The 101197-nt window shown below is 42.3% G+C and overlaps 1 protein-coding gene across 1 annotated transcript; it reads left to right on the top strand.

Annotated features, from left to right (window-relative positions):
• Window positions 1-12844: 12844 nt before the first annotated feature.
• LOC124775522 (juvenile hormone esterase-like) lies at window positions 12845-95627 on the top strand. The gene is made up of 10 exons (XM_047250354.1): window positions 12845-12991; window positions 32712-32858; window positions 41052-41211; window positions 55354-55539; window positions 63937-64133; window positions 64373-64535; window positions 69731-69903; window positions 73046-73199; window positions 93631-93766; window positions 95409-95627. The coding sequence occupies exons 1-10, from the start codon at window positions 12845-12847 to the stop codon at window positions 95569-95571; spliced, it is 1626 nt and encodes a 541-aa protein (XP_047106310.1). The 3' UTR covers window positions 95572-95627.
• The last annotated feature ends 5570 nt before the right edge of the window (window positions 95628-101197 follow it).

The following is a 101197-nucleotide window of genomic DNA, read 5'->3' as shown; positions in this document are numbered from 1 at the left end:
TAGCCTAAGGCGAGTAAACTTCAATATTCAATGCTTCAGTCAGTAATCAGGATCCAGCCCTTTTCACAATTCCTGTCTTACACTGATAAGCAACCTTAGCCTAGAACCACACAGCCCACTCAACATATTTGAGTATGTAGAAGATCCTTGTAGCTTACAATAAAGAACCCGGAACCTGGCGCTTTATTACCTATAAATAAATCAAGAATTTTAAGCATGGCTACTAACTCTGTCGCAATAGCCAGAACGTAGGACATAGACTGAGGTGATAAAAGTCATTGGAAATACCCCAATATCCTGTTGGACACTCTTTTGCCTGGTGTAGTGCTGCAAGTCAACTTGGCATGGACTCAACAGATCGCTGGAACTCCCCTGCAGAAATATTGAGTCATGTTGCCCCTGTAGCCGTCCATAACTGCGAAAGTGCTTGTGTTGCAGGTTATTGTGAATGAACTGACCCCTCTATTATGCCCCCAAATGTTCGATGGGATTCGTGTCGGACGATCCGGGTGACCAGACCATTCGCTCGCATTGCTATAGATCGAAGCTCTTTGTCCTTATGCTTTAGTTCTTTGATTATAATAAGCAAGAAAACACGCAGAACATTTTAGTTACCTGCTGCGTTTTAGAATCTTTCACAAATACTCGATACATAGCTCATTTGTCCACAAAAGTACATATACTATTAGGACTCACATAAACAATACATATTGATTCTTTTTCAATCAATTTATAAAGAGAAACATTGTAACATTCTTTTACTTACTTGTCTTAATGATGATTTATGAAAGACTGTGAAATTTCTTCTGTAAAATTTAAAACTAGAAGAGTTTATTTCTGAAAATTTATGTTTGACAGTGTACTATTCATTTTAGAGATCAAATTATCCTTTTGTTCAGTTTAGAGTCTTCCTGAACGCATTGTCAACATGGCGACTCTCAAAACACCACCCAAATAAGAATAATGTGTGTCAAAAATAATCCACACGATACTACTAGAGTTACCGCAAAGTCTGGTTCTTCTAATGTTGATAATGGACTCCCAAGAAGACGCAGCTGTGGTCAGAATCACAGTTCTATCATACTCCACTGAAGGTCCACTGGAAATATAGCGTTTGGCAACAGCGGACTTGCTTGTTTGCAAAAGACGACTTCAACGTTAATGTTCAGTGCAGCATTCTTTCATAGCACTTGTGATCTATCCTATGTAAACCATACCACGCTGATAAGGTATTTTGTAAATCCCACAATTCTGCAATAACAAGTCGTTCTTTATCGATCTTAGATGGTGGACGAAAAATAACTTTCACTTAAAATTTACTGAGGTTTCTTGCTATTTTAAACGAAATGTTATCCAAAAAGGAAAGAAAAGCTAAAGATTTTGTCGGCGTGATCTCCTCTTTATTCTTGATTTTCACTGAAGCGTCCTGTTCATCTGCTGGGTATAATATCCATTCCTTCTAAACATTGTCTTTAGTTGGGCGAGCTGTTTAGGTGAACTCTCTAGATCTGAGACAGTGTGAGCCTTGTGTACGAATGTTTTAAGAACGCTCGTAGTTGGTGACGGGTGATGGCAACATGACGCTTGCAAACACAGTTCAGTATGAGTGGGCTTACGATAACGATAACGATAACATCGTTAATTAGTCTAACGAAACCATCCAAGATAGGTAGACAACTATCATTCTCTATTTCAGTCGTAAACCGAATGCTGCTATGAATGGAGTTGAGGTGGTGAAGAAAGTAACAATAATCCTCAGTAAATTTCAAATGAAAGTGATTTTTCGTCCACCATCTAAGATTACAGACCTTTTGGGATCGATGAAGTGAGACTTGTTACGGAAGACTGCCGGAATTTGCAAATTAGCTTGTGACTATGGTCTGATTTACATAGGACAGACTGCACGCACTGTGAAAGAACGCTGCACTGAACATCAAGGTTGTATTTGTCTTCTGCAAACAAGCAAGTCCCCTATTGGAGAACAGTGTATTTCCGCTGTGCATTCAATGGGGTATGAAAGAACTGTGATTTTGACCACACTGCACCTTTTTGGGACTGCATTATTACAGAAACCGTTGAAGTAATCTGACGAACCTTGACACGGCTACCAGACGGGCAGTGCGTCGAACTCAGTCATCTCCACGATTTTTCTGGTCGAAGATGGCACAGTACACCAACATTCACTGTGAGCATTAACACAGATAATACCTGAGTTTCGCTGTTCCACTAGCGAGGACTCTGTCGCCGTGAAGTGTGGTCCGTCTGTCAACTTGAATTTTGACGCTTGGGCGGAATAAGTAGCGCACCAAACAGGGCAGAACTGAACAGTTCTTAGTGAGTAATTGACGGATCACCTGAAGATGATACTGACAGGTACCCAATCGAAATATCGTGCAATGAATGAGTCGACGACCTACTGCAAGCCCGAAATTTTTTTGAAGAATCAGTACGTCGGGAAAACTATAAAATTCCCTGACTGTCGTCGTTATCGCCGGAGTCGAGAGTATGGGTGCCCACCACCAAGTCTGCAGCAACCAACATCTCCTCTGGGGCCATACCCTCTCCGCGTTGCAAGACCGGGGTGTCCGCCTACACTTTTATCTGAGAATTTCCTCTTGTCTGAAACCCGGATACGTCATCCTCTGATCATCGTAAAGTACGATGCTGTAGCCGGCATCTACCGGGTGATCAAAAAGTCAGTATAAATTTGAAAACCGAATAAATCACGGTATAATGTAGGTACAGAGGTACAAATTGACACACATGCTTGGAATGACATGGGGTTTTATTAGAACCAAAAAAAATTACAAAGGTTCAAAAACTGTCCGACAGATGGCGCTGCATCTCATCGAATAGCAATAATGAGCATAACAAAGTAAGACAAAGACAGGAAATGCTCAATATGTCCACCATCATTCCTCAACAATAGCTGTAGTCGAGGCATAATGTTGTGAACAGCACTGTAAAGCATGTCCGGAGTTATGGTGAGGCATTGGCGTCGGATGTTGTCTTTCAGTATCCCTAGAGATGGCGGTCGATCACGATACACTTGCGACTTCAGGTAACCCCAAAGTCAATAATCGCACGGACTGAGGTCTGGGGACCTGGGAGGCCAAGCATGACGAAAGTGGCGGCTGAGCACACGATCATCACCAAACGACGCGCGCAAGAGATCTTTCACGTATCTAGCAATATGGGGTGGAGCGCCATCCTGCATAAACATCGTACGTTCCAGCAGGTGTTTATGAGCCAGGCTGTGGATGATGCGATTCTATAACATATCGGCGTACCTCTCACCGTCACGGTAGCAGTTACAAAACATGAATTACGCATTTCGTCGAAGAAAAAAGGCCCTACAATGGTAGATGTGGTAAATACAACCCAAACCGTGACTTTCTCGTCGTGCAATGGAGTTTCCACGACAGTTCTAGGATTTACGGTAGCCCAAATTCTGTAGTTATGGGCGTTGACACACCCACGGAGCGTGAAATGAGCTTCGTCGGTCCACAACACGTTACTCAACCAATCGTCATCTTTCGCCATCTTTTGAAACGCCCACACCGCAAATGCCCTCCGCTTCACTAAATCGCCAGGTAACAGTTCATGATGCCGATGGATTTTGTACGGATAGCATCGGAGGGTACGCCTAAGTGGTGCCAACCAAACAGTAGTGTATGGAATGTCGGTGCGACGTACGACTGCACGAGCGCTGATTTCCCCGTGCATAGACGAACCCGCTACAGTCTCCATTTCGTCCAGAACTGTCTCAGCAGCATTACGCCTTGTGCTCGGTCGGCCACTATGGGGTCTATCGTCTAAACAACCCGTGGATTCGAACTTCGAGATCACTCTCGCCACAGCTGCATTTGTCAATGGACCTTTACCCGTTCGAGTCACCTTCCTATGGCGGTAGGAACGTAGCGCTCAACTAGCGCATTCCCCATTCTGATAATACAGCTTCGCTAAAAGCTCCTTTTTAGGTAACGTCAACATGCTGCGACCGCTGGCGCATCTGATTCTCTCTCTCATTACAGCTCCTTTTATACACGATTGTCATGCGCAGTCACTGACGTTCCGCTGTCCAGCGCCATCTGTCGGACATTTTGTGAACTCTGTTTTTTTTTTTGGTTCTAATAAATCCAATGTCATTCCAAGCATGTGTGTCAATTTTTCTCTATCTACATTATTCAGTCGTTTATTAAGTTTTCAAATTTATACTCGCTTTTTGATCACCCTGTATGTCAGAATAGGATGGGACACTTTTAGTAAGGTCACTTAGCGCCCACAGTTCAGAAGTGAGTACGTAGTAAAGCGTGCCTATTTATCCGCCGTATGGCAAATCACAATGCTGGCACCTCAAACAGCCGGTCGAATTCATCTACCGTTCTGTGGCCGAGACCCGCTTGTTCCACTTTCTCAGGGCCGATGTGTCGATCCGAATGGTTGAATTGAAGGTCGTTCATCTTATTGAGGATACTTTCTCAAGTCGCGCCGCCCCTCAGTTTCATGTAGACCATGCTACTCACGATGGAGAGGTCGTGACCTCATGAAAATCGACGATTTTGCTCACGCATTCTCTGCCATAAAACTGACTTCAATGTACTATTTTCGTTGCGAAAATTTTATGATGCGTCAAAGAGAATACATTGCTTAGATACAACTGTTAGCCACAAAGTAATTGTTCTAAGACATTCTCCAGATATTAAAAATATTCTCAAGTGTTAATGAGTGTCTTAGAATGTTATAGAATATCTTCGAATCCGTTAGAATGCACATCGCGTTGATCAGCACTCCGGCAAAATCGTCTCCACCAATGAGTTGTGCAACGTAGTAAAGACATAGGACTGTTCACTGAAAAAGCGTATCCACATATAGAGAGAAACTACATAAAAAGTTACTTGTGTGATTGAGCGACTTTAACAACAAAAAATTACGTAGTGCAATAAACAAATCAGAGAATATAGAGTACGACACTAGCAGAAGAAAAAGAAATTCAAATTATCTAATACAACGGTGAACCAAGGCAGATACTTAAGCTTCCTAATAGAATTACTAAATTCGTTCAATGTTTCCACTGTGACTTCCGAACACCACCGTGTTAGCTGGAATATTGGCCTGAAAAGAAAATGTAAGTCAGAATGCCACTTATGTAAGTTAAAAGACTGCAAACAGTTCGAGTACTAGCAAACAGTAGAGCAAACATTCCAACTCTGCGGAGTGAATGTAAAGGAAGTGCATCTCTCGTATGGTCAACTGTCCGTAGCGTGTTTTCGTGCTGGATATACACAAAAGTTATTTGTCTTTTCACCCGAAAGAAAAACCACAAAAGTATTCTGTAAGAATATATTTTCCGTAATTTATATGATATACAAATGATAAAATTAACTGCACATTTATTTCCAATCCAAGAAACAATCGAAAGGAAAGACTGCGCGCCATTATTCGCTATTGTTTTACAAAATGTCTTTTGGTGATGTTTTTTGGATGACTAAAGCATCACTGGTGCGAAGAAAGCCCTTCTGCTTACACTGGAGTTCAGACACACATCAATTTCAGCAATGAAAAATATAGTACGTAGGGACGTGGTCATCTGCGGCGTCCACGTACGAACTTGGTTCTGAAGGAACGGTAAACTGGAAAAATCTGCGGACATGGACATGGACTAGAAGATGAAATACTAATGGGGATAGGATGTTGGGAGTTGTACTTACGAAGCGAAGACATTAGTGTAGTACAGAAAAATGTGGAGGACAAAACCAAACTTTTAAAAATTACATTTTTCCAGTTTTCTGCAATGAATACCAAGAAAATGACCTCATAAATCGTACGGATCTCGTGAATGCTACAGTTACAAACGTCCAAATGAACCGTATACCATCAAGCCACTATTAAAAAAATACACTGGAGTTATTGGCCGAGGGTTGTCACTTTTCGCGACGTACAAGGTGGATATAATTATATTTTCCCTGTTTGACACGTTATAACACGGAACCTAATTACCCTTCGAGTATCAAACTTGAGAGCATTAACATCGAGGACATGGGGTAGAGAAATAATTCAGAATTAATTCAGTTGAAACACTTTTACTGTGTTGCTGCGGTACACCATATCATTACATACTGGTACCATTATTGCTGCAAAAGGGGCTCAATATGGCGCCTATCAGTGTCCAGAAGATATGAATGCGCAGAACTGCATTCTGCACAGCAGAACGAAGCATGTTCGTAGGTATTCTGGCTACCTCTCTTGATATGCTGAGCTTCGAATCAGCACGTGTGTGAATGTTCCCTTGGTAAATCCTGTCCTTCAGGAAGCCCAGAGCCAGAAATGACAGGGAATGAGAACAGGTGATCGTGCCCCCCAAAGCATTTGGAAACGGTCAGCTAACAGTTCTCTCGTTTCCAAATGTGTCTCGGAGAAGCAGTTGAACTTCACGAGCGATATGCATGAAAACTGTTGAGTTCAATGCGTATGTCCCTGTAGGGCAGGTATGACATGATGGCGAAGCGTATAACAGTAACTCTGGCCAATCAAACAGCACGTCTTTGGTCCTTGAGAACCAACTGTAACGAAAAAAAATGGGCCTATGATTAACGTAGCTGCAAAGCCACACCATACGATGTCACGTTCATCATGCAGAGGAAATTCACGCACAGCGACAGGAGGTGAAGAACCTCACACTCGGCAGTTCCGTGTGTTCACCTCACCCGACAGAGAAAAATGAACTTCGCCTGTTCATAGGATGGTCCAGGCCAGCTCTCGTCAACTTCAAGCCATGCGAGAATTTGAGAGCGAAGGCAACACGCCGTTGTGCGTCCTGTGGTGCTGTACGATATTGATCTCGTGCGGATACCAGTTGAGAATGGTTCTATGGACCTTCCGTACCGTGGACCACGGGACGTTCAACTGTTGTGACACAACACGCACGCTGCCTGACGGTCGGGAATTGAGCGCAGCGTTGTCTGCCGTAGCTACACCCCCGATTTCATCAACCAGCTGTGGTATAACTATCGTCGGCCACTTCCCTGAGCGACGCCCAGTTCTCCACTTGATTCGAGCTTCTTCATCACGCTCTGCACAGCAGGTGGAGAAAGAGGCCCCTTCCGTAATCCTTTCAGTCGGTGATATCCTCGAGGTACAGCTGCAGCATTACTGTTGTTTTGGTGAAATAACGTCACCAATAATGCCCTGCCCCTTCTGTCCTAGCGCATGTTGACCCGTCAACACGTGCACTGCGACTGGTCAGGTGTGTGTGACTATGAATCACAATGACTGATCACGGCAGATGGTGGCCGTAGCTGGAACTGGACGGTGGCGCTGTGGCACATGAAAATAATATACCCCATAGTCTGGACGTTGTTGCTACCAAGGTTCATACTCATGCGGTAGCTAGTTTCCGTGTTATAACGTGTTAAGTACGAAAAGTTAATTAAAGCCCCCCCCCCCCCCCGGGTGTATTCCGCAATGATCCTTTTTGAGGGGATCACGCATAAAAGTTGAACAACTCCGCCGCGCTTCATGGACACCTTTATAGGTGCATCTGGGTTTCCTAAATATTCGTCAAGTGTTAGAATTCACACAAGACACAGTTTAAATTTATCACGTACAGTAAGCGCAGGATGTGTTGAGACAAATGTACATCAATGTCTTATAATTACAGTATGTCATACAGCGAGGTGGCTGCATAAAATTGCTGTCAAATTGACTATGGTTTCGACAGCTCTAAAGCGGTTTTCATCACAAAAAAATTACATAGGATTACGTACAAAATATAATGACATAGCTCAAAAATACAATATAATTACTAGGATTACTTCCATATACTGTACAAACAGTGTACTTGCATGTAATCACACCATAGGTGAAAAAAAATCTGAGGAAAAAAATGTTCTTGTCAAATTGAAATAATCACAAGAATAAAAATTAAACTGTATATACATAAAACGTTTGTCAATGGGAATAAAATGTTCCATCGAAGTTCAACGGCAGTCACGAGGTCGCTTAAAGCCAAACAACTCCATCAAACCGCCGCTACCGTCAGACTAGACGGCTAAAAGCCAAGGCAGACGCGAGTTGGACACGAAAACAAATTCGCGCCATCTAGCAAGAAGAATTATTAGTAGATGAGGCTACTCTACAGTTATATTTATTTCGAAGTAAACACTGTATCGTGCAAGAAATTGGACCCAGAAATGGCATAGAAAAAAATTTTTTCTTTTCATTAGGTTCGTTATTAGAAAGGCCTACGCTGTTGACTCTCTTATTGGTTTTCCTACTAAAAGTACTATCTTCTAAACAGCTATGAAAGCCATTATTGGCAACCACACTTTTCATCACATTTATTTCAGAACTGAGATTTTCAGAATAAAGGGGTGTGGAGGTGGTTCTACGAATAGCTGAATGAAAAAAGGCCATCTTTTGAGAATGCGGGTGTACTGACGTGAATGGAATAATTTGATCAGAACTGTTCTTTGCGGAAGATACTGAAGTTAACTTTGTCATCTACTATCGTAAGAGTGAGATCTAGAAAATTAATTTGCCGGAAGTCATTTTCGCGTTCACAGGTGAAAGAAATATTTTCATGAAACTCGTTGAACATATTAAAAAGTTTATCAATGCCATCATTAGGCCCTTTGCGTATGATCAAAATGTCATCGCCGTATCTAGCGTATGAAATAATGCCTGCAGCTGGCACTGAAAAATTACTGAAAAATTTCACTTCTAAAGAATTGATGAACACCTCTGCAAGGATTCCTGCTAAGGGGTTTCCCATTGCTAGGCCATCCAATTGCTGATATAGTTTTCCATTAAATTCAAAATAATTGTATTGTACTACAATACGAGGTAAATTCAGGAAGTCAGTGATTTGTTCATCAGATAAATCTTTTTTGAAAGAATGTAAATCATTTTCTACTATGTCTAAGGCATCAAGTACCGGCAAATTTGTGTAAAGATTTTTAATGTAGAAGGAAATTAATTTCGTATCTATATCACAGTAAACGTCTTTAATTTTATTAGCTAAATCTTGAATAATGGAAACACAATAATTGCTATGGAAAACGAAAGATTTTTTAATACATCTTGCAATAATTCGGCTAAGTCGTGATAGGCACTGTTCATACTATTGGAAATTGGGCTGATCGGATGGTCATTTTTATGGCCTTTCAGCTGAGCTCATAATTTAGGTGGCTGTGAATTCAAGTTGATTAACTGCTTTTTGTGGAAAGGTTTAAGAAGAGCTTTGGAATAGTTAATAGGGGTAATGACTTCTTTCTGCAAAGTTGTTGTTGGGACCTCAAGCATCTCGGAAATATCGTTTTCCTGAAAGAACTGTAGAGTTTTGCCACACATTCTTGTTAGCTAGCAATGACAAGGGTGGTATCCTTATCAGAAGGTAGCGGCAGTTTGATCTTGACTGCCATTGCACTTCGATGGTACATTATATTCCCATTGACAAACATGTTACATTATTAATTTTTATTTCAATTTGACAAGACCATTTTTTCTCAGATGTTTTTCTCCTATGGTGTGATTACATGTAAGTATACTGTTTCTACAGTATGTGGAAGTAATTCTATTAATGATATTGCATTTTTGAGCGATATCATTACATTTTCTAGGTAATCCTATGTAATTTTTATTCTGATGAAGACCACCTTAGAGCTGTCGAAACCATGGTCAGTTTGACAACAATTTTATGCAGCCACCTCGTTGTATGTGCATTCCGTAATTAAGTTAACACACGGTTGCTGGACTTCAGCCTACAACAATGTCTAAAACTGCAATGTCTTTTAATTTCAACCATTGATAATAGGAGGAGTTCGTCACCTCACAAATAACTGACTAACTATGCTTCAAGACTTCTTGTACGACCCTGATCCACTGTGCGAGCAAGATTCGACCGCTGGTTTGAACAATAGATATGGTACGAGATTGGTGAATATGAAGGTGTACTCTCTCTCTTACTGGAGAACATCCTGTTGAGATATTTTTCTAATGAGGAGGGAGATGTTTCTTCTGCTTCTTCACTTGACGCATTAGGCAAATTGCCTGTTGCGATACTCCATCTCTTATATAGTCTTCCAGTGCATTTATAACTGAGAACCGTTATTGTTAAACTTTTTCACCCGCACAGTCTACACGTTTATCATTTTCCCCTATTTTCTTTTATTTTTTAGTTGACGTTATATGTTCATAAATCTTTCCTTATATCTTCATTTCTTTTTCGATCTTGTCGTGTAGTTCCATCCACTCTTAATAGTAATCTCACTTCTTGAACCTCTATCCCCCTTTCTTCGCTCATGATATAACGGAGCTAGGGTAGCTGCCATCTGGAATGTTAGGGGAATTTCTCTTAAGGAAGTCGAATTAGCTAGACATTTGAAAGAAAAGGAAATAGAGGGTGTTTCAAAAATGACCGGTATATTTGAAACGGCAATAAAAACTAAACGAGCAGCGATAGAAACACACCGTTTGTTGCAATATGCTTGGGACAACAGCACATTTTCAGGCAGACAAACTTTCTAAATTACAGTAGTTACAATTTTCAACAACAGATGGCGCTGCAAGTGATGTGAAAGATATAGAAGACAACGCGGTCTGTGGGTGCGCCATTCTGTACGTCGTCTTTCTGCTGTAAGCGTGTGCTGTTCACAACGTGCAAGTGTGCTGTAGACAACATGGTTTATTCCTTAGAACAGAGGATTTTTCTGGTGTTGGAATTCCACCGCCTAGAACACAGTGTTGTTGCAACAAGACGAAGTTTTCAAGGGAGGTTTAATGTAACCAAAGGACCGAAAAGCGATACAATAAAGGATGTGTTTGAAAAATTTCAACGGACTGGGAACGTGACGGATGAACGTGCTGGAAAGGTAGGGCGACCACGTACAGCAACCACAGAGGGCAATGCGCAGCTAGTGCAGCAGGTGATCCAACAGCACAGGATTGATGACGGCGATATGCATGTGGGCAGCATTTGGTTTACTGACGAAGCTTATTTTTACCTGGACGGCTTCGTCAATAAATAGAACTGGCGCATATTGGGAACCGAAAAGCCACATGTTGCAGTCCCATCGTCCCTGCTTCCTCAAAAAGTACTGGTCTGGGCCGCCATTTCTTCCAAAGGAATCATTGGCCCATTTTTCAGATCCGAAGCGATTACTGCATCACGCTATCTGGACATTCTTCGTGAATTTGTGGCGGTACAAACTGCCTTAGACGACACTGCGAACACCTCGTGGTTTATGCAAGATGGTGCCCCGCCACATCGCACGGCCGACGTCTTTAATTTCCTGAATGAATATTTCGATGATCGTGTGATTGCTTTGGGCTATCCGAAACATACAGGAGGCGGCGTGGATTGGCCTCCCTATTCGCCAGACATGAACCCCTGTGACTTCTTTCTGTGGGGACACTTGAAGGACAAGGTGTACCGCCAGAATCCAGAAACAATTGAACAGCTGAAGCAGTACATCTCATCTGCATGTGAAGCCATTCCGCCAGACACGTTGTCAAAGGTTTCGGGTAATTTCATTCAGAGACTACGCCATATTATTGCTACGCATGGTGGATATGTGGAAAATATCGTACTATAGAGTTTCCCAGACCGCAGCGCCATCTGTTGTTGAAAATTGTAACTACTGTAATTTCGAAAGTTTGTCTGCCTGAAAATGTACTGTTGTCCCAAGCATATTGCAACAAACGGTGTATTTCTATCGCTGCTCGTTTAGTTTTTATTGCCGTTTCAAATATACCGGTCATTTTTGAAACATCCTGTATATGAAGATAGTAACTGTTCTCGAAATATCAGATACCATTGATGACCTTGCAGCTTCTCTAGAATAAATGATAATTAATTGAATCACTGGCGACAGGTGTAGTTGACGTACCTTGATGGGGACAGCCGAAAATGCGTGCTCCGACCGGGACTCGAACCCGGGATCTCCTGCTTACAAGGTAGACGCTCCATCCATTTGAGCCACCAAGGACACAGATGAGTAGCGCCACTGCAGGGACTTATCCCGTGCACGCTTCCCGTGAGACCCACACTCCCAACTGTCCAAAATCTACATACATAATTTTCCTAATAGATACTCGTACTTTGCCCATCCACTCGTTACTCGCGCCCACTTAAGTCCCCATCAAGGTATGTCAACAACACCTGTCGGCAGTTGAGGGTTTCAATTAATTATCATTTATTCTAGAGAAGCTGCACGGTCATCAATGGTATCGGTTCTTTCGAGAACAGTTACTATCTACGTATGTAGTTAACTGGCTACCCGGCCATTGACCTTCGTCTGTGCGAGTGCGCACAGGTTGCCCGAACTCTAACGGGAATCGTTAACTTAAGTGGGCGCGAGTAACCAGTAGATGGGCAAAGTATCTTATTAGGAACATTACATATGTAGATTGTAGACAGTTGGGAATGTGGGTCTCACGGGAAGCGTCCAAGGGATAAGTACCTGCAGTCGCGCTATTCATATGTGTCTTCGGTGGCTTAGATGGATAGGGCGTCTGCCATGTAAGCAGGAAATCCCGGGTTCGAGTCCTGTTCGGGGCACACATTTTCAACTGTCCCCATCAAGGTACGTCAACAACACCTGTCGGCAGCTGAGGGTTTCAACTAATTATCATTTATTGAAAACGAAATATATGTTGCAGCAGTTATGGGAAATGTGTCTCTGAGATGTTAACATGTAAATGTGCATCGTGTGAGGTGACCACGCCCAACGTTTGGTATCAGAGTGTTTGTAGTGGCGCCTGAGACTTTGCTCTGCAGTTATCTCGGCCGGTATCAGAGCAGTGAGACCGCTGCCCGCCATTCTGCGTGTCAGTGTTGCTCGCCATGGCACGAGTGGGCGGCGCGGTGACCATCAGCATACCCCAGGGTGCGCTCCGAGGCCGCAGGCTCAAGACGCCCTCTGGCAGAACTTACTGCAGTTTCCAGGGCATCCCTTATGCCAAGCCACCCGTAGGACCGCTCAGGTTCAAGGTGAGTTCAAACACTTACTACTTTCAGAGCTATGACTTACAGGCAAGATAGGTAGATATGAATTCAACGTGTCGTCGATATTGAGATTATTCAAGGGAAATGGAAAAGGATAGCGCACAAAAACAAATAAGGACAAGAGTGACATTTCTAACTGAGTGACCCCAGTGGGTAAGGTAGACTACCTAACGTAACCATTATCCTTGTGTAGTGTAAGAGATACAGGGCCGCTATTTTTACAATGCCGCTACTCTCAGAAATCCTGAGTGGGCTGTATTTCTTGTAAGGCAGCGAAACTTGGTAGATATGCTACTGCGTTAATGCGAAACCGATTTTCCCTGGAAAAAAATTAGTTCCAGTCTTGGCCATCAGGCGAAAACCTGGAGCTGTGAACACGAGAAAGGCGTACAGAAATGTTTCTGTGTGTAGTGGATTAAGAACGAGACGTGAGAAGAAAAGCTCATACAAGCGATAAAGGCATAGTGTTGATTTTATTATTAATTGCCACCTACATAATTTGTTCAGTGTCTGCACGAGATGATACATCCGCAAAACGACGGGACAATCAACTCGTAGCAGTTCCGTGGAATATAACTTAAGTGTTCCTGTATACGGACCCTCAGATCAGGTAGCGCCAAAAGGTTTACATGGTAAAAGCGTTCTTTTAGATCCCACATGGAGTGATATCAGGAGATCTTGCAGGCTATGTATCTGGAAAATATCTGGAGATAACACGTTCGTCCCAGGTTGCATTAAGCAGATACTTCACTCGGCGAGTGACATGGTGTACTGCCCTATCTTTCACGAAAACAATGATTTCCTCATAGTTGTGCTCTTCCAAAGCAGCAACCACGTGCTGTTCAAGGAGGTCTCCGTAACGCACAGACATCGCGGTACACCTGACAGACCCTTTAGATCTATCCTCTTCAAAGAAGAACGCAAGCAGAATAAAGGTGCTTGTGAATACACACCACGCAGTGACACATGGCCGGAGCCATGGCTCTTCGTGCTCAACAGACGAATTGACAGTAGCCTCAGTTCGGCAGTTCTTTGTATCCACTGCTACCTGCAGTGTAAAATGTGCCTCGTCACTCCATAGAATATTGTCCGGCCACATGTATCAACTTCGATCCGTACCAGAAACCGAAGAGGAAGTTCAGACGTTCCTGCGGATCATGAGGTTTAAGTTGCTGCTCCGTCTGGATTAGTAGCTGCACTTTAATCATAACCACGTGATATTGCCTTGTGACAGCCAGAGCGAGAGCACCAGCAGCAGCGAGTACTGTTTGTATAAAGCGTTTATTTTGCATTTTGTTTACGACCTTCCACTAAGGAAGGGATTCTATTTGTGTTTATCTGCTCTGCATAGTAACTAACAGTTCTTGATAAAACTTTACGTAGTTTTCGTGTTAGATTTCTTAGTGTTTTCTTGATCGTTTAGAACAGAAAGCGCCCTAAAACCGTCTTTTGTTTGTTTCGCGGCCGTTAGCCACTAGTCACTTGAATCAGCAGTTGTCTTGTGACAGCCAGAGCGAGAGCACCAGCAGCAGCGAGTACTGTTTGTATAAAGCGTTTATTTTGCATTTTGTTTACGACCTTCCACTAAGGAAGGGATTCTATTTGTGTTTATCTGCTCTGCATAGTAACTAACAGTTCTTGATAAAACTTTACGTAATTTTCGTGTTAGATTTCTTAGTGTTTTCTTGATCGTTTAGAACAGAAAGCGCCCTAAAACCGTCTTTTGTTTGTTTCGCGGCCGTTAGCCACTAGTCACTTGAATCAGCAGTTGTCTTGTGACAGCCAGAGCGAGAGCACCAGCAGCAGCGAGTACTGTTTGTATAAAGCGTTTTTGTACTTATTTGCTGCGCTTAGCTTTTAAATAGTTTTTCTGGGAAAACCTAGCGTAGTTTTCGCGTCTCGTATTTCAGTGAGTGTTTCTTGATTATCAGAGTAGCTCATCAGAAGATTATCTTGGGAATTTGTCACCGTATAGAGTACGGTAAACATAGTCATGTGTAGGGACTGTGGTTGTTGTGAGCGGACGCAAGGAGAATTCGCCACTCTTCGGGGGCAGGTGGAGGCTTTGTCTGTTAGGCTCATCGAGCTCGAGGCGCAGGCGTCGGCTCGTAGTGGCGTTGGGGCAACTGTGGTGAGACCTATGCCTACTTCGGTGGCCTTGGAATCACATGGAACCCCTGATGTCGCTGCGTCTTCCGGCAGTGAGCATCTTACCGGTCAGCCATCACTCCAGGGTGAATGGCGGACAGTGGTGGGCTCGCGCGTGCCTGGCCGAAAGGTGAAGGTGGGATCTGGCCGCGTGGCAGCTGCCTTACCCCTTTCCAACAGGTACGGGGTGCTTCCTAGTGGTGATGACATCGTTTCCGAGCCACCACAGGATGCCTCGCCTGTTGGGCCAATGGCCGATTCTCCGGCAAGGTCCCGACAGTCACAGAGGGCGGGCCTATTAGTTATAGGGAGCTCCAACGTTAGGCGGGTTATGGAGCCCCTCAGGAAAATAGCGGGTAGGTCGGGGAAGAATGCCAGTGTGCACTCGGTGTGCTTGCCGGGGGGTCTCGTCCGTAATGTGGAGGAGGCCCTTCCGGCAGCTATTGAACGCACTGGGTGTGACCGGCTGCAGATAGTAGCACATGTCGGAACGAATGACGCCTGCCGCTTGGGTTCTGAGGCCATCCTTGGTTCCTTCCGGCGGCTGGCTGATTTGGTGAAGACAACCAGCATCGCACGCGGAGTGCAAGCTGAGCTTAATATCTGCAGCATAGTGCCCAGAGTCGATCGCGGTCCTCTGGTTTGGAGCCGTGTGGAGGGTCTAAACCAGAGGCTCAGACGACTCTGCGACTATAATGGTTGCAAATTCATCGACCTCCGTTATTGGGTGGAGAACTGTAGGGCCCCCCTAGACAGGTCAGGCGTGCACTACACACCGGAAGCAGCTACTAGGGTAGCAGAGTACGTGTGGCGTGCACACGGGGGTTTTTTAGGTTAGAGGGACCCCCCCTTGGGCGAAACGATAAAATACCTGACGGCTTACCAGAGAGGACATTATCATCGTTGATAAAGAACGTCCGTCCTCAGAGACCAAAAACAGGAAAAGTTAACGTAATATTGGTAAACTGCAGGAGTATCCAGGGCAAGGTTCCTGAATTAGTATCTCTTATTGAAGGAAATAGTGCGCATATAGTATTAGGAACGGAAAGTTGGTTAAAACCGGAAGTGAACAGTAACGAAATCCTAGACACAGAATGGAATATATACCGCAAGGATAGGATAAACGCCAATGGTGGAGGAGTATTTATAGCAGTAAAGAATTCAATAATATCCAGTGAAGTTATTAGCGAATGCGAATGTGAAATAATCTGGGTTAAGTTAAGTATCAAAGGTGGGTCAGATATGATAGTCGGATGCTTCTATAGACCACCTGCATCAGCAACCGTAGTAGTTGAGCGCCTCAAAGAGAACCTGCAGAACGTCGTGAAGAAGTTTCGTGATCATACTATTGTAATAGGGGGAGACTTCAATCTACCAGGTATAGAATGGGATAGTCACACAATCAGAACTGGAGCCAGGGACAGAGACTCTTGTGACATTATCCTGACTGCCTTGTCCGAGAATTACTTCGAGCAGATAGTTAGAGAACCAACTCGTGAAGCTAACGTTTTAGACCTCATAGCAACAAATAGACCGGAACTTTTCGACTCCGTGAATGTAGAAGAGGGTATCAGTGATCATAAGTCAGTGGTTGCATCAATGACTACAAGTGTAATAAGAAATGCCAAGAAAGGAAGGAAAATATATTTGCTTAACAAGAGTGATAGGGCACAAATCGCAGAATATCTGAGTGACCACCATCAAACGTTCATTTCTGAGGAAGAGGATGTGGAACAAAAATGGAAAAAATTCAGGATCATCGTCCAGTACGCCTTAGATAAGTTCGTACCGACTAAGGTCCAAAGCGAGGGGAAAGATCCACCGTGGTATAACAATCATGTACGAAAGGTACTACGGAAACAAAGAAAGCTTCATCATAGGTTTAAGAGTAGTCGAATCATAGCTGATAAGGAAAAGCTGAACGAAGCGAAAAAGAGCGTAAAGAGAGCAATGAGAGAAGCATTCAACGAATTCGAACATAAAACATTGGCAAACAATCTAAACAAGAACCCTAAAAAGTTTTGGTCATATGTAAAATCGGTAAGCGGATCTAAATCCCCTATTCAGTCACTCGTTGACCATGATGGCACCGAAACAGAGGACGACCGAAGAAAGGCAGAAATACTGAATTCAGTGTTCCGAAACTGTTTCACTGCGGAAAATCGTAACACGGTCCCTGACTTCAGCCGTCGCACGGACGCTAAAATGGAAAATATTGAAATAAACGATATCGGAATTGAAAAACAACTGCTATCACTTAGTAGCGGAAAAGCATCCGGACCAGACGAGATACCCTTAAGATTCTACAGTGATTATGCTAAAGAACTTGCCCCCTTTCTATCAGCAATTTATCGTAGATCGCTGGAAGAACGTAAAGTACCTAGCGACTGGAAGAAAGCGCAGGTCGTTCCCATTTTCAAGAAGGATCATAAATCAGATGCGAATAATTATAGGCCTATTTCGCTTACGTCAATCTGTTGTAGAATAATGGAACATGTTTTGTGTTCTCGTATTATGACGTTCTTAGATAATACAAATCTCCTTCATCATAACCAACATGGATTCCGCAAACAGAGATCATGTGAAACTCAGCTCGCCCTATTTGCCCAAGAAATTCACAGTGCCGTAGACACTGGCGAGCAGATTGATGCCGTATTCCTGGACTTCAGGAAGGCATTTGATACGGTTCCGCACTTACGTTTAGTGAAAAAGATACGAGCTTACGGAATATCGGACCAGGTTTGTGATTGGATTCAGGATTTCCTAGAAGAAAGAACACAACATGTCATTCTTAACGGTTCAAAATCTGCAGATGTAGAGGTAATTTCGGGAGTACCGCAGGGAAGCGTGATAGGACCTTTATTGTTTACAATATACGTAAATGACTTAGTTGACAACATCGGTAGCTCCGTGAGGCTATTTGCAGATGACACGGTTGTCTACAAGAAAGTAGCAACATCAGAAGACTCGTACGTACTCCAGGAGGACCTGCAGAGGATTAATGCATGGTGCGACAGCTGGCAGCTTTCCCTAAACGTAGATAAATGTAATATAATGCGCATACATAGGGGCAGAAATCCATTCCAGTACGATTATGCCATAGGTGGTAAATCATTGGAAGCGGTAACGACCGTAAAATACTTAGGAGTTACTATCCGGAGCGATCTGAAGTGGAACGATCACATAAAACAAATAGTGGGAAAAGCAGGCGCCAGGTTGAGATTCATAGGAAGAATTCTAAGAAAATGTGACTCATCGACGAAAGAAGTAGCTTACAAAACGCTTGTTCGTCCGATTCTTGAGTATTGCTCATCAGTATGGGACCCTTACCAGGTTGGATTAATAGAAGAGATAGACATGATCCAGCGAAAAGCAGCGCGATTCGTCATGGGGACATTTAGTCAGCGCGAGAGCGTTACGGAGATGCTGAACAAGCTCCAGTGGCGGACACTTCAAGAAAGGCGTTACGCAATACGGAGAGGTTTATTATCGAAATTACGAGAGAGCACATTCCGGGAAGAGATGGGCAACATATTACTACCGCCCACATATATCTCGCGTAATGATCACAACGAAAAGATCCGAGAAATTAGAGCAAATACGGAGACTTACAAGCAGTCGTTCTTCCCACGCACAATTCGTGAATGGAACAGGGAAGGGGGGATCAGATAGTGGTACAATAAGTACCCTCCGCCACACACCGTAAGGTGGCTCGCGGAGTATAGATGTAGATGTAGATGTAGATGTAAAGGCGTATGTTAAACGAAGTGTGTTGTGATAGTTGTGTGTTTAGTCAGTGTCTTCTTTGTGTTGTTGGTGATGAGAGAGGAAAGGAAGAGTGTGGAGCCTGGTGCCGACATTGTCCCTTCCTCTCCAACAAAACACGCTTAATCTCTCCACATGACAGAAGGGTCACTACAAAGTGCCACATGTCCATTCTCCCTGCAACATTACCGAGGATTTGTAATTCATTCAAGACATTGCTGCATAGCTTGCTGCTCAGGAACTTCACACGACCCCATCTTACTCCTTTGAGGGCTAAATAATGGCAGTGAAAAGTTCTTCAATTACCATGGTTCGAAATGAATACCTCCGAGTCAAGCGACATCGAATATCAAGTATTGGGAGGGAGGAACTGAAAGTGACCCCACTCAAAGGCCTAACTGTGTCATTCAATATGTTATTTACAACGAAAAAAACTTTCCATTCGGTTTTGGATATAGGTTAACAATTAACTGACGTCTGCGATTTTCAATTAATTGTTTGGTTCTTCAGACTACTTCATTTTGTATTTACTGGGTCAAAAATCAATGGCATCAACGGTGTGAACGCTTACAATTTCTTCATTAGCGTCTAAAATGCTGGGTGATGTTAAATCTAATCTAGAAGTAGTACTTCCTAGAATATATGAAAATGACCTGATGATGTGGGAATATATATGCACACGGTTTAAATGCCTATTGCTATAAATTTATCACGATGTTCACGGAAATATTACCTTCATAATTCAGCACCATAACATAATATGGCACCGAGCGAGGTGGCGCAGTGGTTAGACACTGGACTCGCATTCGGGAGGACGACGGTTCAATCCCGCGTCCGGCCATCCTGATTTAGGTTTTCCGTGATTTCCCTAAATCAGTCCAGGCAAATGCCGGGATGGTTCCTCTGAAAGGGCACGGCCGACTTCCTTCCCCATCCTTCCCTAATCCAATGAGACCGATGACCACGCTGTCTGGTCTCCTTCCCCGAACCAACCAACCAATCATAATATGGCGCAAACTTTGTGTGATATTCTACATTATCTAGGCAACTTCAGGAATACTGATGTCTTTACGGTTTAGCCTCACATAACAAAAGCGAAAAGGATAATGTCACACTGCACTGGAAACACACTTAAGAATGGGAGTTACTTTCCGAAACACGAGATCAATTAAATAAAATCCTTAGTGGCAGAAGCAAAAGTTTTCTTATGTTTAAGACATCCGAAGGGTTTGCATATAAAACGTCATCTCAAAACTATTCAAGAATGATTCGAAACGGATAAATTCTGTTTTATGCGAAAACAGAAATCTTCCTGTTACGGCTACTTCAAGGATGCTAAACTCCAGGCGTTAGATATTTGTAAGCTTGGATATTTAAGTAAATGCATCCATTACCAGCGGAGAACTGTCACATATAACAGCCGTGAGAGAAAACTAACTGACTGCAACTGACTTTCCAGCAATTCATCTGTTTCTTACTTTACCTTTACTATAACTACAACTAGCGATTATAAGTGTTGCCTGAAAGGACTCGACACTATCTCGATTTAGCTTCAATTTAAAATATGAAAAAATTGTGTTATTTATTATCCTTTCCATTCCAGTGACAAAGCCAATAAATAGAACATTTTCGTTTGTTGCAGTAAAAACTATCAAAAACCTCTTCAGGCCAACGGTAACACATCCCACATTAACATTATTTTTTGAGCAGGTCATAACGAACATCTGGTTTTCTGTTCCATGATATTCGAACAGACCATGAACATTACAACGCTTGTTTCTGTTGAATCTTCTAGTGTGTTGGAAACTGGGCGCTTATCACCCATGAGTAAGCTATTATCTTTGTCTTATCTCAGCTTATAGATTCAATAAGTTACAAGTACGAAGAGTTACCTTCGTGAAAGATCAGTCAAGGATGTGACGCACACACTGTCAGAGAAACATGAATCAGTTGAAACAGACGTTTCTCACCCGCATTTTCTTAAATTTTTTTGTCTTTTTTGTAGTAGTACGCACAGTACTATGCGAAAGGGGCGTCCCTCCAGCTGTGTCAACAGTGGAAGCCAACAACATTTTTATTTATTTCTGAAAACCTCCTTCCGCTGGAGAAGGGGCAACTTAGGAGACAGCCGACAAACGGTTATAAGAACAATAAATTCATTATCACGTGTTGAATTTGGAGGAAAATATTTTAGTAGATGGACAACGAATTTTACTAAAAAGTAAGTCTCTGCGAAAAGAGGAGGAATGTCAATCCAAGGTAGCATTCATTTCTGTTACTTATTCCGAATTCATGTCCATATCATACAATCCATCCCTGGTGACCGCATCTAATTTAATTTGTAGACTTGTAAAGCACGCTTCCGACTCAAGTATCTAGTGCAACACAGAATTCTTACAGTGAATCCTAATAACGGTGATGACATCAGAATGTTTTGAAATACACCCCTTAAATTTTTTTAGAGTATTAGGGGGACAAACTTATAGCCCTTCAGGAGAAGATTAGTGTCATAGGCTTAAATGCGTGTTACTGGACGCATTACACGTCCCTACTGCTATAATACATATGCTGGTTGTATACCCCTAGTAAATACATAATAAATGTTGTTCTAACAATACAGAGCCTACATCTGTTCTCAAAATGATAAACCACTACATGTCCGGTGCATACAAAAAATGCTTTGAAAGCCATTCCTAATATTCCGTTACTTCACTGAATTGGGAAATTTGTAACTTTCTTCTTACCGTGCGTATCGCACGAATAAAAATAATTTTATTGTAGAAAATACTGTGTGATTTTCACTAGCAGTAGACTCAGTTGTCGTTCCGAGAGCAGCAGTTTGATTTTAGAATACTTTTTAGTTTCTCGAAGCTAGCCACTGTAGAAACGGCCGACTGAACTGACGATTAAAAGGTGTTGCTAGTGTAAAAAAAATTGAACCAAAATATTTTAAGAGCTTTAAATTTCTACATCTACATCTACATACATACTCCGCAATCCACCATACGGTGAATGGTGGAGAGTACCTCGTACCACAACTACCATCTTCTCTCCCTGTTCCACTCCCAAAAAGAACGAGGGAAAAATGACTGCCTATATGCCTCTGTACGAGACCTAATCTCTCTTATCATATCTTTGTGGTCTTTCCGCGACATGTAAGTTGGCGGCAGTAAAATTGTACTGCAGTCAGCCTCAAGTACTGGTTTCTAAATTTCCTCAGTAGCGATTCACGAAGGAGACTCCCACCTGAGTTTCTGAAGCATTTCCGTAACACTCGCGTGATGATCAAACATACCACTCACAAATCTACCAGCCCGCCTCTGAATTGCTTCTATGTCCTCCCTCAATCCGACCTGATTGGGATCACAAACGCTCGAGCAGTACTCAAGAATAGGTCGTATTAGTGTTTTATAAGCGGTCTCCTTTACAGATGAACCACATCTTCCCAAAATTCTACCAATGATCCGAAGACGACTATCCGCCTTCCCCACAACTGCCATTACATGCTTGTCCCACTCCATATCGCTCTGCAATATTACGCCCAAATATTCAGTCGACGTGACTGTGTCAAGCGCTACACTACTAATGGAGTGTTCAAACATTACGGGATTTTTTTTCCTATTCATCTGCATTAATTTACATTTATCTATATTTAGAGTTAGCTGCCATTCTTTACGCCAATCACAAATCCTGTCCAAGTCATCTTGTATCCTCCTACAGTCACTCAACGGCGACACCTTCCCGTACACCACAGCTTCATCAGCAAACAGCCGCACATTGCTATCCACCCAATCCAAAAGATCGTTTATGTATATAGAAAACACCAGCGGACCTACCACACTTCCCTGGGGCACTCCAGATGGTACCCTCACCTCCGATGAACACTCACCATCGAGGACAACTTACGGTGTTCTATTACTTAAGAAGTCTTCGAGCCACTCACATACTTGGGAACCAATCCCATATGCTCGTACCTTAGTTAGGAGCCTGCAATGGAGCATCGAGTCTAACGCTTTCCGGAAGTCAAGGAATATGGCATCCGTCTGATGCACTTTATCCATGGTTCGCAAGATATCATGTGAAAAAAGGGCGAGTTGCGTTTCGCAGGAGCGATGCTTTCTAAAGCCGTGCTGATGCATGGACAGCAACTTCTCTGTCTCTAGGAAATTCATTATATTCGAACTGAGAATATGTTCGAGAATCCTGCAACAAACCGATGTTAAGGATATTGGTCTGTAATTTTGAGGATCCGTCCTTCTATCCTTCTTATATACAGGCGTCACCTGCGCTTTTATCCAGTCGCTCGGGACCTTACGTTGGGCAAGAGATTCGCGATAAATGCAAGCTAAGTAAGGAGCCAATGCAGTAGAGTACACTCTGTAAAACCGAATTGGAATCCCATCAGGACCTAGCGATTTATTTATTTTCAACCCATTGAGCTACTTCACCACCACAGGGATGTGTATCACTATGTCCTCCATACGGGAATCTGTACGAGACTCAAACGGTGGTATGTTTGTGCGATTCTCCTGCGTGAAAGATTTCTCAAATGCTAAATTTAAAATTTCAGCTTTCGTTTTGCTGTCTTCCGTTGCCAGGCCAGACTGATCAGTGAGTGACTGGATGGAAGCCGTCGACCCGCTTACCGATCTTACGTAAGCTCAGAATTTCCTTGGGTTTTCAGCAAGATCATTTGCTAAGGTAGTGGTTGAATGCTTCGCGCATAGGTCTTTTTACAGCAGCACGAATCTCTACTAACTTTTGTCTGTCCTCATTCTCCCTATCTTCCTTGTACCGTGAGTGCAACTGCCTTTGCTTCCTGAGCATCCTCCGAATTGCGCTGTTAAACCACTGTGGGTCTTTTCCGTCCGTAACCCACTTTTTCGGCACATACTTGTCCAATGCGTGATTTACAGTGTGTTTAAAATTTGCTCATAATTCTTCCACGTCCATCGTACCGGAAGTAAATAAAGTCGATTCATTTACTAAGTGGGATGATAACAACTGCTTATCTGCTCTTTCTAGTAAGAACACTCTCCTAGCCTTCTTGGCCGACTTTTTAACTCGTAACCATAGTCGTAATGACAATATGATGCTCACTAATCCCTGTCTCAACACTGACACCCTCGATGAGGTCTGGTCTGTTCGTGGCTACGAGATCTAAAATATTTCCATTACGCGTTAGCTGTTGATTTAGCTGCTCAAGATAGTTTTCGGATAATGTGTTCAAAAGTAATTCACACGACGGCTTGTCTGTAGCACCTGTAATGAATCCATAGACATCCCAGTCTATACTAGGTAGGGTGAAGTCGCATCCGACTAATATAGCATGATACGGGTACTTCTTCGATACAGAATGTAGACTCCCTTTGAATGATTCTAGAACTGTCACTGTGGAGACTGGTGGCCGGTAATAACACCCCACAATAAACTTTATTTCCCCTAGACCTGGTAAACGTCTCCAGATAACTTCACAATCACACTCTACTTCTACTTAGGCTACTCCTTCAACCTAAGATTAAAGATTTTCGCCTATCTCCCATTTTTTACTTAGATTCATTTGTGAATTAGTGTTGGGGAATACATTTATTACATGTCGCTTATTCGTACTGAAGGATATTGCTGTATACCAGACAATAAGATTTCAAACACGTTAGCGTTATTATGTTTCAGAGAAATAAAATATGTTGCAATTTTGACAGAAAACGTAATCCTACCGGTGATATAAATATTGCCAAGAGTATGCGTTAAGTTCTATGATAGAGTAGATGAAGCAACGTTGCTTTTGATACATTCGGCGGTTCGCATAAACAATGTATAAGGCTTTAAAGACAAAAGAAAAAGGAAAGAAAAGGAGTACATACAGGCATAGAATTTTAGTTCAAAATATTAATCATGAAAATGTCTCGATTGCGGAACGTTTCTCGGGTTACTAACGAAGCGGACGACCCCATTTCCATAATGAAATCGTAAATCAGTACAAAAACCTGAAAACATACAATCGTAGCATTATTCATGTTGCGGTTGAAGCTCGCTTTTTGGCCAAGTTATCTTATAGGAGAGAGAGTAGAAGACAACAAAGCTGATGGAGAAACTTCTGTGTAACGTGTTTCTTTGTTAATCAAAAAGAACTTACGTTTACTCAAGGCCAAGCCAATTCTGTAATTACAATTAATCCACCAATGAGATCTCTGGATTGTTAAGCAGTCTTCACATCCATCAATGCGAAAGACGCTAAACCGAAACGATTTGCACTGTCTGACGTCCTCGTGCTCTGTAAACATCTTGCTAAATGCCGTAGACCAAACGGTGGTTCAAGAAAAGCATTCAAATCAGAAGTGGTTTTGGATGTGCGTGAGGACAAAGATTGTATTGAAAGTATCTAACATGTATTCTGTTTCAAAATCAAGTTAGTAAGACATACATTGTTCAGTCGCATTAATGCGACCAACTGTTAAAGCCCTGAACAACCACCATTCGCAGCCCGGACCGTTGCTAGACGTGCAGGAGGAGAGTGAATGAGATCGTCACAGGTACCGACAGGGATGTGGAGCCGTAGTGACTTCAGTACTGTGCCTATCTGCTCTAGGGTTCTTGTCTAAGGATTCATGGCGCGAACAGCCGGATCATGGTCATCTCGCAGACTCTTGGTTTTGTTTGTATCTGTGGAGTACTTCTAGTAACACCACCTTTTTCCGTCGTCGCCGTTCCTCTCACAAATGACGCATTGGTAGAATGATTGTAGGGAAGCCGTCGTACGAGGTATAATTTCTATTATCCCCGAGACGTGGTTATTTCGTGGGACGTACTATATTGTCCTCCTCTTCTTTGAACCTACGAACTCGAAACTGCAACAGGAAACCTTTCTACACTCATGCTCTTAAATTAAGGATAATGCTGATACTTGATCAAACAGTGCTCTGGTGGGCGGTTCGCGGATCGAAATCACCTCGGGGTATGACCATGCGGTGCATCGGACCTGCGGTCGTCGCACGGTGGTGCTGGCAGCAGGCCACATAAGCAGAGGTGCATGTCAGAGTACGGCGAAGCGTGTAAGTACGCAGACGTTTGCGGATGTGCTAACGGTGACTGTGTGTTGAAAATCGCTCAAAGAACTCATATTGATGACGTTATGGCTGGTAGAATACTAGGGCGACTGGAGGCTGGTCAAACACAGCAGGTCTTAGAACCAGCCCTCCGTGTGCCACAAAGTGTGATATCACGATTGTGGTAACGATTGCAGCAGAGAGAAAACGTGTCGAGGCGCTACAGTATGGGAAGTCCACACTGTACAAGACTGCGAGAAGACCGATCTCTCACCATCAGTGCCCGCAGACGGCCACGGAGTACTGCAGATAGCCTTGTTCGGGACTTTACTGCAGCCACTGGAACAGTTGTCTCCAGACACACAGACGACTGAACAAACATGATTTATTCGCCCGGAGACCTGCAAGGTCCATTGCACTGACCCCTGGTCGCAGGAGAGCCCGTAGCGCCTGGTGTCAAGAGCACAGTACATGGTCGTTGGAACAGTGGTCCCAGATTATGTTCATGGACGAGTCCTGGTATAGTCTGAACAGTGATTCTCGCCGGGTTTTCATCTGGCGTAACCAGAAACCCCTTAATGTCCTTGAAAGGGACCAGTATGGCGGTCGTGCGTTGATGGTGTGGGGTGGGTCTATGATTGGTGCACGGACACCCCTGCATGTCTTTGACAGAGGAACTACAACAGCTCAGGTGTATCGGGACGTAATTTTGCACCAGTATGTCCGCCTTTTCAGAGGTGCAGTGGGTCCCACCTTCCTCCTGATGGATTATAACACATGGCTCCACCGAGCTGCAATCGTGGAGGAGTACCTTGAAACAGAAGATATCAGCCGAATGGAGTGGCCTGCCTGTTCTCCAGACGTAAACTCCATCGAGCAGGTCTGGGATGCTCTCGGTCGACGTATCGCTGCACGTCTTCAAACCCCAAGGACACTTCAGGAGCTCCGACGGGCACTGGTGCTAGAATGGGAGGTTATACCCCAGCAGCTGCTCAACCACCTGATCCAGAGTATGCCAACCCGTTTTGCCGCCTGTGTGCATGTGCATGGTGATTATATCCCACATTGATGTCGGGGTACATGCGCAAGGAAACAGTGGCGTATTGTACCACATGTGTTTCGGGACGGTTTTCTCATCTTATCACCAATAACGTGGACGTACAGGTCTGTGTCGTGTGTCTTCCGTATGTGCCTATGCTATCAGCGCCAGTGGCGCCACATTCTCCAATTATCCTTAATTTATGAGCATGAGTGTAGTACGTACAGCTTCTGTCCCGAGCCGAGTGTTTATCGAAACACCTTCATGGTAGTTCTTACCATTCCAGTCTCCAACAGCGTGTGAGAAAAATGTACATTTGAATCTTCCCGTACAGGCTCTGATTCCTCTTTTTTATTATTATTATAATCTCTTCCTATACAGACTCGGATTTCGAGGATTTCGAGGAGCAAGTTGGTGATTGAAATTTTCTGAAAGATCTCGCGACGAATAATTCCTTTAATTTAATGACTGCCACCCCACCTCCCTTATTATGTCCATGACACTCCCTCAAGCTGCCATTCTTTTGCGTTTTTCAGCATCTTTTGTGAGGAAAGATGTCTCGAAAGAGTTTTGGAAATCCAGGATTGTATAATCAATTTGAGACCCCCTGTAGATAGCACTCATTAGTTTGTGGAAATAAATTTTCTGAATTCGTGCTACCTATGTGTCATCATAACGTTTTCTTACAGATAGTTCGTTGTAAACAATAATGGACGAATAGCGCTCTCTTGGGGTACTAGTGAAATTACCTTTAAAGCACCCAATTTTTTTCGATAAAGAACGACATTCTGAATTCATTTACAATGAAATCATGAATCCAATTAAAAATCAGGCCCGATACTCGACAAGCTATATTTTGTTCATTAAAAGCGTCTTGTTTCCGGACTCTTGATATCATGGGCGAACAGGGCAAGCTGAACTGCGCTAGATCTCCGACCGCGGGATCCACGTTGATTTTTATAGAGGAGAATTTCGTTATCCAAATTACGTCATAATACCATTCTTCAAAGCGGGAATGACCTCTGTTTTTTTTCTAGTCGGTAGGTATCTTTCGCACCTCCGGCGACCTACGATGAACTACAACTGAAATACGACCAACTTGTTCCTCGTAATTTCTGTACAACTTACAGCTATCTCATCTTGCCTTTCCACTTCTGAGCAATTTTAACTGAACCACTATTCCGCGAGCGCTTAGCTCAATATCTACAATTTCGACGTCCGTGCGAAGATTGAAAGGCGAAATAATACTAGGATATTTCGCCGTGTAACAATTTCGGAAGACCTATTTCAGTATTTCAACCTTCTCGGTACGCACACTGTAGCTTCGGTCAGAGTTTGGTTGTCAACTAGGTTTTGACTTTTTTTGCAATCTGATTTGACCAATTTGCTTTCATAACAACTTTCTCACCCAGTTATGTGCCCTTTCCATCCCTCACACCCTTATGCAGCTCTTAATTGGGTGAAGCGTACAGAGTAATGCATTGAGTTTTTTTCCATTTGTGCTCCACATCATCGTCATTAAAGCTTTATGTTTGAGATTAACAGTTTAGATACTCTGCGATGTGTCTCCTCTATAACATACGAAAAACATACGAAAAACAGTTTGCTAAACTTTCAAAACTTCTTTTAATACCTGATGTCTTACGATATTGGATTCGCTCCCCGGCGTCAACTGTTTTGAAAATTTCGAGTCTGTAAGTTACTAGTAGGTCTGAGACGTAACCACCCCATTGGCTGGAAATACTTTTCAGACAGAACTTTCCAAACAATCTCACTCGACTCACTGTCTCTGGCACCAATTTGAATCTATGACTCTTTCATTATACAGGTGGCAAATTGAAGACCCTCCCTTATCAACAGCATGTACCGGAAACTTACAATATTCGGCATGTTGCCTCTGAAGCGCTATGTCGCTGCAGCTCCTGACGCAGGTGAAGCATCCGATTATCAAGTTCGGGCCACCTTTGACGTTAAACTTCTCCCAGATTACTTCATAATCGGGCTCTGTTATGAACTTGGTAGATGTTGTCATATTCTTTACGGCTATAAGCAGGCCATCATCAATGACATTTCACCTATCGAGTGTTATACGGTGTGTTTCACAATTCATGTTACACGCTTCTAGAGGTTGTAAAAGGTTTATGTTTCGCATAGGAACTCATGTCCGGTAATGGTTCGTTTCTGTATTACAAGCAGAACGATATGTATACATTTCACTTATATTTGTTGTGATGTGACAACAGCTGTTCGATGTGATGACCACAGCCTTACAATCCGTTAGCGTGTATGTTGCTATGTGCCATATGATGCCACACTGCCGGCCGGAGTGGCCGGGCGGTTCTAGGCGCTACAGTCCGGAACGGCGTGACCACTACGGTCGCAGGTTCGAAACCTGCCTCTGGCGGGGATGTGTGTGATGTTCTTAATTTAGTTAGGTTTAAGTAGTTCTAAGTTCTACGGTATTGAAGACCTCAGGAGTTAAGTCCCATAGTGCTCAGAGCCATTTGAACCATTTTTGATACCACACTATCCTTACTGCCCAGCAGTCACTTGACGCAGTGCTACACCGTGGCTCCTTACAAATTGTTCAGAGTTCTGCAGAGTTTTGCAGCTTCACTCGTGACTGTAGTCAATACACTCGAGGTATGAATTGAAAAACGCCTTCAGTCACAATTCTTCGTGTTTTATTCAGTACACGATGCATTTAGGACCCTGTGGGTCCATCTTCGGGTGTAATTCGCCTTAATACATGCTTTATTTGTTCTCTTGAATGAGATGAAGTAGATATTCCTGTCACGAAATGGTTTGATGTTAGGTTATGAGTTTCTTAAGTCAGACGCCGAAAATATGTGTGAAATAGCGGAAAAGATGAATAGTGTAAGTTTACCAAATAATCCAAGAAAAGCGTGTTTAACATTTTAGCAACAGCACAAGTCTTTTCCTCCATCTTTCTCAAACATATCACTTCATTCACTTCATTCAAGTGGCACATTAGCAAACACATGTTTGTTAACACTTCACAGGTGGTTGTGTACATGGTGTGGTCAAGGATGAATTTTTCATACTTCCAAAGATATAATTATTAAACAATTGACGTATGCAGAAAACAATTTACATATGCAGGAAATATCTTTAGAACAGATCATTTTACATCGATTCTGGTGTTTTGATTTAGTGGAGGTAAATCTCCAGTTGTTCTAAAAAATTTAGGGTCTTACCATTGGCTTCATTACGTAGTACTAACAAATTGTTTTCTACACTGTTGATGACATGTTTCATTTCAAAAAAACTTATGCTCTTGCTAAAACGTTAAAAACGCTTTTCTTGGATTATTTGTTAAGTTTACGCTATTCATCTTTTCTACTATTTCGCACATATTTTCTGCGCCTGACTTACGAAATTCATAACCTAACATCAATCCGTCTCGTGACAGGAACATCCATTTCATCTCATTCAATATAACAAATAAAGCATGTGTTAAGACGAATTACACCTGAAGAGACCCACAGGGTCAGAAATGCATCGTGTACTAAATAAAACTCGAATAATTATAACTGATGGCGTTTTTTAGTTCATACCTCGACGCTACAATTGCATTGTTTTGAACTTACGAGTTACTGCATTATCATTTTGATGTGTTGGTAAATGTGCCAACACCTTGTAGATAGATGAGGCTGAAATGCACGCTATCTAACGCAGACGGGCGTGAATTCTGGAACAGGGTAAGTAGTGAATGGTAACAAGAAAAGTACGTAGCTGCTATACTTAACTTTTATATCGTCCTTTGGTTTACAACGTTCTTGATGAGACATTTCATACGATAACTATCAAACTATGCAAGGCTAATGGCGCCTTGCTAGGTCGTAGCCATGGACTTAGCTGAAGGCTATTCTAACTGTCTCTCGGCAAATGAGAGAAAGGCTTCGTTAGTGTAGTCGCTAACAAAGTCGTCGTACAACTGGGGCGAGTGCTATTCCGTAACTCGAGACCTGCCTTGTGGTGGCGCTCGGTCTGCGATCACACAGTGGCGACACGCGGGTCCGACATGTACTAAATGGACCGCTGCCGATTTAAGCTACCACCTAGCAAGTGTGGTGTCTGGCGGTGACTCCACACATTTTGATTTTCATTAATACCCGTGAGTAAAAATAAAGTCCTTAGATGGTGTTAGTGTGGCTGCTGTTATCTAAGATCTAAGAAGACAGTCTTCGCTGAATGTGGGACATACCCCAACCTCTGGCCATAGACGTGTGCCAGAGCAGCGCTACCGTGACCAGATGGGTGGGCTGGAAGTAGGCCTACGAAGTGTCCAAACTTTTAAATTGACGGCACACTATGTTCCACAGAACAGATGTGGGAGAGCTGAACACAATATCTTATATGTTTGTTCCAGAGCATTATCTACTCCATATCCTCCATATACGTCCTGCACACTCTATGTGTACCCATTTCTAATATAAAGGAGCTCCATAGTACAACATTTGTTGTTTGATTGTGTTTCAATAAATCCGCTTCTGTCTTGCTTACATCATTACCATTTGCTACAGAAATGTAGCCAAAGACCATAGTCAAAATATTTCTATGATAGTTGCTTCGTATCGTACACTGCCTAATGAAAGCCATCAGTTGAATACTACAGAAATGTGTTTAGGTCGTAGTCCTTGCATATTGTCCGTACTGTAAATGAGTCTCCTTTCTCTGTATGGTAAAGCTACTTTAGCGTCAACAAAAGTAAAAAATATTTCAGTGTCTTTTTTAAGAGTTATTCCTGCGTTGCTCATTGCTTTATAGAGCGTCATGGTATGGACCATGTATATGTTGATTAGTGGTAATCCATACCCTTCAGGCACTCATTTATTAGTTACAATGCCGTTTAGATAATCTCGTCTTATTAACAGCCGTGATCTCCGTCTTCTGGCATAGGCCGTTTACGATCTTTGAATAACCCCTTTGTTGTAATCTCTCCCAATGTTTCGTGCTAAAAACGTAATCGAATGCCTTTATTTTACCTGCAAAATTTAAGTTGATGTCTCTGTTGTATTCCCTCCTTGACTCGATGATTATTTTAGTTGCAAATATGTTGTGCTATCGTGATCGACACAGTCAGAACAAAATAGTTTCCTCGGACGTCGAGCCGTCTGCTATGATCGTTTATTATCTATTAGCTTCCTCTGATTTCTCTTTGAGGGGTCTCATATTTCCGACCTTCGGACACGCTAATGGTTTCATAGCACTTGTAGAAGTATCTATTTCAGCATGTTTCTCTATATTTAAATAGTTCCCTACTGATACAGTTTAATCCTGGCGCTTTTCTATCGTTCGGTTTACTTAGCTCTTTTCCAGTTCTTGAATTGCTACGTTGCCCAAATGCGTTGGTGTTTCTGTTTCTGATCGTTTTCATCCATTGTTGTACTGCATAGTAGAGTGATAGTCTATTCTTGTTCTTTGGAAAAGAAATTCACTTGTGTTTAGATATTTTAATATTAGGTATGCGATGTAATTTGTACCACATCAGCGTTGCTCAATTTGTTTACAAATCTCTCAGAGGTTTTTCAATATTGTTTTATATTTTTATATTTTTTATATTTATCTTGCGTTAATATTGTTGACCTCACTCTCGAATATTGTGGATGAGTTCTTACAAAAATTGCTCTCTCTAGTAACTTAACAAGAAATGTGTAGTCTGAAAATTATTGTTTTGTTTCAGTCGCCGGAACCACCAGAACAATGGAGTGGAATACGAAACGCGACAAAGGAAGGCAATGTAGCTCCTCAAATAGACTTCCTTATGACAGCCAAGACGGAATATGAGGGAGACGAAGATTGTCTGTACCTAAACGTCTACACTGCTAAGGTTCGTATTAACTACAGTAAACAGCACTCGACCACTCTTCAGTGTTAACGTCTCGTCTGGAGATTGGCTCCCTTCCTCCGTCTACACCTGGTCTATATTTGATCGACTTTATCAATGCTCATCTGTCTTCGTTTGTAAATCTCTTAGCTGTCTGTGTGTCTCCAGTTTCTTTCTTTCTATAATGCTCTTTTTTCCATTTGGTTTTATGCAGTCCTTCGCCCACGCGTAACTAATTTAGAAATTCGTGCGTGGAACTAAAAATATGTCCTTTCTCTACTTGCATTAAATCTAAGCATTATTCTCATAAGGTGTAGAAAACATGTTCATCTCTCTCTCTCTCTATCTATCTCTCTCTCTCTCTCTCTCTCTCTCTCTCTGTGTGTGTGTGTGTGTGTGTGTGTGTGTGTGTGTGTGTGTGTGGGCGAACGTGTGTGTGTATGTCTGTGATTCTCTCTCACCTCCCACTTGCAGTTTTATGTATCCATTTCATTGTTTCATGAAGGGGATAATGTTGTCGTTTCTCGAATACAGTTGCATTTTATCCACCCATTCAGTATTACCCAGAAAACATATACTGTTTGCTTCTTTCGTCGATATGAGCTCCTGTGAAGTACCAGAGTGGACAAACTCGTTAATTCACCAACCATCGATATGTCCCTCATTCCAAAAAGGATTTTCAGTTCGTACTCTGACAGATGTTTTCCTGGTGAGATAAATCCAACAGATGTTATATCTACTTTATCTAATCATACAGAAGACAGTACTTAGAATTTCGAATTATTTATGAATAAAGGAGACGAATCACCGAAAGGTAGAAGCAATGCGTCGTCGATAGGTACACAGACAAGAGGTACAGAGCTTTGCTAGCTTTCGGAATGAACTTTCTTCTTCGAGCTCTGAGTGCAGTACATATCGCGCGAATTCTGTGAGACACTCAATAACATGTATTTGCTTGTAGCCGGCCGGTGTGGCCGTGCGGTTCTAGGCGCTTCAGTCTGGAGCCGCGTGACCGCTACGGTCGCAGGTTCGAATCCTGCCTTGGGCATGGATGTGTGTGATGTCTTTAGGTTGGTTAGGTTTAAGTAGTTCTAAGTTCTAGGGTACTGATGACCACAGATGTTAAGTCCCCTGGTGCTCAGAGCCATTTGAACCATTTGCATCTAACGAATCCTCGTGTAAATAACAGCTGTGAATGACATTTTCATCCACTATTTCAGAACTATCGTAGTTTTCCTTTGACGTACAACTCTGAGATGAGAGAGCAGCATATGAAATTTATCTTTAATTATCTTGTTAATATTGTAGTTACCAAGTAATCTTTGTGAAGCATCATAGGCACTGAGGTGACCTGACTTTTGAGCTATAAGATAAATAGTACACAAATCTTTTCTTTCTAAGCATACTCATTGAAAAATACTTCATACCCTATAATCCCTGTATATTAATATTGTTATGCTTGGCCTGTAGATAGCCACTTCGGTTCATGATGAAAACAGACGTAGAAGTATCTTCAACCGTGCCCTACTGAACTCTATTGGGAAACATACTGTATCTTAATGACCTTGCTGACAATATTCATAGGAAGCTCATGCTGTCTGCTGACGATGCAGATATCTGTGATGAAGTATCGTCTATCAAACTCATCTCAAATTTCAGTCAGACCTTCCTAAGATTCAATAGTAATCCAACAATTGGCAACTGGCTGTCAGTGCCAAAAAACTGCATACGTACTTCACAATACAACAAATGAAACATAGACCACTATGACTAAAATATCTATAAATAAGTATTTCACTCAGTCAGATCGTACAAATACTTGGGTACTTGGGTGAACCAATAGTTTTATGAAATGGGATGATCTCATACACGTGGTTGTAGGTCGAGCAGACAGCTTACTTCGCTCCATTCGCAAAGTACTAACAAGGGAAACTTCCCATCGCACCCCCTCAGATTTCGTGGTAATATGACCCATTGGATAGCCAGTCAAAATCTGAAACAGATCAAGCATGAGAACAAGAAGAAAGTGTTCTGAGCAGTGAGGAAAGAAGTGAAACACAGTGAATGTCTTAAGCTCAAGGTATCCAACGTCGAGCAACTTGTAAGAACTGAGCTGTCGTGGTCGTATGAGCCAGGTTGTTGGACTGTAAACCGGGAGATACGTCTTCAGATCCCCCTCGTGTCCTATTAGTGTTATTATTCATTAAATTATAAAGTTTCTATGGGGTCGTTGACAGGTCTGTTCACATTCTTACTCTCAGCAGTTATCATACTATAAGCTAGTTATAGAATATGTGTCATGTGGTATTAATATATTACCGTCGCAAGTAAATGTGGTGAATAGAGAGAGCAGGTGAGATCAATCATTGACCTCTCATGGAAATGAAAACAACAAATAAACGGATGTGAACTATATTGCAGCAAATAAATTCAAAAGCCAAAACTTCCAAAACGAAACACAAGATTCATAACATGCGGTAATCGTGTAGAACAAATAAGAGGTGAAGGTACGTACGTCTGGAGTTCCCATCTGTACACCTCGCTATTCTGAATGGTTGTTACAGCACGACGCAGACATATATTTGAATACAGTGAACAGACAAGTGAATGACCCGACGAGCAGTTTATAATTTTGGGGAAAAACGGGGCGCAAGCGAAATTCGAATATGGATATCCCCCTTCAGGGTCCAACACCGTGATAACAGCGACGCTGCTGTCAATGAAATACACTCCTGGAAATGGAAAAAAGAACACATTGACACCGGTGTGTCCGACCCACCATACTTGCTCCGGACACTGCGAGAGGGCTGTACAAGCAATGATCACACGCACGGCACAGCGGACACACCAGGAACCGCGGTGTTGGCCGTCGAATGGCGCTAGCTGCGCAGCATTTGTGCACCGCCGCCGTCAGTGTCAGCCAGTTTGCCGTGGCATACGGAGCTCCATCGCAGTCTTTAACACTGGTAGCATGCCGCGACAGCGTGGACGTGAACCGTATGTGCAGTTGACGGACTTTGAACGAGGGCGTATAGTGGGCATGCGGGAGGCCGGGTGGACGTACCGCCGAATTGCTCAACACGTGGGGCGTGAGGTCTCCACAGTACATCGATGTTGTCGCCAGTGGTCGGCGGAAGGTGCACGTGCCCGTCGACCTGTGACCGGACCGCAGCGACGCACGGATGCACGCCAAGACCGTAGGATCCTACGCAGTGGCGTAGGGGACTGCACCGCCACTTCCCAGCAAATTAGGGACACTGTTGCTCCTGGGGTATTGGCGAGGACCATTCGCAACCGTCTCCATGAAGCTGGGCTACGGTCCCGCACACCGTTAGGCCGTCTTCCGCTCACGCCCCAACATCGTGCAGCCCGCCTCCAGTGGTGTCGCGACAGGCATGAATGGAGGGACGAATGGAGACGTGTCGTCTTCAGCGATGAGAGTCGCTTCTGCCTTGGTGCTAATGATGGTCGTATGCGTGTTTGGCGCCGTGCAGGTGAGCGCCACAATCAGGACTGCATACGACCGAGGCACACAGGGCCAACACCCGGCATCATGGTGTGGGGAGCGATCTCCTACACTGGCCGTACACCACTGGTGATCGTCGAGGGGACACTGAATAGTGCACGGTACATCCAAACCATCATCGAACCCATCGTTCTACCATTCCTAGACCGGCAAGGGAACTTGCTGTTCCAACAGGACAATGCACGTCCGCATGTATCCCGTGCCACCCAACGTGCTCTAGAAGGTGTAAGTCAACTACCCTGGCCAGCAAGATCTCCGGATCTGTCCCCCATTGAGCATGTTTGGGACTGGATGAAGCGTCGTCTCACGCGGTCTGCACGTCCAGCACTAACGCTGGTCCAACTGAGGTGCCAGGTGGAAATGGCATGGCAAGCCGTTCCACAGGACTACATCCAGCATCTCTACGATCGTCTCCATGGGAGAATAGCAGCCTGCATTGCTGCGAAATGTGGATATACACTGTACTAGTGCCGACATTGTGCATGCTCTGTTGCCTGTGTCTATGTGCCTGTGGTTCTGTCAGTGTGATCATGTGATGTATCTGACCCCAGAAATGTGTCAATAAAGTTTCCCCTTCCTGGGACAATGAATTCACGGTGTTCTTATTTCAATTTCCAGGAGTGTACGTTCGATTTTACACATCTTAATCTTCGACCATTCACGGTTTCTATTTTGCTTCCTCCTGTCCCCATGCTTGATCTGTGTTCAGTTATTGACGGTCTATCCACTAGGCCATCTTACCACCAAATCTGAGAAAGGGCGATGGGGAGTTTCCCTAGTGAGAAAATGCGATCTGTCTACAAATGAGATTGCCTTTATAACACTTCAGCGACACACCTATATTAATGTTGAGCAGTTTGAGAACCGTATCTAGTAGTACTAAGAGGGGATACAAAGAAGGGCATCACTAATCTCAACAGCATTACTGACCCTTTGGAGAGTGTCAAAGAAATGCTGAAGAACGCGAACTAGCAAACAATTGAGAACACAGGAAAGCTTATTTACAATGTTTCAACAACGAGTGTTGAGGAGTCTACAGATGTACTAACGCAAGTGAGTTTGCTAACAGCACGAGAACGCCTACAGTGTCCCTACTAGGTACGTGACCACATCGTTTCGATAGTAGACGACTGGAGAATCGTGGCCCGCTCGGATGATCCCCGATTTCAGTTGGTAAGAGCTCATAGTAGGGTTCGAGTGTGTCCTTGGACACAAGATGTCATTCAGTTGGTAAGAGCTCATAGTAGAGTTCGAGTGTGTCCATGGACACAATATTTCAACAAGGCACTGTGTAAGCTGGTGGTGGCTCCAACTTGGTGAGGGTCGTCTTTACTTGGAATGAACTGGGTCCTCTGGTCCATTTGAGCCGATCACTGTTCGGCTATTTGGAAACCATTTGGAGCCACTCATGGACTTCATGTTCCCACGCAGTGATGGAATTTTTATGGATGACATCGTGGAACGTCACCGACATGAATCCCATCGAACATTTACGGGACATAACCGACAGGTCAGCTTGTACACAAACCGTGCACCGGCAACACTTTCGCAGTTACGGAAGCCTATAGATGCACCACGGCTCAATATTTCTGCAGGGGAATTCCATGTCGAGCCGCTGCACTGTGTCGGGCAAAAGGACGTCCGGAACGATATAAGGAGGTTATCAGCTCTTATGGAAGTTCTTGTCGAGGGAATATGAAAAAAACCTGTAACATACACTACTGGCCATTAAAACTGTAACACCAAGAAGAAATACAGATGATAAACGGGTATTCATTAGACAAATGTATTATAGTAGAACTGACATGTGATTACATTTTCACACAATTTGGGTGCATAGATCCTGAGAAATCAGTACGCAGAAAAACCACCTCTTGCCGTAATAACGGCCTTGATTCACCTGGGCATAGAGTCAAACAGAGATTGGATGGCATGTACAGGTGTAAGTAGGCCGTTTAGGTTTTTATGTTGGTAACGTCACGTAGCGCTCTTTATGAGAATCAGTGACTGTGCTGGGTACAGTCTGTGGCTGGTTGGCATTGTTGGAATATTCGCTATTGTAGTGTTGGGCAGTTGGATGTGAACAGCGCGTAGCGTTGCGCAGTCGTAGGTGAGCCGCCAGCAATGGTGTATGTGGGGAGAGAGATGTCACAATTTTGAGAGCGGACGATGTGGACGTGTGTCCATCAGAAAGAGTAAATTTGTAATACCTTACATCATGGGCTGATATATATGATCACTTTTGAACATTATTAAGGTAAATACATTGTTTGTTCTCTATCAATATCTTTCATTTGCTAACTATGCCTATCAGTAGTTAGTGCCTTCAGTAGCTAGAATCTTTTATTTAGCTTCCAGTATTGGCGCTCGCTGATTGCAGTAGTTCGAGTAACGAAGGTTTTTGTGAAGTAAGTGATTCATGAAAGGTATAGTCAGGGCCATTATTTTGTAGGGATTATTGAAGGTCAGGTTGCGTTGCGCATAAAATATTGTCTGTCAGCTTAGTATTGATCAGAATAAGGAAAGAGCGAAATGTCTGAGTACGTTCAGTTCTGCTCAGCTGTTTGAAAATCAAATAACGTAAGGGGTTTATCAACACAGTCATTCATAAATTTTTCTATGGGGGTGTTTTACAGGTACAGCTGCCTATGCAGCTTCAAAACGATACCACAGTTCATCAAGAGTAGTGACTGGCGTATTGTAACGAGCCATTTTCAATTGGTGAGACATCTGGAGAATACGCTGGCCAGGGCAGCAGTCGAACATTTCCTGTATCCAGAAAAGCCTGTACAGGACCTGTAACATACGGTCGTCCTTTATCCTGCTGAAATGTAGGGTTTCGCAGGGATCGAATGAAGGGTAGAGCCACGGGTTGTAATACATCTGAAATGTAACGTCCACAATTGAAAGTGCTGTCAATGCGAACGTGACTGAGACGTGTAACCAATGTCAACCCATACCATCAAGCCGGGTGATACGCCAGTATGGCGATGACGAATACACGCTTCCATTATGCGTTCACCGCGATGTCGCCAAACACGCATGCCACCATCATGATGCTCTAAACAGAACCTGGATTCGTCCGAAAAAATGACGTTTTGCCATTCGTGTTTTGCCATTCGTGCACCCAGATTCTTCGTTGAGTACACCATCGCAGGCGCTCCTGTCTGTGATGCAGCGTCAAGGGTAACCGCAGCCGTGGTCTCCGAGCTGACAGTCAATGCTGCTGCAAACGTCGTCGAACTGTTAGTGCAGATGGTTGGTGTCTTCCAATCGTCCCCATCTGTTGACTCAGGGCTCGAGACGTGGCTGCACGATCCGTTACAGCCATGCGGATAAGATGCCCGTCATCTCCACTGCTAGTGATAAGAGGCCGTTGGGATCCAGCTCGACGTTCCGTATTACCCTCCTAAACCCACCGATTCGATATTCTGCTAACAGTCATTGGATCTCGACCAAAACGAGCAGCAATGCCACTGTACGATAAACCTCAATCGCGATAGGCTACAATCCGACCATTATCACTGTCGGAAACGTGATGGTACGCATTTCTCCTCCTTACACGAGGCATCACAACAACGTTTCACCAGGCAACGCCGGTCAACTGCAGTTTGTATATGAGAAATCGGTTGGAAACTTTCCTCATATCAGCACGTTGTAGATGTCGCCACCGGCGCCAACCTTGTGTGAATGCTCTGAAAAGCTCATTATTTGCATATCACAGCATCTTCTTCCTGTCGGTTAAATTTCACGTCTGTAGCATGTCGTCTTCGTGGTGTAGCAATTTTAATGGCCAGTAGTGTATGTTTTATTCAAAGTAGCCGGCCGTCTTAACACGATTTTTGTAGTAGCTGTACATAAACAAATTGTCAACGGCTAACAAGCGGGTTGAGCGTACTACATAGGACTGATTCTAACTTTCCCATTACCTACATTCTCCGGTCTGCTGAAAAAACTAGACTGCTCTACTAAAGAGATTCCTTACACTACACTTGTACACCTTCTTTTGGAGTACTGCTGTGGGTGTGGGATTCGCTTGAGACAGGGATGACGGACGATATCTATAAACTTGAAAGGAGGTAATCTCGTTTTGTATTATCGCGAGATAAGGGAGAAAGTGCGACCGATATGATGATCGGATAGAGTGGGGGGGGGGGGGGAGATCATTAAAACAATGACGTTTTTCGCTGCCGTAGGACCTTCCCACGAAATTTCAATCACCAACTTTCTCCTCAGAGTGTGAAAATATTTTGTAAGCGAAATCAGGGTTCTCACAGAAAGATTTACATGTTCGTTATTCCCGTGCGCTGTCCAACAGTGGACCGGTAGAGAAGTGTCTTAAAAATGATTCGATGAATCCTATGCCAGGCAATTAAATTGTGAATTGCAGAGCAGTCGTGTAGATGTAGATGTAGACATAGATTCTACACTTGGTGCTAGAATAGTACTGTCAGAAATTACTGTACATTAAATAAATATTAATTCTTATTGCATGCAGCGCACTACAATTTCCACCGTCACTTAGTATTCGAAATTTTGAAGGAATTAAGTTCCTTCACGCATGAATGCAGATGATCAACATTCATTTGAAAATAAAATAAAATTTTCAGTTCTCTGATTATCAAGCGCTGCTTATTTTTCTGTGATCATCTGCTTCAATTACGTTTCAGCTACCAACAAGAGAAAATGAAGATCTCATCCCCGTTATGGTGTGGATACATGGAGGAGGATTTTTGGTAGGTTCTGGGAGTACGGAAGTTTATGGGCCAGATCATCTCATGGAACATGATGTTTTGTTAGTGACCTTCAACTATCGTCTTGGAGCGCTCGGTAGGTTCATATTTCAGCCAAAACACGTCTACTTCTTAGAATTTATTATGTTAATGTTTCTAGGTTATGTCTGTTTACAACTAGATAAATGCGTCTACAAATCTTATAGTATTAATTTTTTATTGGTGCATATGAGTATCAGCTTTATCTACGGTAATGATAGAAAGTGAAAAAATGAATTAAAAATTGTTCCCCGTCCGGGACTTGTATTCAGTTCTCCTGCTTCCTACTCACATATAAAGGGGGGTACTAATCCTATATCTCAGAACTTTGGCAACAAGAACTCTTTTATGAAGAGCAAAATACGCTGAAAGCATGAAGTTTGTGTTAGTGAGGGCATTGGACTTGAGGACTCCGTGACGCTGCCTCTCTCATACTGCTACGGTGTTGTTAGAGCTAATACATCTGTCAAGTAAGAGAAGTCTGCCGCCAGTGACACAAACTGTGATTCATTTCTTCAGCTTCTAACATAATCGTAGATAAATGCAGTTCACATTTTTCTAGACGTGTTTCCCCTTAATTCATTGAATTCTAGCGACCTTAAATACATACAAATTTTCACTTAAATGCAGAACTACTAATTTACATATTGTGCCATTGCACTTAGAAGCTACAAATACTTCTGATCCTGGCACTATATTGCAAAATACATGCTTTTTATTACGTCTGGTACGTGTGTTCGCTATTTTACTGATGAAGGTAGTTGTCTAGTAATCGAAACGTCCAGCGTAGCGGGTCCAAACCTGCTTCAGTTTTCAATGAGAATCATTAGCAATGGCGGCCGAAGTCTTCCGGCATAAGAAGTCACCCTCATTCTCTCAACGGCCTTGTCGAAGAGGGCAGTCGGGCGGACGAAGGTTCAAGACACTCTCTTGCTCTTGGCAGGGGAAACGGTCTATATGGACTGATGATCTCTTCATCGGCAAAATATTCCAGATAAGTCCTCCATTCAGATCTCGGGGACTGCCAAGAAGATAGAGGACAATCAGAAACAGATGGCATAATCAAAGAAAGGTTAACGCTCTAAGAGTCAGAGTTTGAAATGTCAGATGTTGGAATGTGGCAGGGAAGCCCGGAAATATGAAACGGAAATTGTAAGGGCTCAATCTAGATGTAGTGAGCGTAAGCGAAGTTAAATGCTAACAATTTAAGAATTTCTGGTCCGGTGAGAACTGTGGATGATCAACAGCAGCATCAACGGCACATCGAACTAGAATTAGTTATGAATAGGAATGTAGGGAAAAGAGCGAGCTGCTGTGAACGGTTCAGTGATGGGATACTGCTCAGAACCGTGCATCGCGCCACATTTACCAGCTCCATCCCGCCTGCGGCCGACCACTCCGTTCTGCGGGCAGCCGATTTCAATCATACCGGGAACAAAAGTAAGCGAGCTGCAATGCGCTTTCGAGGCCGGAGACCTGTACGGGTGCCCGGTCCTGCCCAGGTGTCAACAGGGTGCGGTACACTAAGGAAACAGACAGCACTGGGAAGGCGGAAACAAGGGGCAACAGGCGAGCGGAATAGCTTTATGAATCGTCTGCTTTCCTCTGAGAATCGTGAAGCTTTGATATGCTAGGAAGAGACTGTTCTTTAGCCTTTGTAAAGAAAAATAAATTTCTTTCTTTCTGATCTGCTGCTTTGCTTATTTGCCTGTATTGTGTTTATGTAGGTCTTCTTCGCTTTTTAGTTTGGATTTTGGAATTTAGCCCGTCTATTTTCTATATATCGTATACATTGGTAACTGGGAAGTACACTGCCTTGGAGAAATATGACCAGAACAACTGTTATCAAGAAAATATTAGATTCATAAAAATGTTATTCAGCACACTGAAAGGCCAGATACAAGAACGTAAGATAGTACGGTAAACAACTTCATGGAACATGAAAACTAAACTTTTAATTATTACATGATATTTAATTTCATCCATATCTTGCAGCTTCAAACGTGACTGTATTCAGTTCGCTGTAAATATTAATGAAAAGACGCCTTCAGTCACAACTTCTCTTGTTTTATTAAGTACACGATGCATTCCGGATCTTTTGGATGCATCATCAAGTGTCATTTGCCTTGACACATGTTTTATTTTTCCTCTAGAATGAGGTGAAATGCATATTCCAGTCACGAAAAGATTTCATGTTAGGTTCCGATTTTTCACAAGTCAAAATCTGAAAATATGTTGGAAATAGTTGAAAAGATGAACACTGTAAACCTACCACATAATCCAAGAAAAGCATTTTCATTCTTTTAGCACCATCATACATTCTTTTCTCCGTCCTGTTTGTACATATCACTTCATTCAAGAGGCACGTTTGCATACACATGTTTGTAGACACTCCACAGTTATTTTTGTACATGGTGTGATCTAAGATGTATTTACTCGTAGTGCTAAGGATCTAATTATAAAACAATTGACGTATGCAGGGAATAACTTTAGAATAAGACTTTAAAAATACTGAAATAAATGGGACTTGAGGAATCAGTTTGTACATAGATTCCGGTTTTTTCATTTTATGGAATTATATCTCCAGTTGTTCTAACAGATTTGTTGTTCTACAATTGGCTTCATTATGTAGTGCTACCAAATTATTTTCTAGGCTGTTGATGACATGCTTCGTTTCAACATATGTTGTGACATAACTGATTTTTCGAAGTGATTGAGCCTGAGAAGATTTATGTGTTCTTGAGGACGGGTTTTCAAGTTTCTGCGTGAAACCCTGAAAACAGTTTGTCAAGAGACAAAGGTAGTAAACATGATAAATATGAAACTCAGTAATAACTGTTCCATCATTCGGAAAGCTGACAAAAGCAACTCTGTAGTAATTGTAAACAAAAATGAATACATCACTAAAGCACTGAATTTCTTTTCTGAAAACAACATAACAGAGCTCAGATAAGATCCAACTGCAAAACTGCACTACAAAATCAGAAGATATTGTTAGTAAATGCAATTTCTTCTTCGCAGAAAAACAAGCAAAAGTATTCATTTTGATGAATCACACAGCCACAAGACTAAGAGATCAACCCAAGACCCATAAACCTCATGTTCCACTCAAGCCTACTGATAGTTTTACAAATACACCTGCCTCCAAATTGATGAAAGAATTTCTGAAGTAGTACTATACGTTTGGAAAGCCATATTTAGTTGAGAACACAACTGAATTACCAACTAAAATTAAAGAAATAAATATGCATGAAGGTGCCAGATTGGCCTCTTTTGATATAATTATTTACAAATGTACCAACTCAAGAAACTATAGACATAATCTTCGAATACTTAGGTGTTGTTGCTGTTGTTGTTGTTGTCTTCGGTCATGAGACTGGTTTGATGCAGCTCTCCATGTTTATCCTGCGCAAGCTTCTTCATCTCCAAGTAACTACTGCAATCTACATCCTTCTGAATCTGCTTAGTGTATTCATCTCTTGGTCTCCTTCTACGACTTTTACCCTCCACGCTGCTCTCCAGTACTAAATTGGTGATCCCTTGATTTCTCAGAATAAGTCATACCAACCGAACCATTCTTCTAGTCAACTTGTGCCACAAATTCCTCTTCTCCCCAATTCTATTCGGTTACGTGATCTACCCATTTATCATCAGCATTCTTCTTTAGCACCACATTTTGAAAGCTCCTATTCTCTTCTTGTCTAAACTATTTATCGTCCTTGTTTCACTTCCAAATATGGATACACTTCACGCAAATACTTTCAGAAAAACTTCCTGAAACTTAAATCCATACACGATGTTAACGAATTTCTCTTCTACAGAAACGCTACTCTTGCCATTGCCACTCGACATATTATAACCTCTCTTCCTCGACTATCATCACCAATTTTTTTCCCCAAATAGCAAAGCTAATCTACTACTTTAGATGTCTCATTTCCTAATCTAATAACCTCAGCATCACCTGATTTAATTTGACTGCACTTCATTGTCCTCGTTTTGCTTTTGTTGATGTTTATCCTATATCCTACTCTCAAGACACTTTCCATTCCGTTGAACTGCTCTGCCAGGTCCTTTACTGTCTCTCACAGAATTACAATGTCATCGGCAAACCTCAAAGTTTTTACATCTTCACCATGGATTTTAATTCCTACTAGAAATTTTTCTTTGGTCTCCTTAACTGCTTGCTCAATATACAGATCGCATAACATCGGATATACGCTACAACCCTTCCCAACCACTACTTCCCCTTCATGCCCACCAACTCATAACTGCCATCTGGTTTCTGTACAAATTGTAAATAGCGTTCCTCTCCCTGTGTTTGACCCCCTGCACTTTCAGAATTTGAAAGAGAGTATTCTAGTCAACAGTGGCAAAAGCTTTCTCTAAGTCTACAAATGCTAGAAACGTATGTTTGCCTTTCCTTAAACTATCTTCTAAGATAAGTCATAGGGTCAGTAGTGCCACACATGTTCCAACATTTCTACAGATTCCAAGCTGATCTTCCCTGAGGTAGGCTTCAATCAGTTCTTCCATTTGTCTGTAAAGAATTCGTTGTAGTATTTTGCAGTTGTGACTCATTAAACTAATAGTTGGGTAATTTTCACAACTGTCAACACCTGCTTTCTTTGGGGATTGAATTATTATATTCTTTTTCTAGTATGATGGTATTTAGCCGCGCTTATACATGTTTGCTCAACAGATGGTATAGTTTTGTCAGGGCTGGCTCTGCCAAGTCTATCAGTAGTTTTAATGGAATGTTGTCTACTCCCGGGGCCTTGTTTCGACTTAGGTCTTTTAGTGCTCTATCAAATTCTTCATGCAGTATCATATAACCCTTTTCATCTTCATCTACGTTCTCATATATTTCCATAACATTGCCTCCAAATACATCGCACCTGTATAGACCGTCTATATAATCCTGTTACCTTTCTGCTTTCCCTTCTTTGCTTGGAAACATTTTTCCATCTGAGCCCTGGATATTCATACAAGAGGTACTCTCTTCTCCAAACGTCTCTTTAATTTTCCTGTAGGCAGTATCTATCTTAGCCCTCATGATATATGCCTTTAAATCCGTACATTTGTCCTCCAGCTATCCCTGCTTAGCCATTTTGCACTTCCTGGCGATCTCACTTTTGATTTTTTTGTATTTTTTTTGACTACTTCATTTACTGCATTTTTATATTTTCTCCTATCACCAATTAAATTCAATATATCTTCTGTTACCCAAGGATTTCTACCAGTCCTCGTCTTTTTACCTACTTGATCCTTTACTGCCTTCCATATTTCATCTTTCAAAGCTACTCTTTTTTTTTCTACTGTATTTCTTTCCCCTAGTTCTTGACAATTGTTCCCTAATGCTCTCACTGAAACTCCCTACAACCCCTGGATATTTCAGTTTATCCAGGTCCCATCTCCTTAAATTCCCACATTCTTGCAGTTTCCTCACTTTTAATCTACAGGTCACAATCAATAGCGGCCAGAGTCCATGTATGTTCCTGGAAACGCCTTAAAATTTAAAATCTTCTTCCTAAATCTTTATCTTAGCACCTACTAGAATCTATCTAAAATCTTAAGTGTCTCCAGGCGTCTTTCACGTCTACAGCCTTCTTTTATGATTCTTAAACCAAGTGTTAGCTATCCCTTCATTATATGAATAAGTTCTTTTATCTCATAATACATTTCTTTAATCTCTTCATAATCTGCGAAGATTTTTGGCATGTAATCTTGTACTAATGTGGTAGGTGTGGGCTTCGTGTCTATCTTGGCTATATTAATGGGTTCACTATGTTGTTTGTAGTAGCTTACCCGATCTCCTATTTTTTTATTCGTTATTAAACCTACTCCTGCATTACCCCTATTTAATTTTTTATTTATAACCCTGTACTCATCTGACCAGAAGTCTTGTTCGTCCTGCCACCGATCTTCACTAATTAAGACTATACTTAAGTTTAACCTATGCACTTCCGTTTTTAATTTTTCTAAACTACTACCCGATTGAGGGATCTGTGACATTCCACGTTCCAATCCGTAGAAGGCCGGTTTTTTTCTTCTGATGCCAAGTATTTAGTAAAACATAAAAAATTTGTCATTTACAGGAATCAAGAACATGTTGCTGTTAATATTGTGTCACAGTTATTTTACATTTAATGGGAAAGTTTACCAGCAGAATATGAGTCTTGCCATGAATGTAAGTTCTTTAATGAAAACAATAGACTCAAAAGTAGAATTATATATTACTGGAGATGATATCTTGATGATATCTTGCTGCTGTTTGATGGAACAAACGAGGAGTTTGAAGAACTACTAACAGTATTCAATTCTTTGCACAAAAAGATAAAATTCACAGTAGGAGATGAGGTCAACAAAAGCATAGATTTCCTGGACCTTAAAATTCACCAACCATCAACAAAAACATAAGTTCAGCATACACAGCAAACACACATACACTGACATCACAGTGAACAACTCAGCACCCATCCAACCACACAGAAACATCCTGAATTTAGGTCCATGCTCTCTTGATTTAGAAGAAAGCACCCTCAAGAATGAGACAGTAGCAACAGAGAGCGTTGCCATAAGTAATGGCTACACAGCCAAAACAGTTGACAATTTAGATAGACAAATACAGAAAAGTAAGACAATAAATGGCCACACTGTGAAACCAAAGACCCATATCACAAAAAATCGCTAACGTTTCAAACAAAAATGTAACAGTTGCATTCTGAACTAATAATAAGCTACGAAACTTACTCGTCCGTAACATAAAATAAATTATCAAAAAAAAAAAAAAAACCAGTGGAGTGTTCAAAGTATACGAGTAATGCTCCAGTTATCCTGCCTACTATATAGGGAAAACAGACAGGAACTTTAAAATCCGTCATCAAGAACACACAAATAGTTTCAGGCTCAAACGACTTAGAAAAATCAGCTATTGCATAACGTATGTTGGAGACGAATCATGTCATCAACAGTCTAGAAACCAATTTGGTAGTACTACATCATGAAACCAATGGTAAGACCGTAAATCTGTTAGAACAACTGGAGACATAACTCCACAAAATAAAAAGACCGGATTTATGTTAAATGAACAAACAGATTTCGCAAGTCCCAGTTATTTCAGTAATTTTAAAGACTTATTCTAAATATATTCCCTGCATACGTCAATTATTTGATAATTATGACTTTGGCACTACGAATAAATACATCTTTGATTACAGCATGTACAAAAATATCTCTGCAGCGCTGCCCCTTGAGTGAAGTGATATACACGAACAAGGCGGAGAAAATAATTTATGATGGTGCTAAAAAGTAAAAAACGCTTTTCTTGGATTGTGTGGTATGTTTATAGTGTTCATCTTTCAACTATTTTGCCCATACTTTCCGCGTTTGACTTATGAAAATCGTGACCTAAAGTGAATCTTTTCATGACAGGAATATGCATTTCACATCATTCAACAGAAAAAATAAACCATGTGTTAAGACAAATGACACCTGATGATGGACCAAGATGGTCCGAAGTGCATCTTTTACTTCATAAAAGACGAGAAGTTGTGTATTACATGATATACTAAAGGCCCGGGACAGTTCCACATCTCATTGAAGAAAACATATTTTGTTCATTAGTTATGTGGACTTGTTGCAACAGGCAGAAGGTACACACTGTGCCCCTGGGATGATTGAACGTAAGATGTGTCACCCGATGTCTAGGTGGTCTTGAGGATGGGTGTGCTGACTATATAGCGCGGCTCTCTGAGCTACCCAAACGAAGACGATTAATGCAAACGAGGTAGTCCCGCACAAGCAAGTACATACAACTAAGATGGGAAGAGGAGGTAAGAAAAAAAATTTCTTGGTTGAGGTAAAAGGAAAAATTCACGTTAACTGCTTATAGAGGTAGATCAAATTTGAAATACTGTATAAATATTAAATTTTTATTAGCAGAATCTTGCACCAGGCCACTATGATTGGGACTGACACAAATTTAAGCAATGGCCCTAAATACCTTAGGCTTACCATATTGAAACCTAAATAATACAAATGAGCTCGCTCATCAATTAAAATGCAACTAACCTGATGGCTAGCCAGCTCAAGAAATTTACAGGAAACTTAAATACAGAATTTGCAATAACGTCTTAACTGGGTTACAAATTTAGATCACCAAGACCTGCAATGCTGTCCAGCATTGTACACGTAAAATCCCAAAACACAAAACAAGAGAAATTAAGCTTCAGTATCGCAGAGTTTACCGCAGTTCCAACGGTGAGCCCAAAAGTGGATAACAGATCGCGTACATCCAGCAAAACAACCATCCGGTGATGTAACCATCGCTTAAACTTAGTAGTCCACATCGGTAATACAAAAACACATCAAAATGTCCATCAATTGCAATGCTAATAAAATACGTTAATTGGGCTCTGAGCACTATGGGACTGAACATCTTTGGTCATCAGTCCCAGAGAACTTAGAACTACTTAAACCTAACTACCCTAAGGACATCATAACACACCCAGACATCACGAGGCAGAGAAAATCCCTGACCCCGCCGGGAATCGAACCGGGAACCCGGGCGCGGGACATGAATTGGGAACAAATCGCTCACATGATGCCTAACCATATCACAATGCGCATAGCCGGAGACAGAGTAGCTGAAGGCAGTCTGTTAAAATACACTACTGCCCATTAATATTGCTACACCACGAAGACGACATGCTACAGACGCGCAATTTAACAGACAGGAATAAGATGCTGTGATATGCAAATGATTAGCTTTTCAGAGCATTCACACAAGGTTTCCGCCGGTGGCGACACCCACAACGTGCTGACATGAGGAAGTTTCCAACCGATTTCTCACACACAAACAGCAGTTGACCGCCGTTGCCTGGTGAAACGTTATTGTGATTCCTCGTGTAAGGAGGAGAAATACGTACCATCAAGTTTCCGACTTTGATAAAGGTCGGATTGTAGCCTGTCGCGATTGCACTTTATCGTATCGCGACATTGATGCTCGCGTTGGTCGAGATACAATGACTGTTAGCAGAATATGGAATCGGTGGGTTCAGGGGGTAATGTGGAACGCCGTGCTGGATCCCAACGACCTCGTGTCACTAGCAGTCGAGATGACGGGCATCCTATCCGCATGGCTGTGACGGATCGTGCAGCCACGTCTCGATCCCTGAGTCAACAGATGGGGACGTTTGCAAGACAACAACCAACTCCACGAACCGTTCGACGACATTTGCAGTAGCATGGACTATCAGCTCGGAGACCATGGGTGCGGTTACCCTTGACGCTGCATCACAGACAGGAGCACCTGCGATGGTGTACTCAACGACGAACCTGGGTGCACGAATGGCAATACGTCATTTTTTCGGACGAATCCAGGTTCTGTTTACAGCATCATGATGGTGGCATGCGTGTTTGGCGACATCGCGGTGAACGCACATTGGAAGCGTGCATTCGTCATCGCCATACTGGCGTATCAGCCGGCGTGATGGTATGGGGTGCCACTTGTTACACGTCTCGGTCACCTCTTGTTCACATTGACAGCACTTTGAGCAGTGGACACTACTTTTCAGATGTGTTACAACCCGTGGCTCTACCCTTCATTCGATCCCTGCGAAACCCTACATTTCAGCAGGGTAATGCACGACTGCATGTGCAGGTCCTTTACACGCCTTTCTGGATACAGAAAATGTTCGACTGCTGCCCTGGCCACCACATTCTGCAGATCTCTCCCCAATTGAATACGTCTGGTCGATGGTGGCCGAGCAACTGGCTCGTCACAATACGCCAGTCACTAATCTTAATGAACTGTGGTATCGTGTTGAAGTTGCATGGGCAGCTGTACCTGGACGCCGGCCACGGTGGTCTCGCGGTTCTAGGCGCGCAGTCCGGAAACGCGCGACTGCTACGGTCGCAGGTTCGAATCCTGCCTCGGGCATGGATGTGTGTGATGTTCTTAGGTTAGTTAGGTTTAAGCAGTTCTAAGTTCTAGGGGACTGATGACCACAGCTGTTAAGTCCCATAGTGCTCAGAGCCATTTGAACCATTTTGTACCTGGACACGCCATCCAAGCTCTGTTTGACTCAATGCCCATTCGTATCAAGGCCGTTATTACGGCCAGAGGTGGTTGTTCTGGGCACTGATTTCTCAGGATCTATGCACCCAAATCGTGTGAAAATATGATCACTTGTTTGTTCTAGTATAATATATTTGTCCAATGAATACCCGTTTATCATCTGTATTTCTTCTTGGTGTAGCAATTTTAGTGGCCAGTAGTGTAGAATCTCAAGCCAGCCCTCAGCCACGCTGGGAAAACATATGCTGCAGGAAGCAATTACAACTCTTGGATCCAGAGTTCGGAAAATACCTTCACTTCCAGAAGATCAGCTTCATGTTCAGCAAATACGGCTTTAATGGAAAAATGGAAGGCCTGCAAAATCAGTTCGGCCCATCGGCCAACGTGCAACCAAAATTCGCCAAGACCAATAGGACAGTCAGCACTGCGTAGTGCTGCCAGGTCGCGCAGCCTGGGGTGCTACCACAGGTGCGCAAAACGCCCAGTAGCGCACATATCCTTCTAAGCGGTCTACTTAGGTTCCGTGCCCTCGCCTAGTTGCCCACAGGCCAGCTCCCTCATGGCTTCACTGCCCTTCCAATCTCGGAGGCCCACGTAGCTACACTGCGCGATACTCTACCAGAGATACGCAGTGTGCGATGGATCGACTCGAGCCGCCGCGCCTCAGTTTCTACTCCTTATTACTATTTAAATTGTTAAATATGATTTTGCTTACTCTATTTAACACTTGTACCAGAGGAGCGTAATTGTGGTTGTGGTGAAAATTAGACGTGAAGCGAAAGATTCAGTCTTTGTTGGACGGGACACCCCATCGTGGGAAGTTCGGCCACCGCGTTGCCAGTCTTATTTCACATGTCACCACACCGGACGAATTGCGTGTCGGTGTGATGATGAAAGGATTATGAGGACAATTCCAACATCCAGTCCACGAGCGGACAAAATCCCCAACCCGACCGAGAACCGAAATCGGGCGCTTTGCTTGATACACAAACAAGTTACCAATCAGCTATGCAGGCGCACACGTGTCCCGTAATTCGCGTAAATAACGGGCCGCCGATACAAGTACATGGCGATAGCACACGATAGGGACCAATATGGGTGCCATAGGGTTTATATCAGACGAATTTGGTGGCTGATATTTTAAACCATACTATCACAGTTTTCGTTGAACGACAAAAACGACTATACTGATGAAAGATGACTTTACTGCCGCTGAAGATGTTGTTGTTGTGGTCTTCAGTCATGAGACTGGTTTGATACAGCTCTCCGTGCTACTTTATCCTGTGTAAGTTTCTTCATCTCCCAGTACCTACTGCAGTCTACATCCTCCTGAATCTGCTTAGTGTATTCATCTCTTGGTCTCCCTCTAGGATTTTTACTCTCCACGATGCCCTCCACTACTAAATTGGTGATCCCTTGATGCCTCAGAACATGTCCTACCAACCGATCCCTTCTTCTGGTCAAGTTGTGCCACAAACTTCACTTCTCCCCAGTTCTATTCCATACCTCCTCATTAGTTATGTGATCTACCCATCTAATCTTCAGCATTCTTCTGTAGCATCACATTTCGAAAGGATCTGTTCTCTTCTTGTCTAAACTATTTATCGTCCATGGTTCACTTCCATACAGGGCTAAACTCCATACAAATACTTTCAGAATCGATTTCCTGACACTTAAATATATACTCGATGTTAACAAATTTCTCTTCTTCAGAAACGCTTTGCTTGCCATTGCCAGTCTACATTTTATATCCTCTCTACTTCGACCATCATCAAATATTTTGCTCCCCAAATAGCAAAATTCCTTTACTACTTTAAGTGTCTCATTTCGTAATTTAATTCCCTCAGCATCACGCAACTTAATTCGACTACATTCCATTATCCTTTTTTTGCTTTTGTTGATGTTCATGTTATACCCTCCTTTCAAGACACTGTCCATTCTGTTCAACTGCTCTTCCAAGTCCTTTGCTGTTTCCGACAGAATTGTAATGCCATTGGCGAACCTCAAAGTTTATCAAGCATGAAAGAATACAGGTTGTTCAAAGCTCTCACCGTATCTTCGGTTTCTACTACAGGTCCAATGCAAGCGCAGGAGGATGTTCCCGTCGCATGACACCGATCCCACCAGCCTGCGTCCGTGGTGCGGTGCAAATTTCGAGCCGCGGTTCACCTCGGTGACGGCGTTTGTGGAGAACACTATCGACTTAGTGTAGGAGAAATGTGATTCTCCTCAAGACCCGACACGTTAAAATTGATCGACTGTCCAATCCCGAAGATCTCATGCACATTACAACTGGCGATGTCTTTGGGTCAACATGTAAACATGTAGGGGTGGTCTGCTGTGGAGCTCCACGTTCAACAATGTACGATGAACGGTGTTCTCTGAAACACTTATGCGTGCACCAGCATTGTGCTCTTTCGGCAGAGATGGCATAGATCACCGTCTATCCTAAGGGATTTTCTCTGCCTCGTGATGATTGGGTGTTGTGTGATGTCCTTAGGTTAGTTAGGTTTAAGTAGTTCTAAGTTCTAGTGGACTGATGACCATAGATGTTAAGTCCCATAGGGCTCAGAGCCATTTGACCCATTTTCGAACCGTCTATCCTACTTAACAGAACAGACAAGCTTCCGAATCCCAAGTGCTGTAAAGACTCGTGGAGGCTCAACCGTTTGGCGTCTAGTGACTGTTTCACTGTCCTTCTACCTCTTTCCGCAGACGCTCACGACAGCAGTACGTCAATATTCGACCAGCTTCACTGTTTTCGAGATACTCTTTCACAGACCCTGCATAACAATAATCTGATCGTTGTCAAGTCGCTTATCTCAATGAATTTCCCAATTAGCAGTCCATATCTTCTCTAGGGTGATCCCCCGACCGTATATCAGAGTATATTTCCTTTGTTGATGGTAGGGAAAAAAATTATTACTTCTTTACATTTTCTATTGATAATTTTATGTTTACGTTTGTGTTATTTATGTCTGTATGACATCTATCTAGTCTTTCTTGTGTTCAAAGGTTCCCAGAAATTACTACAACCAGTCACCTTTTGTAATTTTCCAACTTTTAATACCTTGATCGGTTCCGAATCGCCTGGCGATTAACCACCAGATAGTACATATTTTTTCACCTATTGCATGTCTCGAGTATTGTGAGGTCCTTATAGCTGTGCTAAGCTATAAATAGGAAACATGTAGCCACTGAAGTCGACCTCATAATGTAAAACCTTCTTTCCACATTCAGTGTTTACATGTTTCGTTCTTACATTCAGCCACAGCTATATAACCCCAACAATTTTCCAAAAACGCACTAAATGTGTATCATATGATGAGCCGCTATGAGGTTCGAAAACGGTCGTGGTAATCAGAAATTGCAGGAAGCGACTGGTTGCAATAATTTCTGGAAACATTCACTCATCACAGTCGTGGTCTCCCACATCCGCAATGGGTGAAACTTCAGTATGCGAATTTATATTTTCTCTGTGTGTCTATTTTTTCAAAGATCTGATTTTCTAAATGATTTGTGGACATAAGGGCTATCTTCTTGATGACAGGGAAACCATACCGGATTTCTTATTTATTCCGTCAGGTCTCCCGTGTTACCAGTTCTCGAAATATTGGTTATTTTGGTAATAGATGTCACATCAAAGTATTCGAAATGCGAAAACTCTGTACAGAATAAACAAAATGACATGATGGGAAGATTCATGTACGAAGTGCGTGCTCTGCTGAGAAGAATTTTGGAGGTGTTTGCAGAAGGATATCTCACCAACTGAGCACTTAGCACACATTTTAACTAACGTCAACACGTAGTGGAAGTAATAAAACACATGTATTGAGCAATAAAGTGTCAAATATGCAGCGTATACATGAAACTTTTCTGGCCGCTGAACAGTATTCAAATAACACACGTGTCATAACGTTAATTACGTCATTCAGTTGTTCATGAACAGACATAACCTATATATCATTAATATAATTTTATTATCATCTGAGAATCAACATCTCAATTAAATTAAAAATAATTAGTGGAGAGTCCGAATGTTAGACGGTTTTGCACGTTGCTGGACTTGATTTCCTTCACCTCAGAACAGCTATTGCAATCACGTACTTTTCTCTCACGCAGGCTTTCTGTCTACGGAGGACGAGTTGGTGCCCGGAAACGCAGGTCTCAAAGATATGGTGATGGCTTTGAAGTGGGTGAAGATCAACATCGCCAGATTTGGCGGTGACCCGGGCAACGTCACCATATTTGGTGAGAGCGCGGGTGCCGTAGCCTGTCATATACTCTCCATGTCTTCTGCAGCCAAAGGTAAGACTCGTTCAGAGTGTGGGTGAAGTTTTTCTATTCGAGAACAATCATGACACTATAGAAAAACAGTGAAACTGACGAGCTTTAAATACATGAATCGTAGGAAGATGTGTACCAAAGGTACTGTCGCAGCGGAATCATCGGTCTTGTGTTAGCTTTTTTGAGCCATTCAGATGCGTCTATGTACCACCTGCTATTCACTTTGAAGAGTGTATGCAAAACATCTCTCGTGCGAACAGTGCTACATCACTCAGTATAAGCGGCGTGGTGCAGTTGTTGTATAAGACTTTTCTGATGATTGCTCTAAATCTGTTAAAGTGAATGTCAGACAGTTTATTAAGTGGATGGTGACTGTTTGACCATTCTCTTCATTTTCCAACTGAGCTACACTACCCGGCCTATAAATACGTTAAACTAATCTTCACTACTTATTTTAACGGCAGAAGGAAGAAGATGTGCAGTGCGGGTTGCAGCGTAACTATAAAGACTGCAAAATATCTAGGATAGTAAGAGGGAATATTTTAGGTATCTTATTGAAGATTCGAAATATACATTCACGGGCTGCTGAGTTGTAGAGAGATATTTCTTAGTGCGAGCGCATCCTTTTCCGCCCTGATGGTGGTGTCAGCCGTGGTGTGGATTCAAAAGACACTAAAAGCATGGGAGAGAAATCCAGAGAAAGCGCAACCTCTCACCACAGCCTTTGGACTGTGCTCGCTTCTTGGTCCAAGATGGCGTACGGCGCGCTTGATACGAAGGAACAATTGAAGGGCATCTTCACCCTGTCGACGATTAAGTAAGTTCATGACACGACATCTTCGGCGATGAGAGGTGGCAGATCTACCAGAGGCGGCATTGCGTTCCTCTTATCAAATTCCTCCTCCAACCCTCCCCCCCTCAAGTCCGCTTTCTGAAGAAAATCTCTGTCGCTAACCAGACCGGTGCCCTTTTGGCAAATTTCTTGCATCACCTCATATGATTTTATGAGTTTGACCGTACTCGAACCATGTCATAGCAGTTTACCAAAGCACACCTCACTTCAGTGGTAGGCCGGCCAGTGTGGCCGAGCGGTTCTAGGCGCTTCAGTCCGGAACCGTTCGAGCGCTACGGTCGCAGGTTCGAATCCTGCCTCGGGCATAGATGTGTGTGGTGTCCTTAAGTTAGCTAGGTTTAAGTAGTTCTAAGTTCTAGGGGACTGATGACCTCGGAAGCTAAGTCCCACAGTGCTCAGAGCCAATTCAGTGGTAGTGGCTTTTTTTCTTTCGTTCCCATATGCGGACGATGGCAGTATTTCTGTACCCACACTCATTCCTACGACGTAATTGAGCGTAAGCACACCTGTGAGGCGATACTCAAAAAGGGCTCTGAGCACTGTGGGACTTAACATCTGAGGTCATCAGTCCCCTAGACTTAGAACTACTTAAACCTAACCAACCTAAGGACATCACATCACATGCCCGAGGCAGGATTCTAACCTGCGACCGTAGCAGCAGTGCGGTTCCAGACTGAAGCGCCTAGAACCGCTCGACCACAACGGCCGGCTGAGGCGATGTCTTTGGCATCCCACAAGCGAGGAGCTGATAATGGATTGTATGGCTGCAGATCTGTTTTCGAAGTCTGGAGATGGGTTGAGAAGTGATCTGATGTAAAACGACCGTATGTCACTTACACAGCCCGTGACACAATGCTGCTATTCATCACATGAAAACGTTGCTACTCAAGGCAGTTGATTCTCACGGTGGATGTTTCTCTGGACAAGTGGTATTCAAGATCCGTCATTGACAGGGTGGTTCATTGTCTGCTCGACCTCTGTCATGCGGCGAACAGCCAAGCTGTCGAATGAGATTATCCGTCAAATGACGTTCATTACAACGCCTGATAACTTACCAGTCAAGCGACATGATGGGTTGTTATCTTCGAGTGCAGACAGGTGAACTCACACTTCGATAAGTGATTATTAGGATAGGTAATGCTGACTCAAACATTATCACAGCCTTACACTGAACTCTCAGTTTCTGAGGAGCAGATATGTGGAATCATAACTGAAATTTTACGTTTCTCCTGCCATTACAGTTTGCATTCATCGCCACAGGGAAACAAAAAATACATTGCCGGCCATGAAAACTAATTTACCGCTACACCAAAAATGGCTCTGAGCGCTATGCGACTTAACTTCTGAGGTCATCAGTCGCCTATAACGTAGAACTAATTAAACCTAACTAACCTAAGGACATCACTCACATCCATGCCCGAGGCAGGATTCGAACCTGTGACCGTAGCGGTCGCTCGGTTCCAGACTGTAGCGCCTAGAACCGCACGGCCACTCCGGCCGGCTTACCGCTACCCCAACTAGTGCCATTTTCATCAGAAACGACATGAGAGTAAAACTGTGAAAATCAAATATTGAAGAACGTAAAAGTATATGGTCAGAACCTATTCAGTTTATGGAGAATCCAAAGTTATCTTTCCAGTGTATTGGAGACATTTATCAAATTTACACCATCTGAAGGTTTCGCAGCCACTCCTTTTCTTTTAGTATCACACTCTGCGACTTGAGATTTTTGGCAGCAATTACACTGTATGTCATTTGCAGCACCATGACGGTGGCATGTAACAAGTGTGATACTGCCATTGAGCCTTGGAGGTGCTTGGCTAGGCAGACGTTTACGATTTAAGTACAACGGCGGAGGGGAGTTGGAATTACGTCCCCTATATTCTGGATGTAAGGGGGATATTACGCAGTAGATTTCTCTGGTGACAAGATCGTGTCACGCCTCATGTAAGAAGAAGTAACGTCTTCCAACATGTGTCAGGATTCGACAGAGACAGGATCGTCGTCTGTACAGTCTGTAATTTATCTCTCCGCACTATTACTTCTGGCTGCAGTCCCAATGCCAAGACCCATGCGACCAACGAATGGATTCAGGTTAGCTATAAGAGACGCCATGAGGCATCTCTAAGTTCCCGTGCGACTACCACCAGAGAGGCTAAACATATAGCTTGTTCGGTCATACCGGATCGTACAGAAACGTTCCGTACATTGAAAAGTGCTTGTTGGCAGCTAGACAAGTAATCATATGGGCAGTGTGACGACTTCTGTACCCCTACTGACTGTCCTCAGAGCGGCCAGTTCAGTGGCATCATTTGACATCGCAGCTGAGAGGCGCGCTGTCGGTGGCGGACTCGAAGTCAGTGCTGACACAAGAGTGCCACTGCGTTGTCTTTTTCAACGAGTTCGAGTACTACTCACAACATAAAGATGGACCTATCCGTTTATAGATGTCCAGAGGAGAACTAAGTTTCCATCCACCATCTGCCTCAACAACAATGCAAGAGTAGACAAGAAAAAATTACCACTACACGCTCGAGTACTGTCTTCCACTACAGACACTTTTTCTTTTCTTTGAGTCATCAATCTTCTCACTGGTTTGATGCAACACAAAATAAGTACCTTTCCAGTGCCATCCGTTTCACCTCAGAGTTATTTGCTCCATGTATTCCAATCTCTCTCTCTTCCTCTTCAGTTTCTGCCCTCGACAATTCCCTGAAAAACCACGGAAATTATTCCGTGGTGTCTCAGCACAAGTCCTATGATCCAGTCCCTTCTTCTTGTTAGTGTTTTCCATATATTTGTTTCGTCGCCTCCTCATTTCTTACCATATCAGTCCAACTAGTTTTCAACATTCTTCAGCACCAAATGCTTTGATTCTCTTCTCTTCCAGTTTTCTACAGTCCATGTTTCACAGCCATATAATGCTGTGCTCTAAACGTATATTCTCATAAATTTCTTCCTCACTCCAGTCGCTGTGGCCGAGCGGTTCTAGGTGCTTCAGTCTGTAACAGCGCGACCGCTACGGTAGCAGGTTCGAATCCTGCCTCAGGCATGGATGTGTGTGATGTCTTTAAGTGAGTTAGGTTCAAGTAGTTGTAAGGGACTAATGACTTCAAATGTTAAGTCCCATAGTGCTCAGAGCTATTTGAACCATCTTTCTCACATTAAGGTCTATGTTTGACACTAGTGTACTTCTCTTGGCCAAGAATGCCATTTTTGCCACTGTTAAACTGCTTTTTATGTCCTTGCGCCGTTAGTCTTGGCCTATTTTGGTACCTAGGTATCAGAATTCCTTAACTTCATCTACATCGTGATCACCAATCTTAATGTTACGTTTCTCGCTGTTTCAGTTCTGGCACATTTCATTACATTGGCCTTTCCTTGATTTACTTTTAACCCACATTCTGTACTCATTAGATTGTTCATTCCATTCAATAGCTTCTGTAATTCTTCGTCACTTTCACTGAGGATTGCAATGTCATCAGCGAATGTTATCATTGATACCCCTTCACCTGCAATTTTAACTGCACTCTTGAAACTTTGTTTTATTCCCAACATTGCTTCTTCGATTTATGGATAGAATAGAGGGACGAGAGACTACATTCCTGGCTTAATTCTTTCTAATACGCTTCCTTTTTTAGTTGTTGTGTCCCTCTTCCTGTTCCCTCTTGGCTCATGTACATGTTGTGTTCTCCATCTTTCCCTACAGCGTACCCCTATTCTTGTCGGAATTTCGAACATCTTGCACCATTATACACTGTCGAACGCTTTTCCAGGTCGATAAATCCTATGATCTTTATTCAGACTTGCTTCCATTATGAACTGACAAGTTCGAATTACCTCTTTTGGGGCTTTACCTTTCGTAAAGCCAAACTGATCGTAACCTAAGAGATCCCCTATTTTCTTTTCCATTTTTCTGTATGTTATTTTTGTCAGTAACTGGACACATGAGCTGTCAAGCTGCCTGTGCAATAATTGTCGCACTTGTCGTCTTTTGCTACCTTCGGAATTGTGTGGATGATGTTTTCCCGGAAGTGTGACGATCTGTCGCCAGTCTCATACGTTCCCCAGACAAATTATAATAGCCGTTTGGTTGTCACTTCTACCAATGACTTAGAAATTCCGATCGATATCTTATGTTGTCAAAAGCTATTTCAAATTCTGATTATAATATTGGATTCCCTGTTTCTTTCCTGTCGACTCCTGTTTCTTCTTGTATCATGTCTTCAGACAAGTCGTCCTCCTCATGACTTTATGACAGTTCATTGGGTAAGAAACAAGATTACCTATGCTGCGCATAACCAGAAATCTGGACGTCTGTTATTCCATCTCAATGGTTGCCGTGACTGTCTGCGGCCTAGCACGTTTTCTACATGTCTCATCGGTCAGTAGACTCGCAAGCCACCGGTAGCAGGCGTCTACGACTGTTGAATAAAGAATAGGGCTGTAGCAACACGGAGTGACGTACTGACATCCATTACCCTAGCTCAGTTCTGCCCCATATCCTGCGATGTTATGGCCATTGTGGCTGTCACAGGTGGCAGCTCTGCATCACTTACACTGAAGCGCCAAAGAAACTGGTTTAGGCCGGCCGGTGTGGCCTTGCGGTTCTAGGCGCTTCAGTCTGGAATCGCGTGGCCGCTACGGTCGCAGGTTCGAATCCTGCCTCGGGCATGGATGTGTGTGATGTTCTTAGGTTAGTTAGGTTTAAGTAGTTCTAAGTTCTAGGGGACTGATGACCACAGATGTCAAGTCCCATAGTGCTCAGAGCCATTTGAACCATTTTTGAACTGGTTTAGGCATGCGTATTCAAAAACAGAGATATGTAAACAAGCAGAATACGGCGCTGCCGTCGGCAACGCTATGTTTGGCGCAGTTGTTAGATCGGTTATTGCTGCTACAATGGCAGTTTATCAACCCTTAAGTGAACTTTAATGTTGTGCTGTAGCCGGGGCACGTTCAATGAGACACATCTCCTCCAAGGTAGCATTGACATGGGGATTTTCCCGTATGACCATTCTACGAGTGCATCGTGAGTATCAGGAATCCAGCCGGTAAAACATCAAATCTCCAACATCACTGCGGTCGGGAAAAGATCCTACAAGAAAGGGACCAACGACGACTGAAGAGAATCGTTCAACGTGACAGAAACGCAACCCTTCCGAAAATTGCTCCAGATTTCAATGCTGGGCCATCAACAAGTGTCAGCGCGCGAACCATTCAACGAAACATCGTCGTTATGGGCTTTCGGAGCCGAAGGTCCACTCGTGCAGTCTCTATGACTGCACGACACAAAGCTTTACGCCTCACCTGGGCCCGTCGACACCGACGTTGGACCGGTTATGACTGGAAAAAATGTTGCTTGGTCGGATGGGCATGCACTGGTATGGAGACTACCTCGTGAATCCATGGACCCTGCATGTCAGAAGGGGACTGTTCGAGCTGGTGGAGGCTCTGTAATGGTGTAGAGCGTGTGCTGCCGCAGTGATATGCGACCCCTGATTGGTCTAGATACGGCTCGGACAGGTGACACTTACGTAAGCATGCTGTGTGATGACCTGCATCCATTCATGTCCAGTGTGCATTCCGACGGACTTGGGCAATTCCAGCAGAACAATGCGACTCCCAGAGTTCCTACAGAGGGACTCCAGGAACATTCTTCTGAGTTTTAAGACTTCCACTGGCCACCAAACACCCCAGAAATGAACGTTATTGAGCGTATCTGGGATGCCTTGCAATGTGCTGTTCAGAAGAGCTCTCCACCCCTGGTGGAGAATATGTATTAATATAGAATCTTCTTTATTTTCACCTGCAGTCTGGTACGTTGTTTGAAATTACAGAAAAAGTTTCAGCATGCTTGATTAAAAATTTTGCCTTCTAGAATTTTTAAAGTGGAACCTAAAGTAGATCGTTACCTCTGAACTACAGGGTTGTCCATTGATCGTGACCGGACCAAATATCTCACGAAATAAGCGTCAAACGAAAAAACTACAAAGAACGAAACTTTTCTAGCTTGAAGGGGAAAACCAGATGGCGCTATGTTTGACCCGCTAGACGGCGCTGCCATAGGTCAAACGGATATCAACTGCGTCTTTTTAAAATAGGAACCCCCATTTTTTATAACATATTCGTGTAGTACGTAAAGATATGAATGTTTTGGTTGGACCAGTTTTTTGGCTTTGTGATAGATGGCGCTGTAATAGTCACAAACATATGGCTCACAATTTTAGACAAACGGTTGGTAACATGTAGGTTTTTTAAATTAAAATACATAACGTAGTTACGTTTGAACATTTTATTTCGGTTGTTCCAATGTGATACATGTACCTTTGAGAACTTATCATTTCTGAGAAGGCATATTGTTACAACGTGATTGCCTGTAAATATCACATTAATGCAATAAATACTCAAAATGATGTCCGTCAACCTCAATGCATTTGGCAATACGTGTAACGAAATTCCTCTCAACAGCGAGTAGTTCGCCTTCCGTAACGTTCGCACATGCATTGACAATGCGCTGACGCTTGTTGTCAGGGGTTGTCGGTGGATCACGATAGCAAATATCCTTTAACTTTCCCCACAGAATGAAATTCGGGAACGTCAGATCCACTGAACGTGCGGGCCATGGTATGGTGCTTTGACGACCAATCCACCTGTCATGAAACATGCTATTCATTACCGCTTCAACCGCACGCGAGCTATGTGCCGGACACCCATCATGTTGGAAGTACATCGCTATTCTGTCATGCAGTGAAACATCTTCTAGTAACATCGGTAGATTATTATGTAGGAAATCAGCATACATTACACCATTTAGATTGCCATCGATAAAATGGGGGCCAATTATCCTTCCTCCAAAAATGCCGCACCATACGTTAACCCGCCAAGGTTATTTGATTTTCAAACAGCTGAACAGAACTGAACGTACTCAGACATTTCTCTCTTTACTTATTCTGATCAACACTAAACTGACACACAATATTTTTAGCGCAACGCAATCTTCCAAAAATCCCTACAAAAGAATGGCCCTGACTGACTATAACCTACACCTTTCATGAATCACTTACCTCAAAAAAATCTTCGTTACTCGAACTACTACAATACAATGAGCACCAATACTGCCAGCTAAATAAAAGATTCTAACTACTGAAGGCACTAACTACTGATAGGCATAGTCAGCAAATCAAAGATATTGATAGAGAACAAACAATGTATTTACCTTAATAGTGTTCAAAAGTCATTAAATATATCAGTTCATGACATACAGTCTTACAAATTTACTGTCTCTGATGGACACACGCACAGATCATCCACTCTCAAAACTCCGCCATCTCACTCTCCACATCCACCACTGCTGGCGGCTCACCTCCAACTGCGCAACGCTATTCACTGTTCACATCCAACTTCCCAACACTACAATAGTGAATATTGCAACAATGCTAACCAGCCACAGAATGCACACAGCACAGTCAGTGATTTTCATACAGAGCGCTACGTGGCGTTACCAACATAAAAACCTAAACAGCCTACTTACAGTATGTATTAGCAAATGCCTTCTTCCGCAGGTTTGTTCCATCGCATCATTTGCCAAAGCGGGGCCCTAACGGAAGGTGTTATGATCACTAACTGCAGAGAGAGAGCATTTCGACTGGCCAGGTTCCTGGGTTTCACCGGGAACACCACGGAGGAACTGGTCGCCTTCATGAGGGAGCAGCCGGCAAGAAAACTCGTCGAACATGCGTCCGAGGCAGCTACGAAGGAGGTGACGACTCACACACACTCAAGGCACACGAACACACACACACACACACACACACACACACACGAGCGCGCGCGAGCGCACAGAGAGAGAGAGAGAGAGAGAGAGAGAGAGAGAGAGGGACAGAGAGAGAGAGAGAGAGAGAGAGAGAGAGAGAGAGATAAACAAAGAAAACATATAGAAAGAAATTACAGAAGTCTTACAAGTGCTAATAACAACTATTTTCTTTTATTTGAGAAAAGGATAGGACGGAATTCGCGCCTTTCGGAGCATCGATTGAGCCTCCTGGGGTACCAGACAGTGTGGTGACCCAAGATCCCTTCGAAGTACTAAGGAGTGGAAAATTTAAGCCTGTGCCATTGCTCCTAGGTATCACCTCTCGTGAAGGACTCATTTTTATGCAAGGTTTGTACTCCCTTCAAGACAGTAATTATTATACACTAGGTTTACACAAAAGAGTTCTACTCTCTGGTATTCGTACCATTAATAACAGACAGGAATTAATGCTTCTACTCAAAGGTTAAAATGCTTTGCCTTGTAAATAACACGATGAAAATACTGCATATAGATTTAAGTAAATGAAGAATATTATCAATCAGATTTTCCAGGGAGAGTTAAATGACAGTTTAGTATGGATATACGTTAGAGTTCTCGGTCTGAATGTCGCTGTTGTGAAGACAGTTGTCGAAAATTCGTCTATGTTAACTGACGCCGTTGTCTTTCGGATGAAGAATTTAACTGCTGTGACATGTAATGTATCATGTGTCTTTCAATGGGTTAATGAGTAATACAAGAATAAAGCCTACAGATTTTTTTAAAATTCCTATTGATTCCAAAACGCTGTTGAATAAACTATATGTGCACTCATCGACTTTTGAGGGACACAGCGTAACGTGAATGCACTACAACGTCACGCCTCTCTACAGTGGCTACGGAATGACACATGGAAAAACACTCTTGAATTGTTTGAAACATCTCTACAGGAATCCTTGGCACCATAATGAGTTTTTGTTGTTGATATTCCTATGTTGGCTAAACCCGCCAGGGTAGACGAGAGTGCTGACGCGCTGCTTCCTGGACTCGAGTAGGCGCGCCGGCCCCGGATCGAATCTGCCCGGCGGACGAGGGCCGATGTGCTGGCCAGCCTGGATGTCGTTTTTAGCCGGTTTTCCACATCCCGCTAGGTGAATACCGGGCTGGTCCCCATGTTCCGCCTCAGTTAAACGGCTCGCAGACATCTGAACACTTTCGCACTATTCCATGGATTACGCGCGATGCAGAGAGTTGGGGTACACTAATTCCGACCTGGGGGGTATGGGGTGGCTGCAGGAAGAGCATCTGGCCACCCCTTCATGATTAACATGCCAAATCGAATTAACGTGGCTGACCCTGTGTAATTGCAGGACAAGGCTCAAGCGATAGATAGAATTCCTATGTTGGCTAAATATTTCATTCTGACTGGGACAGTTTGCATTCATTGCTGGATCACAACGAGTGTCATTAATCAGTTTATAGTGCACGAGAAACAATTAATATTATTTTGCAGTCATCACACAGAGAAAAAACTTCCCTTTAGCAGCGATAACAGCATTTTATTTTCACTAATGAAAACGAAATGGGTGAATTTTTACACTGGCTGTATTTTCCATTTATAATCTTTTTAGAATCTTATTATTCCGTTACCACTGTCCCACCCCTGGTAGCTGAGTGGTCAGTGAGACGGAATGTCATGCCTAACGGCCCGGGTTCGGTTCACGGCTGGGTCGGAGATTTTCTACGCTCAGGTACTGAGTGTAGTATTATGTTTATCTTCATCATTTCATCCTCATTGAAACGCAAGTCCCCGAAGTGGCGTCCACTCGGAAGACTTGCATCAGGCAAACGGTCTACTCGACGGGAAGCCCTAGCCACACGGCTGTATGTGTGTTTCCACTGAAACATAAAACTAATAAAACTTTCGTTAATAGCTCCAGCAAGGTATGTCCATCACGACGATCTGTTTGGTGGCAACTGCATGTTAACTGTCCGCTCATACCACTCTGGCTATCAGCCTTCAATACTAAACCTGAAACTGTTGTTGTTGTTGTTATGGTCTTCAGTCCTGAGACTGGTTTGATGCAGCTCTCCATGCTACTCTATCCTGTGCAAGTTTCTTCATCTCCCCGTACCTACTGCAACCTACATCCTTCTGAATCTGCTTAGTGTATTCATCTCTTGGTCTCCCTCTACGATTTTTATCCTCCACGCTGCACTCCAATACTAAATTGGTGATCCCTTGATGCCTCAGAACATGTCCTACCACCCGATCCCTTCTTCTGGTCAAATTGTGCCACAAACTTCTCTTCTCCCCAATCCTATTCAATACTTCCTCATTAGTTATGTGATCTACCCACCTTATCTTCAGCATTCTTCTGTAGCACCACATTTCGAAAGCTTCTATTCTCTTCCTGTCCAAACTGGTTATCGTCCATGTTTCACTTCCATACATGGCTACACTCCATACAAATACTTTCAGAAACGACTTCCTGACACTTAAATCTATACTCGATGTTAAGAAATTTCTCTCCTACAGAAACGATTTCCTTGCCATTGCCAGTCTACATTTTATATCCTCTCTACTTCGACCATCATCAGTTATTTTACTCCCTAAATAGCAAAACTCCTTTACTACTTTAAGTGTATCATTTCCTAATCTAATCCCCTCAGCATCACCCGATTTAATTTGAGTACATTCCATTATCCTCGTTTTGCTTTTGTTGATGTTCATCTTATATCCTCCTTTCAAGACACTGTCCATTCCGTTCAACTGCTCTTCCAAGTCCTTTGCTGTCTCTGACAGAATTACAATGTCATCGGCGAACCTCAAAGTTTTTATTTCTTCTCCATGGATTTTAATACCTACTCCGAATTTTTCTTTTGTTTCCTTGCTGCTTGCTCAATACACAGATTGAATAACATCGGGGAGAGGCTACAACCCTGTCTCACTCCTTTCATGCCCCTCGACTCTTGTAACTGCCATCTGGTTTCCGTACAAATTGTAAGTAGCCTTTCACTCCCTGTATTTTACCCCTGCCACCTGCCAGAGAGTATTCCAGTTAACGTTATCAAAAGCTTTCTCTAAGTCTACAAATGCTAGAAATGTAGGTTTGCCTTTTCTTAATATTTCTTCTAAGATAAGTCGTAAGGTTAGTATTGCCTCACGTGTTCCAACATTTCTACGGAATCCAAACTGATCTTCCCCGAGGTCCGCTTCTACCAGTTTTTCCATTCGTCTGTAAAGAATTCGCGTTAGTATTTTGCAGCTGTGACATATTAAACTGATAGTTCGGTAATTTTCACATCTGTCAACGCCTAATTTCTTTGGGATTGGAATTATTATATTCTTCTTGTAGTCTGTGGGTATTTCGCCTTTCTCATACATCTTGCTCACCAGATGGTAGAGTTTTGTCATGATTGGCTCTCCCAAGGCCATCAGTAGCTCTAATGGAATGTTGTCTACTCCCGGGGCCTTGTTTCGACTCAGGTCTTTCAGTACTCTGTCAAACTCTTCACGCAGTATCTTATCTTCCATTTCATCTTCATCTACATCCTCTTCCATTTCCATAATATTGTCCTCAAGTACATCGCCCTTGTATAAACCCTCTATATACTCCTTCCACCTTTCTGCTTTCCCTTCTTTGCTTAGAACTGGGTTGCCATCTGAGCTCTTGATATTCATACAAGTGGTTTTCTTCTCTCCAAAGGTCTCTTTAATTTTCCTGTAGGCAGTATCTATCTTACCCCTAGTGAGACAAGCCTCTACATCCTTACATTTGTCCTCTAGCTATCCCTGCTTAGCCATTTTGCACTTCCTGTCGATCTCATTTTTGAGACGTTTGTATTCCTTTTTGCCTGCTTCATTTACTGCATTTTTATATTTTCTCCTTTCATCAATTAAATTCAATATTTCTTCTGTTACCCAAAGATTTCTATTAGCCCTCGTCTTTTTACCTACTTGATCCTCTGCTGCCTTCACTACTTCATCCCTCAGAGCTACCCATTCTTCTTCTACTGTATTTCTTTCCCCCATTCCTGTCAATTTTATGCTTTCCCTGAAACTCTGTACAACCTCTGGTTCTTTCAGTTTATCCAGGTCCCATCTCCTTAAATACCCGCCTTTTTGCAGTTTCTTCAGTTTCAATCTGCAGTTCATAACCAATAGATTGTGGTCAGAATCCACATCTGCCCCTGGAAATGTCTTACAATTTAAAACCTGGTTCCTAAATCTCTGTCTTACCATTATGTAACCTATCTGATACCTTTTAGTATCTCCAGGATTCTTTCAGGTATACAAGCTTCTTTCATGATTCTTGAACCAAGTGTTAGCTACGATTAAGTTATGCTCTGTGCAAAATTCTACAAGGCGGCTTCCTCTTTCATTTCTTCCCCCCAATCCATATTCACCTACTATGTTTCCTTCTCTCCCTTTTCCTAATGACGAATTCCGGTCACCCATGACTATTAAATTTTCGCCTCCCTTCACTACCTGAATAAATTCTTTTACCTCGTCATAAATTTCATCAATTTCTTCATCATCTGCAGAGCTCGTTGGCATATAAACTTGTACTACTGTAGTAGGCATGGGCTTTGTGTCTATCTTGGCCACAATAATGCGTTCACTATGCTGTTTGTAGTAGCTAACCCGCACTCCTATTTTTTTATTCATTATTAAACCTACTCCTGCATTACCCCTATTTGATTTTGTATTTATAACCCTATAATCACCTGACCAAAAGTCTTGTTCCTCCTGCCACCGAACTTCACTAATTCCCACTATATCTAACTGTAACCTATCCATTTCCCTTTTTAAATTTTCTAAACTACCTGCCCGATTAAGGGATCTGACATTCCATGCTCCGATCCGTAGAATGCCAGTTTTCTTTCTCCTGATAACGACGCCCTCTTGAGTAGTCCCCGCCCGGAGATCCGAATGGAGGACTATTTTACCTCCGGAATATTTTACCCAACAGGACGCTATCATCATTTAATCATACAGTAGAGCTGCATGTCCTCGGGAAAAATTACGGCTGTAGTTTCCCCTTGCTTTCAGCCGTTCGCAGTACCAGCACAGCAAGGCCGTTTTGGTTAATGTTACAAGGCCAGATCAGTCAATCCTCCAGACTGCTGCCCCTGCAACTACTGAAAAGGCTGCTGCCCCTCTTCAGGAACCACAAGTTTGTCTGGCCTCTCAACAGATACCCCTCCGTTGTGGTTGCACCTACGGTACGGCCATCTGTATCGCTGAGGCACGCAAGCCTCCCCACCAACGGCAAGGTCCATGGTTCATGAGGAATAAAAGCACTACCAGACCCTTAAATCCGAATAAAGCTCACAACCTAGTTCATAAACTATTACCAAAGGCCAGAACCACAACTGTGCTGTAGTTAGGACTCCTTTGTTTTAAAAGATCTTCATGGGAAATTCAGATATTGAAAGGGGCCTTAAGTTAGCCGGTTACTACAAGTACATTGTAATTCAAAAACGAAATCATGGCTCCACCACATGTAACACTGTGCTTCGTTCGAGCTCCTGAATGGTGTAGCAACGTTTCTTTTTCACAGTACTCTCCAGAGACAAAGCAGCATGGCGAGAACTCAACCTGAGTTTTCAGAAAGCCCTACCTACCAGCGTTCCCATCAAGAAGGAGGAGCGTGTCACTGTTGCTCGAGATATCAAGCGGTTTTATTTTGATAACCAGCCGATAGAGGAATCTACAATTGATTTGTACGCTGACGTAAGTTGGTTTCTTCATGCATCACCATATGTAAAAAAAAAAATCATTATGGTACGGAATACGCAAAAAAACGAAGTATTTGGAAAATATCTCCTCGACGACTACCAAAAAACCATAGGAAAATTCATAAATTAAAATTTCACAGCGACAATTTCAAAACTGTCAGAAAAAAAGATTTTAAAGAGCTCTTGACAGTAAATCAGTTTAATATATACTTTCTCTTTCTGGTGACAACTGTATAGCTGTACTTATTATCTACATCTACATATTGATGGATACTCTGCAAATCACATTTAAGTGCTTGGCAGCCTTCACAATTCTCTATTATTCCAATCTCGTATAGCACGCCGAAAGAATGAACACCTATATCTTTCCGTACGAGCTCTGATGTGCCTTATTTTATCGTGGTGATTGTTCCTCCCAAAGTAGGTGTCAACAAAATATTTTCATATTCGGAGGAGAAAGTTGGTGATTGGAATTTAGTGAGAAGATTACGTCGCAACGAAATACGTCTTTCTTTTAATTATGTCCAGCAAAATTACTCCACAAACAGTTGCGCTAGATAATGCTTATTTCTTCCAGAATGACTATATAAATTTAAGTGTCACTCTTACAATAATACGATGCTACACAGCGTTTTATATAAATTACATTACTATCACTTACGCTAAAAGCATCAATATTATAGCTGGTACCCTACTAGTCTTACAGTACATAGAACGTAACGGGTTTTATAAGAGTGAATATTCCTACAGCTGACTGAAGACAGTGCGCTAAACAACAATACATCAGCTTTTCCATCATTCGCAGACTAATAATTACAGCACTTACAAGTTGTATGTTTTTAGGTTTGGTAGTTCCTCCAAGCACATGTCGTAAGAGCGAGACATTAATGCTTAGTTTCCCCTGGGGCAGCTGGTTAGATGCTGAAGTGTGGAGGCATTACGGCCCTGCAGAAAACATCAGGTCGCAAAGTTTGTGGCTTGCTTGAGGGAAGACTTTTCGTCGCAGAGAAAACGACTACCACACTGATGTGTGTACCTATCAAAGTACCACATACAAAAATATCTGCACTCACATCTGTTGCACCCTTTTTAAACTGTCTTCCATCGTATATCGATAAAGCTTGGAAACAATAAGTGCACGTAAGAAAAAGTAAAAGTCACAAAGACATAATACACATAGTCATGCACAAGAGTGAATTTAGGTTCCACAGTAACAGCAGCAGCTGGATGGGAGGTAATATGGAAAAAGGAATTTTCAACGATCCTGCATGTAAATCTGATAAGAATGTGGACAGAAAGTCACATATTTCGGATTCCTAATATCAGCTGCTTTTCGTCTCTGTATGTGGGTAGTTTATTTAGGATGCCGTTCATTAAAAGCAAATAGAATAATACTCGTGGATAAATGTGTAGTTATGGTGAAGGTGTTCCTCGTAGATAAGCAGTAACAATATGGAGTTCCATGCTCAGGGTTCCTGCGGGCAGCTGTTTAAATTAGCTAATATTTTGGTAAAACATGTGGTTCACTCATCGTTAATAAGTCTATAAAATGAAATCACAAATGCAACGCCTCTAAAAGTAACTCTTACAAGAAAACTATGAGCCGTTTTCACTACTTACAACTTAATCCGACTATAGCACAAAATTATGCACCAACGAGGACATTAGAACACTTTCCTAGTGACATTGATGCTGGGAATTAAAAAGAAATTAATAAGACAAATTTTAACCTTTTTCGCTTGACAAGTATTTTCAGCTTTTTATAGCAAAGTCTTAAATGCTTACATTAAAAAGTTCTAAAACTACCTAATTTGAGCACAACCTTAAAACTATATCCGTTTTTTGTTATGTTTTCACTAAAAGGTGATTTCTATCTTTAAAGGTAATGTCTATTTCCATGTTTGCTTGAACTGGAGTGTTGGGTTTCCTTTCTCCATACATTACCCAAGCGTCTCATTTTACCTCATCTGTTGCTCTTTACTCTCGGCAAATAACTCCTTATAACTTCAGCAGAATATAGTTTAAGATTTATAAGATAGAGATATTCAAGGAATCTAACAATTTATTTCTTCATCCATTAACTAGACACCCCATTAATTGTTCTTTGGCTGCAGCAAAGCTAACTGACGTGAATGCCGAAGCATAAACTGATGGCTGAACATCTAAGAGATGCATCAAATCTAGTAACGAGATATCCTGCATCACGCTTGTCCATTTCTCTATTACTGCGGCGATATGGCGTCCTTATGCGGTGGGATTGACAGAAGACATTGAAAAAGTTCAAAGAACGGTAACTCTTTCTGTATTATTGTGAAATAGAAGATAGAGTGCGACGCAAATGATACGCGAATTTGGGCCGCAACCATCGAAACAAAGACGTTATTAAAACTTCCTGGCAGATTAAAACTGTGTACCGGACCGAGAGTCGAACTCGGGACCTTTGCCTTTCGCGGGCAAGTGCTCCTTTCTTCCAGGAGTGCTAGTTCTTCAAGACTCGCAGGAGAGCTTCTGTGAAGTTTGGAAGGTAGGAGACGAGGTACTGGCAGAATTAAAGCTGTGAGGACGGGGCGTGAGTCGTGCTTGGGTAGCTCAGTCGGTAGAGCACTTTCCCGCGAAAGGCAAAGGTCCCAAGTTCGAGTCTCGGTCCGGCACACAGTTTTAATCTGCCAGGAAGTTTCATATCAGCGCACACTCCGCTGTACAGTGAAAATTTCATTCTAAAGACGTTATTAGTTGCGGTGAGAGATCTTCACAAAATCTAAATCACCAATTTCCTCTTCCGAATACCACAATATTTTTTTGACTCCCAATTGCACAGGGAGGAATGGCCATCGTTATAAAGTAAGGGAAATCTATGCTTGCTCGGTTATATTCGGGTGTTCATTTTTTCCACATGCTATTCGAAATTACAACGATATAGAAATAATCTAAAAGTTGATCTGGCCTATGCCAAGCTCTTAAGTATGAATTGCACAGTAATCATATAGATATAAATATTGTGTTAAATGTTCCTTAAACCATATCCATAGATTCGAATGTAACACACTACTCTTACTATAATTCAGTTTCATTCAGTGTGAAAAACACTGTGTCAGAAAATACTGAGAAAAACGTCGTGGCCACATTTTTGTCAACAGCTCCGTGCAGATCTGCTGATCACATATCCCTCGGTGACAGTTGCCAGGATTCTCTCTTCCATGTCTGCAGCTCAGCCCGTCTACTTGTACCACTTCGACGTCGTCTCGAAACTTAACGTTTTCAAGAAACAATACGGTGGAGAACAGTTTTCTGGTAAGTGGCGATCGTTTCTTTCTTCTTACTTGTTAATCTACTGTAACAACGAAAGAAGCACGTAACAGTCCACTGCCTCTTGTAACGTAGAGGTTGTTTTAGGTTCGTAAAATACACTGCCAGACCAAGGACAGGTGAAGAAACTTAAAGACACGGTCGGATGTCAGTACAACTTCGTACACGTGTATGCCATCGGCGGGTGGGTAAATAATTAGTTTTTAGAAATGGATTAAAAATAGTCTCGACTATAATAAAGCATTTATTTACAGTGATCACCGGTTTCGGTCAGAATGTAACCATCTTCACACCACTTATATCACAATGGTAGGTGTTGACAGTGAACGAAGCAGGTGTTATGATTTCATGAACGTCGCGACGTACATGCAGTTATAACACCTGCTCCGTTCACCGCCACCGGCTACCATTATGATATAAATGGTCTGAAGATGGTCACATACTGACCGAAGTCCGTAATCAACGTAATTAAATATTTCATTGCAGTCGAGAGCGTCTTTAATCTATTTTAAAGCGCGTTTAGCCAGACCTCTCTTTGTCCAACAGACTTGTTCCCAAAAATTACTAAATGAGTAGGGTTACAATTCCCTCTGTCAGGTAGAACGGGTACCAGTGTGCAATATAATGTTGTTTGTTTTTAGTGTAGTTACCACGACTAGTAGCGTATAGAAATGGTGCGAACAGCGTTACATGAGAGATCAATGTGAAGGATTCGGAGGTGTCGCGTGTTGTGTGGGACAGCCGTATGAGCAGCAGAAAGAGTTTGAAAGATGTTGATTGTTGGTCCCGCATTTCCTGCTGCTCGAATCGAGCAGTATTCGGATATGTAGGGCGCTCTGGTGTGACAGCATCCCGATGTTGGACTACATGGGTATGTAAGGACAGGCATATAGATCTTCAAGATTTCGGTCCACCACGTCTGACCACTATAGGTCAGGATCGCAGTATTGTGTACAAAGTGCGTAGTAATACTTTCATACGTGTACTTGCCGCCGGAGGACAAGTAATAGACTCACCATAGCATCCCGTGTCATCTGGAGAAATTGGTCAGAGATTAGCAGCAGCTAGAGTCACGAGTTACTGCCCCATGTTCAACCTGCTTTCAACACCAATACAGTAAAGACTGCTTCAGGACTGTGCCATGATCGGGAAACATGGAGTACTGATGAATGACGTCGTTTTGGGTTCAGTGATTAATCACAGGTCTGCACATCTCTGAATGACCATCGTCGGAGTGTATGCGGAGGGGGTCCTGCTACTATTCCAGTTATGGAGAGCCGTAGCGGTGTTACTTCTTGCATCATGGTATGGAGAGCCATCGGGTGTGACTTCAGGTAACGACTGGTTGTGAGTGAATCTGGCGGTACTATGGTATGTCGCTGCAATCCTGCGTCCCCATGTGTTATCTCTCATGCTGCCCTTTTACCATAGGACAATATCCGGTCACACATGGCATGTGTCTATAAACCGTCTGCATGATGTTAAGGTGCTTCCGTGGCCAGTAAGATCCTCACATGGGAGGTCTGTGGGACCATCATGTACATCAGCACCGTCCCAATGCCAGTATCAAGGATGAGTAGCCAACCGAGACACAAGCAGAAACTGGGAAGTAACTGCTTTTGTGACATTTTACGAGTTCCTAACCAGTAGCGAACTATATAGTTTCCTCTTTGTGCTTTGATAGTTTAGTTTTTGATTTTGTGGGCGATAATTTTATATTTAATAGACACAGTCCCCGCGTTTACGTTTGTGTCGGAAAGTAAACCGAAAGTAAACCGATTATTACAAGTACCTAAGGATGGGCGAATTACTTAATTTCAAGTGAGTGCGTTGGTAGTTAAGTTTTTGAATCTCTGCGTGTTGATCTAATTTATTAGCCACAGTCCTTGCGTTTTCGTCAGTGTCTGCACTAGAGTTCCATAGCGCGTGTCGATAGTCCTTTGTTTGTGTGTATAGTGTAATTTTCCACGGTGTTCAGTATGGACTGGGACTGCGATTGTTGTGTGCGGATGTTAGCCGACTTGGTGACACTTTACTCTCAGCTCGAGGATGTGACGGCTTCGGTTACATGACACTGCAGTGGATGGGAATCACTGTTGTAGGCCGATCGTGGGGATCCAACGGACGTCCAGCACGACACAAGAGTCTGCCAATCGGTCCGCACCGGTGGCCAGCTGCTTCCACTGGGTTTGGCCTCTTACCCATCATGGTCAAGTGGGGCGTGGCAGGCGGCGAAAGACTTCCGACAGTGCCGAACGTAGGGCCTCCCTGATACGACTGACAAAAACGTTACAGGTGCTGTCTGTGGCCGACACTTACCCTCAGACAGACGCAGTCACTTGTCCTCTTTCAGAGGAAACCCAATTAGCCTGCAAGATCCGGGCAATCACAGAGGATGGGACTATTGACAGTTGGGAGCTCCACTGTTAGGCACGTCATGGGGCCCATTAGGAACATGTCTGCGAAGGAGTGGAAGAAAGCTAATGCACATTCCATGTGCATACTGGATGGAGTCATTCCAGACGGTGAACATGTCCTTCTGGATGTCATAAGAGCACAGGTTGCAGCCCACTTCTAGTGGTGGCTACGTCGGTACCAATGATATTTGTCGCTTTGGATCGGAAGAGATTCTCTCTGGCTTCGAGTGGCTAACAGAACAAAGAAAGGCTGCCAGTCTTACTCACGAGATGAAACCAGAGCTCACCATTTACAGCAGTGTCGACAGGACCGACTGCGGAACTATGGTTCAAAGCCAAGTGGGGGCGATTCTAAATCAGAGGCTCAGACGATTCTGCGACCATGTAGGCTGCAGATTCTTCGACTTGCGGCCTAAGATGGTGGGGTTTAGGATTCCGCTAAGGAGGTCAGAGGTCCGTTGCACAAAAATGGTGGCTACACGGGTAGCAGGGATTGTGTGGTTTTTTATGTTAGAGGATCTCGGGGAAACACAGAAAAAGGTGTAGGTCTGATAAAGGAAGATCGTAGATCTAGGAACCATCGCTATAACAATTGTAAACTGTTGTTGGGCTTTTGGGAAATTACTAGAGCTTCAAGCTGTAATAGAAATCACCGATGCTCAAATCGTCATAAGTACTGAAAGCTGGCTAAAGCCGGAGATACGTTCAGCGGAAATTTCTGCAAAGGACCCAACGGTGTTCAGAGAGTACAGGCTAAACACAGTTGCCGGTGGTGTGTTTATTGCTGTTAGAAGTAGTTTATCTCGTAGCGAAATCGAAGTAAATTGTTACTGTGAGTTAGTATGGACAGAGTTTATTCTTGGTAACCGGAATAAAATGATGATTGGATCCTTCTACTGATTGCCCAACTCATGTGGTATAATTAATGAAAGATTAAAATAAAACATGAATCCAATTTCAAACACGTACACAACTCATACAGATATAGTTATTGGTAACTTCAATTTACCCTCCGTATGTTGCTGAAAATACACGTTTACCTCCGGAGGTACGCATTAAACGTTATCTCTAATTGTGCTAAACGCATCCTCTGGAAATTATTTAGAGCAGTTAATTCATGATGCCACTGCAACAGTAAATGTTTGTGAAAACACATTTCACCTTTTAGCTACAAATAATCTTGAGCTAATAACGAGCATCAAAACGGATACAGGGACCAGTAAACACTAAGTTGTCGCTGTGAGACTCAATAATGTAACTCCCAAATCGTCTAAAAATAAACAAAAGTTACACCTGCTCAAAAAATCACATAAAAATTCGCTTGACAGCATCCTGAGAGCCAGTCTCCTCTCCTTCTAAATTGACAATGTAAGTGTAGGCCAAATGTGGCTTGAAGGTTTGAATTCAAAGAAATAGAATCGACAGCATTTGTAAGATGCATATAGCAAACAGATTCACGAACTACGTTCCCCCTTGGTACACCAAACGAATCAGAACACTGTTGCAGAAGCAATGGGAAAAGCAAGACGAATTTAAACGAACGTAAAATACCCAAGATTGCGCGGACTTCAATGCCAGATACTTGTAATAATTTCCACAACGAAACTTGGTCTCGAAATCTGATAGAAAATCCAAAGAGATTCAGATCGTATGTGAAGTATGCTAGCGGAAAGAGAGTCGATGCCTTCGTAATAGCTATAGAAATACTGTCGATGATAGTGCTGCTAAACAGAGTTACTTAACAAAGCCTTCCGAAATTACTTCACCAAAGAAGACGAAGTAAATAATCCAGAATTCAAATCAAGAACAGCTGCCAATGTGAATAACTTACAGGTCGGTATCCTCGGAGTAGTGAAGTAACTTAAATCACTTAATAAAAACAAATCTTCCATTTCAGACTTTATACCAGTTGCGTTCCTTTCAGAGTACGGCGACGCAATAGGTCCACTGAAACATAGCAACCGCTTGCTCGACGAAAGATCCGTATACAAAGGCTGGAAAGCTGCACTACCGCACGAGAAAGATAAAAGGAGTAATATGCAGCAGTATTTTGAAACTTATATTGTGTTCAAACATTATGAATTACCCCGAAGAGAGTGGTCTATTGACACATGGCCAACTTGGAATTAGAAAACATCGTTCTTGTGAAACACAACTAGCTCTTCACTAACACGAAGTGTTGAATACTACTGACGAGGTATTCCAAATTGATTTCGTATTTCTAGATTTCTAGAAGGTTTCTGATACTATTTCTCACAAGCTACATGTAATCAAATTGCGTGCGTGTGGAATATCGTCTCAGGTATACGACTGGATTCGCGATTTTTCGTCAGATAGGTCACATTTCGTATTAATTGACGGAAAGTCGTGGGGTAAAACTGAAGCGATATCTGGCGTTCCAGAAGGTAGTGTTATACGCCCTCTGCTGTTTCTTACCTACAAACGATTTAGGAGACAATATGAGCAGTCGTATTTGGTTGTTTGTAGATGATGCAGTCGTTCATCGTCTAATAAAATCATCTGAAGATTAAAGCAAATTGCTAAACGATTTTCAAAAGATGTCTGTATGGTGCGAAAACTGTCAATTGACTCTAAATAGTGAAAGGTGTTAAGTCATCCACATGAGAGCTAAAAAGAATGCCTTATAGTTCGGTTTAATGATAAATCAATCAAATCTAAAGGCCGTAAACTCATGTAAATATTTATGAACTACAATTACGAATAACTTAAATTAGAAAGATCACGTAGAAAATGTTGTGAGCAAGGCGAACCAAACACTGCAATTTGTTGGCAGAAAATGAAACAGCTCTGCTAAAGAGACAGCCTACACTAAGCTTGTAGTGGCCTATACGACCAATAGTTAATAACATAGGATGCCCTTCTTACAATCTTAATAAGAAACTGAATATGCTTTAAAACAGTTCTATACATATGACGAGGCTTTTTCAGTGAAAAATACCTTTGAGTTAGTAACAGGAATACATAATATTACCATACCGATAACAGCCAGATTTGCCCCATTAGACATTAAAAACTTGTATACCAATGTTCCGGTGGCAGAAACAATCGAAATTATTAGAGAAAACCTTATACGCCATAAGGCCCTTAATTACGATGAAATAACTGAATTAATGCATCTTCTTGAGACAACCTTAAGTTTTCACTATTTTTCGTTTAATGATCGGATATATCAGCAGAAAGACGGCCTAGCTATGGGCAATTCACTGGCAGGAACGATAGCCGACATTTTCATCAATAATAAAGAAGTTATGTTTTTGAAAGATCATCCGTCCATACGCAAAAAAATTATATACTATAAGCGATATGATAATGACATTCTAATATTATTTGACGGTACAATAGAGGAGATAAGTAATTTGACGGAAATGTTGAACAGCATACACCGAAAACTTACTTTCATGGTTGAGCAATAACAACATAAATCTATAAACTATTTAGACCTAACTATTTTTTGAGATAATGGACACCACAACTTTGTCGTCTATCGGAAACCTACCACTACAGATACCATTATCAATGCAAAGACATGCCCCCCAAATAGATGTAAAAAAGCTTTCTTCTTCACAATGATACTTAGGTTGAATAGAATACCACTAATATCGGATATCTAATGGATATAACGCAAATATAGTAGAGACGATACAACAGAAAATCTACGTCAGACAGGCGAAAATACCCGAAAAGAGAACTCCTGTGAAGATGCTGTATATGGGGACTATATCAGATAAGATAAACAATCTGTTCAAGAATTCGGATGTTACGATTGCTTTCTCTACAAATACCATAGCTAATAGTCTTAGGCACAGTATAGGAGATGTTAAAAATAAGATGCTTGCTCAATCAGGAACTTATACATTGACTTGTACAGATTGTAGCAAAATTTACATAGAGCAAACAGGGAGAAGTTTTAATACCAGATTTAAAGAACATACTTCAGGAACAGCACGTAATAAATCACTCTTCGGACAGCATTTAGATATGGAAAAACATGCAGAAATCAATATAAGGGAAAATCTGAAGATACTGCCTGTAACCCAAAATGGACCCATAATGGATATTCTAGAGAACCTAGAAATTTTTATACATAATAAACGGAATCCGGCACAGATGCTGAATAAATAAATAGAGATCACGATAAAAAAATTTTCGAGCTATCCGAAAATATTGTGCTACTTTTCCTTTTATTATTTTAATACCTTCATTCCTTAAACAGGTATTACAAACGTGTCGTAAACTTTTATCCTATCTTTACATTTTTTAGGTTATCCTTGATTGTACGAGGGCAGTTCAATAAGTAATGCAACACATTTTTTTTCTGAAACAGGGGTTGTTTTATTCAGCATTGAAATACACCAGGTTATTCCGCAATCTTTTAGCTACACAACACTATTTTTCAACGTAATCTCCATTCAATGCTACGGCCTTACGCCACCTTGAAATGAGGGCCTGTATGCCTGCACGGTACCATTCCACTGGTCGATGTCGGAGCCAACATCGTACCGCATCAATAACTTCTTCATCATCCGCGTAGTGCCTCCCACGGACTGCGTCCTTCATTGGGCCAAACATATGGAAATCCGACGGTGCGAGATCAGGGCTGTAGGGTGAATGAGGAAGAACAGTCCACTGAAGTTTTGTGAGCTCCTCTCGGGTGCGAAGACTTGTGTGAGGTCTTGCGTTGTCATGAAGAAGGAGAAGTTCGTTCAGAGTTTTGTGCCTACGAACACGCTGAAGTCGTTTCTTCAATTTCTGAAGAGTAGCACAATACACTTCAGAGTTGATCGTTTGACCATGGGGAAGGACATCGAACAGAATAACCCCTTCAGGGTCCCAGAAGACTGTAACCATGACTTTACCGGCTGAGGGTATGGCTTTAAACTTTTTCTTGGTAGGGGAGTGGGTGTGGCGCCACTCCATTCATTGCCGTTTTTTTTCAGGTTCGAAGTGATGAACCCATGTTTCATCGCCTGTAACAATCTTTGACAAGAAATTGTCACCCTCAGCCGCATGACGAGCAAGCAATTCCGCACAGATGGTTCTCCTTTGCTCTTTATGATGTTCGGTTAGACAACGAGGGACCCAGCGGGAACAAACCTTTGAATATCCCAACTGGCGAACAATTGTGATAGCACTACCAACAGAGATGTCAAGTTGAGCACTGAGATGTTTCATGGTGATCCGTCGATCATCTCGAACGAGTGTGTTCGCACGCTCCGCCATTGCAGGAGTCACAGCTGTGCACGGCCGTCCCGCACGCGGGAGATCAGACAGTCTTGCTTGACCTTGCGGCGATGATGACACACGCTTTGCCCAACGACTCACCGTGCTTTTGTCCACTGCCAGATCACCGTAGACATTCTGCAAGCGCCTATGAATATCTGAGATGCCCTGGTTTTCCGCCAAAGGAAACTCGATCACTGCCCGTTGTTTGCAACGCACATCCGTTACAGACGCCATTTTAACAGCTCCGTACAGCGCTGCCACCTGTCGGAAGTCAATGAAACTATACGAGACGAAGCGGGAATGTTTGAAAATATTCCACAAGAAATTTCCGGTTTTTTCAACCAAAATTGGCCGAGAAAAAAAATGTGTTGCATTACTTATTGAACTGCCCTCGTAGATATTTCCATAACCCCAAATAAGTGACAACTCTGTGGATGAAGAGCCATGACATACCGCTACCACGGCAACGAACGCCTGGTATACGCTTTGTAGTCCATGGCAACGGCGTCCTCACCACAAGGAGTTGAGGGCTTGGTAGTCCTTCCATATTAGCCGTTTTAGTAAATTGACTCATATGTTTTCTACGTAAATGTAAGAATAGATATATTATAATACAAGACGACACCAGTTTTGTGTGTCACAAATTGTTTTACTTTACATTATGGCACATAATGTAATATACGTCTACGAATTTTACGAGTTGACTACGGAATATTCGTTATTATTTTCTAAGTAACACTCTTTTTAAATGGAATGGTTCCGTTTTCTGTTATTACTGTCACTTAAATTTATGTTAAACTAAGGTGACTAGTAATTACATATAATAAACTGTATTAAATGCCGTTGATCGCCGCTAGGGGTGTTGCCGTCTATTCACGTGATCTCAGCACGCTATTTAAACCCATACGATGGGTTAATCTCGCATAGTTTCCTGCCGTTATGTAGACAGGAGTGACACCACCAGCAGTCGACCAATGGGTAACATATTTACAATCTACGTAATTTTAGCTGTTGTATAATGGAGTCTTTCTGACGGATATCTATAATTTCACAGTGTAAACGCCCAGAAGATGTCCCCTACGTCGCGTTGAAACCGGTTGGCGGTATAGTAATAATAAATGCGATTAAGACTGTTTTTGAACGATTGCTTAATCATACTAATCGCTGCTTCATCTCCGCAATCATGTTGTCGAAAAAAGCTTTTCGTTCACCCACAGGACATCGTGCATGATTTGCAACTTCACTCCCGACGTCCATGGCGATGTCCATCTTTGCAACCACGTAACCATACAGCGTGATACAGACGGGCCCAACAACATTCCCAACGGACCGCTCAGGAGTGGCGTCATGTTCTCTTCGCCGATGAGTGTCGCATATGCCTTAAACCAGACAATCGTCGGAGACGTGTTTGGTGGCAACCCTGGCCCCCCCACCCTCCCCCTCGCCCCCACCACCATCACCAGCAACCTCTAAACTCCTGCTTCCCGATACTTCTCTCCATAACCAAACTAACAGATCTTTCGTGCACCAGGATGTATCCTAGCTACCAACACTTCTTTAAGTTGTTCCATGAAAATATTATTTTCCCTAGTTGGTATTTACCTGCTCATTAGCTACTCGAGCTTCCCATCTAATCTTCATTACTTTTCTGTAACATAACATTTCAAAATTTCCTCCACTCTTCCTGTCTGAAGTACTTATCGTCCACTTTTCACTTCCGTACTACATTCCAGATAAATAATTCCTAACACTTATATTTATTAGGCTGATGCTAAAGCTCGTAGCGCTATTTTTCTTTATTTATCGACAGCCATTTTTATTATTTGTAGTTCATTGTAGCTATCTGAGTATGTCATCTGCAGATAATGAATTCAGCTGTGGACGCAATAAAATGAAGTGTCAAGTGGAGGAACCGTACAATTTCCGACATATTCTTCGGTATGAATTCGATAGAAGGGTGTCAGCAGCGGAGGCAGCCAGATTTCGTATATGGGGATAACACCACCGGACAGAGCACGTAAGGAAAATGGTTTTCCCGCTTTAAGGACGATCCTTTTGACATTAGTGACTCTCCGCGTACGGGAAGACTTTCGGGGTTTGATGAAGATCGTTTAAGCGCCTGTAATGAAGCACGTCACCGACCGTTCCTATCCTGCGTCATTCCTGGTGACAAGGAAAGCTGTCCTTATGCTAATATAATAAAATAAAGTAATGGGTGAGCACAAATGATGCAATAACTCCCCTGTACAAAGACCTGCAGCCATTCAAACAAATAGCGTTATGCATCTGGTGGAACAGCGACCGTGTGGTGTGCTACGAATTGCTTCCCCGAGTTCTAATCATCTCTGCTGACATTTATTGTCAACTAGTGAGATGTCTTACAGGCACAGTCGAAGAACGACCAGGACGACTGCGTCAAGTGATGCTACTCCACGATAATACCCACCAGCATTCTGCTAGACTGACGAAACACGTTACGTAGGAGTTTGACCGGGAAATCATTCCGCAGCCACCTTATTCACCTGATCTTGCGCCGTTTGATTTTCGCCTTTTCCGTTCTCTAGCGATCAATCTTCATGGAAATTTCTTCCTAGATGAAAATGTGTTCCGAACGTGGCTCGACAGGTTCTTCATCTGAAAACCACGTGGTTTCTATAGTCGCGGGGTTGGTAAGTTAACCCAACGTTGGCAGACTGTTGTAAATCGTGAATTAGATTGGCTTATCGATGATTAAAGTGTCCGTCATGCGTATCTGTTGTGTTTATTAAACTTACTGAAAAACGATACGAACTTATGCACCCAACCAATTCATTAACCGCTACCAAGTTTCTCTTTTCCAGAAACGCGTTTCGTGCTATGGCCAGTTTCCATTCCATATTCTCTATACTTCGGCCGGCGTCAGTGACCTTACTGCTCAAGTAACAAAACTCATCTGCTGTTTTTAGTGTCTCACTTATTAACATAATTCTTTCAGCTTATCGTCATTTAATTCGACTATATTCCTTTACCACTTCTTTACTTTTGTCGATTTTCATCTCATAGCTTCTTTTAAAAACAGTATTTATTCCATTCAGCTACTTTACTGAGGGCTTCGCTCCCTGTGACAGAATTAATGTTAAGGGACAACCTCAAGGAGCTTGTTTCTTCTCCCTGAACTTTAACTCCTTCTCTAAATTTCTCCGTGGCTTTCTATGCATCTTCCTCGTTTCACACACTGAGTATGTTCGGGGATAGGCTACAACTCTGTCTCACTTCCGTTTCAACTACAGTATCTCTTGCTGTGCTTCGATTCTCATAACTTATGACAGGTTTCTATAAAAGTTTTAAATAAGCTTCCACTTCGTGTATCTCACCCCTACTAACTTCATAATTTCACAGCGTGTATTCCACTCAACACTGTCAAAAGCCTTCTCTAATGCTACAATTGCTATGTACGTTGGTTTTCGTTTGTTTAGCCTATCCTCTAAGATAAGTCGTAGGGTAAGTATTGCCTTGTTGTTCCTACAGTTCTCTGGGACCCAAACTGCGTGCCCGCATCTCGTGGTCGTGCGGTAGCGTTCTCGCTTCCCACGCCCGGGTTCCCGGGTTCGATTCCCGGCGGGGTCAGGGATTTTCTCTGCCTCGTGATGGCTGGGTGTTGTGTGCTGTCCTTAGGTTAGTTAGGTTTAAGTAGTTCTAAGTTCTAGGGGACTGATGACCATAGATATTAAGTCCCATAGTGCTCAGAGCCATTTGAACCAAACTGCGTATCTCCGTGGCCAGCGTCTACGAGTTTCTCCATTCTTCTGAAAGTAATGTGTCAGTATCTTACGACAATTCCTCACGGAACTAATAGTAAGGTAGTATTCACACGTGACAGTATGCGCCTTCTTTGAAACTGAAATTGTTACATTCTTTATGAAGTCTGAGGATATTTCGGGCTTTTAGCTATCACGCACACTAAGAAGAATACTTTTGTCATGGCTGGCTCTCTCTAACATCTCAATAATTCTGAGGAAATACCTTCTCAAGGATCCCTGCTCTTGTCATTTCTCTGTCGAATGCTTCTCGTAGCTTCGTATAACAGGTCTCCCGTGTAAAATACGTTTAAAAATATAAGATGCTACATGAATGGCTTAAGAGATACGTCAGTTACTTCGTTGTACAGTTTTTTGTTAGTGCTAACAACTCTGCCAAAATCTGTGGCTTATGCGATGGAGCAATAGTTTCGTTGTGAGAAAATATGATTCAGCCCCATGAAAATGATAACTCCTTTCTTAGTATTTCTTGATTTTAGAGATCCTGATGTTTCTTGGTTTTAGATATCCTGTAGGAATGTACTCTCGACTGACTAGCAAATGTATGGCCTTTCTTAAGAGATGCACATCTTGTTATCAAGGGATCATAGTTTATAAAAAAAAAAGTTCAAATGTGTGTGAATTTCTAAGGGACCAAACTGCTGAGGTCATCGGTCCGTAGACTTACACACTACTTAAACTAACTTATGCTAAGAACAGCACACACAACCATGCCCGATGCAGGACTCGAACCTCCGGCGGGAGGAGCCGCGCAATCCGTGACATGGCGCCTCAAACCCCGTGGCCGCTCCTCGCGGTTATTTATATTTATGCTGGCATACGAGGTATTACAAAATGATGTTAAGTACTTATGTAGCTTTGAATAAAAATATTGTTATTAGTCGTGTATTAAAGTAAAAAATACATAAATCAGGCTCTGTAACATTTGTTTTTCACTTCCGTAAGAATTTGAAAGGTTCCCTTGATTAGAGATGTAATATGTGACATTTACGACGTGTCTTTTGCGAAAGATGAATACCTGATATACGTCACCTAGTAGCAGAAGCATCAAAATGGCAAACAAATACAGAAATGAAGAAGGCTGAATAACAAATACCAGGCACATAAACGGTTCCAGTTGTCATCAGTATGTGTAAGAAGATGTTAATTAAAAAGCACACGGTAATGTGTGTTCCCTGAAGATCGTAATTAGAAGATGTTTACGGGTTCAGTAGAAGAGTCTTCAACATTATTCAATAGCGTTCTTTCTCGCATTTCGTGTAGACGTGTTAACTGTGCGGTGAGTGAGATCCATTGCGCGCAGTACGTGACGGTGATGTAATCTTGACCCTGTATTGAAGGCTAGGGTAATCAGACAATTGTACCTGGACTGAACGCACATGTCACCCAGCCACAACAAGTTCTACGAAGTGTAACGTCAAGAATAAAAGGCAGTTTTTTAGCCACTGACGATGTCCAAAGTTGACATCCAGCACATTGACCGAAGTTGGCTCAGCACACAGCTCGTGGTCGTGCGGTAGCGTTCTCGCTTCCCACGCCCGGGTTCCCGGGTTCCCGGGTTCGATTCCCGGCGGGGTCAGGGATTTTCTCTGTCTCGTGATGACTGAGTGTTGTGTGATGTCCTTAGGTTAGTTAGGTTTAAGTAATTCTAAGTTCTCAGCGACTGATGACCATCGATGTTAAGTCCCATAGTGCTCAGAGCCATTTGAACCATTTGGCTCAGCACGACTCACTGACAGGAAGACATAATCGGCAGATTGAGCAGGCATAGAGTGCAGACTACACTCCTCAAAGCAAAGTGTGCATGCGTGCCAGCCAACGTCTAGGACAGATGACCGGTAGTAGTTACGCCGCCCAGATCTTCGGAACAGTGGATCCACTTAATGATGGCAGACCAGCACGATTTAGCTCTGATGTAGGACGCTTGTAGCGAGGAGAGAACAGTATGCATTCAACAACAAAAACATAGTTTTATGTCAGTCGAGATTGTGCAATGAAGAGTGCAGACATACATGCTAGCATTGAAAACGTTTCAAATCACTGAGCTACCTATGCAGCTGCTACCGCTGATTACAAGGGGTACTGAGGATCCATACCCACCACATTCTGTGGTTTGTTCGTATTTTTAAATGCAAAGACACTGGATGATGAAGAGACATATTCCAAATGGTTTGGTATTCCGTTTGTTTGCATTTCACGTGTGGTATACCAGGTAGTGAATATGCCACAGGGGTGCATATTGTAGGCACTGAAAAGAACTTAAGTTCTTGGGACAGGCTAAAAATACTTCAGTTATATTTATTAGCACCTTTGGTCTCCTACTGTGCTTCAGTAATATTAGTAAAAATTGCAGCACCCACTATGAATGGCCTGAACGAATCCTACCTCGTATTTTACCAGAATAAGTCGTCCATATTACAGAGGGGTAGCTTGGCATTGCACTGTACTGACAGGGAAAGGCAGCGATACAACATGCTCAGGAACTGTAGCGCCGACTATTGAACTGGAAAGGTGAAAGCAAGTGCCAATACGCCTCGTTCACGTCAGAGGTTATAATATTGTTATATTTGTTGAGTATAACGGAGAAGAAACTTCTAGTCTCGGGAAATAGGTTTTTCGTACCATAAAATATCAATTAGCACAGGCCATACAGCAATAATAAACTGCACCAGTGGTACCAGTGAATTTAAATCACTCTTACGTAAAGACACGACAATCATGAACTTATACTACACATTGGGATGATCGCCAGGTACACATACGATCGTAACGCCTCATAGTCTATGATGTTGGGTTGATGTAAGAGCGTTGTATCAACTGTGAATTTGTCTGTGTAGCCGGTTCGATATGGTTTGCTGCAGGCTGTGGGGAAACCGTTCCATTAGCTTCTATTGTTCAGAAACGACGAACATCGGAACAGCAAAGGCATGCGGAGAGAACAAATGTCGAACAGTGATGGGAGCATGTTTGTTACATGCTAATGGGATGGACTCTATCAATAAACCAGTGTTTTTGAGTGTAACACCAGACAAATTCCACGTATGATGATTTGAGCCACGCTGGAAACAATGCACGGTTCTGACTCCGATGTACGAGTGTTATTCGGAAAGTAAGGAACGATCGGTCGCGAAATGGAAAATACAGTGAAAGTCTGATGAAGCTTTGCACAGTTGCGTTGGGCACTGTGTCTAGTACGCCCGTCGATGACATCATGTCGCTCTTTCAGTTCTGAGCTCACAGTGAAATGGCTAGAAATTAGCGCCTTCCGCCAAGTATGAGAGACTGGCGAAAGATTTCACCTGAAACTATGCAGTCCACATAACATAACTCTCATGCGTTCGTTCTACTCGACTATTCTCGGTCGCACTCTGCAGGCGCAATGAAGATGCTCCTACAGCGTTTTCGATGGGAAGAGTTTGATCACCCACAATACAGCTCATAATTGGCTACCCCTGAGGTTCATCCCTGCCCAAATGAACTGCTGTATATGAAGACAATATTTTGACAAAAACAACGACCTGCAGTCCAGAGTAGAAAAATGTGGAAAAGCACTGGCGGCTGCCTTCTATAACGAGAGAAATGAAAAGTTGGTACAACGCTACGACGGATGTGTAAGTCTGTGCGGCGATTGTGTAGAGTAGTAGCTGGAAGGTGTAGCTAACTGTTGCAAATAAAACAGTTTTGAGTTGCAATGCGGTTTCCATTTCGCGACATATCGTTCCTTACTTTCCGAATAGCCTTCGTATATCAAACCACAGGTGGCTACGCCTAACTGAGAAGTACCTGGGGCCAAGGCGTTTTACTCTACAAGACATGTTTAGGGACAACTGGTTTCAGCCATATGTGATGAGGAACGTCAGGCCTTTTTAGAGGTAAAACGTGTAACATCTACAACCTGCACTTTCACCCAACATGGCACGCATAAAACATTTTTGGGATGTAGTTGGTCGTTGTAATACACTCCTGGAAATTGAAATAAGAACACCGTGAATTCATTGTCCCAGGAAGGGGAAACTTTATTGACACATTCCTGGGGTCAGATACATCACATGATCACACTGACAGAACCACAGGCACATAGACACAGGCAACAGAGCATGCACAATGTCGGCACTAGTACAGTGTATATCCACCTTTCGCAGCAATGCAGGCTGCTATTCTCCCATGGAGACGATCGTAGAGATGCTGGATGTAGTCCTGTGGAACGGCTTGCCATGCCATTTCCACCTGGCGCCTCAGTTGGACCAGCGTTCGTGCTGGACGTGCAGACCGCGTGAGACGACGCTTCATCCAGTCCCAAACATGCTCAATGGACAGATCCGGAGATCTTGCTGGCCGGGGTAGTTGACTTACACCTTCTAGAGCACGTTGGGTGGCACGGGATACATGCGGACGTGCATTGTCCTGTTGGAACAGCAAGTTCCCTTGCCGGTCTAGGAATGGTAGAACGATGGGTTCGATGACGGTTTGGATGTACCATGCACTATCCAGTGTCCCCTCGACGATTACCAGTGGTGTACGGCCAGTGTAGGAGATCGATCCCCACACCATGATGCCGGGTGTTGGCCCGGTGTGCCTCGGTCGTATGCAGTCCTGATTGTGGCGCTCACCTGCACGGCGCCAAACACGCATACGACCATCATTGGCACCAAGGCAGAAGTGACTCTCATCGCTGAAGACGACACATCTCCATTCGTCCCTCCATTCACGCCTGTCGCGACACCACTGGAGGCGGGCTGCACGATGTTGGGGCGTGAGCGGAAGACGGCCTAACGGTGTGCGGGACCGTAGCCCAGCTTCATGGAGACGGTTGCGGATGGTCCTCGCCGATACCCCAGGAGCAACAGTGTCCCTAATTTGCTGGGAAGTGGCGGTGCGGTCCCCTACGGCACTGCGTAGGATCCTACGGTCTTGGCGTGCATCCGTGCGTCGCTGCGGTCCGGTCCCAGGTCGACGGGCACGTGCACCTTCCGCCGACCACTGGCGACAACATCGATGTACTGTGGAGACCTCACGCCCCACGTGTTGAGCAATTCGGCGGTACGTCCACCTGGCCTCCCGCATGCCCACTATACGCCCTCGCTCAAAGTCCGTCAACTGCACATACGGTTCACGTCCACGCTGTCGCGGCATGCTACCAGTGTTAAAGACTGCGATGGAGCTCCGTATGCCACGGCAAACTGGCTGACACTGACGGCGGCGGTGCACAAATGCTGCGCAGCTAGCGCCATTCGACGGCCAACAGCGCGGTTCCTGGTGTGTCCGCTGTGCCGTGCGTGTGATCATTGCTTGTACAGCCCTATCGCAGTGTCCGGAGCAAGTATGGTGGGTCTGACACACCGGTGTCAATGTGTTCTTTTTTCCATTTCCAGGAGTGTATAATATTCGAATTTCTTTTTAATTTACTGTTATTGCAGAGTGTTATTTTTTTCAGGTAGACACTTCATCTTCCTTCTCTTTTTTGTCTTTGTGGTTGGCTTTGCCTTCACGTGGACTAAAGTACATGACAGAAGTACGCTGAGGAGGTGTCTAACACTGATAGTTGTCGTAAGTTGTAACTGAAATAATATTCTGGAGATTTCATGTTCTAGTGTACATAACCATTCACTGGCCAAACCATTACGACACTAGAATGAGAGTTCCACTCTACAGCGGAGTGAACTACCCAAGCACGACTCACGAGCCGTCCTCACAGATTTGCTTCTGCCAGTACCTCGTCTCCTACCTTCCAAACTTTGCAGAAGGTTACCTGCGAACCTTGCAGAACTAGCACTCCTGCGGAGACATGACTTAGCCATAGCCTGGGGGATGTTTCCAGAATGAGATTTCCACTGGCAGAGCACTTGCACGCGAAAGACAAAGGTCCCGAGTTCGAGTCTCGGTCCGGCACACAGTTTTAATCTGCCAGGAAGTTTCAGTACCACACTCACCGTACCAGATGGTCCATGCAAGCCGCCCTCTGTATTCTTAGGTTTTCTGCATATGTTTACGCAAGGAGCGTTGCCTCGCCACTGCTGTCCAAAGGGGAAGTTCACGAACAAGCGAACCTTCACTAAGCTGTACCGCCCTCTGCGTGCGTGTTCGTCCTGGTTCCTCTCTGACAAGGTCGCGTTGCCCTGTGTGTGTAATTTGAGTCAGGGCTTACAGTCGAACAGGTAACAACTGCAGTGTACACCAGTGAAGCCTACACCGATATGATACTGGTCTATGGGGAGACACACCGCAACGTAACTAAGGACCGAGGGCTGCGTCCACAACGTTTCCCAACGGTACGTCTACCTTCTGCGCATGTTTTAGACGTACAGAGATGCATTTAAGAACGGAGGGAGCATTATAGGCACAACATGTCGTGGAAAGACCAATCCGCGACTCACCCGTTGTTGCCGGAACGTTACTGAGTATTTTGGAGCACGTCTCATGCACGGTAAGCATAGCTTAAATCAATATAACTTGTACGTACAATATAGTATAAACGGATGTATTATCGAGCTATTGCACTCAGGTTCGGTATTATTTGTACCTATAATAATAATAATAATAATAGTAATAATAATAATAATTATAATTATATAATTGTTTCTTATTATTGTTATTAATATTATGAAAATCATTAGATCTTGCCCATTAGTACTTATTTCTCATCGTAATTAGTACAAAGAAGAGCTACAGCGGATATGGGGATATGGAGGTCTTCGGTACAACGGATTCTGGATGAACGAAAGTGGACCTCCTTAAGCTGCACCTCAGATATGGAGGTCTTCGGTACAACGGATTCTGGATGAACGAAAGTGGACCTCCTTAAGCTGCACCTACACCAATAGCTATAATGAAACGATTTCCAAAATGGGCTGTTATTCTACAGACGTATCGCAAATAAATTAGCCGTACATCCCAATTTCGTCACGTAGATCTTATGGGGAGATGAATGCTATTTTATTTGGCTTCTAAATTAAATAGCCGGCTGTATTTGCAATTCCTACAGAATGAGCCGAGTTTTGGGCATCTCCTAGAAGACACCCAGTTTATTTACATGTGAGGCACTGTTTCAGCACGATGGTGCACCACCTCATTACTGTACAGGGGTTAGGGAATATCTCAAACAACGTGCACTCCGAACGGTGGACAGATCGTGGTCGTTTCATTCGATAGCCATCGAGATCGCCTGATTTAACGCACTTGGATTTTTTCTTATGTGGTTAGATGAAAGCCAGGGTTTACGAAACGGAACCAGATAATCCAGATACGTTAACAGAACGAATACATCGTACTTACGACTCATTATCGGCAGGAATGTTAACAGGTGTCCATGCAAGTACAGAGAGGCGCTTACTTCAATGCATCCAACAAGGCGGATATGCATTTGAATATTTGTATTATGAATAATGCAGTTATAATTGTCTGTCAGTCTATAACACAATTTTAAAGGAACATTATTTATGATATTCGTTATATTCATTGTTCTTTATTGTAATCAGAGGTGTGATAGCATTTATGTAATACTTCCAATTGTTTAGCATGTACTGGTATATTATGTGTTGTTAATAAATTAGCTGCCATATGTTGATATGGCATGAGACGTACAATTAATGTGCTTTTGCCTGGGTGCGCATTGTTTTGGGCAATCATTCTCCTACACAGACATCTTTCTCGAGCCCAAAAATCGAACTCAGCACCCCTCCTACCAAAACCAAGTTTTCTAGCAATCAGCCACAGGACCAGCTGTAGCTGTAAAGTGTTTGCTTTCAAGCAATGGTCTTGTGTTTAGTAGGGTCTTGTCTCTGTTGGTGCGGGGTCACCTTTCCTGTTGTGTTTAGGTAAACCTCTCGGCGCCTGTGATATCCGGGATTAACTTACGTCGATGGAGGACGGCGTGCCTGGGTCACCTGCAACAAGTATATTAATATTTTTAAATATGGGACTTCTCTAACTATAAGAATAATAGTTTTTGTGAGAAATTCTAACAACAACGGTAGGATTTATTCCATCGAACACTTATTTCACAAACTGACGTTACTCTAGCAATAAGTCACTTCTCATTCAGGTACCTAACACACCAGAGTGGATAAACATTGAGACATTATCGCAAAAGCAGTGAGACAACTCCGGGAGCGATAAGGTATGTGCTCTGGGCGCCTCTGACTGCTATCTAGACATAATGGATGCTCGGACAATTATCACGAAGCAACTAATAAAATTTTGAAGCAATTGTATGGTAATACGGGAAACTTGTTCGTCGTGGTCTTCCGGCACATACCGTTCATGTTTGTGGACTAATATTTAAGCATTTGGAGGGAGATTTCGTAGGTACACATCTTGATCTTCTTTGCGTCCTTCGTTCGGTGATCACACTGGATTCTTTTTAGAATAGTTGTTACAACTTTTAATCTTTCGTGTGATTAAGCTGTGGCATAAAGTTGATTTTGATCACACGTATGTTTCTACTTTTTGCGGCTTTCATAGGGTCGTTGTGTAAATACTACAAAAGTAATTTCTGGATTTCTTACGCACATATTTTTATTGTTTGATGTGTTGCAAAGATATGATAAATGGGACCTTGACACTTTTTGAAATGAAATTCATTGTTTACACATCACATTCCGCGGACTATATTGCAATAGTACATAATATTAGAACGATAGTAGTGAGGCAAACGTTAAGCTACGAAGAACATTAAAGAGCGTTCAAACAAAAAAACAGTCAAGGGAATACTTCTTTGAAATACTTATCACTTGAAACGTGTCACAACTATTATAGCTACTTATCAAACATTATTTGATCAACAAAGTATTCCCTGTTTCATTTTGCAGTAGACCTTACTTATTAGAAGTGCAAGAAAAACTTGCCATTTCTCTAAGGATCGTCGAGCGACAGGAAAGCGTATGCGCTAAAAAGGCACAGTGCATTCACTTTTGACGTAATTTAGGTGGAATTTTGTTTGATTGTCGCTTACTTCGACAGGGGCCAGCCACTGTGATGATATACCCTACTTGTTCTGTGGAGAAAAAACGAAGGACATCCCGAAGGGACCAGAAACCGTCGAAGGCAAAGCTATAGCGCGTATGACGCGGCTTTGGACAAATTTCGCCAAGACTGGGTAAGTGCTCTTTTAGTTTTTCAGCGATGTCTTACACAGAAAACCGCAGGTAAATGTCACATATTACCACAAACCTATTTCAACGTCAATCTACTGAGACGTAGCGCTGCCAACCCGCTGATTCAGCTCCCCATAAAGATCACATTACTGTTATTGTTATCTGTTAAGATTATCACAAGTGAGTTGTGTTTCCATTCATACTACTCTATACCACTTCTTTATAACCAAAAATAGAATCCTTATTATCGTTCTTCATAAGAAGCCTTTCTATCAGAAAATCCCCAGACCTGATTTTCATTCTTTGAAATTGATGTATTGAGAAGAGTCTCTTAAGTTCACAATATTGTAGTATTTTTCAAAGAAAAAATAAGTATTGTACGTAAATAATTCTTCTGTCAGAAAATCCATGCCCATACTTCGTTAGAGCTATTTGAAGAAAACCATTATAAAGTAGACAGTCTAAAGAAATATTCAAAAACATTGATGAAAGGGAAGCACGAAAGACGGCTTTTTGAGCCGTAATACACATATGCATATAGACAACAGAAAAAGTAATCATAACGTAATCATTTCTACATTTCAACACATAGAAAACTGTCTGATAACCACCTTCTTTTCAGAAGTCTTTGCAACCATTTAATATAGTACGTACGTATCGGAAGACAGGCTATGAGATTAACTTCAGTTGAAGCATTCTGTTACAGTTAAAGCAGGAAAAAGCCAGCTATTGTTCTTGATCAGACAGTAATAGGAAAATTCACTAAACACATTTTTAAATGGTTTCATTTCATGTTTGTCCTTTGTAAATGTAATAAACATGGCTCCACTTATGCTTCACGACATAAAACCAAAACATTTAGCTATTAAACATTTCTTGGTGTCGGTCGTAATAACAGTTGATACTTACAGCGCGTCTACAAATTCTTAGTTTCGTATTAATTTGACGAACCCCCTATCCCTCACACTTGTTCATCTGTTTCGTTTTTAGTGTTTTTGGTACAGTAATAAATATAAATCATTGTTACAGATGCCTAATGTATGAAATTAAAGTAAATTAAACGCACTACAATAGACGACTACTTCATAACTTTCGTCGATGTAACTTTTTCTACCATCTTAGATGGTTTAGTAAAGGCCTACGTAATACGTTACGGAATTATCTAGTTTGATTCCCGTGAATAACGAAGATAAGTGCGAATGTTGGCCACGCTGCTTACTCCTCCCCCAACTATAAAAATACAGTCACTGCGTGTGCTACGTTGCATTTGTAAAATGTCAACGATGTGGTTGTGTGCAAGCAAAAACCCTGTAAACCCATGTTTATGGAAAGAGTAATCGTCTTCTGCAAGATATCCCTGGATTACCATTATGTTGCTGCCGTTGAGCAGAATCACTGTCTATGATTTTAGAACTTTTTTGCCAACCCAAATTCAGTTGTAACGATAATACAGACAATCACAATGTGCAAGAATTGAGTTCGTGGGAACATGATACTTAGCTACACGAGATTCAAACACGCTGTGACAAGCACAAACGGAAAGAGCTTGGCAATTATGTACAGTTAACAAAGTCGTTCCTATGTTCGTTTCACGTTTTCGAGTAGTAGCGGCCATTGTATTATGGTTTTTATTTTCTTCAACAGGAATCCGACGCCTGATCCAGGTGACACTCTGTTGTCGGTGACGTGGTTACCTTTCAAGAAGAACGAGGGCCATTACCTAGACATCACCAACGATGGATTAATTTCTAAGAAGGATTTGATGAGGGATCGCATTGACTTCTGGGACAAGATCCTCAGAAAGTAAAGGAACTACAGAGCGTCCAACAAACTATGAACACACTGAATACATATAGATATTTCCTGACATTAATATATTGCCATACATTGTTTATTACCGTCATTCACACTTGTCTTCCGGTAAAACAATAAAGTGAAAACTTAAGTCTAGAAACTGGTGATGATACTTCATAAAGTAGGCACATTTTCAACTTATATTTCTTCCTCTTCTTTTCCTATGCCTATTCTGGCTTTTCATTTTGAAGAATAACTTTGCTCCACCATCCAATGTTTCTTTCCCCTGAGGAATAGAACTTGTCTACAATGACTGTAATCCTTCTTCCTTTCAATTAACATGTTGTCACCGTTTCTTCATGTATTCTTCCAGTTTGTCGTTGAGGTTAAATATGTCTACTTATCTTCGAATGTGGTTTTTTCTTATAAAATTACTGATCTGACAACCACTGGCAGATCTTAAAAGACTCATTTGAGTCTACTATAAGGTGTAATTATCTTCTCAATGCAAGGTTCACTGTGATAAAGGAATACAGGCACAGTCATTGTTCTGTGAAACTTCAGTTTTGTGTCTTTCCTCGTCTTATATTTTATAGTTCCACATACGCTCTGAAATTTATTGACTCTATTCTGCGCATCTTTATGTTTATTTAAGTTGATACAGCGGCCTGAACTACCTAAAACTGGAAACTTGTACCGGTGGCTTGTCTTCCGTAAGAACATCTATCGAACTGTTTCCCATAGGGACCTTTAGGTTGTTCTGAATATTTTCCGCTTTCAGTGTGTCTTCCTAGTTCACATAACCTCTACACCGAATGCTGTAAATATGTTTCCTTATTCTATATTTAGACTACATAATTCGCGTATTGCATACCATGGAGACGGTAGATTCTTTTCAATTCTGTAACATTATTAACTTAATGTTTTCATTTTCTTCTGCGTTACGACATTCTCGATATGGGGACGTGCGTCATCATGATGCAGCAACACACCAGCACGGAACTTGGGGAATTTTCCATGACGGTGTCTTAAGACAGACAAACCGCAATGTACAAATTCTTCATTCTGCGAAGGATGTCTACCGGTGTTTGACCTTCGGCAACCAAGCAAAGAACAGCAGAACGTTGTTCTTGTTTGAACGGATTCACTAATAACGTTGCCATTTATCGCGTTTCCGTGTTTACCGCATTCAAGTCGGGAAGTAACTGATCTCTTGCCCTCATATCGATGCTTATATTCACGTATCGAAGTCGCACAACGTTATATGTATGCAGCAGCAACGCCCTGAAACGTAAAATTTTTGATCGTCTTGAAAATCTGGATTAAAACTTTAAACTCGTGTTTGCAAGTTTCAGGTTGGTATCTCTGAGATATGTAAAACTTACTTTGATATCATAATACGTAAATCTCGGTGATGCGAAATCCATGTTAGGCGGTCCATCAAACATTTCATCTGCGAGAAAGTAATCAGATTTCAGAGAAATTTACGTATACCATCTGACTGAAAAACTAATGACAGATTAAAATAGTGGCCCTGAAAATAGCTCATATTTATATAGTCTTGTAAAAAATCACTTTTCCAAAATTTTTATTGCATGACAGAGAAAATGAACAAGTCAGTACTTTACTGAAATCTTCTACTAATAATAAGTCTCTATACCGATACTGATATTTTCACAAAAACACTCCGACAGTCACTGCGCCCTACAATGGACATGAACTTCAACGGTAATTAAATTTACTGGCATACCTGTGCGCACGGAACACTCGCCTGCTCCGTAGCCTATAATTATTAGGATTTTCAGCCTGTCCAAAACCAAGTTTCATTTGCCATTACTTACGATAAGCAATGCAAGACGGTATCATGGGGAACTAATCTTAACGACTGATGAATAAGAACAAAATAAGAACAAGAGTCCAAGTTTAACTACGCTTCATTAACCATAGACAGCAATACGCGTTTTGATAAAGGTCTCACATCTAGAAAAATTAGCAAAATATTTCTTAATAATTCTCTTGTGTATAACTGGCTTTCTGACACTCGTATCAACTATAAGGTAATTACATGTGCTTCACTTTAAAGTTTATACAGTGAACGTAGACCATACACAAAGTTTTAACAATAAGAAACTACACCTTTACAAATACAAAAAGATCGATTCGCTTAAAAATAGGCTGTGTCATTTTTCCACTCATATCATGTAATTTCCTAAAACTATTTGCTAAAAATATATTATTACAAAATCGTTTTTAACTAATGCTGCCTGCGCTACATGGCAGGCCAGCTTCCATCCTTTTCAAACCAAGTATATAGCCAGACCGTCCAATAGACATTGGCTGCTACTCTATTCAAAAGAAGTAACCTCTCTGACCAACATATTTGATGTCAAGAGCAGACTCACAAAGTATATGGTTACATCAGTACTGCAGAAGTTGAGTACATTAATCACATTCAGAACTTCATTCACATTTATATCCAAAGTTACCTGAAAACTGTCATGGTAAATAAAACAGCCTCATTTCATCATCTCTCTCTCTTGTTAAACAAGAACGTTGGGGAGTGGTTTCTGCTGATAGAATAACGGGAAGCTCTCAAAAAATTCTCCAAGACAAAGTGTCACGAAAGTACGGTACAAAATGTGTGGTTACAAATACCTGGGGTAGTTGACAATGTATAAAAAATATCACTGAAGTGGTAGAATGCGATACTTACGTGGTACATAAGTTGAAATGCAAGTAACAGTACATGCATGCCAACAATTGTACAAAGCATCCAGTAATAAGTCACTTTGCATATTTGTCATGATACAGAAGATATGGCAAAACCAGATCTCTGTTGTGGTAAGTCAGTAATCTAGTTCAGTCAAATAAAGCGACATAAATACGTAAAGCTTTACGATAAGATACAAAGCATTACAAAGGCATTACAATTAATTGTACAACCGATTAAAAAAACTGTGAGAACAAGTAAGAATTACTGTAAATTCAAATGAACTAAGGAAGATGCATTTCACGCAAGATGAAAGCAGTAGCAATTGTCTCTTCACGTACAGCAAGAAGGATACACACATTTACAGGACAGTACAAAAATGTGTATAATTGTGTTCACAATTATTGGTAAAACCTATGAGGACAATGTTACACAGTGGGAGGAAAAAATATCACTGCAAAGTGTCACACGCATCGCTGTTTTGTGACACACACACACACACACACACACACACTTACCACAGTTTTACCAACATGGTAGCATGAACACATTTCTGCTGCAGACTCCAGGTAGCGTAGTACTTTGCTTTCAGTTTCTCCACTGACTACCAACAGCTCTCAAAATACGTTCTCCAGGCAGACTCAGGGAAGATGAAGTGTCTTGTCACAGCCTCCACTGACAATTCAGAATTTGAAGAGCTACAATCACTGCTGTAGAATTGCCTTAAGGAGCAGTGTTTCCATTGATTCATGTTTCACAAGTTGAGACATGCTATGACAGTGAACTTAGTGCCACAACCAGTCGTGTAAAGTCATCGAGTATCATTAATTTCGTTAGACTTTGTGTGTATGTGTGTGTGTGTGTTTGTGTGTGTGTGTTTTAACCAAGATCATCTCCCACGTGTGCCCAGAATACATGAAACCAATTTAGATAGGAGTTATGTAAATAGTTACTTTCATTTTACTGCCAAAATGAATTGTCCTGAAAAAATCTTAGTTTCCTGTACATTTTCCTTATTCGAAGCTTCTTATCTAAAATACATGCAGTAGAAATGGTTATCTTATATCATGTGCGATATATAAATTGCATAACGTAAAATTCTGGTGTTATTTCAATCAATAACTTAAACAAGTTATCACGTTATCAAAAATCAATCTAGAATACGTATCTCCATTTTTAAAGCACTTCACATAAATGAAATGACTTGGATCCAGTTTCTTAAGTTACAAACATTTCTCTATCTGGCCAAAATGGCAACTGCCACATACGTCATGTACAATAACATCAGGAATAAGTATGTGATCAACAAAATAGTTAATTATTGTATGCACACTACTGGAATAGAAAACTTTATTAGAGTACAATTAATGTCAGTCATTCCAGTCAACATCTTATACTATTGCCACAAAAATCTAATGTGTTACATCATCTTAGCATTTGTCAAATTCGCTGGTATTGCAACTAGAAATATGTTGTCATTCCTGGTGGTAAATGAGTAACATCTTAATTATATTTCCATTAAGAAGTGGCAAATTCCTGAAAATTCAAAGATCAGGTGTCAAACACAAAGTGGGTATATTATCTATTGAATGAATTCCTCATAAAGGCATACATGCAGAGCGCAGTTATGAACAAAACGTGTTCATGTTAAATGTATGTTGGTTCTTGTTCCCACCGCTACACAGTGTTCCTGTTAACAACCCAAATACAACACTGTTATCAGGGAAAAAATCTTCCCGTACCCTTCACTGGATACTCGAAATAATAAACCATAAAAAATTAATATACATCATCAACACTGAAATTACATCATCTTCTACCACTCATTGGCTTCATGAAATATTTTTTCTTAAACATATCTGTTCATCTAGATATACATCATAACTGAAATCGTATTATTCCTTCATTACTGCTCAGCATAAGTACCATTTACATTACTGCATAATATTATTATCTTATTTCAACATACAAATACAGCTAAATACTAAATACATCATTTATTATCTTTTGGGCTCAGTGTTTTCTTAACATGAAAGTCATACTTTCCCCTTTCTCCATCGTTCTTTACACTGTCTCCAATTTCCCAGAATATACATATTCAGCTGGAATTGTCGATTCATATCTCTGTATTACCTGTAGCCAATAACTGAGGATTCTTAGCGTCATAAAACTATTTTCAAACATCTCAAAATGTTACGAATACAGTAGACATCTGAAACATCATTCACAGATAAGCAAACTATATTTATCACTAGTTAGGAAAATCTTATTGTGTAAGGTCAACAAGTCCCAAAACTTATTTTGGTTGGTTTAAAAGAGGGGGGGGGGGAGGGGGAAGGGACCAAACTGCGAGGTCACCGGTGCCTTGTACGAAGAAAAATAACTACACAAGGGAAAGAAGAATAAAAGGAGACGGACAGCGCAATAATAGGAGAAAGGAAGAACCAGAAGAATGACAGAAGGACAACCAACACTGCTATGGACAAAACAGGAAAAGAAAACCACAGAGATAAGCAAGAAACAGGTAGACGAGATATAAACAAAAGGGCAGGTGACCGTGGCTGGCCGACCACGAGAATAAAAAGGAAAAGCTAGCCACTCTGCGACACATTAAAACATCCATCCCAAAAGCATTACAGTGAAGGACACAAAGAGACGAAAGACATGCACTAAAACTTATATAGAATGTTAAAACCCACAGTCATGTATAAAACGTAAAACTAAATTAGCCGATGCATTGTCAGCTAAAATTAATGCCAACGAGTCCGGTAATTGAAGAGTCTGTCGCAGGGCAGCCAAAGAAGGAAAGCTCACCAAGATATGGGCCACTGTCAGCCGGGCGCCGCACTGACACTGAGGTGGGTCATCACGTTACAGGGGGTAGCCATGTGTCACCCAAGCGTGGCCAATGCAGAGCTGGCAGGAAACC

Source organism: Schistocerca piceifrons, chromosome 2, assembly GCF_021461385.2.
Source record: "Schistocerca piceifrons isolate TAMUIC-IGC-003096 chromosome 2, iqSchPice1.1, whole genome shotgun sequence".
NCBI lineage: Eukaryota > Metazoa > Arthropoda > Insecta > Orthoptera > Acrididae > Schistocerca > Schistocerca piceifrons.
This window is presented reverse-complemented; position numbering and strand designations above follow the sequence as displayed.

Bases quoted from the DNA above. Each gene is read 5' to 3' on its own strand.
- LOC124775522 (XM_047250354.1), top strand. From the start codon at position 12,845: ATGGCACGAGTGGGCGGCGCGGTGACCATCAGCATACCCCAGGGTGCG. The intron at 12,992-32,711 runs GTGAGTTCAAAC...GTTTTGTTTCAG, and splicing joins TAGGACCGCTCAGGTTCAAG to TCGCCGGAACCACCAGAACA. The intron at 32,859-41,051 runs GTTCGTATTAAC...ATTACGTTTCAG, and splicing joins TAAACGTCTACACTGCTAAG to CTACCAACAAGAGAAAATGA.